Below are 144,179 nucleotides of genomic sequence, written 5' to 3'. Positions count from 1 at the left end.
GGCTTAACAGAGCAGGTAAAAACGTGGGATAGCAACATTGTTTTTGGCGTCAATAAGATATCAAGAGGATGACAATCAATAGTTCTACCTCTCAAATTAAGACCTGGAAAACTGGAAGGTTACTTTCCTTGACCTTATGCAAAAACAGAGATCACTACTACACTAAAGCCTGGAGTGACTGGTGTATTATGAATGATATAGTGCCCAAAATTTCCTATATGTGGCAGGACTACTGCCCAGGGCCCACTCAACACTTAAATGTAATTGCAGGATCCCTAGGGATGAAGGATATAAATGCTCACAATGGTTGCAAGCATGAAAAAAAATCTGAGCAAGCCCAAGCCAGAACCCAGAATGGAGTAGAAACTGGACATAAAGCCCTACCTCAGCTATGGAACTATTGACAACTGGAATAGAAGGAACGTTTTTCTCTAACAGTGTAACTCCCAATGAGTCAGCCAGGAGAAGACCAAACCAAGAAAATTTGGTCATACAAATTGGCCTATAGGTTTAAATTTTAACATAAAAGTGGACACAAGGATGGTGGGCAGGGAAGGAGTGGGTGGAACAAACACATTGAATTGCTTTTTTATTATTTTACTTTTATTGAAGAGTAGGCAAAAACTGAAATCTCTTTCAGAGAAGCACTGCTATCAGTCTGTCTGCCCCAGGCTTCCGTGGACTTCCTTCCAGAGACACCACCAGGTTCTGAGTCAGTTCATGAGAAGATTCCCTCTGGGGACAAAGTCACTATTCAAGATCCTCAACAAGCCTTGGATTTCCTGGATTTTTATTTTATGAAAAGGGACTTGCTTTTTTAGAAATAAAAATAAACTCAACCATGCCTCAAAGAAACAGAGTTAACTCTAGAGTGGTGGGAAGTGAAAAATCAGTAAGAGGTTGCGTCTGTAAAAGGGATGGAAGCCTTGTGTGGGTCTCACCTCTGCCATGACCACAAAAAGACTGAGCTATAATCAGTACGGACCATGTTAGCAAAGCATTCCAACAAACACCGGTGAGTTCGAAGAGCTAAATAACATCTTATTTAAAGGAAAAAGCCTACAGTGGGCACATATGTGTGACGCTTTCATACATAAATCTACAACAAACACTTAACACAGTGCACATTCTACATGTAGAAATACAAATGTTCAGACTGAATGCCTATGTAGTCTAAATCTATTATCAGCTAGAACGTGCGCAACACTATACCCAAATTCAAGTCATCATAGACTCTGAAGTGACAAAGGAAATGTTAAAGCCAGGCTCATATAAATCATAAATATTAGAGCATGAATTTAAAATGAGTACAATTCAAATGTAAGTGGTCAAATGGGAAAGGTGAAAGTTATACTAGATTAACAGGGAGTGGGGTCAGAAAGACGGAAGAAGAACTGAAGTAATCAAAAGAAAATCAAACCCGATGTAACCAAGTAAGAAATTAAAGACGCAGGAGAATTGATAGAGTTGAAAGAATCAATGGGTTTCAAAATAAACCAATCAAAACTTTGCAAACCGCAATAGAGGACAGAAGATGTATCAGAGGGACAAGAAAGAGAGCGGGAGCAGAAGATATATTAAAGAAGTGATGGCTAAAATCTCTTCAATATCAATAACAGGTCCAGGAAGCTCAGAAGGTAAGGAAGTTAGATATGAAACAAAAATAAAAATGAGAGGAAGAACGAAACACCTGAGCATAGATAAATGTTAGAAAACCAAAACAGAGATGAAATCCAGGGGATAGAGAGAGAGTAAAAAGAGACGTTGCTATAGAAATAGTGGTCAAAAAAATAGAAGAGTCGAAGAACACTTCCCCTCAGGGACTGTGAAAACGGAAGAGGAAAGCGTTCACACAGTAGGAAACAGAAAGGTGACACTAAGTGTTCCCGCTTAGTAGAGTGTATTTGATAAAGATGTCTCATATAAGATTAAGTAGTGAGTCTGTTACTCTTGGCCTTTCCACTAACTACTTCACAGTGCGTACAGAAGCTTCTCTGTTCAAGGCTGATTGTCATGCAGGTCTATGGGATGGGGCCTCTAAATATTAACATTTCATAGACACTTGGTAGCTTGAGCATTCATCAAAAGGACAACTGCACCATCTATTCTAAAGACTCTGACATCCATGGACTTTTGGCCAGGATTGTAGTACTGGGTATGAAATTCCCTCCTGTCAAGTAGGTCTCAAATCAATGGAGAAGGTCAGGAATTATCCCATGTGTTGGGACAATCTTCCACAACTTGTCTGGCAGGTCAGTTTCATACCATGCAGGGTACAGCATTGGTTAAGCTCATTTATGTCACCTCTGCACAAAGCAAGCGGCATAACACAACCTTCTAATATTGTGCAAGTTATTCATCAAGGAGGGAAATTCCTAGTTGCTTTCAGATTCTTTCTGTCTCTCTGTGTCTCTCTCTGTCTTTCTCCCTCTCCCTCCTTCCTCTACCTCTCCCATGGAGGGATCCCACTGATCCACTGTCATTGCCTATAACCTACTATCCCTCCTTCCTGTCCTTTCTAGTCGCCTGGTTTTTACTTGTGCTTCAAGTTAAACACACAAAGTAAAGGATTTGAAGCCAGGATCTACTGATGAGAGAGAACTTATGGCATTGTCTTTCTGAGGCTGAGTTACCCCATTCAGTACTTTTACCCAGCTCTATTCATTTAGCTACCAATTTAATGATCTAACTATTCTTTATAGCAGAGTAATATTCCATTGTCAAATATATCACATTATTCTTATCCATTCATCAGTCGATAGACTTCATGGTAGATTATATATTTTCTAGCTATTGTGACTAGAGCAGCTAAGAACAGGGATGTGTTAGTCTGTCTGTCATGGAGTATCAAGTCCTTTTAGTATATCCCATAAAGATATAGCTGGATGTATGGGAGTTCTATTTCTAGTTTTCTAAGAAACATCCCATCTGGCCTCCAAACTAGTTACACTAGTTAGCACTGCCACCAGCAGTCAGTAAGCATTCATCGTTCCTCACTTCTTTGCCAGCAAATGTTGTCAATGGCATTCCTGATCATGGTGGTTCTGACTAGGGTGAGATGTACTCTTATAGGAATTATAATTTGCATTTCCCTGGTGGCTAAAGGTGTTGATATTTTAAATAGGTTTTCCTAGCCATTTGTATTTCTTCTTTGGGGAATTTTTCTCCTTGATTCCATAGGCCATTTTTAATTGGATTCCTTAGTTCCTTAATGCTTAAGTTGTATTATTGGTTTCCACAGTATAGACACTAATCCTCTGGCAGACGAACAGCTGGCAATGATTTTTCTCCCATTCTGTGGGCCACCTATTCATTCATCTGACAAGTTTCTCTGCTGCACAGAAATTGTTCAGTTTCATGAAACCTCACATCAGTGGTTGGACTTATTTCCTGTACCACCAGAGTCTAGTTAAGAAAATCTATTCCTGTGCCTATGAGCTAAAACACTTTTAGCTAGTTTGTGTGTTTCTTCCTTCCTTCCTTCCTTCTTTCCTTCCTTCCTTCTTTCCTTCTTTCCTTCCTTCCTTCCTCCCTTCCTCTCTTTCTTTACATGTGAAATCCAATTTCCCTAGTGATATATATATATATATATATATATATATATATATATATATATATGATGCAATCTTTTTTTCCCAGTTTTATTTTTATGCCTGGGTCTTTCGTTTTATCCTACTGATAACCGTGCCTGTAAAATACTTTGAAATTGGAAATGATATGCCTTCTGTGGTATTCCTTTTGTTTGGAATTTATTTAGTTGTAGTTGGTCTATTGTGCTAACATATAACATTTTGGATTATTATTTTTTTCTTTGTCTCATAAGAATGGAGTTGGAATGTTGTTTGCAACTACATAGAATCTGTAGATTACTTTTGGAAGAATGACCATTTTCACAATATATTTTTTTAAATCAGTGAGCATGGGGTGTCTTTTTTTTTCTAGTGTATTCTTCGGTTACTTTCTTGAGGGTCTTACATTTTTCATTTTAGAGCATTTTCATATCCTTTGCTGGGTTACTCCCCAATACTTTTAACTTTTTTGTAGCTATTGAGAAGGCTGTTGTTTCCCTGAATTCTGTATCAGTATGCTTGTACTTGGTGTGTAGGAAAGTTGGTGATCTGAATGTCTTAATTTTGTATATTGTCACTTTCTGAAGCTGTTTATCAGCTTTATGAGATGTTTTTTGTTATTTTGTTTGTTTTTTGTTTTGTTTTGTTTTTTGAGTTCTTAGAGTCTCTTAGGAGTAGAATTTGGTCATCTGAGAACTGAGATACTTTTACTTCTACTTCTCCTGTTCTAACCTGTTTTCTTCTCCTGTCATATTGCTGACAAGAGTCACGAAGTCATGAAGACTTCAGCCAATGTATTGGGTAGAAATGTAAAGGATACCCACCCTGGTCTTGTTTCTTAACCTAGTGTGAACACTTTAAGATTTTCTCCATTTGGTATAGTAGTGGTTGCAGTATTGTCATACAGAGTCCTTACAGTCTGTGCATTCTGTCCATGTATCACAGAGAGACATTGGGTTTCTCAAACACTTTTTCAATATCTGTTCAGATGATGTGATTGATTTACATGGAAAATTACAATTATCGATTAATGTATGATGAACCATCCCTGTGTCTTTGAAATAAAGCCAGATTGGTCTTGATAAATTACTTTATCATGTGATAGTCAATTTGATTTGCAAATGTTTCATTAAAAATTTTTGATATGTTTTCAGGAATAACTAGTTGTAATATTTCTGTTTGCAGTATTTTTATGCGTTTTGAGTAACACTGAATTCATGAAAAAGAGTCTGGAATCCTTCCTACCTTTTCTATTATGTGGAATATTTTGAATCTTATTGGTAGTAGTTCTTTGAAGTTCTGATAGAATTCTTCAGTGAATCCATATGGCTCTGGGCTTTCTTGAGGTGGGAGACTTTTATTACTACTTCAATCTCAAGATCTATTTAAATTATTTATTACACCTTTGCTTAAATTTTTGTATGCCAGAGACACATTGAATTTCATCAATTTCCTTTATGCTTCTGGATTTAGCAAAATAAAAGTTTTAAAGCTATATCCTCATGATTTTCCATAGTTCATGGGTATCTGCTATAATGCCCCTTTTCATCTCAAATTGTATTGACTCTTCTCTTTCTTTTGGGAAATTTCACTAAGGGTTTGTTGGGTAAGTTTGCGTTTTGAAAACTCAACTTCTGTTTCATTTATTCTTTCTACCATTTCCTTTCACTTTCATTTCATTAATTCATGTACTGATTTTGATTATTTCTTCTAGTCGACTCTTCTGGGGATGGGTTTATCTCGCTTTTCTGAGGATGTAAGATGTATCGTTATTCTATTCAGTTGTATCTCTCAAATTTGTTGATGGAGGCACTTGGCTTGTGCTTTGATTCCTTGGAGCACTTATGTTATGATTTCTTGTCCTTGTGTCTTTCATCTTCCCAAAGTCACTTTTGACTCTGTGTCTGCCGCTCCCTCTCATGCTTGCCCATACATTTTACAAAACATCTGTCTTATTTCCAGAAGAGATGTGTCCATTTTGCTTGTCTGTTCAACCTCCTAGTGGTTCTAAAGCAGAAGCCTGGGGACTCCGTTGGAATCCTGCCTGCTGATCTGCCTTTGTTTTGGAGAAGAAGCCAGTAGAGGTTCAGGCAGCCTGACATGGAGGGGGAGAAAAAATAAACAGACAGTATTCAGATGTTGATGTTTCAAGAGCTGTGTTTGCAATAGCAGTGTCACACAGCTTTTGACAATGGCACTTCACTTCGAATTTATACCTCATTCTAGGTCTCAAGGAACTGGATTAGAATACTGACCGAAGTCATTTGTAGAAAATCTCATCCTTGATCTTATTCTTAGAATCAATTCTCATAAATGACATATCATACATTTCTCCATGGCTGCTTTTGACTCATACCAGTGGAGTTCTGAGTATTTCTTTCATTACCCCAAACTCTTAGCTTTTCTTGAAAGATTATTTTCTTACCTCTCTTTTAATCCTCCATCCTATCTAAGGTTTTGCCAGCTTGGTTACAATTTGTTTTTGACTACCTTTTTGGAAAATTCCCGTCTTCTGTTGGTTTTTATACGGCCAGTGTCATGTCATGGCTAATTAATTAGGCAATGTATACCCAGATACTGAAAAGTGCTTCGTGGGTTCCCACAGCAGGTAGCAGCAGACTGGAACTCCATACTTCCAGCCTAGTCATCAGCCCCTGTGCTCAGCAGTCCAAATTAATTATTTAGAAAATGCCATATTCTTTCACATCAAGGATGTCAGGTTGGAAGGAAAATGAAGTCAGCATTACTCACTTGATGAAAATTATTATTTATTTTAGGTAGTGGATCACTCAAGAGCCTGCATTTGAGTTGTTTGTTTCTCTATGGTGTATTACAAGTGCTCCCTCTGGAAAAACCATCGTATTTTTCCCCAATAAGTTTTGATTGTTTTACTGAGACATGACAACCCATTTTCATGTTTGCTTTAGATGTTGGTCTTTGCTGGTCTACTCATAAGAGAATCACAGAAAACTGAGTATGAAGATAAAACACGAGAGACGACCATGTCTGGCCTGTTCTATGTTACCTTTGTCCATCTCACTTACACTGAAGAGTAATGTCTAACCTTCTCTTAGACATTAAAATGACCAACTGGTTTTTATTTTTTGACAAATTATGACTTGTTCTCATTCTGTAAATACCAACTGGAAAACACATAATGAAAAAAATCATGAACCATATAAGGCATCACACTACTATGTTTTCAGAAATTCTTTTACCTAAGTCAACTTGAACTCCTCCCTTTGAAATTGAGATATTTGTATCATGAAATTAGAGGAATTCACAGAGCAGCATTAAGCAATGCTGTGTATGGAGAGACCACCACCAAAGATTTTTTTTTATTATGAGCAATACTATATCAAGTTTCTGATGTTATTAATAAGAAAGGCATTGAGGATAGAAATGTAAAGCAAACTCCTGAAAGGAGTTTTCAGTTAGAAAACAAGATTTTCAATCATGGTTCTGATATTAGTTCATTCAGTCATATTAAATTTCTGGTACCTGATACACATTAAAACAGTGAAGGCCTTGTTTTATGGCTCTCTTTCCTTATAATGAAATTAGATTTAGTTGCTTCTCTTGAAGTCTACTATTTAGTCAAGAGTGGAATAGTATGCTTAGAGTTAAAAAAAGAGGATATGGCTAAGGGCTATAATTATTCCAAAGAATGACCAAAATTTCCAATATCTCAAGTAGTTGATATGAACACTTCAAAATATATTGTACATAAAAAAACATATACAATGTTTACATCAATTGAACATCATTTAAAATTTAAGAGTGAAGCAAATGATTTACTTAGTTCCTATAAAGTATATGTAAGGAGTTTGTCAGCAGCCCAGATCAGCTCTGTTTGAGGTGGTTACCATTACAGTAGGTGCTCGATGAGGTGAGAGGGCAGAGAGGAGGACCAAGGCCGATGATGACTGACCAAGGGCATTGTTGCAGCACTGGTGCACAGCATCTTGAAAGCAGCTAGTGAGCACCTTTCCTTCCTTATTTTTATTCAGCATTTCTACCACACCATATGGAGCACACAGATTCATGATGGACACTTAAGATCCTGGATAAGCATTTCTTCCCATAAAACGCTAGTAAAGCCAGAGGCAGCATCTGCGCTGTGACACTGCAATAGGGTTTGCTCTGGGGAAGTTCTTTGTTTGGAACTGTTCGTGAGCCTTAAACTCTTTCAAAATTACGTCACTGAGTCTACTCGTAGCGCAGCCACACACTAGGTAACAGTGCCGTGCAAACTTTGATCAGCTTATGTGATGGTCGTCTTCTATGATCACATGTCCTGGGGATAGAATAATTTCTCTTCATTGTGAGTAAATGATGAAAGAAGCTAAAAGTGTTATAATTGCAGAACCCCACACTAACAGACTCTTGTTTTTGACCATTGTTTTCCTTTTAATCCCACTCTCCTCCACCTCAGAAGAAAGCTGGTAAGACCATGTGCTACAAACCTGATGATTATTGTTTACTTTGTGATGTTTTCTGCATTTTATAATGTTGTCATTGATAGAACTTTAAGATATAAACTTAAGTATCATGTGACAAAAAGCATCACGTGACAAAATACCTACATCTATAGACTATAAACTTACAACAGAAAGAAAGCTTATAAATCCATCCAACCAGTCTTGAAGACAATAATGACTATTATGTAGTAAGAAAGAGAATCGCCAGGTTGGAGAGTGCCATGCTCTCCTCTCTCTCTCAATCTCTCTCTCTCTGTCTCTGTCTCTCTCTGTCTCTGTCTCTGTCTCTCTCTCGCTCTCTGTCTCTCTGTCTCTCTCTCTCTTTTTTTCTCTCTCTCACACACACAGTCACACACACATACACAGAGAGAAACACACATACTCCTACACCTACACACACGCACTTGCACACATACACACACACACCTACAACATACAAACATGCACAAACACACAGAGGCACACAGAAGAACACACAGTCACACATAGATCCCTACAACACAACTAAACATTGGTGATGTTTGAAGGGACAACTTACACGTTCTGGTCTATGCTATAAGTTGGATTTTTTCATTGACCCTTAAAAAACATATTTTGGCAGATGGATTATTATATAGCCATTTTTTGAGAAATTAAATGTGTACTTTTACTAAGGAGAGCTTTTAAACAAAATTACAGGTCTTCTCAAAGGTCTGTGGTATGTGCTTGTCTTAAGGAAACTCAAAACATAAGGATGTTTTAACAAAGATACTCTGGATCAAGTCTTCCTCTAAGTTGTTCAGGTGGAGCCATTGTGCACACAAAGGACAGGAGAAAGACTGAGTTCTTGTTGGCATAAAAAGACTGAGAAGGAAAGGAACACAAGGCCAAGCTTCCTGTTTTAGCAGAGCCAAGTAAAGACCTTAGCAGTCAGTTATCACTTGCATCCTTATAACTAAAATCACTACAGGAAGAACTTGGGGCAGGCACTTCAAAACATGAGTCTAGGCATTCACTTTCTGAAGGGAATTCTGTATAGGCTGGGTGATAAGTGCAAGATTTGACCAATGGATAGCATGAAGCTAAAAGAACCTTCTGTATAGCCAATCAAATAATTTACAAAGTGGAGAAGAGGCCCAGAGAAGGGAAGAGAGGTTCCTCTAAATATTCACTCACCTGGGATTAATCCTAGAAAATATAAAGAACTCAACCATTAGATAACTAAAGAGTAAGTAAGCCAATCAATACTTGGTCAATGGATATAAACATATGTTTTGTTTTTTAATGAAAAAGCACAAATGTCCAATAAATACAGGAGAAAGTATACTTAGGCCTCAGAGGTGTGCACATCAAATTATGCTGAAATTGATTATGGGAGCCAATGCCTGTGTGGCGTTTGGAAGTTACAGCAGTGGGATTGCCATAAGTTAAAGGCTTTTCAGAGCTACATAGGAAGACTCTGTCTCGAAAAAGAAAAAAGAAAAACAGAAAACAAACAAACATGCAAAAACATACAAACAAAAATGAAGCAAAATCAAACAAAGAAAACTCATATTGAAATCCCTCTGATCTAATTGGAATCACTGTAGTCAAACAACAAACAACCAATGTCCATGAGGATTGGCAGGGTAGAAATCAGGATGGATTCTCCTCAAAGATGAAAACTTCCATATGCCAGACATACTACTTCAGGGTGTACAAACAAAAAAAGTCAATGAGCTGATGTTAGCTTGCCTGCGCATGGTGTTTATCACAATATTATTCAGATTGGTTAGAGTACAGCATCAGTCTAGATGACTGCCAATGGGTGAATTGATAAGAAAATGTGCTTTACCGATACAGTTGAGTTTAATTCAACCATAAAAATGGAATTATGCTATTTGTAGAAAAATGAAGAGAACTGAGATCATGATGTTAAGTGCCTGAATCAGACCCACCAAAGTAAGTACCATATCTTTTACCTCATATGTGAATTCCATGAATAGGGAGACAGTAAGGAGGATTTCTTGAGGATATGGCAAGAGGGAGTAGGGAGGATGATATATAACAATATAGGGACTGATATATATAGATATATATATAGATATATATATATAGATATATATATATATGAAAATGCCATAATGCAAACCCTTTGTTTGTATAATTAAAATATGCTACTAAAAATGATTCAGGAACCAAGGAGATGACTTAGTGATTAAGAGCATCTGCTGATCTTCCAGAGGACCTGAGTTGATTCCCAGCATCCACCACCACTTAACTCACAACCACCTGTAACTCCAGCTTCAGGAGTAACCTTCAGCTAACACGTATCTCTGGACAACATGGGTACCCACACACATATACACATGAATACAAATAATAAAATATAATAAATCTTATTAAAATAAGTTTTTCTAGAGTAGAGCTCTGGCTGCAAACTCTCACCTGGATCTAAACAGGAAGGCAAAGAGAAACAATATAGCTGGGATTGATGTGGCTGGATTCTGCTGGAGCCAAACTAGCAGGACACAGATATAGTGATCTGGACAAACACGTGAGGCTCAATACGCATTTTCAGGAGAGTGGGGACAGCCCAGTCCTACAGCGTCCTTGGACTTTCATGAGTTTATGCCTAGGAATCTTAGCAAACTATCTCTGAGGAAACCAAGAAAGACTCCTCCTCCTTGACAGTGGAAGGTGAGTAGGAAACATGGTTCATTGCTGATATCCTTCTCCATAGCAAATGGTACTCTGAAAGGAAAGACATCTTATGGGAGCTATGTTATCCTGGAGAGAAAAGTATTGCTACCCATCCCTCCGTTCTCTGTCGTCTAGAGAGGACATAACAGAGAAGCACCTGTGGAAGGTCATGGACCATAGATGGACTTGATAAAACACTGGGACCAGAAAGAATATAGGGCACACTCATGCTCCTGCATCTTTCCATCCAGGAGGTAAACACAGAGAGTTCCAATTTTAATGATTCGGCTTATGAGTCTTCACTTTATATAGGGGTACATATTAGTACACAGTAAGATTAAGTGAATAAAAATAATAAATAGTTGGAGAGAATAAAACAAAATGAAAGCATGATAAGGAAAACTTGAATGCTGAATTTTGAAATTGGACTTTCCCTAACTGTGTGTGAGCCTGCATGTATGTGTGTATGCATATGTATGTGCATACGCGTAATGGGAATTGACTGGATTGGTTTACACAATAGGCCTTGAGAGTCCATAAGGAGCTGTTTTCTGCACACTGGCGAGACATAGATCCAGTGACAGTTCTTCTGAGAAACCTCAGCAGTCCCAATCCACGTCTGAATGTTCTCCAGATAATTCACTTGTGTGGAGTCCTTATTGACAGGCCAAGAAGATAGAGCAACAAAGTCATTGGAGAATCACAGGAAAAGGAAATGGTGCAGCAAGGCCACAATGCTCTTCCAAGGGATGTCCTTATATCGGCATCTACTACTAGAGATGGCACCCACACTGAAGGTGAGGCCTCCCCCCTCGGTTAACCCATTCTGAAAATTGACTCACATATATAATCAGAGGTATGTCTGGTATCCTAGGTTGGTCAACAGTCCAGATCGGACAGTTCATCCATTACGATCTTGAAACCGAAATCTTTTTCCTTGTGGCATGCTTAGTATCCAGAGAAGGATTTTATTATTGCACTAATCCTTCCTTCAGAATAGGTGGTAAAATCCCTTGGGGAATCTTAACTCATTTGACACTTATAATTTGGATATGATAATATTGATTTAATATTTAAATACTGGTCTTAACCAATGCTACTCTATCACATTGAGGAGTAGAAAATGCACATATCTGTATTTTACACACACACACACACACACACACACACACACACACACACATATACATTTCTAATAAAATAATAGGAAAGAAATATCCGTGACTGTTACAGTGTCTACTTGTAAAATTGGGAACCAAGCCAACCCCAAAACCTTTGACCTGTAACCTGATGCTGGGGTAATGGGGGCTCAGAACCTGTGTGACTAGTCAACCAATGTCTGATTTGAACTAAGGTTCAATCCAGAAGTAGGGACCCATATCCGATGCTGCTTGTGTAACCAAGAACCAGAGACTAGATAGCACACAGATCTAGGGTAAAACCAAAGCTCCTTGTTAGAAAAAGAATAAATAACTCAAAGACCTCCTAATGGTATCTGGTATATGTGTACATCAGTGTCTTATCCTGTCTTTATCTGAGACACTTTCTCCAGAAGCAGATGGGGACAGATTCAGGGACCACAGTCAGACATTTACAGCAACAGATGTGACTTTAGGGTAGCCTCATCCCTGAAGACTTGCCCCAGCATAGGTCATCATGAAATCATGAAGGGGCAATCCCTGGAGCTCTGGTGTGATCTGTAGGCAGTCGCACAAGTCGCAGAGTCTCCTCTCCTTGGCAATTGTTTTGTGCTTATGCAATCTTGGGAGGGGACTTGATAATCTTATATTTTCAGCTTTCTTGGATATGTGTTTATTCCTGAGCCATGCAGGTCATTTAAGAATAGACCCCCTACCTTACGGTCAGCTTTGAACCCCATCTTCCATCTCTGTGATTATACTATAAAAGTATGTATCATAAATGTCTCCCCTGGGTTTAAAATACTATACGAAAAGACAGAGGTAGCAGGTCTTTTTTGAGACATAAAAGTGAAAGCTACTTCTTTGGGTCAAAACCATGGAATATGAGTTCTGCCCTGGCCCTGGATAGAAACCCTGGATAGATTCACTAGCTCAGAACGACAAAATAATAAAAGAAAGGGCATGTGCTTTGCTTCATGTCAGATCTCTAGATCTGAGCTACCTGTAAAAGGCTCTGCCCAAACCGATGGTGAGTTTTCTTCCCTCGGTTAGTTCTCATTGGACAGAGCCTCACAAACAAACGAGGGGTAGGGGACTTAGGTGATTCTAAAACCAGTCAATTCCACAGCTAAGCCCAGCCAAGGCAAAAGATAGGAGCTGAGCTCTCCCCACAGCTCCAAGTGAGGTGCACTCAGAGACAACCCGTAGTCTAAAGTGTGCTGAGTGAATTGATGTGTTAAATACATTTTTATTGTATGATGCTGCTTTCAAATTTACACTGATAGTCATAATTTGATGAGCATTTTAAAGTCCGATCTTACTAACAGTTAAAAAGCATGTCAAGTCCAAACTTCCTCTACAAAAGATTATGAGTAACTTATTGACAAAAATATTCAGAACCAAAACTCATAAAAAAAATAAGGCAATTGCATAATGGTAAAGGATCTCAGGGAGCATGACGATACCAACTGTGTTATATCTTAAATGTAATATGTGGGGAAACAATAATGGAGCCAGGGGATAAACAGACAAATCCATTATTGAATGAAGACTTTGCCACCCTTTCTGTGGTAATTGACAGTTCAAGAAGGCAGATAATCAGTAATACCAGGCTTGGACCTCAACAGCGCCATCAATCAAGGCAACAGCATCGACATTTGTGCCACACTCTATTCAAGGAATAGGATTCACTCCCATCTCAGTCTCCTGTGGACACTCAAGATAGGCCACATCCTGAGTCTCAAAGCCTACATGGGAAGGTGCAAAATAACAGAGCCCTACAACTCACATCCTGTGATCACACTGGAATTAAACTACAAATCAATGACACAATGACGGTTCAAATACATAAAATATTTCAAACACTTTTGTCAAATGTTAAGATAAACTCAGTATATCTACTTCAATTACAAAATAAGTTTAGCAATTTGGGGTGATAAAATAAAAATACATTTTATACAAAAAATAAGGGGTTTACTGGGCACTTTAGAAACGATAGAAAATTAATATTAATGATCTAGATCCTTACTATGGGAAACTAAGGAAGTTGAGGAAGTTAAATTAATATAAATGGAATTACATATAAGACAGCAATACAGGAAATAAAATCAAAAGCTGGCATTTTAAGATACAGCTATTTAAACAAATAAATATCATAAATTTCTGCCAAAAGTAATAAGCCAAAGAGAGGAAACCTTGGCATTATCAAAATGAAAATACTCATCACTGAACCCATAGGGAAGTAGTTAAAAATCTTATTAAAATCTGTGTGCTTACAGATTTTATAACTTACAGAAAGATCACAAGTTTCTTAGAAAATGTGACACCAAGATTCAGACACTGAGAAAGATCAACTATGAGCAGATTTACTTCAGTAAAGTGAGTTGGTCAAAAATGAGTGTTAAAACACAAGAGAAAAAAGGCTGCTCAATTCCCTATGAAATTCTATACACTGTTTAAGGAATTGATAAAAATTGTAATGCCTTCCCATTGGAAGAAGCCTAAAAATTTCCTTTAATTCAGCTTAAGTGGCCAACATCATAAAAATGTGCACCAACAGAAAATCACACACTTTATCTCAACAATAACCCTAATGAAATTAAAGCAAACCAAGTGTATTAATACATCAGAAATGTACAGATAATTATCGAAGCCATTGTGGTCCAAATGTGCAAGGCTGGTACACCATTCCAAAAACTATTTTACACTCTATTGCATTAATAATCAAAAGAACAAAACTCAAACATGCATCACAGACATAACAGTTCTCAGAAAAGGAATACAATAGAATTTTTCCCTCTTGGTAAAACAAACAAACAAACTTCATAATACTATTGTCTTTGCTAGGGCTTTACTGCTGTGAAGAGACACCATGACTAAGGCAGCTCTTATAAGGACAACATTTAATTGAGGCTGGCCTGCAGATTCAGAGGCTCAGTCCATTGTCATCATGGCAGGAAGCATGGCAGCATCCAGGCAGGCATGGTGCAGGAGGAGCTGAGAGCTGAGAGTCCCATCTCTTGTTTTGAAGGCAAACAGGAGAAGACTGGCTTCCAAGAAACTGAGATGAGGGTCTTAAAGCCTATGCCCAAAATGACACACTTCCTCCAACAAAGCCACATCTACTGCAAGGCAGCAACTCCTAGCAGAGCCACTCTGCGTGCCAAGCATATTCAAATATCACAACTATGCATGACATCACAGCTCGAGGAAGATTCTTGATGCTTTCTCTGTAAGACAGAAACAAAGCAAGAGGAAATTCACAAAACAGCAGATCCTACTACAAAAGCTTATACTCAGCACAACTGGAAAATCTAGTTGAAATGGATGGTTTTCTAGACAGACACCACATACCAAAGTTAAATCAAGAGCAGGTAAACTATTTAGGTAGGGCCATATCCCCTAAGGAAATAGAAGTCATTAAAAACCTCCCAACCAAAAACAAACAAACAAACAAACAAACAAACAACAAACACCAGGGCCAGATGGCTTTAGTACAGAATTTTACCAGACCTTCAAAGAATACCTAATACAGTCTTCAAACTATTCCATAAAATAGAAACAGAAGGAACATTACCTAATTCATTCTATGAAGACATAATTACTCTGATACCTAAACCACACAAGGATCCAACAAATAAAGAGAACTTCAAAACAATTTCTTTTTTTAATATTGATGAAAAAATGCTCAATAAAATTCTCACAAACCGAATTCAAGAGCAGATGAAAACCATCATTCTTCATGACCAAGTAGGCTTCACCCAAGGTATGCAAGGTTATTTCAATATATGAAAACCCATTAACATAATCCACTATATAAACACACTCAAAGAAAAAACACATGATCTTCTCATTAGGTGCTGCGAAAGCATTTGACAAAATACAACATTCCTTCATGTTAAAAGTATTGGAGCGATCAGGAATTTAAGACCCATACCTAAAGATAATAAAAGCAATATACAACAAACCAGCAGCTAATATCAAATTAAATGGAGAGATACTTGAATCAGTCCCACTAAAATCAAGGACGACACAAGGCTACCCACTCTCTCTGTATCTATTCAATATAGTACTCAAAGTTTTAGCTAGAGCACTGAGACTGCAAAATGAGGTCAAAGGGCTGTGAATAGGAAAGGAAGAAGTCGAGGTATCACTGTTTACAGATGATATGATAGTATATATAAGCAAACCCAATAATTCTACCAGAGAACTCCTACAGCTGATAAACAACTTCAGCAAAGTGGCTGGATGTAAAATTAACACAAACAAATCAGTAGCCTTCCTTTTCAAACATAGATTCTGCAAGGTATTAGTACAATCTGTGATAAACACCAAACAAAAATGAATTGTGGGTAAGATAGGATTTATTTGTTATATACAATCTGGACCAGTGTAGTTTGCTCTCGAGTATCTATCCTCAAGGGAAACAAGGCAGAAGCTCAAGACAGGGACTAAAAAGAGACCTGCAGGAGACCGCGGCTGACTGCCTTGTTCCTTGTGGATTGTTCAGCCTGGTTTTCTGTACAACCCAGGACCATTTACCTACAGCAAACATTTTAAAACACAGATAATATCACATCAACCAAAAAATTTAAAAATACACCCCCACACATTGTAACGGACCTGAGTGTGCTTTAATGGTAGAGGCCTGAGTTTCCTTCTCCAGCACTGACAGAATTAAAGAAGAAAAGAAGAGAAAAGAAAAGAAACATGAAACACGCTTGTTGAAAGCTTAGTGTGCCTATGGTCCATGGAAGACACTCTGGAATGTCCACTGTAGTTTAGATGTTTATTTTAATCTCAACCTCTCCTTAAATCAGCTGAAAAAAATTAAACCCAGGAAGTGCCCATTTCCAATAATCTGATGATGACTGAACATCCTCAATGCCATAAATATGCGATCTTTCCTCATGTGATCCAGCGTGAGGATCAGACTTCTTCCTCTTCCTCTTATCCTACTCCTTCCCCTCTTCTTCCTTGCTCTTCCTGCCCTTCCTCCCTCCCTCCCCCCCTCCGTCCCTCCAGCCCTCCCTTCCTTCCTAGTAAACCAAAGTGACTTATCCAAAGTCAGAGAAGTTTTAAAGAGAAAGGACTGAATTTGACAGCCACTGGCATTTTTTTTTGTCCACACCAGATGGATCATGGATTGTCTCTGTGGAACTGATTTGAATGGAGTTATGAGGATAGCCGAGCAGGGTAAGGCATTCTCCTGACACAGAAGGCAGTCCTGTTGTTTTACAATTCTTTTTCATCATAAATACTAAAAGCAAAACGGAATGACCCTTATAACAGCATTTACTAACTCACAAGCAAACATGAAGATATTTCTCACGAAAAGATTTGGTATGACATAGTAGATTCTGGTCTCCTATAGTCTGAGTGAAAGTCAGGAAATTTCTTGTCTTTGTAAATTTTGTAGTTCTGATGCTTTTTAAAAAAATATATCTAGCAAGTATATCATAGCCCCTCATTTTTCATCTCCTCCAAGGGGAACCAGAAGAAAATTATAGAAAAGTCATGCTAAAACTTTATCCAATTTATAGAAAGAGTCAGGTGTCTATGGTCTTCATATGCACAGGGCACCGTTAAACACCATTGTCTATCCGTGCTTTGCAGAAATGCCTAATGTTGTAAGGCTCCTGTGGGGTCCCAATCTGTTAGTCATTCAATTATCAATGAGTTGGGAACTACCTTCTTGATTATAAGCTAAGAAAAGGGAAAGTCTTGCAGCCAAAATAAAGATTTTATTTTGTTTCGGCCATCACCATTCTGAAAAAACAATCATCCTAAGTAAAGGAAAAATTCACAGGGTGTTTTGAAATATTTTCCAAGGAGGTAGGAAGAAAATGACTTTCACTCAGACTATAGCAGACCAGAGTCTGCTATGTCATACCAAATCCTTTCATGAGAAATATGTTCATGTTTGCTTATAAGTTGGTAAATGAGAGTTGTTCCATTTTGCTTTTAGTATATATGTTAAAAAAGAATTGTAAAATAACAGAATTGACTTCTGTTTCAGGAGAATGCCTTACCCTGCTCTGCTATCCTTCAGTGGGTTTTCATTGCTCTTACTACTACAAAATAGAATGTAGAAACATAGATAATCCGGAAGTCAGTGGGAATGAAAGAAAGATCATCTCCAGTCATTTAATTTCACTAGAAAGCACTATTAAAATAATACCACAGAGAGTTGAGACAGCAGTACATGGCCACCTCCTTACCAAACTATTCAAATTATTATTTGACATTAATAATTAATAATTACCTCACTACTGAATTATTCAATTGAATACTTATTTTCTGTTGATCACTGTGATTTCTCCCACCTCGGATATTGGTAACTAGAAGCCATACTGACTTTGATTCTTCTACTCATTCAAACATGACCAATATTGGGAGCTACAGTGTGATTCTTAGAAAAAGGAGGTTTATTTTACATCAGGAACATAAAAAAAATTGTTCAACATGACATTAAGCGTTCTAGCCTATTCTGTGCTCATATAACAGTGTGTGGCACCGAGAACCCCTCAAAACGTGAGCTGCTACAATAATCACCAGGGACCCTAAATGTTCTACGTAAGCCAGCAAAAATCATTGGGGTTTTCTCCTTTAATGATCTTCAGAAGTAAAGAAGTCCTTAAGAAGTCAGAGACCTAATTTTTTTTTTTGCTTTAAATTATTTTTAATTTTTGGAGATCATAATATAATTACATTATCCCCCCTTTTCCCCCTCTGAACTCCTCCCACGTATCCCTTCCTCTCTTTTTTTTTTTTTACATTTATTTTTTTTTTTTTTTTTTTTTTTTTTATTATTAACTTGAGTATTTCTTATATACATTTGAATGTTATTCCTTTCCCTGGTTTCCGGGTGGGTGTTCCCTCCCAGGATGTCTAGTTCACAGTCTTAGCAGGACCCAGGGCTTCCCCCTTCCACTGGTGCTCTTACTAGGATATTCATTGTGTATGAGGAAAAGGTCAGTCCAATAGTCTTTGGGTAGTGGCTTAGTCCCTGGAAGCTCTGGTTGGTTGGCTGTTATATGGGGTCTCGAGTCCTTCAAGCTCTTCCAGTTCTTTCTCTGATTCCTTCAACAGGGTCCCGTTCTCAGTTCAGTGGTTTCCTGCTGGCATACGCCTCTGTATTTGCTGTATTCTGGCTGAGACCTAATTTTTAAGTGAAAGCTGCTGAGGTACGCCGCAGGGTAGGAGGATGCATACATGACGTCACACGCTCGCAGTGTAAGAGGAAAAGGAATAAGGCCTTGCTTTAAAGTGCTCTTCAGAGATGTAAGGGTGAAAGTTGTCATCGATTAATTCTCGCATTTCAGGCTAGCATAAATTCCGTGTGATCATAGTTTTACATCTTCGCATTATTAATGAGATCACGTGACTCTTCCAGCCGGTGCGGAGCTCAGCTAGATCATTTTGTATTCTGTGGCACACGTCTCTCCATCGTTTGATAGAGTTCTGTTCAGAAATCTTTTGTAATTTCCCTAAATGAACGCATCTTCTAAAAACAAAGGACGCAGTGATTCTTTGAAAAATCACAAGACCATGAATGGATTCCCTTTAATCTTTTGTTTCCAATCACGGAGTGATCAAAGATGTTTTATTTAAAGCAGGCTACTTAACACACTGAACAACCAGGTACAGCTCCTATTGCCTTTAGCTCTGACTCATGTTTATACTTAAAATAATAAGTATATCAATGAATATAATATGGAGTATTCACACCACAATCCCCTTTAGCTACTCTTAGAATCTCACGGAACTTTCTCCCTCTTATCAATACAAATGAAATGGGAATAACTACCTTTTTAATGATCCTTCACCCTTTTAAAGTCTATTTGTATTTTCTGGTATATTTCATTGACAGCAAACACTTTTACCCCCAAGAACTGTTTGCAGACCAGAAACACTTTTATGATATGTATGACTTTCAATACTCACATTGGCTTCCTTTGAAATAATTTAGAAAGACTATGTGCAAAATTGTACTGCTTCTCCGTCTCTTGCTTCAGCCCCTTTGCAGTTCCTCCTCTCATCTCCCCTTTGGTCTTTATTGTTCCCTTTCCATACTCCATATTTTGGAGTACTGCACTCTCAAACAACAGAACCACTGCTGGAGCAGGAGGGATCAAGTGGGAGTCTGGCAAGAGCACTTGTAGGAACTTCAGTCAGACGAAGGTGATAAGGGTTGGAACTTCTTCAGAGATGACAGGAAGCAGGCACAGCATAATTTGCTTGGAAGGTTGGCTCTCTGTGTCTGTGTCCAACCAAACACACAGTGGAAATGTTCAAACATATTTGTCCGTGCACTGAACGGGTGGAGATATGCTCTCCTTCACAGCAGCCAGGCAGCATTTGCAGCATAGTAAGCATTTTGATTATACTAGAGATGGTTTGAAGTATATAGGATGAAACCATTTTATATAAGGGCAGGAACATCTGCTTTATTTATTAGTGTTCCCAGATTCATCATTCTCAGGGAAAGAGAGAGGAAAGAGAAGAGAGGGAGAAAGAGAGAGAGAGACAGAGAGAGAGAGACAGAGACAGAGACAGAGACAGAGACAGAGACAGAAAGACACACAGAGAGAATACCACCTCACTTTCCTCTTGCACTAGCTTTCTTGTTATATGAGGCACTCACTGATGATTTATGATACCTTTTATCTTGGTATAGTTTCTATTCATCCACTTCTATTTGAAATGTAAAATAATACTAATATGTAAACCCTATTGATGTGCATGGAAGAGGGCCAAAACTTGAGCAGTACGAGTTGCTGTGTGACTTCCCAAGAAATCCTACCCAAAGTTACACATCTCGGAGTCAAAAAAAAAGGCACAATTGTCACAGGCAAAACAAGGAGTATGTTTTTCTTTCAAACTGTAAAACATTGCAGTTGATGTGCGTGTTCTTGTTTCTGGAGATTTCCCCAAGGGAACCATCAAGAAACTCTGTTGGGACTCTAGAACAGACCACTCACGTTAAAATAGCCTAAGCCACCAGGGGAAGTCACCAGGGGAAGCCACCAGGGGAAGCCACCAGGGGAAGCAACCAGCACTAGGGTGCTTTGGCAGTTCCTGTTGTTCCTTTCCACTCATGCTCAGATTCCTTACCAGCAGGCTCACTTTAGATTGAAGGGTATCCTCACACAATCTGTACTTTCTTGCAGATAAGAATAAGGATAATTGCTTGCTCTCTTACCCCCTTTTGTCCCTGCTCTCCCCATTCCCCCCCCCCATGCTCATGACTGGCCTCTACTCTTCTACTTTCCTCTCTCTCCCTATCTCTGCCCCTACTACCCTCTTGACTCCCCTCCCCATAAATCCCCTGAATAAACTCTATTCTATACTAAAGAAAAAAAAAAGAAAAAAGAAAAAGAAAAGAAAAGGAAGAAAGAATATGGTAAATCAGTACTGAACATTCTCCGTGAGACCTATAGACAGGACTCCCAGTTTAAAAATGGAGCCTCTATAGAGAAGAAGGACGACACCTTCATCTTCAAAGAGGCTAATCAGCCGTCCTTTGACTAACATAATACATTCTTGATACATATTGCACTTTATACTATAGCAATAGTAAAATATTTTCTATGGGCAACAGCATATTTCATTAAACATGTTATTCATTGCTATATTGCTAGAAAAAAAGTTCTCTTTCAGAAAGAAATCATTGCTAACTTGGTGTAAATAAATCTATATTTATTTTGCATCCAAGAGTGGGTCTCCCCTATTATGGTTTCTAAAGAAATCCATACATACTGGGGCAAAAAGAGCTGAGTACCATGGAGAGAAATGACTGAATTTAGTAGGAAACACAGCCTCATGCTGTTTAAGAACCACATCATCTTCTTCAAGATGTTATAATCTCAGAGGGCTTAGTCTGTCCTAGCTGCTCAGACAGATTATAATGGATAAAAAAATCACAGAATCTCCTGTGCTGCATGCAAATTTACACAAGATTCCAGAAACTTTCACTGAGAGCAAGTGATCATTTTGATAGCTTCTAACATAACACAGAGATATCTGTTAAACTATGTGGAGTGCCTGAGGCAATGATGATGATGATGGTGGTGGTGGTGATGATGATGAATAATTATTAACTTTTATTCATTACTAGAATTTCATCTATGTATTTCAGTATACAATGTGGGCAGAACCCATGTGCACCATAATACATCTGTCAGAGGTCAATCTTGTGGAGTCCATTTTGTTCTCCCCTTCCACCCTTGTGAGGTTGCCAGGGCCTTGTGTCACCAAGCTTGTACCACAAATGTTTAGATTTGTGAGTTAATGTTGCTGGTCCCATGAGTTCTTCAATGGTAAAACTGTGATGTTTTACTGGGTAGCCTGTAGCTACTGCTCACTGAGGTCTTCCTGAAAAGTTAAGACTTTGACCATGTATACACACACACACACACACACACACACACACACACACACACACACACACACGTCTGCAAAGAAGGCGAATGTCTGCAATTTGCAATTTATCATTTATATAATTTTAAAATAATGAATTAGGGAAATATTATTTATACTGTAAATTCAAATCACACTCACCATTATAATTAGACTCCATTTAGTGAATCTCTTTCCTATGTCCTTACATAGAGCTATCTAAGTTTACCAACTTACCATTTCAGAATATAGGTTAGGACTCAAGCATATTTAGGTCACAGATATCAACAGAACACTCTGAGGTATGGTCTCCAGAACCAATTTGATGACTGGCTCTGCAATTTCCAAGTACACTTAGGGGAATCTCAACTGCTTATTTATGTCCTGTCAGAGAGTAACATGGAGAAGACAAATAACAATAAATCCTAGGGTCGTTAGGAGCATCAAGTGAGTTAACCGGCTATTGTCTAACAGATGATAGTCATGCTCATTTAAATGGTTGCTGTGGAAACCCCGACAGGCATGTGTTCTAGTGAGGTGTATCTCTGGTGGTGTACATCCACCTCTAGTAGGCACACTGAAAGGAAGAAAAGTGATAATGTTTGGTAGACATAATGAAATAAAATTATACTGAATGTTATTAAGACATGTAAAAACTTTACTCTTGGCATAAAAAAAATGATTTCTTTTGATTCATTTTTCTAATCCACTTCCTACTATACAAATACATTTTCAACCCTCAAATATAGCAGGAATGTCATTGTAGTACATGAGACCCTGGTAGACTATTAGAGAACATACCTACTTTCAAGGTAGGAAAACAGAGGCTCTGAGAGATGTGTAAAAATGCCTGGTGTGAAGTCTTGCCTTGGGTCAAATATATACATTATATAAAATATATGATATATATTTTATATATATTATATATATATATTTCCTTGGCTTTGATTCATATAATCACACAAATGTAATTTTGACACAATGCCCATTTTTACTCATATTGAGAATAGAATGTGAATGTTGGATTTGAGTGTAAATCTTAATTTTTAGGGATATGATTTCTTTTTGTTCAACTCATGTTGATTATTAGCATTTATAAACATGCTTCATTCAGTCAAGTAATTAAAATAATAGGTGTTTGCTTTCTAACATACTGAAGCCTGTGCATAAAAGTCAACAGGAAGCCCCAGTCACACTGAGCCGGCACTGTGTATTAATCTCAGTTAGAATGGCTTTACATACAGTGCTGGACACGTTCATTGGGCACAATAAAAACAAATGCTTACAATGCTTATGAAAACATAACAAGGAAGGGCCTGGCTGTGTATAGTTTTTCAGCTGCACATACCTAGCCAACTGTCAGGATTTCATGATAACTAGTGTTTTTCTCCAATTTCAGGTTTATTGTTTCTTTATTAATTGTACGAAGTGGAACCTGCTTCCGATTCCTGTATTTAGGACCCAGACTTGCTTACAAATGCATAGGCACAACGGCAGCCTGTCCTTCCCATCCACCCAGATGCTTACTGCTTCCTTCCTGCAGTGGAATGAGGAGGAGAAATGCAGGGACAGACATTTTCATCTGCCTAAGGAGCATCAGGATGGACCAGAGGATTGCCTTATAGATCGTGGATCTAGCTGTACATTGGCCATCTTGGTGCTCAAGTTGCTACAGGTCTGATCAATTTACTCAGCTGCCTTTTAATGTGAGACTGAGAAGATCATGGGCTGGCTGGCTGGCTGGCTGGCTGGCTGGCTTGCTTGTTTTTCGTTTTTCTCTCTATGTGCTAGCCGCAAGAAAAGAGAAAACATCTCCTGGAAAGTACCCTTCAAAAGCTCTGCTTCTTTCTACACCAGTCTCGGATACAGCAAAGCTAATGGCTGAGAAGAGCTTTCCCATAATTCCACGGTTGTTGGAGCTTCCCTGGCAGCAGCTTCCGATTAGAGTCTCAGAGTGCGTAAGCAAAACGCACTGTGGCAAAACGTGTCTGCCTCCTGGATCCCAGCCTTCATCTCCTTCCTTTCTCTTATGCTCCAGGAAATACCCATTGGCTTGAGGAGACACACTCCACTTCTCTACACATCCCTATCTGGGCAAACGCAAACAGTTCTATATCACGAACACTGTGTTTCTTGGCTTCTGTACTTCTGTGGTGATTTGGTCTGTCTAAGCTGAGATCGGCACTCACTGTGGTATTTTCCTAGAGATAAACATGACTTTAGGGATATATGCATATATATGCATGTATATATGTATTCTATATATGTAGAATAAAAGTATATATTTGTTTATATCATCAAAGAAAATCTAGAAATGCATCATAATAAATTTAATAAGGCTTGTTTGAATCACAACAGAGGTCTGGCAACATTTCAAACCTAAAACCATTCATTGTCCTTGGCTTCACCATGTATGCAGGTAACACTTATAGCCGGAAGGAAGTGATAGGAACAACCTGAGTGCAAGCAGCATTTCCTTTATAAGGCCATGGTTGGATCACTCTGTGCCTGTAATTGGCAAAGGGTGTCTAATGTTATAACTACTTAATCTTCAACTATGTATCACAAAATTATACATTTTAGGATATTTTCAAGTTCATATAACATTTCACATTTGCTATCAATAGGTAAATTTTGGCCCAATTTTATGCTATCTATGTTTTTCTTAAAAAACATGCTACACTTAATCATTAAATATGATTACACAACTCCTTAAATATGATTATATTGACTAAAATGCTTCAAGTCTGCATTTCACTTATAGTACATATTCTTATTCAATGGACATTTTTTTAAAAATAATACTGTGTTCTTGGATTCATAATACAAGTGTGGTGGTTTGAATAAGACTGGCCCCCATAGACTCAAGCGCTTGAATGCTTAGCTTATAGGGAGTGCCATCATTAAGACGTAGGGCTTGTTGGACTAAGTGTGTCACTGTGGGAGCTTAAGCCCAGGCTCAGTGTGGGTTACAGTCTCCTTCCACTACCTGCAGAGAATATGTAGAACCCACAGTTCCTTCTTCAGCACTATGTCTGCCTATGCAATCCAATGCTTTCCACCATGATGACAATGGACTAATCCTCAGAGGCTGTGAGCAAGTCCCAATAAATTTTTTCATTTAGAAGAGTTGCTGTGGTCATGGTGTCCCTTCACAGCAATAGAAACACTAACTAAGGCAATGAGATCCCATTGGTAATAAAATATGACATTTATTTTCTCACAGTTCACAAGGCTAGTGAAGATAGCCAAGATCAGGGCTCCAGTGCAACTGGGTTTCGATGGGGACTTCTTGATGGCCGGTTCCTCATTGTGTTCTTATACAGCAATCTGTGTAGCACCTCAACGTATAAGGATACTAACTTCACTATAGGGGTCTTAACTTTATGATCTATTCTGATACTCTTACAGGCTAAGAGTTTAACTGGTTTTGAGGGGATATAGTTGTCTTCATAGCAGAAAACAATTGGTAGAGTTCACAGTACAGACAGACAGATGGTACAAAACCTAAGACCTAATCTAAGCTTGCAAATCATAGCCTTCTTAATAATTCAAAAGTTACTTCACAACCATCTTCGGTGACTCAGAGTTATAACTTAAAGAGCAGCACTTGTCAGATTTTATTTCAAAGGCATTTCATTAGGAAATGCAAAAAAAATAAAGAGTGAATGAGAGAACATTAGATGCACCCAACTTTCGACCTGATAAACGTGTGACTTCACATGGAACACTTGCCCCTTCTCTTGCTTCTTCTTTACGCCTTATGTCTACCTTTCAACAACAGGAACAATTCCTACAAAGTATGATAAAATGCGAGATAATACTACTAGAGTCTAAGGTGACAAAGAAAGTATCAGAGCCAGACCCTCATGTGCATGTTGAGATGATGAAACCAGGAACTCCAAATAAGTTTAAAATGCCAAAGAGTCGAAAAGAGAAAGTGGATCATATGCAAGAACACATTGGTAATGTCTCCGTGGGGATGGAAACAATAAAATCAAAATAAAATGCTGTGATAACACAAGGGATTTTTGGTGGATACATTGCTGGAACAGCTTTAAATGTACGTTACAAAGTCTCAAGCGACCACTAAATTTTTCAAAGAGAGGTGCAATCTATATAATATCAGGGGAAAGAAGAAAAATGCTCTAGAAAATGGCAAAGGCAAAAAAAGAGTAGAAAACAAAACAAAGGTACACTGATGGAAAACAAAGAGTGAGGAGAAAGGAAGCTGCTGCACATACTGTCTGTCAGTCCCTCCGTACCAATTACCACTATAAATGTGAGTGGCTTAAAAACACCAACTAAAGTACAGAGAATCTCCATTAAAAGGGATCCAGGGATATCATAAAACTACCCCTATAGGTAAAGAAAGGGAGGTTAAGGGTGAGAGATGGAGACAGTTACACATGATAACAAGATCAAAACAGAGCCAAGATGTCTCTCTTAGTTTAAATGACAAGGGAGAGAGACTGACCCCAAAATAAAAAGATCTGTGTGAACAGGAGCATAGCATAGTGATTGACTGTCCCAACATGTAAGAACACATAATGCAAGAACATCAGAATGCTTGAGAAAAAAAGGAAGAAAGCAAGGAAGGGAGAAAAAAAGGAAGAAAGGAAAATAGAAGAAAGAAAAGACAGACAGAAAGAAAGAACCTGACAGAGCGGAGTGTGCCTAGAATCTAACAACTTAGGGAAGCTGAGGAACAATCAGGAGCTTGAGTTCAGCCTATAGATAGCAACACTCTCAAGAGCCGGAAATGACATCAATAAAATGCTTGCCTACATTGCCAGCACTACCAATGAAGAAAATACCCAATAATATATCAAAAAAAATGGACAGATTTACAATTACAGATAAAGAGTCCAAGATAAATCCCTTAATCATAGATGTCAGGTCCAATAAATCAAGAATCAAATCAACTTGAGGGGGGCTGTCATGCTTCACCATGTGACACCCGTAGGAACTTCATGCACCAACAGGAGATTCAGTCTATATAGCTTGAGGTATGTGATATGCTTGATGTAAAACACACCTTAAACCATTCCATGTAATGGAAATAATTCAACATATGTTCTGGGATGGCAACAGAATTACTCTCGAAATCAATACCACAAATACAGTTAGAAAAGTAAGAACATTTGGAAAGTATACAACACTATGAAACAACACAATGAATCAATAAAATTTCTCATGAGAAATTTCAAAGCCCTTTAGACCACATGAAAATGAAAGAACAATGTACCAGAATGGGCAAAATGCCACAAAGCAATGCTTAAATTTTTCAAAATATTAAATGTGCATGTTAGGAAACAAGAAAGACATAAATGTGAGTAAATCAAGATTCTACTTAAAGACAGAAAAGAAAGAGCACATTAAATCTAAAAAGCAAATTTCATGGTGCCATTTTTAATAGCTAAGTAATACTCCATTATATAAATGTATCACTTTGTAAAAATACATTCTCCAGTGGAAGGACAACTAGTTTGTTTGCAGTTTCTGAGTATTAGGAATAAAGCCAGTATGGACATAGTTGAGTAAGTGTCCTTGTAAAAGAATGGAGTGTCTTTTAGGTATATTCCCAGGAGTGGTAAGACTGGGTCTTGAGGTAGGTCAATCCCAATCTTCTGAGAAACTAACGGATTGATTTCCAAAGTGGCTGTACAAGTTTGCACTCCCACCAGCCATGGAGGAGTGTTCCCCTTGCCTCACATCTTTCCCAGCATTAGCTGTCTGTCACTTGTGGTGCTCTTAACCATTCAGACAAGTTTAATGTGGAATCTCAAAGTTCTTTTGATTTGCATTTCCCTGATGACTAAGGCTGTCGAACATTTCTTTAAGTGTTTTACAGTCGTTTAAAATTCCTCTATTGAAAATTCTCTGTTTAGATCTGCATCCTGTTTTTTAATTGGAAGAATACAGTCAACTTCTGGGACTCAAGAGGGCTCACAGAGATCAGAGAGCCTGTATAAGTCTGATCTATGTCCTGTGCATATATGTTATTGTTATGTGTGTAGCCCAGTGTTCTTGTCTGATTGTTAACAGTGAGATAGGAATGTCTTCAACTCCTTGAGCTGTCTTTGAGACCCTTTTCCTTCTTCTGAGTTGCCTTATCCAGCCTTGATGTGAGAATATGTGTCTGGTCTTATTGTAGCTTGTTATGCCATATTTGCTTGGTGTCCATAAAGGCCTGATCTTTTCTGATGGGAGGTAAAAGTGGGGAGTAGATACTAAGGAAAGGGGACGTACGGGAAGAGACTGGGGGGAGGAGACAGAGGGGAAACTGCATTCAGGATATAATATTTAAAAGACAAATAAATCAAAAGAAAAATATATTCAATAAAAAATATTCATGGGATACAAAAAGTCTAACATAAGCAGAAAATGATTGAAATATAAATCAATGAATTTTTAAAAAATGCATGCAGAAAATCCATGAGTTCCATTCCTTAACATAGAATACATAAACAAAACTTAATGTCGCCTCTACTCATGAGACTGGATTTGTCCCCAGTTTGATATACAGATCCCACACAGTCCAAATACAATCCCAGGCAGAATATTCTGTATATATCAACCAGTTCTAAAGTTTACAATGGAAAGACAGAGATGAAACAACGAAGAAAATAATGAATAAGGCAAAATCAGATATCAGCATTCTCTTCAAGGTCTACTACAAAGTTATCATAGGTGTAGCAGCAGTGCAAAGAACAGACAAGGATATCCAAAACACACAAACCCAGTGAAGACTCTGAGAAGGAAGGGGAACATATGCTAGAGAACGCACAACCTTTTCATCAAATGCTGCCCACGAGTGGATAAGTGCACAGCAAAAAAATGCAACAGAAACAGAAACATTACATTACCCAAAGTATCCCAAAACAGACAACATGTCTAAGTGCAAAATTCAAAATTATATATGTAGTAATATATATATTCTTTTAATACATTATATATACTATAAAATAATATATATTTAATATATTACTCAATATATAAATGTATATTAATATATATTAAAGGTAGCATGGGATACGACTCCAATGACTCCCAGATAAGTGTAAGATTCAAAATTATATAGTAATATATTTATTGCTTTAATATGTAATATAAGTTTTATATGATATGTAAATGACACATTGTTTAATATATTCATTTTAATATATAGATTAATATTTAATATACACATATCTATTAAAGTAGCATGGGTATATCTTCAACAGCTTCCATATAGTGCACAAAAATGACATCAATCCTTCACACGCCACATAAATTGACTCTGGAACATCTGTGAAAAGCCTTAAATACCCCTCATGCCCCCTCAGGAGTGAGGATGACACAGAGCATAAGCAAATACTTTTTTAATATCTAAATCCCTATCAAATTTGCAGCAACTATAAATAGCCATTAATTTACAACCCTAAAACTAGTTTCTTCGATTATGTTCCATATAATTATATACATTTTAAATGCAAATATTTGTTTATAAATATTACTCAAAGAACTAATAAGCTCTTTTAAATACCAAAATATCTCACTTTCTCTAATTATGATAATTTTATAGCTGGATAAATAGCATGTCAGACTGTCTGCTCCTCCTTTATCCATTGTGATGCACTCAAATGGTAAAATCTAAAAAGAAAAAAGAGAAAAAAGAAATGAAGGCTGTGGCAGATTTTTTTCAGTGCCACTGGTTCTGAACACAGAACGCCAAGGAAACGTGTGTTTTATCATGCACTGATGGTGTGTAAAGTCATGGCAGATACAGGTAACCATTAACTTATACAAGAGAGACTTGGGAGGGTTTATCTATCATGGGCTATCCTTTATAGATCTGAGTGTGCTGTGATGTCACAGAAAGCTGGTTAATAGAAAATAAAATGCAATGATTTCAGATCCTTGCAAGAACGGCACACTTTTTAACCGTCTTCAGAGGGCTTGAGAGGTTCGGCCTTTATTTCAAAAGATTACAGACTGGTCCTATTCAGTGAGGAGCTGAAACATTTAACCATAGAAGCATCCTCTTCCCTGCCTCTCAGACATTACAGACTGTGAAGCACTGTGAAGTGTGCCGTGCCCTGACCTCTTGGAGCTCAAATTCTACAAACAGATGACTGAGGTCATGAAAGTTACCTGAAAGTCTTAAGGCATTGTGGGGGTGGGGGGAACAGGGGAGCATAAAACATGCATAATATTCTAATTCAATGTTGAGTTTGCAACTAGGAAGCCTCCCTGCCATTGTAAACCATGTAACTCATTCCCCCATACGGTTTCAAGAGCTGTAAAAGGCTTCCTGGTCTATTCACAATGTTCTGTCACCAATTCTCACAGTGTAGGTGATTGACAGAATCTTTAGTTCAAATGCCCCCTTTTGCCAGGAGCCTTTTTCTTGTCACCATGGAACAGGATAATGTTTTCTGGTTTTTTCTTCATCTATAGGTTTTACTATCATTTGTCAGGTCTGTCTATTAATACTACAGTTTAAAGAGCTTGGACTGCATCTCAGTATTCCATTCATTTATTCATGTATCAGACCTTGGGTTGAGTTATGTACGCTCCAGGTGTCTTAGTTAAGGTTCTAAGGATGTGCACAGACACCATGACCAAGACAACTCTCATAAGGACAACATTTAATTGGGGATGGCTCACAGGTTCAGAGATTCAGTCCATTATCATCAAGGTGGGAGCATGGCAGCATCCAGGCAGGCATGGTGCAGGAGGAGCTGAGAGTTCTACATCTGAATCTGAAGGCTGCTAGCAGAATACTGGTTCTCAGGCACCTAGGACGAGAGTCTTAAAGCCCACACTCACAGTGAGGCACCTTCTCCAACAAGGCCACACCTCCTAACAGTGCCACTCCCTGGCCCAAGCATATACAAATCATCACACCAGGAGAACAAATCCTTTAATTAAATTGAACCTCCTTAAATAAAATAGTCCCTTCTGGTTCCTTCTGAGGCATCAGTGTCAACCAGGTGGAATCTGTGATCCAGATACAGAGGCTGCAGCCCAGAGAGTAGCTTTTGCTACCCCGCTTTAAGCTCCGGGCAAACAGCACTACCAGCCCTGCCCAGGTTCCCTCGGACCTACAGATGAAAGACACACGAGCACGTTAACTTATTTTTCAACCTGCCTTATTGGCTCAACTGCTGGGCTCTTCTAAGCTATCCCGTGTCCTTCTTTTAGCTCCCAGCTCAGCACCCTAAATCTTCCCTCAACTTCACTTCTCAGCTACACTATCCTTCTTCAGCAACCCAAAACTGCCCTCTGCTTGTAGCATTTCTAATCTCCTCACTGGGGAAGCAAGCAGCCTGTGGCTACTCAGCCAATATCTCCTTTTCTCCCTCCATCTCTCCTTGCCTGTGGGGACCCTGCCTCTTTCCTTCAGGTCAACAACTGGCCCCTGGCCTCTTTATTGATGGCTTAAGAACCTACTGGGGAATAGGACCTTAGGATCAGAACCACCCCTATGCAGCTCAAGGAGTTACAGATGTCTTGAAACACACTTCTACCAAGTGGCAGATACGGCCGAAAATTAATGTCAAATCTGAGACCAAAATGGATGTAAAGTGCTGCATTCCCCCCCCCCAAAAAAACATCCTGGGAATGTGCATTGTAAACTCATTGTAGGGGTTTGGGGGTGGAGGGGAGGGGAGCTGCCTCTCACTAAACTCAACAGCCCCTGAGTGGAAAGTATAGAGAAATGATGAACACAGACCAGTTGGAGCAGGATCACAGTCTTGTAGCAATCCTTCCTTTAATTTAGCTTCCTCGGAGCCACAAAATGCTATGGGTTCTGTGTTAAGAGACCTTACAGATATTTTTGTCTGGAATTGACAGTTTGTGCAAATTTGATGGTTGTCAATTCACAACCCTTTGGAGATCCAATGTTTGTATAGAATATGACAGACGAGTGCTAAAGGAAAAAAGATAACATTTATATAGAATATGAAAAGTGAGAAAAAATAACAAGAGTGAGGACTTATTTTATTAAAATTAGTAAAACTGTGCCACAATAGACTTTGTCTGTATCAGACTTTGAGTTTGAGTTCTGGACACTTGAGGAACACAAATCCTCTAATTAAATTGAAGCTCCCTAAATAAAACAATCCCTTCTGGTCCCTTTTACTTTGCAGAAAAACTACAATTTAATATTGTTCTTTCATTTATACTGCTCTTTATGGGAATTTTGCTCATTTTCAAGGCCATTTCAGAATTTCATCTTTATGATTACTTGCTGCATGCTTTTCCTCACTCTGTGATCCTCTGTTTTCAAGCTTGGGGAACCTAGACAGTAGAAAACTTTGAGTAGAATTCCCCAATATTAGCACCCCTCACACACACACACACACACACACACACACACACACACACACACACGAGCACACATACACACAAGCCACACACATTGCCTTAAACAATGCTTCATTTGTATTTACAAGGCTTGTGAGCTGGAGAGGGCTCAGCTGGTAAGAGCTCCTACTCCTCAAATATGAAGCTGTGAATTTGGAACTCAGAACCTAAGTAAGACTGGGCACACCTCTGTGTGTCTGTAACACCTGCACCGAAGAAGAAAGACACAGGAAGATCATCGAGGCTTGATCGCCAACAGTCTAGTAACAGGTTCAGTGAAAATCTCTATTTCAAAGAGAAGGGGGTGGTGCAGACAGACAGAGAGAGAAGAAAGAGGAGAGACAGACAAAGAAAGAGACAGAGAGATGGTGACAGAGACAAAGCCACTGAGAAACAGACACTGATAGCGATACTGAGAGACAGAGACAAAGAGAGGGGCAAGGAGCAGGATGAGGGGGAAAAAGTAGGGAAAAAAGGAGGAGTAGTAGTAGTAGTAGTAGTAAGTAGGAGGAGGAGGAGGAGGAGGAGGAGGAGGAGGAGGAGGAGGGAGGAAAAGGAAGGGAGGAGGAAGGAGGAGAAGGAGGAGGAGGAGGAGGAGACAACAAAGATGACAAATTCCTCCTTTGACTTTTCTAGGTCCCTACAGAGGCGCATCTACCCACATCCACAAGGGTTCACAGTCTACACTGACAGAAACATATTTAGGTATGTACAACAAAGAAATTAATAAAGTTGAGGCTAGGGTGTGACCCGGCGGCACGGTGACTACCTAACATTGACAATGGCATTAGCCTCTACTCCTAGTACCACGATAAAGACATATATAAATAGCAGAGATAAAAACAAAGGGGTAAATTGAGCTCAACCCAAGTGCTTGGTGTCTGGATCCAAGAATGAAAAAAAAAACAAATAAAAAATTATTTTGGAATTCTAGCATGGAGGGGCTGGAGAGGTGGCTCAGAAGTTGAGATTTTGCTGTTCCTACGGCAGAGCATAGTTCAGTTCTGTGCACCCAGGTCAGGTGGTTCCATCTCCGGAACATCTGATGCTCTCTATGGGACTCAGATCAATGGCAGTGCTAAACGGTAGGCCTCGATAAAACCGTGCTGGGTGAAAATGTTCCATGTTTAAGCTCTTGTACATTATTACAGAATATACGTAATTAGATATGCTTTAAAATGTATAGCTTATGAAGCTTATCATATGTGCAAACATCCTAGAGAGCATCCCCTCCCGTAATAAAGCTCCCGGCCCCCTGCACACACTGTGCACATGCACACTTCTCCCAATATGGCACACAGCAAACTTGGAGCTCCTCAACCCTCATCAGAATCACGCTGCAGGCATTCCCATCCTTGAACAGTAGTATGAGTTCCCTTCCTTGCTTATCAATCAAATTTAGACAGTTTCTATTTAAATATATTAAGTATGTTTAGTGTATCTGGCTGTGAAGAAGAGAAGGACCAGTCTTGCCTAAAGTGGTTTGGGGTGCATGTACAGTGAGGCAAATTTGTGCCCTCCAGTAACTTTTTAAAGGAGAATCTCTCAGTGACCATCTCGTACCTGTGCATGATCGGGCACACTACAATTAAATTTTACTACTTAAAACAAAGAACCACCCACATTACATCCCTGTGAAGACGTTCTTGCTTGCGAACTTGGCTACCTCTTGAATGAACTAAACCCAAGCAGCTGTACACTACACACACCTAGGAGGGATTTCGTTTTTTCTTAATTAAATCATTCCAAGTGGCAAGAGCCACTTAATGCAGATCTTTGAAGGTGGGAAATTTACCTGTACTCTGGACCACGCCTTCTGCCAATAGCCTGTACAAAGGACAAGGAAGGAGGAACATAGCTATCTTTCCTGCTCATTCTTGTTCTCACTGAAGCACATTACTTCACAGTTTACTTTCAGGATTACGGCGAGTGTTGAAGACCAGCTGAGACATCCTGCCTCATGGACGGAGTAGATACTGTGTCGTTGAACCGTCCACTTTAGAGAGCAATTGCCTTACTAGCTGAACCACAGCGTGTAAACCTTCCTTACAAATCCTCCTGTATCCCACAGTCCACTTCATCTCAAGGGCATCAAGAGGACCTACCAGTAACCTGGGATAGGAGAGGCTTCCAAGAATCCCTGAGGCTGACTTCATCTGAGATTTACAGCAGTGGGTTTGTGGAGCCTGTAGGGGCCACCTCCTGTATCCAGGCAGGAACCCCCAATAGAGCCAACCCATTCACAAAAATTTGGACCCCAAATGGATCCTGTCTACTAGAAATGCAGGAATGAGAGACGGAGCAGAGACTGAGGAAATGAGCAGACAGTAACCAAACCAACTTGAAACCCATCCCGCGGGCAAGCACCAATCCTTGACAGTATCGATTATACTCTGCTGCACTTGAAGACAGGGGTCTAGCATGGCTGTCCTCTGAGAGGCTCTACCCAGCAGCTGACTCAGACAGACACAGACATCCACAGTCAAACAGTGGATGGAGCTTGGGGACTCTTGTGGAAGAACAGGAGGAAGGATTACAACCCTGAAGAGAATGGGAACTCCACAGGAAGAGCAACAGAGTCAACTAACCTGGATCCTTGGGGCTCTCAGAGCCTGAATCACCCACCAAAGAGTATATACTGGGCTGCCTTAACTGGCCTCAGTGGGAGAGGAAGCGCCTCACCCTGAAGAGACTTGATGTGTCAGGGTGAGGGGTTACCAGGGTGACCTCCACCCACTCAGAGGAGGAGGAGGAATGGGAGAAGGATTGTGTGTGTGGGTGCCCGGGAGGAGGGCAGTGAGTCAAGTGTAAAGTAAGATATAAATAAATAAATAAATAAATAAATAAATAAATAATCATTACCAAAGGGGGGAATAATTAATTAAACCGAATGACTGGGTACACCTGTGAGGAGTGGGGTCTTTTTTTCCTCAATAAAATCGTTTGAAGTGGAAAGCTCGACTTTCTAATCCAGATCTTTGAGGTGGGAAGATAAACATTTATTCTGAGCCACACTTTCTGGTGGCAGCCTATGGAAAGGACAGGGAAGAAGGAAACTTGCTCCCTCTTTGCCTGCTTGTTCTCACTCTCGCTAGCGACTCCATGCTTTCACTGACATGAGCGCCTACTTCCTCAGAATTCTGGCACATCCTGAAGACCAGCTGAGGCACCAACCTTAAGAACTGAGCAACTACTGGATTCTTGGACTCCTATTGATAGACAGCCATTGGGAGGCAAACTACCACAGCCTGTGAGCCATCCCAACAAGGCCCCCTTTTACAATCAGTCATAAGTTCTGTTCCTCCAGAGACCCCTGACTAATACACACATACACACACACACATACACACACACACACACACACATGTATCACACGTATCACACACATACACTCACACGTATACATAAACACAATTTAAAATAGAAAAGTGATAGATTTACAAATAAATTGCAAATGCAAACATCTTGAGAAAGAAAATGCACACTCTGCCTTTTATCTCTGAAAACTAATTATAAATTCTACTTTTAAGAAGACAATCGTTGTTCACTGCATACCAATGACATTTCATGGCCCTTGCTGCAAATTAAAACATGGTGACTTTTTCTGCATGGTGTCTGCATGGCCAGATATGGATGACTGGGAGACTACTTTGATCAAGGAAAGTCAGGTTTTTTCAGTTCTCTTGCTCTGTCGTATAGGAGCATGAAGATGGACCAGTGCTTATATAGACCCCAAATCATACAGTATTTGTTAGTAGAAACAAACAAAGACAATTTCCTATGGTTCAAGCTTGTGTGCTTTGTGGAAAGTAGCTGTGAGAAGTCTATAAATTGCTCTCCTGAAACTTGTATGCAGGCAGACTCATGTTGACACAAACCCTACTGCACACTCCATACCTGCAAATTCGGGGCACGATCCTATTCACTGAAACCATGACATCAGTAAACAATAAAATAAAATAAAATTTCTGAGATCTCCTAATAGAAAGGCCCTGGGTGTGCAATCCCTCATCTTGGATCGTTGAAGCAGCTTCCAAGAATTATTGGAATGTGGACTGCCAAGATCAACATAAACAAAATGGAAAGAGAGGGAAAAAAAATAAGCAAGCTGCTGACATCGGGCTTATCTATTGACTAAGCAGTTGATAGAGCCTAACAGGTTAATTGAGTCACCTTTATTAAGGTTGCACATCATGTGATATGTGTCACTCATGACACACTTCCTAAAGTGGACAATGTTGAAAAAAATATCCCTTGGAAAAATAGCAATTAAAAGTTCATGCCTTAAGAGTCCTTTAGACCTAGTCCTAAATTTAAAAAAAAAAAAGTTGTCTTTAAGATAAAATTTTAAGCCCTAAATCTCCCTAGGATGGTGGCAGCTGATGGGGAATTGCATAACACACTGAAATGGGGGCCGAGAATAAATATTTCATAAAATAATACGAAGGTATCAATATTTAAAAGCCCTCACACTTTACAAAAATCCTTTATGCACCTTACGTTCCCGTGCTGATGACACTGGGTTGATACATTTCTTTCCCAGTATTTCTTCAGATTAAAGCTATATGTTTACTATCTCGGGTCCTTCTTCACTGATTTCATTCTCAGGGTCAAAACTTTCCAAGAATAAGTGTTCTGGGATGTTCATTATTAATAGTGTTCCTCTCTCGTTAATAGTTTATGGTGAGCTTCTCAGAATATTATGAGACTGTAAAAATTCTATCCCAATAAACGTGTCTATAGCAATAAATTGAATATAAGTTATAGTCTAGGAGTTCCTTAGTGATTTACATCCATCGTAACCAGCAGCCAAGTGTAGGCTGTGTGGCCTAGTGGGATGCAGCATATGGCTGCCTGTTTGCAGGTACGGAGAATCAGAAACAGCCTCCCAAGTGGAGAAAATAATGACAAGTTGAGAACAGAAAAAAAAAATCAACCGTTATTATTCCATTTCTTAACCTTTTTTTTGGGGGGGGCACAGATCCTCCTCTCAGTGAAGTTAAGTCTCAGAACACTTCTTGGCTTGAGTAGTAACCAAGATCAGATCGCACACTTGGCAGCTTACAGACGGGAGCATGGCATGAGGGATTTGGGCACATGATCCTCTTGCTATAATCAGGCACTGAATGATATAATTGTGTTTTTTTAATTAAATAATTATTTTAATTTTGATATCAAAATCCAGTTAGAGTCATCACTCATATGGCTCTCTGTGTGTGTGTGTGTGTGTGTCTGTCTGACTACATGTCTGTCAGTCTATCTATGTAGAGACAAGGTTTAGCAGATGCTGGCCTTGGGCTCCCTATGTAGGTGACCTTGATCTTCTAGCTTATCGGCCTCCCAGTGCTGTGATTACAGGCTTGAACCGGAACACCAGTTGTATGTGTAGGGGGAATCTGAGGCTTTGAACACATTACTTAAATGTCCTAACAAGTTAGAGCCCCAATACCTAACTTTCTTGACTAATTAAAAGGATAGTTTAAAACTGTATTTATAACAACCGTGGCATTTCCTTTGCATGCAGTCAAAATCTCCTGGTTATAAAAAAAAACTCAGTTTAAAAATATTAATATGAAACTTGAAAGACTAAAGTTCCTCATGATAATGGCTTGGTGGGAGGGCTTTCGTTGATGGTTACTGTAACAAGATGCTGAGTATTTTACACCCGGGTTTCCTGTTCTTGGACGGTTTCTTCAACATCATTCACGTCTGCACCTCCTGCTGAAATTCACATCCTAAACAATGGAAGCGTTTTTGAATGTTGACATTTAACCTTTGATTATTTCTGGGTTAGGACTAAACGTTTTCTAGTCTAAGAAAATGAAAAGAATTTTCTGTTTTAGAGTTGGTCTTAGATCTAAAATGCACAATTAGCAGGGATGAATGACAGAAAACAGGCTAGTTACTGAGGGAGAAGTGGCCCAGAATATTCTAGAGAGACTTGCATAGTGTACTTCCTCAGTGTGAGTGAGTGATACGAAGCCTTTGGCAAGCCAAACACCTTACCCACAGGTGAGAAATGAGAAATTTTAAGGCCTATTGAACACAGCATAATTTCACAGTGGGGCTGCACAAGTTTGTACAGTGCAGATGCCTCTGTAATTGCAGCCCATTGGACAAATGCTCAGTGTTCTATGCTCGACAGTGTTCAGACAACACTCGCTCTGCATACATCGCTCATCTCCGAACAACATGCAAGTTACCAAAAGAGCACAGCCACATGAGAACAACAAAGTTAATGAGGTTGGAAAAAAAAAAAACCGTGCCTTCTTGCTTAGGGGAGCTTTGAAGTCCTAAAGTATTTAAGGAAGTACATTTTTTAAAAATCGGTGTATAAATATTGAATAGAATATTGAAGTCAATTTCAAATGTCAAAAATAAATGCATTATTTAAGAAGTAAAATGCACTTTTTAAATATTGGGGACATGTGCAAGATAACTTTAAATCTTACAGTCTAGATTCTATTTGATTTTGTTAGAAACTAAGCAAAGGAGAAATCCTCTCCAGGCTCAGGCTATAATATCCTGAAATTACCTGAGTAGCTTCCTGCATAATATGATGTTCTCCAGTTATTTTACTTTTCCAAAACTGTCTTATTTTTTAAAAAATGTAATCCAACCTTTGCTTTACTAGAACATTTTACTGCATTTTAAAGATTTTATAATATACCAAGTAAAAGTTCATTATAAATGTAGGACAATGTGATTGCTAATTTTTAAATCATGGCACCTGATAAAAAATATTATAGAAGCCTTAGAAAGTACAATATAGTTTCAATTTTAGGAAGGATACATTTGCTTGAAGTAGCTCACTGAAAGCTTTGGTTACAAAAGGAAACAGAAAGATAAGACTGAGAAATTAATTTGATATATGTGAGAATCAACAATGATAATGTGAAAAGAATCAGTGTCCTGGAATTCGTCTTCAATGGGTAATAAACAAGAAGCTTGTCTGAATTCTCTTTGAATATAGGTCTTGTCTCTGTCCTCGGCCTCAAGTGCCTGTCCAGCATTGTTCTTGGCACTCAACTGGCCAAGTTTTCTTCATCTCTTTGCTCATCCCCATGCTCTAGAGCCACCTGCCAAGTCTCCCCCATTCCTCAGCAGAGGGCGAGGAATAATGTGAACGACAAATTGTAAGCAACCGATAAATAGACAATTGCAAACACTGAGAGAGGAGTCTAACTTTATAAATAACATATTTTGTCTATTTGCAGCAGAATTGTGCAAACTTGAATCTTTCCGGCTGCAGAGGTAAGACATACGAATCTTAGATTTCTTTTGGAAAGACTTAAGTACTTGAGTAACATATGTCCGTCCCATCTTCCCTTTGGTACGTAAGCAGCGGTCCGTGTTCAAAAGGCATTGTGGGATTATGAAGTGATTTGTTCTTCAGGGGGTCCTTTGACGGAAGCTGGTTTCCCAGGAAGCCTGTGTTGGATATAGAAACTTTCCAAGGTGAAATCTAGTTGAAAGCTCTTACTTTCAATCAGTCTTGAGCGGGATTGTCAGACCCCAGGCCAAGTTGTATTGCTGTGTGATCGCTTGCCCTCCCCCACGACACACTCAGGCCAAGATGTGGTCGGTCACGAGGTCTCAGCAGAGGCTGAATCAATGGAGCTTCCCAATCTTGGGCCTTGTACTGCCCAAGTTCTGTGTTAAAAAGAAACCTCTTGTGTTCAAAAATAATCTGCGTAGGAACTTTTTGAACTTTCTGGAAGGAATGATAAAGGGCAGAGAGGCTCTCACTCTACAGATACGTCGTCGGTGCTTGTGGGTGCGGTGAACGAGTCAGATCCTCCCAGGCAACAGCATCATGCGCCGTCCCCTAACCTCATCTTATTCCTCCCTGAGAATCCGGTCATTTTGGCTCAGTTGTAATCTGCTTACTTCAGCTCGTTTTCTCTCTTCCTCATCTTCATTTTTAATTTTTCCTAATCTTCTCTTCAAGTCCGCATATCTGATACACTTATGTATCATGACTGAAGTGGGCACTTACAGTAAGCCAGTAGGTTCGTACTTTAAAGAAACCACAGCACTTAATTTACCAGAAAAGAAACTCTGGGGTGGTTTAAGGTTTTAGTTTTGCTTTGTTTTGTTTTGAGTTTTGTTTTGTTTTGCTCTTTTGTTTTTGGTTTTGTTTTTAGGCTAAGGGGCTCTTGCAACTTAACGTTGGAGTTAGAGTATATAAATGACAACATTATATGTGTGTCTGTGTGACAAAACACATTTTTAAATAGGTAATGGCGCCGAAGGAAGCAGCCTAGTGAAAACGCTGCCTTTGTGGTACCATGTTCCCACCAAATGTAGTGAGAGTCACCAAACTTAAGGCCTAAACTGAACTTAAAGCACCTAAACTTACCTTAATTCTATTCTAGCATCCCAATAGCCTTTCCAGCAGCGCATAGGTTTCCAATAGCAGCCAAGGGGAGCTGGGGACTTCAGAGTTATTGGCACAAAGAAGGACCAAGAAACAAAGGGCTGGCCAGCCAAATGCTGAAGACCACCGGCCAGCAGAGCCTGCACACAGCAGACAGATGGGGCTCTCAGGAGGTAAGTGGGTTCATAGCTCTCCTCGTTAGCTGCCGGGGAGCTTAGACAATAAGGGTTTCCATAGCGATGCTTCGTACTAATTTGTTGAATAACTTAACATTTTCTTCTCCTCTGCAGCTTTCTTTTGCAAGTATTTTGAGTCATCTCCCCCTTTTAAACTTTCAAATTAACTTTTCCAGAACTACGATCATCTATGCTCAAGTGTGAGGGGAGTCCTGGTGTATCCAAAACCAAATTTTATAAACGACATTGGGGAATAGACGGAGGGACCATTCCCCTTGCAAAAGGCTGGATGGTTCCCCCTTGAAAAGGGCCACCATCAAACCGGAAGCAGTACCATAATAAAGTTTGCATTGAAAATTTTACTTTAAAATGAAGTCATTTAAGCTTATCTTTAAAGTTACAGCTAACAAGTGACAGATTCCATTATTAATAAGCAAATTATTAAAAGGTTAATGTAGCAGAGAAACCAAATTCAATTTCATATCGGAAAGGTTTTATTTTCTGAAGGAATTTGTGCAGCATATAATTGATATGCTGATATCAAATCTCAAAGGCAGGCCTAGATCCAAGGACATTTTCTGTCTGCACTTATGTGACATTTATTGTCTGCCCTGTTTGTGTAGCCAACCAGGAGGAACGCAGGCCACAAACACACCACCTGCATCCCTGCAGCGACTGGTTGGAAAATGTTATCTCTCTGCGTTTCCTGATATTAAAAAAAAAATTTTTTTTAATGTGACTCAGCTGAATCTTGTAAGAATTTCAGAGGAAATTGTGCTTGATCTTTCATTTTCAGCCCTACAAAATAACGAGTGTGCCCTAAATGGAGCCTGAAAGCCTTGCGTGGGTTTTCAAGTCATGCACTAAACTTTGCTCTTGTATATGTTGTGTGCAGATTGATCTCACAGATTTCTAAGTCGCTACCCTCCTGCCTTACTGTAAAATCCTATTTCTGAACACATTTATTTGACACACACGTGGCGCACCAGTGCTAAATCGCAGGGGCAGGCCTAGATTCCATGGTATTTTTTTTTTTTTGCATGCACCTGCGTATAAAAGCTGCCACTGTGGGAGGAATTTGACGGGAACTCACACAGAGGACGTCTACTCTCTGCTGTTCTCTTGGTATGAGAAAGGCAACATGCTCCCACAGTTCAAACATTGGTTATTTTGTGATTTATCAAGGGCATTCAAAACTAGAATCTGAGGTGAAACCCCAAACTCTCCCAGTTTAAAGCCTCATGTGGCTTAGAATTTGTTGGGGGAAAAGTGTTTTTTGATGTGTAAGGGCCCCAGTGCCAGGAGTGGGGTTAAGAATTTCTAGATAGGGCTCTGCTACTGTTCTCTAAGTCAGCATCTCTATGAACATGTGTTAAACCACGGTCAACTGAACCTACCCAGAGAGGACAAAGAAAAGAAAACACAACATTATGCGTTGTCTTCATTTAACCAGTGTTTCGGCTTCAAGAACATCAGCCTCATATAGGAATATCCGTATAATGAGTGTGTGGGCAGAAACATTTCTTTTATTCATCAGATAATAACTATTCAACATGTGCTAAACCCAGGCAATGGTCGATGCTCTGGGGAATCTGAACAGTGTGGATCTGAACCCTGCTTCCAGGATACATCCATTCTGGGAGGGGGTGTGAGAGGAGTTTATTCAAGTTCAGTCCACTTTCTCTGGTGATACCCATTCATTACATTGTTATTCTGTCTCCAGGAAGGTTTCCTACACCCAGCCTGACGTTTGGCTTGACCATGAGAAGGACCGAAGTGTTGTAGTGACTTTACAGCAACACTTCCAATACTAATGGACTCATTCAACTATCTACAAGGATGTCAGCACGCTGAGTCAAATTCCATCCTTAACACGAAGCAAAGCATGAGATGGTTGCCAGGGAGTCTAAGACCCAGCTTTGATTGTTGTGAAGGGTTTCAGTTCCTTTTCTGTCCACTATGAAAATCCAAAAATCCAATGTTAGGAATACTCTTGTTTCAGCTAATCTGAATGCTCTAATTTTGCCTTTTAGATATGATATTAACAAAGAACACAGACAATCATCTGTAGGTAAATGTAGTTTTTATTCCCTCTTAATTGTCCTCTCCGAGGCTCACTGCCTCAGTCTTCTAACCTAGGCCTAGTCCTGGAAGCTTCTAGTCTCCATAACAATCTAATCTAGGCCGAGAATGGGTTCAGCCTCTGAGACTTGCTGCTGAATAAGCTCACCCCTTCCTAGTTCTTTCTGATCTCTGTCTGGATGATCGTCTCAGCTGCTCTGGCTCAAACTCCTTCCCAAAGCTGACTGGTTCAATCTGGCTTCTCTCTCAGCCTCTGACTTTTATTCTGCTTGGACTCAAACTAACTTTGGCAATCTGTTCCAATCTTCTGGTTCCTTCTCATTCTCTGGCTTGTTCTGTCTTCGCCTGCGTCTAGCTTGTCCTTTCCCCGAAACCTGTCTCTGTACCCCTGTCCAGGTAAAACGGCTCCCTTCCTCTCTTCTCTTTCTGCACTGCCCCTTAAGTAGCTTCACTTTCTCCTCTGCTCTTGGGAGAGTTGGGCCTATCCTATTCAGTCAAATCTCTCTCTGATTCGTCACACCGTCTGCCACTCAGTGAGACATCGCATTCAAACATGGGTGCTTCCTTTTCCAAACTAACTTTACCTTCAGGGTTTGAGACTAACGGTGTGTGCTAAGGCTGAGCCCCACAACTAAAAACCGCTTTTGTCAGTAAATAACACAGTTGTGGGGTTCACAGTGTGATAAAATGTCCTACAACTTCTGTGTGATGGTCTCAGGCTGTGAGAATTGCTTTCCTACTCTCATTGGTTCCAAAGCGTGGAGATCGCTTTCCTGTCTACACAGAACAGTTTCTACCACTCATTGACCATTTTAATGGATACTTATTTTTTAAAAAAAGAATACATTACATAAATTTAGGCTTTTCAGGAAAATTTTTTCTGGTATAGTCTGTGTGTGTGTGTGTGTGTGTGTGTGTGTGTGTAAAGTAAAGTATATTTACTTTAAAAAAAACAATACACCCATGGTACTCTAAGAACAATTAAGACTTTATATTACATTGTATATTAATTTATTGAGACATAGTCCATCCTTGAAGTGGAGATACTTTATATCCTGGATTTCCAAAGGTAGAATGATCTGTTAGTTTAGTGCTTTAAAATCATTTTAGGTTTAATCATGGAGCACACGCATGTCGTGTCATGTCTGGGGAATGGAGCACACGCATGTCCTGCCAGGCACACAGAGGTTGGAGGAGCACCAGGAATAACAGTCCCTCCAGGTAGACTGTGGATTACCGAGATCAAGTTCAGGTCACTGACTTGGGCTAAGCCCTGAGCCATATCACAGGCTTTGGGGTTAGGATTTCCTTTACAAAGGAACTCTGAACGGTATTCAGTTTATTTTTTAATAAAATTCTTTCAAATTTAAATCCTTCTGAATTTATGGGGAAACCTCTACAACTCTAAATATTACATATCACCGATGTTTTTTATTCCATTGTGTAGTAGAAGAGACTAAACAGGGACAATTTTTTAAAACTTGAATGAACAAACTATTTGTCCTGGACTGAAGACAGGAGTGCATACGTATGTGTGAGTATGTGTGTGTGAGTGAATATATGTATGTGTCAGTGAGTGTGTGTGTATGTATATGTGTTTGTGTGTAAATATGTGTGTGAGTGTATATGAGTATGTATGTGTATGAATATGTATGTGTGAGTGTATATATGTATGCATGTGAGTGTGTGTATGTGTGTGAGAATATGTGAGTGTATGTATATCAGTATGTATGTGTGTGTTATGTATGAGCGAGTGTGTACGTGTGTGTGTGAGAGAGAGAGAGAGAGAAAGAGAGAGAGAGAGAGAGAGAGAGAGAGAGAGTACCCAAGAGGGGGGAATTTGCTGAAAATTCACCTAAGCAAACAGTTTAGAGCTAGGCAATGGAGCTTAGGGTTCACAGTCCAAAGATCCTGGGTCTGGGGTCGCTATTAGCTTCATTTCCTCTAAAGGCAGAAGTTAAAAAGGGGGCCTTAGATAAGTAGTTTTTAAAAATGACTTAATTTTATTGTTATGCGTAAGGATTCTGAGAATTCCTTAACTCACGGTACAATCTAATTACAGCTTGATTTCTCTGTGGGGAAATATATTATCCTATTCTCAGGTTACTTTTTGATTGCTCTCCTCTGTGGCTACTGCAGTACTGGATTACAGCCCAGCCATTTCTTCGTTCCTTTCATTCATGTCTGTATTGGATGTTGAGTGTTGTGGTGGATTTGATAGCACAGCACCTCATATTGATTATAGACTGGCAAATGGAATGGAATGTTTTGGCACAGGTGATGTGGTTATATTCACAGAACGCATTCAGGAAAAAAAAACAGATTTGTGAAGGCGTTCTTACTAGTCATTAACATATAAAGAAGGTTTTACTTTACAGCTCCTTGTGTTTTCAACCATTTGATAAGTACGGGGTGGGAGGGGGAATCCCAATACTTTCATCTAATTCTGCCTTACAGTACTTCTCATAAATGATTTTCATCATAATTTCAAAGTCTATTTTTAACTCTGTAAATGTGCACTGTAGTCAGTGTTTCTCTTGGTGTATATCTGTCTGTCTGTGTGTGTGTGTGTGTGTGTGTGTGTGTGTGTGTGTGTGTGTGTGTTTGTTTCCTTCTCCTTTCCCCCCTCTCTCAATCTTAATGCTTCCTTGGGGATGACAAGGAGACCAAAGTGTCCCTCTTACAGCAAAACAATAAAATACAGATGCTCCACTGCCTTCCCTTCACCCCTGCTCTCTCCTCATCTCAGCTTTTCTCCCTCCCTCCTCTTCAACTCTGATCTGTCTCCCCTCTCTTATACCTGAGGTATACTACCCTTGACAAGCACTTCATGTCCTTGGAGACAAGTCCCTGCCCACAATTCCATGGCACAAAGTCTTCACTGATCCTGCCTCTGCCCCTGCGGCCAGCATCCTTCTGCATCTGGTCTCCAGTCCTTTCCTTTCAGGCTCACTCGGGAAGGCCAAGGTTTCAGCCAGAAACATCAGTGAAGCCGAAGTCCATATCCTGAATGAGGAACCCTGGGACGGGTCTGGAGGGCCTGGGTGCCCCCTGCCACCTGCAGCCACCACCTGTTCCTGCTCCGGTGACTCCTCAATATTATATTAGACCCAGCTGGGGTCATGGGCCACAGGGACTTCCTGGCTTCCAATTACTCAAGGGTATCTTTATCCTGAAGCTACTGTTTTCCTTTTCCAATTAAATTTGCTACCTTTATTTTTTAAGTTAACAGTGGGTAATGAATGTGGCCGAGCTTCTGCCGAGAGAACTTTTTTTTTTGTCTTTTCAGTTAAAGATAGAAAGCCAAAAGCTAGTCAGTTTTGTAGTCGGTGGATCAGAGCCTTTGGGGGGAAGAAATGTTAAAACTTCATTCCAACTGTACAAACAAAACTTGAACTGGTCCGTACCTATGCGGTGCAGACGTGAGCCACAAATCAACTTCTTCAATATTGACTTCATCTGAAGATCACTCTTTCCCATCTTCCTAGACCCGAGCCCCACCCTACCCCCATCATCACAGAAAACACCTGATGTACACTATGAGCTAATTTTTAATTTCTGTTTTACGAGAAGACTTTGATCAGAAAAATCAGAACTTCTCTATTAATCTCTTTGAACTACATAGAGAAAGCGATGGTCCAGCTGACTTTTATTATTTTGAGACAAAGCATTAAGGGATACAGTATGCATTTTTAAGAGTTCTCTCAGAATGATTTCTGAAAACTCGTTACATGAATTTTCCATGATTGTGCTTCTGACTGGGGCTGGGAGGAACAGTCAATATTCATATAAGAGAAGGACGAAAAAAAAAAAAGAAAAAGAAAAAAATACAGAGAAACCCTAAAGAGGTCTGAAATTGATTCAAGGTCCCAATACATATGAGATCACCAAGGAGTTGCATAGCAAATGAGACAGCTGTGTAGCCTAACAATGTCTTCCCCTTAAAGAACCCCAACATTGTTGCAAATTGGGTTGGAATTCCCTGCTAAGTGCAACTTGACTTTGGAGACCTGTGAGGGCCGTGGACTCTCGGCTTTGCTAGGAGATGTGCCCAACGCCCTCGGTTACTCACTTTCTAGGAAGAGGAGGCGGCAGGCCTTTGCTTCCCTTCCACAAAACCATTTTTTGACCTTACCAGTGTGGCTATGCGAAGGAGTCCTTTCCTCTAAGAGGGACTCTCACTATCAGCATCTCACTGTGTGCATGGAATCTGCCTTAAAACACAGCCACCTGGCGCTAACTCAAACTGAATGAGGGATGAGGATCTGACGGTGTTTTTTATTTTAATCAAAGACACCTGGTTTGGGAGGGTTATCATTTTTTTGCCTCCAAACGATTCTGATTTTTCTCTCTCTCTGTTACATTTTTGATAAAGGACATTATTTTCCTACAAAATGCACCGTTCTCCTTTGCCCCCCACCCCCTAACCAGAAAAAGAAAAAAAGAAAAAGACAAAAAGAAAAAAAAAGGAAAAGAAAAGAAACATTGTACGTGTGTGGAGGGCTACAGTTTAAGTAATTCATTCACAGAGTATACAAACATTTATTGGTACAAAACCTGCAACATGAGGGTTGGGGTTTTTTGTTGTTGTAGTTGTTAAAATTTAGGGGTGTTTTCTCAAATCTTCAAAGCTTGCCCTGATGGTGTGCTGGAGTAATTGAACCACTCGGGCTTTTTACATAGGGACATCTTATCTGTCTTTCATTTCCCAGGCTGTGGCTTCTTTCCCATTGCCATGAAATCCGTGTACACACTTTAGAAGCCCTCCTGAACAAGCTCGCTTCTAAGTTTCACAGAGCCCTTAGCACGATTTGAATACGAAAGAGATACTGAATAAAAAAAGCTTTAATCTCCTGTCTGCGCTCCTGCTTTCTCGCGCCTCCCTTCATCTCCTCCTCTTCCAAGGGCTTTTCGATGTGAGTAAACTGAACATTTTTCTGTTTAAAGTGAAGTGTAACGTTGAAGAAGATGCCTTCTGGAGGCTGGGATGGGGGTGCCGCTCCTGCAAATCTCTTCTGTCAGATTGGAGCTGCACTCGTGAGCCACGGTGCCTTCTGTTAAGGCTTTACAGGTACAAGATTAGCAAAGAGCTCTCAGTGAACAAAAATCACTCAATCCGCAGAATATACAGGGAGTATCAAATGTGCCCTCCACCTCAAATACTGTGGGGCTCTCTCCTCTGATACCTCTTCCCCTCGGTGAGTTGGAACTGCTTGAAAGGATTTTCTGTTCTCTGGTCTCTTGTCAATTTGAATGCCAGGAAATGAGCCCCCTTTGTAAGATTAATTAATAGCAGGAGCGGATCGGCCGAGCCCAATCGCCACTCAACGGAGCTGTAATTGCTACTTTGTGGAAAGGAAAGGGAAAAAAAAGTTTGGGTTGCCGTTTAAGAAGAGGGTTTAAGGAAAGTTCTTTGAACTAGAGGTCTCAGTGCACTGGATTAAGGCAAGAAGCAAGGAGGCCTTTGAAGTTTGCTAAGAGGTTTTGGAGGGGGGAAAAGTTGGGTGGCAAAGGAGAACTGGCAACATCAAACGCTCTCTTTGCTAGCTCCTCACCTGCTTGCTGGCCAGAGGGACCTGGTGTAGCACCGCCTGGTCGGCTGCTGACCAAGGCAAGGTTGCATGCACCAGCAAGCACGCGGGATAGAGTGGCAACATGGGTCCCTTGCTCAGGACAGAGGGGCTCCACTGCTTGGCTCTCTGCTCTTGACAGTTCACAGGGAAGAAGCAGACAGGAGGCTAAAGATAGCCCCACACTGATTCCTCGGGCTTTTCAATACCACTCTCCCTCCCAGAATCTTCAAAGCCACTTAAAAAACTTCCGCTGCTTGTCACTTAGCAATAATGTATTGATAAGAAAGGCTGGAATTCTTGCAAGAGGCATATCTGCCCCCTGTCTGGAAATAGGAATTAGCATATGCCATGTATTCTCAGCAGGGACAATGTCGCCCCCAAGGGGGTGAAACTGATTCTTGGGTGGGTGGTTGGGGGTAGTAAAACCAGTCTTAGATATTGTGACCCTGGTTATTCCCAGAGGAATAAAAACCTTGCAGTCACATCAACAGATAGATAGACTGGAGTAAGACTAATGGGAGACTAGAAAATAACTGCCAGTTTCCTTAAAGGTTTCAGTTAAAAATCAAACACACTGAAGATCACACATGAAGGCAGAGTCTGTAATAAAATGAAGAATGAACTTCATTGCACTTGGGTCGTGAGCTGGCCATAAGTGAACTCAGCATATGTACCTCGTATTTGATTACATATATAGTGCTAGATTAAAATGTTCCGCAGACTTTCATTGGGATTCCTGATAGACTTTAATTCCCAGCACTACAAATTATATAATCACATTTTATGACTGATTTTGTTTGGGAAAAAATAATCAAATTCATTTGTTTGGATTTTTGGGGTACCTTATGAAATATTTTCTGCTTTAAATTCAGAACTTTCAGAATAGCCTAGAAGATTAAAATGACTGCTGATATAGCTCACTGGTAGGGAACTTGCTTAGTGTGTGGCCTTAGATTACATCCTCAGTCCTGCAATTAAAAAATATATATCTATATTTATAAGTGTATAAATATAAATATATAATATATATGTAACCTGGAGGATTTGTTATATTAGCATAATTTATTCCACCTATCTAAACTCTATTGTATAACTTGTCTTATTTATTTCCTTAAGTGTTCATTCGAAATAAAAATTTAGGAGTTTTGTTTGTTTGTTTGAGGAAAGATGCTTCCACCAAATGACAAACTAACAAAACTTCGGGGTTACTTTGCTATTTATTAGCTAATTGGGTTGTTTTAGATATTTTACTAATTTAAATCCAAGGATTTGGCTTTCATTTTTAAGACTTCACAACGAAGTAAAGTTGTAATTTAATAAAACATGTGCGTTCTCTTTTCGGTGGCACACTTCAACAGTGAGAAAGTACCAGTTTTTGTTTTGAATGCATAATATTGCTGCCTTGTCCTCCATTACAGTAACAAGAGGTAAGAACTAGGGGTACTTAAAAAGATGGAGAGCCAATCCAGACTGGAGTGAGTAAGCAGAATTACTCCCAGGCCCACAGGGTACTCTATCCATGCTTGGGGCCCCCATGCCACTTAGAGATTTTAGTTCTCTATACTGACTGTGAGAAACATCGGGTGTGCTCACTCTAGAATTTCTCATCCCCAGCAGCATGGTAAGAGGAAGCCTTCTCTTTCCCAGGGGATTTCGTCTGCTGTGCTCTGGAACAGCAGCGAGCACAATAGAGTGTCCTCAGCAAAGGATACCCGTGACATTTCCAGGCTCCCTTTTCATTGACTCCATCCCCACATCAGACTGTGACAGCAGCTTGGCCTAGCCCAGCTCTCAGCCCACAGTGAGCAATCAATAAACAATGTTGACTGAACTCCGACCGGAACACCCACTCCTCCAGGCCTGGACTCAGAACCATCTGGGGGGACCTGCCATTTTGAAAGTTTTACAAACATTTTTCATACAATGAGTGAGCGGATGGAGTAAGACGTGCTATTCTGAGTTCATTTCTAGAAGTCCCAATCCCCAACCCTTCTGAACTTGCCAGAACATGGCGCTTGCCGAGGACTGTTCATACCTGATGGTTCACTTTACTTACACAGAGGAGAGCAACTCTGCTTTACCTAGAATGGGAAGTGTGTACACACAAAGATACATGAAATACAAAAGACTTGAAATAATATATTTTTGGTACAATATTGCTTATCCCCAAGTCTACTAGCTGTCAAAAGCTGTATATAATTACACTCATTAAGAAAAACAGGCATATATTCAATTACCTCCCTGCTGCCAACGCAGGAAACAAAATAGTTTCCTTTTTTATTATATCAGATATCTTGGTTTATGCCATGCATGCTAAAGTAACCACTCCTTGAGGCTTGGAACTGCAGCATTTCCAGGATATCTGGAGGATTATAATTGCGTGCACACATCAATTATGGATTGGATTCAGCATTTTCAGATACGCTCCCAGATTGCAAAGACAGAACAAGGGTCTCCAGGCATTTCGAGGCCAGTTTGATTACAGGTGTAATACAGGCAGCCTTGTTAGTTCTTCCTGATGAGAGCTTCCTTTCCCTGGTGGGGTTCTGGGAGAGGAACTGACCACTGCCTCATACTAGCAATTTCTTCCCATTCCCCAGGGATGCTTTAATGAGCCCCTCGGACATGGCCAAAGGCAATCTTGTTCTCCAGCCCAGTGAGGTGAAAAGCTAATGCTTAGCCTACCAGGCAAGCAATAATTAATAAGGTGTCTTTGATTTATCTCCATTCATTAACAAAGTTACAAGTCCGGGGGTCTTAAGGAACACCGGTTACTCTTATCGTTTTCATTTACAAGTATTGAATGAAATATCCATGCCAAGGTACGTTTAAAAAAAAATTAGCTCACGAGGAAAATAAATGAACGTGGAATACTAATTGGGAGAGAGAAACTGACAGATACTGCGAAAGACTGATTTTAGGGAAAATGGAGAAATCTGTTTTGTGTTTATTTTAAGGACAGGAAATGAATACTGATTAGTAATGTATAGGCGGTTGTGTGGTATATAGCATTTGGTAATGTTTTTGCTGGATATTTGATTTGTCTAAATTTTTTTCCCAGATTTGAGATCGGATGCCAGTTATCAGAGTTAGTGTTTTTTTTTTTTGGTTTAATAGTTAGTTGGACTTCCTTGAATACATGGCTCTTAAACCATGAGCATTTGCTGTGCCTTCCTGTGGGAAAATAATGTAAGCACAAATGTTACATTCTCAGAGACATGCCTTCTTGTAGTAGGGAAATAAGGCTGTGAGGAGGGGCTTAAACGTCTCTCGGCTTAGTTCTTAGGAAGAAGTTGCTCTGAATTTTTAACAGTTAGTACCCACTTGGACCCAAGGGGTGTTGGAGTGCTACCGCTCTCTCCTCCTATATGTCATGTGGAAATCCATTTAGCTATCTCTCTGCCTACGGATCTATTGAGTCTACCCATCGAGGGTTCATCTGTCTAGGAGGAAAGCAAAGCAAAACAAACAACAAACAAACAGAAAACAAATGTACTTTCCAAAACAAGAATGGGTAAAAGATGTGTTACAGTAGCCCTCTGGGAACAGAAGAAGATAGGAACTTCTTGGCTAGCACAGTAACCCCCCTTCCTCTTCCCACTTCTCCTCCTAACCCCTCCCCCTCCTCCTCCTCCTCCTCCTCCTCCCTCTCTCCCTCCTCCCCCTCATCCCCCTCCTCCTTCTCTCCCTAATCCCCCTCCTTCCCTTCCTCCTTCTCTCTCTCCTTTCCTTTCTCCTCCCCTCTCCTTCTCTCCCAAGTCCCCCTCCTCCCCTTCTACTCTCCCTCCTCCCCTTCCTCCTCCCCCTCCTCCTTCTCTTCTTCCTTTCCTTGCTCTTCCCCCTTTCTCCCTCCTCTCCCTTCTCCTCCTCCTCTTCTCCTTCCTCCCCCCACCTCTCTCCCTCCTCTCCCTTCTCCTCCTCCCCTTCCCTCCCTCCCCCCTCCTCTGAGCTGGGGAGGGCTCAACTCATTTGCATCTGTTGCTATCTATTCTTGTTAGGGACCTGTCTCTGCAGCAGAGAAAAGGTGACTGTGGGTGGTAGTTTGGGACTCAGGCTGCCGAGTCTAGCTGCTTCCCTAATAAACTTTGCCAGGACACACAGGTTCTGTGAAGAAATTTGGAGAACAGCATGACTGCTGGGACTGTCTCCTGAATACAGGGGTAGTGTCCGTCCTCTGAGCCTTCTCAGAAGTTTGGCAAGTGAAGCCGTGATGCTGTAGTGACATCTAAAGGCAGACTCTTCCGATTGTGTCTCACTCGAGACAGCTTTGCTCCTTGCTTCTAATGATGGCTTTCTGACTAACTTCTCCGAAACCTGCAGGAAGCAACTTTAATTTAGCTCTCATTTCTCCTTCTCTACGGCTGGGAGTGGGGGGTTTTCTTCCCGTCTACGAATGGCCCCCTTGTGAAACGCATCTGATAGTTTTCATTAGTAGTGCAGAGTGTCTTCTCCTCTGACATCTCTTTCTTAAAAGTAATTATCTGGCCTCTTGTCTCGAGGCTAAAGCAGGCTAAAGAATGTAGAGCACACTCCAGAAGAGCCTTCTCCTGTCCCTGCGCCAAAATTCTGTCTTCGATGCGGAGCTACCTGCCCATGTAATTCCCCGTCTTCTGGCCTTCTGTGTTACTGGAATTAACAGGATAGACCAGAGGCTCCACGAGTTCTCTGTGAAAAGCAAGCTTTGGCCAAGACACGAACGGGATGTGACAGCGGTTACCAGTTGAGGAAAGAAAACGGCATTTTAACATTGGAGTACCTGAATTCAACTGTGCTTTTTGTTTCTTGTTTAAAAAAATGACCCTTCCCCTATCAGTCCCCTGCAATCCTCGGTGCTCTTTCACCTCCCTCGGCACTCAGGTGGCACTTGGTCCGTCACCCAGGCAGACGTGGCTAGCTTCCTACAGCCCCATTGCCCAGCATCAGGGGGATGGTTCCATGACTGATGAGCCCTTAGTCCTGAAGTGGACCCTGGCGGGGGTGGAGGGACAGTTAATACACATGCAGGTGATTTTTGTAATGGTGGGACCTGCGTGCGTGCGTGGGTGCGTGCATGCGTGGGTGCACGGGTATGTGCGTGTGTGCGTGTGTGCGTGTGTGCGTGTGTGTATGTGTGTGTGTGTGTGTGTGTGTGTGTGTGTGTGTTCTGCATTGAACGGATGGGACTCTTTCTTTTCCTTTCTTTTTTCCTTTTTTTTCCTTTTCATTTTTAAATGGCCTTGATAAAAGACCCATAAAGCTGAATTGAATAGTTGAAAGTTAATTTTACTCACGGAAAAGGCCCAGGCATAGGCTCCCTACTCTGACCCTGCCAGTAATCCAGGCTTTAGGGATCTGAAATTTCCTACAGATGTATTAGTGTCCCACACACATGTGCTCTCGTATGTTCGCAATCCCTTTCACTGGCTTCTTAGCTGCATGCTCTGTATTTAAATTTTCCTTCTGACCGAGTAAATCCCTTTGGATGAAGTGACAAGATCTCTTCAGCACCCACAGCTGCTGACAGCTGGTGCAGAGACTCTGAAAGACGCAAAAGTGTGCCTCACTAGCTTTCTTCAAGGCCAGTACCAGCCGCCAGCTGAGCGATTTCTTAGTCTCCCCTTCAGGCATCTGTCCATTGAAGAGGCTCCCAGAGAAGGCTAAAGAAGAATAGATATTAATGTAAAAGACAATATCTGTGTTGTTGGCTTGACCGTGCCCTTGATTAGGCATGCACTTACTGTACGTGAATGACGTGGAACCTTTTCATTAAGTCTGGCTCGACCCCTTATTACACTGCGTGGAGTGTATTCCGGCACCCGAGACGCAAGTGGTTCAAAAGTGAAGATCGCTGGTAACCTTTGAGACCACACTGCAATGGTCCAGATGCATACCGTTTTCCTTCCTCCGTGTGGTTTCCCTGAGAAAATTTTCACTTGCAATACATGTGGTTGTCTTAAAGAAAAGTGGGAGGATGTCTCTTTCCGCGTGGGCAGGACTTCCTCTGGTGAGTTGCCATCGTTAGATGAAGTAAAGAGGTGATGAGAAAAAAAATTCAAACCAGTGAGAAACTAGACGTTTGAATGAATGGGTGCAGTAGCAATAACCGGACCCTGCGTGCAATGACGCAGCTGAAATATTTACACTCTCAGATGCCATTCGCTAAGGATATTGCTCCTTTGCAAAATCATAATAAAACGATACTTTCAGAAAAAGATATTAATCTACTCTCAATAGTATTTATTGCCATTAGCTCTTGAGGAGTAAGGTTCCCTAACAGCTAATCACTCTGCCAGAAACACACAATTGCTCACCAACTCCTTTTAACATAAACTAATACAACCCTTCTAAACATGGCTGGCTATAGGTTTGTGTCCCCCCCCCCCCTGTTCATTACAAATCATTTATTTTAAACACTACTCATTTTGTGTTCAGAGATGAGAGAGTATCACATTACTTGTGTATGCTACAAACTATTCCTTGAATCATTACGTTAGCAAGGGAGGAGTGCTCATTGCTCTATGCTGCAGCCATGTGCACACATCACAGAACATAGATTCAGTCAGTTGACAGCTGGAAGCGTTGTTGTTAAATCTTGGGAAGATCTTGCTTGAGACAACTGATCCGACAAAGCAAAGTGAATGGTAGATTTCACCAACCAAGATTAGCAAATGAAAACAAAGACAGAAAGCGGAGGAATGAAAAATACTATCCATCCACACAGAAAGAGGCTTGCGGGCAGGTGTATGTGTGTGATTTCCATTCAAGTGTCCACTGGTTTGTTTTTTAACTCGATAGAGTTTTGCCATCTAATTAGTTTGTTATTCTGAGAATATTTTACAGAATCTGAATTAGTATATTCCTAGACACAGTTGGGTTAAAAAAACAAACACGCAAAGGAACAACAACAACAACAACAACAAAAAACAACTAAAATGGGTTTCAAAATCTAATAAGTTAGAAAACATTGATATGAGTATAAAAATAACCAGCACAATTCGTCGCAGGTGTTAGGTCTTTTAATGAAGGTGGCATTAAAGTTTGGAATCTGTAAATCTGTATTCTCATCTTTGACCTCCTGCATTTCATGCTTCTGATTTTTTACATTCATATCCCTGGGTAGAAAGAGGGGGCTGCTACCAGACAGGGTTAGGAGAGGGACTTAGAAGCTTTGGATTCATAAATGTGTTATTTCTCCATAAATCCCTAAAACAAATAATTGGCAAAATATCAAATCATAGAATTCTTCTGTAAGATTATTAATGATGATGATGATGATTAATAATAATAAAGCAAAACTCAAGAACACTGGTATGCCACAAGAATGTTAAAGAGGAAATAATAAAATATTTCTCCTATGATCAATTAAAAGTCTGCTAATGATAACATTAGAATCCGAGTTTGTTTTTGTTTTGTTGTATAGACCCAAAATGCACATGGGCTTTCAAATATTCAAGGGTTTTACCATCCTATTTTTTTGCACCTGGTGAATTATTAATACAGGGCTCATGCTGGCCTCACCAGCTACTCCTGAATTCCTGTTAGTAAGTCAGAATCTGATGTGCCACGGCGAAGGTGGTGGAAGGTAACCGTTCGTCGATGCTCACATATTATAATTTGTCTCTACTTGAACTTCATCTGTGGTGGGAAAATCATTTAAAACGAGCTAGTGTATTTCTGTACCAAATTACTTAAATCGGAGTAAGTCTATGTGCTCTGGTTCCTGGCTTTATATCCAGGTATGCACACAGCATGTATGTTTTATTAGACAGTTTTGCATGCCTAGGTTTTTCTCCGGTACTTTTAAAAAACCCGATATCCAAGTGCGAGCATGCACCCACACATATATGTGTTGCCTACCTGTATGTGTGGTGTCTGTTCACATTTGCTGTCGTGTAGTCATTAAGTACACAGCCTAGACTTAACGGATGTCAAAGCTGACAGCCTCTCATGATTGATGATGCTGTGGTAGACTGATTCTTACCAGGTGTGGTGTGCTGGGAATTCGAATGCTCTTCAGAGCTCTCATTTGTGTTGGTAGAGTTTCCTTTCCCCCTAGGTCCCCGCCCCCCTCGCTGGAGGGTGGGGGTGGAGGCATGCAAATCATCGGAACTTACAGTCTCGAACCCTTATTTAAGATGTCTTGAATACTGTAAGAAAAGCATCCTGAAATTCTCCTGCAATATGTCTATCAGAAATATTTCTCCTTCTCCATTTACATATACGCTTCAACCCACACGTGTATCACCTTGCATTTATCAAGATAGATTATTTCCCAAAGATTTAGAATTATTGAGCCTGTTGGTGGCTGCTCTTCTGAGTTTGGTTCCATTCACTGAATGGAAGTGACCGCTAACTGCCCGAGTCTAGAAGACTACACTGATTGTTAAAACCAATTTTAATGAAATGCTTTGAGTCACCTGAGATGAATAGGGAGAAAATGGCAAACTGTGGCCTCTGTCTACCCAGTGACTAGTCTCTAAATAAGAGAGCTCATGTGGCACCTAGGGGAGCGATGATCAGCAATGCAGAGCAGGACCCCGTGGATGCCCTGCGCGCCTGAGCAGGGCCCATGGATATGTTGAGAACCAGAGCAGGACCCATGATGCCCTGTGTGCTGGACAGAGCAGGACCGGTGGATGCCCTAGGCACCAGAGCAGGACCCCATGGTTGTCCTGAGCACCAGAGCAGGACCCCGTGGATGCCTGAGCTCCGGAGCAGAACTCCATGGTTACCCTGGTCACCAGAGCAGGACCCCATGGATGCCCTGGGCACTGTCTATCCTACAATCACCTTAGTGACTGACACTAGAGACCTGCCTGTCCCAGGACAAAGGTCACTCATTTTTCACAAATGAAGGATGTGTATTCTGATTATTAAAAAAAACTTTTATTTCCTTTTGATCCCATATATTATGGTCAATGGTGCTGAATGAGGAAACTCACGGTCTGTAGAATTCTATCCTAATGACTCTCTCTGACTGAAGATGTGGTCGCATGCAGTTTGTCATGACACAGAGGGAAGGCGTCATCCCTGGACAGTTAGGTCCAGAATAAGGACCCACTTCCATCTGTGTCCTTATCCATCTTCCTAAAGATCATTGAGTTGTCACTCACGATTTAATTCAATCACTGTCCGTCAAAAACTGGGCTCTGCGAACTCCATCTAACTCCACCCGTGGACAGTTTTCACACAGAATGACTTGCCTTGTTTCTCCAATCGCTGCCTCTTTGGATTATCTGCCAGGTGTCAGTAAACAGTAAAGGTAACAGGGGAGCTCTTCATTCAGACTAAATTAAACCCAGGAGTTTTTGAATACTGACCATGGGAAGTCAACCATCTTTGCACGTGTGCTATTACTGTTTACTTCTCTAAAAGCATTCATTCATTCATTCATTCATTCATTCATTCATTATGTTGTGCATTATGTTGTGCATATGAGTAGGTCAATGCACTACTTCCATAACCCAAGGAACCCAGAACAGCACATCAGACCCCTGAAACGAAAGATACTGGTGATGGTGAGCCACCATGTGTGTACTGGGAACAGAACATGAGTCCTCTGCAAGTTATGAGAAGCAGGCACTCATCACCATTGTGCCTGCTCTCCAGTCCCATTTATCTATTTAAATGATACTGTTTGATAACACAGCTCTTTCCTGGTGGCTGGAGAACAGTTTTTCCTGCTTCTAGGAACCTCATACCCAGCGGAATTGCTGCCTGCCACCCAGGTTCCCATCTCTTGTTACTCTCTTCTTCCACCTTGCTATTCTCCTAATTATATTTTAGTTCAATCATGGCATGTGATATATTAATATCATATAACCCACACTAAGCTGCATAGTTTATATACCTGTTTTCTCCACCTTTCTTGCCTATTCTGATTCTTTTGTTTAGAACGTAGTATTTTCATTTCATTCATCGCTCTCTCTACTCTGTTTCTAAATACATGTGACTAACCTGGTTTTCCTCTGTTGGTCAAAGAATAGTTCATGGCAAAGTGGTCATGGTGGTTTTCAGACAGGCCTTAGGCGTTCGACAGCAAAGCAAGGCCACAAACATTAAATATGTGTGTGGTTGGGAGGCCTGGAAAATCAGGCAACAAAGCGCTGAGGTGGCAGAAAGGGTCAGGACTGATCGCACAGGCTCCTGGTCATTGGCCTCATAGCAAAGGTAGTTCAAGGTATATACTTCTTGTAAGGGCTGGAGACTGAAGAAATTGTCATGGTTGGGTTTCATGGATAAAGTTGTTAGGGAGAAAAATGCTTCTAGAGATGGCCCCCAAGGAGCAATGAAAGGCTTTTGATTTTTTTAACTTTACAGTGGTAGATAGCACTGTGTATCCAGTGTGATCTATACTTCAGATTTTTAAACTTGTATTATTTCCTAGGCTGACCATATGAATTAGAACCTTATCTTGAGATGTCAGGCATGATGTGAGCCTCAGCCTTCCCGCAGGTCTCTGGTCACAAGCAGAAGCCACCTGTATTCTGAGCAGCATCACTAAACTAAGCTAAGATGTTCAGAACACGGTTTGGGTTATGCAACTTCAGCTCACCGCGCAAGGCAAGTCTGAGTTACGGGATACTCCCCTCCCATTAGAAGTTCTGGTGCATCCATGTTTTCTGTGGTCTGGGTAATGATAACGTTTCAAGGGCAAACCCTACACATTATCGCCAAATGGTCTAATTGGAGGAAGTGATGTTACCCCCAAAGATACCTTTGCAAGTGGAAACCCGATAGCCATGGTTATGAATGGGCAGGAAAGGAACATTGTGATCACATGTAATGTCTGTCAGTCAACATGAGCGTTCACCCTCACTTCCCATCTCTATGTACCATCTACGTCAGTAGGAAACCACAATGTCTTCATCTTTGGCATTAGATATGCATGCGGAGAAGAAACATTCAAAGGCAATAGCTCATTAGAAAATCTTTCTCTATAAAACCACCTGAAGGAGGCAGTAGTGAGACTGCTGACTGTTGGGACGTGCTGGAAACCTACCCTGGAAAGGACAAAAGCCAGGCAGAGAGAGAGAGAGAGAGAGAGAGAGAGAGAGAGAGAGAGAGAGAGAGAGAGAGAGAGAGAGAGAGAGAGAGAGAGAGAGAGAGAGAGAGAGAGAGAGAGAGAGAGAGAGAGAGAGAGAGAGAGAGAGAGAGAGAGAGAGTCCACTGGGAGAACCAGCAGAGTGGCATACTCAAGCCAGGAACCCTGACCTTTTCTGCCTCCCTCGATGTCTTTCTTGCGCCCTCTATTGACAATATTTAATATTGAGCCCTTTGGCAAAGAACAAAATAGAGAAAGGCTCACAGTTCAGAGGAAGAAGGAATTTAAAACAGAGAGATAGGTAAACATTAAGTAAAGCATACCACGACCCACCACTCTTCCAGCACAGATCTTGAGTGTTCTGGGTTTAGAACCGTCTTGACATTAGAGTAATATATTCTTACATCTAGATGTTGCTTTATTCCAGGTGTGGCCTTCTAAGGACACTCTTCCATGGGCTATTTCATCTTCTGTGGGCATCACCCAGTGCTTTGCGCTAACTAAAATGGCTACTCTGAGCTCAGAGATGGTTCCAGACGAGTGCTTGCTCATAAACATGAGGACGTGAATAGCCTCAGAAAAGTAGCCCCAAGGATCGAAATCTGAATGTTGTAGGCCATTACAACCACACCCGAGGGCATGAAAAGCCTCAATAAACCTCAGGACCAAGTAGTCGCCCCCAAAGTCATGTTGGTCACAAAATACACGTGACTCCTGTGCCATGGATGTTGGAGACATGAGAATCACTGGGGCTTGCTGGCCGCCAGCTTTGCTCTGTCTCATGGAAAGAAGTTGGAGTGAGTGTGATAGAGCGCAATAGTCGGCATCTTCCTCTGACCTCTCTGTGCACACTCAAATAGCACATACATACTACCATGTCACAAAATAATGACATTTCGTGGGTCCCAGAGTTTACATGGTCCGCTGTGAAGCAAAGCACCACCACAGAGCGTGCGACTGCTCCTACAGTTCTTGATGTACCACCTTTATTCTGAGAAGTGAGGACGGAGGCTTCTCATGCATCCCTCGGGTGTGGTTTTAATGATCTAAAACACTTAGAATTTGATCCTTGGGGCTACTTTTTTCTTGCTCTTATCTGAATAGCCGTGACTCCGCAACTCTGAGGATGAGAGAGATAAGCTTCCCTATTCTCTGTCCTCACCAGCAAGCCACGCCCCTTTCAGCAAGCCACACCCTTGTCTCTCTCGTTTCAGTTCCAATTATTATACCATGATTCATTGGTAGCTATTATTAAAATCTCGAATCCAATGAATTGTTTATGCATCATTTATTGGAGTTTTTCATAGCACGATCATGTATGAGGGCAAATATGAAGAAACAAAAGATCCATGTGCTCTTCTTGTGACCATAACCAATAAATAAGGACTTCGTTTTAAAAATTGTTTTAAAAATCTCCAAGTTACAGTGAATGATGGAGTTAGAAGCTTCAAATCAAATCCTGCCCTCCTCAGCCCACAGCATTGCACACAAGGCTATTGTACCACAAGTAAACTATTAGATTTGATTTTCTTCTTATCAAATTACCCACAGTGGTAATTATTGACTGTTATTTGCAGGAGAACAATTCTAGGTGCACTGTTTGAAGTCAAGAGATGTGAAGATGTTCATGGATATCTGTCTACTTCCACCCCACGTATCTACAGGAATATATCCAGATTCTTTGTTTTATTTCCAAGGCAAGATGCTTTTTTTTTTTTTTTTCGGAGCTACATCATGTATTCAGATGCCCCTAGATGCTTTTTAAAATGACTTTCATATGACAAATTAGTTGCAAAAGTAGCACAAAGAATCTTTCATGATCTTCACTCTGAGTCTCAAAAGCTATTTCTTATATGACAATATAAGAGTTCCTACTGAAACCTAATAATTAATATTGCCACAATAACAGTGAGTACGTCACAGCTTTTGGTGTATCATTATTTTCCACTAATATCCTTTTGCTGTCATTGCTCTAGGATCCAACCCACGTTCTGCTGCTTTCCGATGTTCTTCATTAGGATGTGGATTTTCTTCAGATCTTGAAAATCAAGGGCCACCTCTCTGCCACCTTTTTATGACTTGAACGGCACACAGTGGGCAGCTGATTCCCGTCTCTACCAGCATTTTGATAACTTCTCAGGTTTTAATAATTTCTACTTTTGGTTATGTCGTGTGATTAAGTATCCTTCGAAATTCCTGATAAATGGAGCCATAAACTATGCAGGCTTCGCATATGTCTCCCTTCGTTAAGAAAAATGCATTTAAAATTATGTACTGTATTAAGGAGCATTCACTTTATATCCTGCTCATTGCCCGCCTTGGTTACCCTTCCCACAATCCTCCCCCCAACTCCCTTCCTCTTTTCCTCTGAGTGGGTGCTTTACCCCTCCACCCCCACCCCCACCGACCTACCCTCAGTATCCCCAACCCTGGCACTTCAAGGTCTCGGTGAAGCTAGTCACTTCCTCTCCCACTGAGGCCAGACAAGGCACTCCAGCAAGTAGAACACATCCCACATAGAGGCAACAGTTTTGGGATAGCCCAGTTCTGATTGTTCAGGACCCACATGAAGACCAAGCTGCAAATCTGCCAAGGAGCATTATTTCTTAAAGTCATTATTTCTTAAAGGCTGCTCTTTGATGCTGTCAGAATGCATCAGTTGTTCATTTGACAGAATCTAGGCTCACCAGAGACACAGGTGTCCTGACACACCAATGACAGACTATCTTTATTATGTTAAGTGATGGGAAAAACCAGTCTTTTTTGTTTTTTTAAGATTTATTTATTTTATGTATGTGAATACACTGTTGCTGTCTTCAGACACACCAGAAGAGGGCATTGGATCCCCATAACAGATGGTTGTGAACCACCATGTGGTTGCTGAGAATTGAACTCAGGACCTCTGGAAGAGTAGCCAGTGCTCTTAACCACTGAGCCATTGCAGGCAGGACTGTCATCTTGGGCTTTGTAAATGGAGAAGGCTAGCCAAGTGCTAGCATTCATCTCTCTGTGTGTCCTGATTGCAGATGTAATGTTACTAGTTACTTCAATCTCTAGCTGCCCACTTCCCTGTCATGATAGACTGAGACCCAAAACAAGCCTTTTCTCCCTTAAGTTGCTATGCCAGAGTATACTATCACATCAACAGGGAAAGAAACTAACATACCCACATTTGTGAAAGAGAACCTGGGTTATTTTTAGAATTCTGCTATTGTGAATAAAACTAAAAACCATTCATCTCCACATTTTGTGTGAGTATAAGATGTTGGTTCATTTTAAATAACTTAATAGGAGGTAGAGTGCTGAGTTCTAGCCAAATGTTTGCACCAGTGATATCCCCTTCATCAAGGAGTGGGACATTCTCCTGCTCAGAACCACGCACTGTGGGTGCAAGAAGTTTGATGCTACTGCTGGAGGCATTTGATTGTTTTGTTATTCAAATATGTGTCAAGTGGCACTGAATAGAGTTATTGATTTCATTATGTATCTACTTGATTATTTATTTATGCGCTTATTGAGACAAAGTCTCATTCTATATCCTTGTCTCACTCTATAACAGTTGCTGGTCTTGCCTTACACTTACTTCTTTTCCTGGAAATGTACTTATTCATTGGGAACAGGAAGTGAGGGCAGGCTATGGCACACAGGGTGGTCACAAGAAAACTCACCAGACTTGGTTCTCTTCTTCTACCCTGAAGGTGCCAGAGAAGGAACTCAGGTCCTCATGTTTAGCAGCAAGCTCCCTTACATACTGAGCCATCTTGCAGGCCCCCATTCAAAATCTTCTTGCCTCAGGCTCCTTAACATTGAGGTTTCAGACAGAGGCCACCATGCCCTGCTTGGATTTGGCTGCAGTTTTAATGTCTGCATCTCCAGTTACTGATGAGACTAGACATACCTTCCACTTGTCCATAGTTGTTCATTCTTAAATTTTATTTTTATGTTTAAGATTAAAGAGTGATTATATTATAAACTATATTTATAATTATACATTAATATAATTATAAATTATTAGACACAGGATATTTTCTTTTTCAGATATCCTTATTAGTTTCAGAGTAAAGATATTTGATTTGGATCAATAATAATTTATGCATTTTTCTTACAGCTTGTGTCAAATCTGATATGCAGCATTTCTCCTATGTGAGCAGGGAGATAATATTTCATTGTATTTCTGTTCAGGCCTGTGATCCATTTGAATTAACTTTTGTGTAAAGTGTTGAGGTTGATATTTTCTTTTTTACTGTATGAAAATGTTACTCTTCTATTGAATTGTCTTGCTGAAAATGTAATTAATTGTACCAGCTTGGATCAATTTTGGAACTTTCTGCCCTGTTCCACTGATCTGTGTGTCTAGATTTCCATCAAATCCATAACAAAATGTCTACACAGCTGCTGTGCTAAGTCTAAGCGTGAGTTGGCACCGAAGTGCTAACCCGGGTTTTAGAGTGACATCATAGAAACAATTAATTAAGCGCTATCAAGTGACAAGGCATTTCCATTGGGTTTCCCAACCTACAGGCATGGTATGTTCCCCTTTGTTTGAATCTTATCTCTTATACCAACATGTCATAGCTTTTCACATACAGACCTTGCATGCATTATATTTTCTTAATTTTTTTACTGGAGTGTTAGAGTTTGTATTTTACATATCTCTGAAAGGCCCATATGCTAAAGTCTTGGTTGCCAGCTACACAGCCCTACTGGTGGTGGTTCGCTTCAAGATGTAGGGCCCAGCAGAAGAAGTTAAGTCACTGAAGGCTTCCTGCTGAGTGGATAGCAGGTCTTAGGCATGGTGTTCTGTCTTAGGAAAGACAAAAATCCAAAAGCCAAGATAAACCTCTCTGCTTTCAAGTACATTATACTCAGGTATTTTGTTACAGCAACAAAAACTTAACCATGACAATAAATATTTCATTAACTTTTACTGCAGTCGCAAGTTATATTTGTTTTAAATTTTAAATTCTAGTTGCTTATTGCTGCTTTGTGGGGAGATGATGAGATTCCAGATGGAATCCAGTCCTTCACAGCTTGCTGTAAGTTATAGGGACATCTTTACAGTTTGCTAAGTTATAGAGACATTTTGTAGGTGTGGATTTGTTACATGTAGTAGCATGTAACAAATTTTCTACATGTGGGTAGAAAAAACTTTTTATGTTTGTGTGGCTCTTTTCTTTTTTATCTTATTTATTAATTTATTTCAATTATGACATTGAATGGTAGCATAGAGAATATATATCTGTCCTTAGGAAAGGCGTCCTGTGTGGAATGGAGGGTCTCCTAGCCTAGGCTTTTGAAAATGTCCTGTATAAAGTTAAGACACTTAGGAGACTCCCTACATTCTCAGCACACTGAGAATTTACTGGTTATTGTGTAAATCAGTGTTCAAGCATGTTCAGAGTTTCCCATACATGTTGATGAGCTCATTTGTTTGATTTTAGTTAGCCCTTTGCTATGGGAATTGCCCTGTAAATGTTTAAATGTTAAAGCCATGACTGTACTTAGGGTATGAAATGTCTTCAAAAGATTCGTTTACTGAAGCTTGGTCCCAACGCAAGCAGTGTTCAGAGTTAGGGCCTGTGGCAAGTGGCAGGATTATGAGGGCTGTGACATAATTGATGGATTAATTCACTCAAACTCCTAGTTTGAAATTATTGGGAGATAGGGAAAACTAGGAGGTAGGGCATATCTAAAAGAAGGGGTTGTCTGGAAACATGCATCTTAACCTTGAACACACATACACACACACAAACACACATACACACACACACACACACACACCCAACAACTAACACACACACACATCAACTAATACACACACACATACTCATATACACACACTCATACACTCACATTCATATGCAGAGATACACACAATACACATGCATACACACTCACACATACACACACACCACACACATATCCACATAGTCATGTACACAGCACACATTCATACACACACATGCAGATACACACACACACACACACACATACACACATACACACACACACCACTGTCACTCCCTCTCATCATATTTTTGCCTCAACTTTGACCCCACCTAAAACAATGGATCCAGGCTACCACTGACTGGAAAGCCATGAGCCAAAAAATAATCTTTTATCACTCATTTCTATAGATTATTTTCTCACAGTGAAAAAAAAAAGCTAAAACAGCACCTTTAGGCCGCCGTGATAGACCTGGAATGGTTGTGGTTCATTAACACTTTCATTTGCTGCTTAGTTGACTTTCAAATATTTTGGAGATTCATTTGCATCCATAATGATGAATTTTAAATGGAGTTGGGAAGTGGTTTCTCTCCTCCTACTTTTGGAGTAACAGTACCAAGAACTGTGACTCTTTTCCTAATTATTTAGTATGGTCTACCTCTGTCTGCCTGGATTTCATTCCCAGCAATATTTTACCTGAAAAATCTCAGCCTGTAAAAGTGCAGGGAAATGTCAGCATCTACTCCTCCTCCTGGGTGAGGGAACTTTGACACTTGGTGTCTTCCAGAAAGAGTCTAGTTCAACTAATTTGTAGAATTTACGGGAATGAAATTATCAACAATCTGTGGTCATTTTTATACGGAGGGCATCTGACTGTGTTTGTCAGTCTTAACACTGGGTTGTGCCCTTATGGTTCCTGTAGTAATTTATAACTGTGAGAGCTTTTACCGTGCATTTGCACAGAGCTTCAACGTTAATCTGATATGAGGGATCGGGATTATTTAAGGTCTTTTTCTTGGTATAGGAACATCCATGAACATGCATGTGCTCTTTTAGATTCCTCAGATTTGGTTATAGCTCACACACAAACACACACACACACACACACACACACACACACACACACACTCACACACCACATGACCATCCCCCACAAAAGTTCTTAGTTTTTAGTATTTAATCACTCCAGAGTATTTTCCCCCTAAGGTTTTTCTAATCGTACAAGTTTTCTGCAACAGAGAATAGTAGAATCCTTTGAGTTTAATGAATACACTCACAAACTTCTCTTTCTTTGTGGTGACACACACACACAAAAATATTAACTTACACATACGTGATCTGTAAGTTTAAACAGAATAGACCAAATGCAGACTCAGTTTCCCTTACAGCATTTTCACTGCTAATAGAAGCTGTGAGACATTCACCTCACCGAGAAGCTGTGTGTCCTTTATTTCAACTCAGTGATAATGTTACCAACCTGGAAAGAGGCCAGGATCCAGTAGACTGAGGGTTCCATCACCAAATTTGCTGTACCACCCAAGTGCTGGTGAAAAGCCTCAGACACTCTTTACCTGTGTTTCTGTCCCTCTGGCTATAAATTGAATTATCATGACTCTCGGGTTCAGTTAATTTATTCACATGGCTCAGCGAAAGGCTTTCTTACATTTATCGGTTGATGCCCTGAGGGAAAGTATGTAAGAAGGTGCGTTACCCCCTTGGAACTCCCATGTGCTGCTCTCTTAGAGAGGTCCGCACTCTACCTTGGGGAGGATAGAAGGGAAACTCATTACGTCATCTCATGAACACAGTTCACTAGATCTTTGGCCATTGCTCATCACTTAAATGTCTAGCACCCCCTCTCTTTCTGGAGGAGAGTAAAAGTTAGCAATTCCAAACCTATAAGGCTGTTTGTTTTTCAGTGCCCTGTGTGGGTACTGAAGCTATAAGATGCTACCAGGCATTGGTTACCTCAGTACCATACAAGAAAACTAGAGCTTCAGAGTCTCTGAGGACCTTAGGAGTCATACACAAGAACACGGAACTATGACATCAGAAAAACTCCCAAAATAAATAGACATTTGCATGGGAGATAAGTAGTATTGGGTCTTAAGTTTTTACTCTAACACTGTCGAATGTAAGCACGTTCATCAGGAGACAGATGACATCACTGTCACCGGACTATACAATGCAGAAGCATGGTCCCTGGTCTGCTCACTGCCATTACAATATACATCTTTGAGAGGGCTAAATTCACTCATACATTCGAAGGCTTGCCTTTCAGCTTAGTTCCAAGTTTTAGTGGGACTTGCCCAGTGAGTGTCCATTGTACACAGGGATGGATACTTAAGCTCTCACAGAAGAATTCTGCCATCTGACGTCTCTAGTATTTTTTTTTCTTTCTGAGCTTCAGGCTATTCGAAATCTACTAACATATAGGTAAGTTCACTCCTTTGTACAGCTGCATGCATTACATCAATGAGCTTTTCAGAGAGTTGCCCTCTATTACTGTGTTTCTTGTGTTAACACTTTTTTCTATCTTTTCCCTTTGTTCAAATTCCTCTGCTAACTTTACCTGTCTGGTCTTGCGTTTTTTTCTACTTTTTCACCCAAAAGTTCAACATTTTAAATTTTCTGTATGGCGTTTTTAACATTTGTGTCATATCTGGGTCAGGCTCTAATGGCCACCAGATTGAATTTTGGGATCATGGATTTCTTTTCCTTTGCTTCATACGCTGTGTAATTCTTGTTCCTGTCCAAAGGTGACTGTGCTGAAGAGGAGATAACATAGAGCGTTAAATAATGTTTACGTCTCAGTGTGATCGTGACTTTGGATACAAAGCCCTCAGTGTGAAGAACATGTTATTGTAATCAGGAATGGGACCAGTTTCAAGTATCATGTTATAGATATCCTCGGTGTAAAATAGCCACCAAGTTCTTGTAATGACTCCACATGTTTAGCAAATGGGTCCATTTTCCAGAGATAATTGTAATAGTGATGCTCCTTAGAGGGTTTGTTCCACCCCCTGATACATATCACTGATCCTTCTGTGTGTTGACTGGAAGCATGCTGAATTATGAGAGAAAACCACTCTCCTGATTTCTGGCTAAGCTTCAACACACACACACACACACACACACACACACACACAGAGTGCATTTTTCTGAGGAAGAGGCCTTCACCTATTTGCCATTTTTGTGATAGAATGCTCCCACAAGAACTTATCTCTGCCCGTCCCTAGAATATGCCCCCAATGCCCTTCCATTCGGTAACCTTGAGAGTTTATATGGTAGGAGTGTTTATGATTTTTCCCCTGTTATGAATCCAGGGCATATTTTTAAAGAAATAACCAGTGTAAATTTCTGCTACATCTAAAGCCCTGGTCTAGCCCACACCCACACACTAGCTAAGCTCTGGATCCAGGAATACAGGGACATTTTCAACAAATGTTCTTCTTACTGTGTCCAATAATACCTGCCCTCAAGTCAGTAGCTGTCTTGCTTCTCTTTCAGTGAGCATCCTACATCCTCTGGTTTTCTTGTTTGTTTTTCAGCCTCACTTCTGATACTGTCAATGGTAACTGTTACTTTACATATTGTTCAGCCTTGTCCTTGTAAGAGCTACATATTCTCAGGTCCCCAGCATCTTCAGGATGAACCACAAGCCCTGTGTTCTATTAACTACATTTTTTTTCTTATTCATATACACACAGATATATTTATGTGTACCATAATTTATATAATTTTTCTTTTACTCATTTGCATTCTGGGCTTATTCTTTTATTTGCTTTTATAAGCAATGAACTTTTCTATGTGTCTGAGTGCTTTGTCTGCATGTATATCTGTATACCATGTAAGTGCCTAGTGCTTGCTTGTAGAAGCCAAAAACTGAGGTCTAATCTTCTGGAACTAGAGTTACGCATGCTTGTGAGTCACTGCATGGGTACTGGAAGTACAACTCAGGGCCTATGCCAGAGGAACCAGTACTCTTAATGACTGAGACATCTTTCTAGCCCCTGCTATTATATTTTCACAATTATTTCTCTAATATTTATGAGACACAGTCATGGTTGTGCAAGCCGCCTGGAGTGCAGGATAGGTGGCTGGATTTATATAATCCTTTCCTATACATCAAGCTTCTGGTATAGTTGCTGATAGATAGCTCAAAGCTCATGTTATAATTGTGAAATGTATATAAAGCTCATGTTATAATTGTGAAATTTACATACAGTATATCAACTACTTAACCCATAATCATTTACCTGGTAGTTTTATCAGAATGGCCCTGAGACTTAGGTCTTTGAATGCTTGGACCATAAGGAGTTTCACTATTAATAGATGTGGCCTTGTTTGAGAAAGTGTTGCCACCACGGGGGCAGGTTTGGAGGTCTCCTATGATCAACCTATGCTTAGCATGACACACAGTCTCTTTGACTGTCTGAGGATCAAGATGTAGAACTCTCAATTCCATCTCCAGTACCATGTCAGCCTGTATGCTGTCATGCTTCTCACTGTGATGATAATGGACTAAACCTTTGAAACATCCCAAATTAAACATTTCATTTATAAGACTAGTCTTGGCCATAGTGGTTCTTCACAGCCATGAAATTCTAAGATACTGTGCATGATAATGTTCAAAATACTGTACTTTGAACCATTACAGTGCATATAGTATTGAGATGCTTTGACTGAAGATGAAGTCATTCTATAAGTCTACTAAAAGTTGGAAATGTAGCAAGTCCCACTGCATTTGATACATCTAGTCTACCTACCATCATAGTTGATACCATGGTACATGGTATGGAGTTTCAGTTATTTATCTTCATGAATAAACTGATGATATCTGTGGCTTGCTGTCACTGCCCAACATCATGGTAGAGTACTTTACTCATGAGTCCTGGGAAATATTCAAATTCAGGATTACGTGTTATTTTGTACCATAAGAAAGCCAATATGTACAAAGAACTTCCCCACGTCAAGGATTATTAGTACACTCTAATGAATTAAACTGTATCTCTTCAAAAAGATATATTAAAGTTCCTGCCTTGGTACTAATGAATGACTTTATTTGGAAATATGATCTTTGTAGATAAAATCAAGTTAAGATGAGATCATCAGAGTGGGCCATAATCCAATGTGACCAGAGTCTGCATAAGGAAATAGAAAGCCCATAAATCAGAGAGACCCATAAGGAGCCAGTTATATGAAAATCCAGAGCCAGGAATTGGTACTAAGATTTCTATTACAATGTTTGATTCTTAGTAGACCAAGTAAATATTTAACTTTGGAAAGAAAGGCCACCCTAAAGATTAGTGTCATCATATCATGGCCTGAGTCTCAGTCTGCAGAGAAGTGGGGGGAAGGGGAGTAAGCAGAGAACTGAGAGTTGTTTCCCTCTGACCCTGGCTGTACATACAATGTAGTCACCTATCTCTGTCCTGTGCTGTCATATGTTCCGCTCTGATTCTACTCTCAGACTGTAAGCCAATGCTAACCTTTCCTTGGTTAAGTCATTTTTTTTTTTATTATTTTGTTATACCAATGAGAAAAGGATTAGAGAGTGCACGTAAATATCTCAAGGATCTGTGTAAAGTAAACTCCAGCTGAAACTCAGTATGGGGGCCTGTGGAGGAAAAGTGGTCATTTTGAGAGAATTGATATACCCATTGAATGCTTTTCCCATTCATTGGCATCTCTCCAAGTCACCAAGAAGCCACATGACTACTATGGCCAACAGGCTGAGAGTTGAAATCTCATGACCAAGTAGCAGATAGAAAGATCATCAAATTTAGGAAAGGCAAAGCTTCCACACACAAGATGTAGATGCTGGAAGAAATGGTAACTCCTCTCACCTTACATTTCTATGTGACAATCCTTGGTGGCACTAGAAAACTGTGTACGGGAAAATGTTTCGACTATAGGATTTGTTTTACAAGATTATTTTTAACTATCATATAATAAAGTCAAGGCTGTACCATGAGTAGCAATATTCAAAAAACAAAATATATACATTAGGGCTAGAGAGATAGTTTAGCAGTTAGGAATTTTCACTGTTCTTGCAAAGGAGAATGGTTTACTTCCCAGTGCATGGTGGCTCACAATCCTCTATAACTCCAGTAAAGGTGTCTGACATTCTCTTCTGAACTCTACAGGCACCAGGCATGAATGTGTACCACACACATTCCTATAGGAAAACACACAGATACATGAAATAAGACAATCTGAAATCTACTTTTCAAGTAAAATTATACAGCTATGAGTTTAAAGGGATGAAAGATGAAGGCTGGAGATTCAGAACAGTGTGAGAGTGCTTCCTTGTGAAGCCTTGGCTCAATCCGATTCACTATAAAAATAAAGAAATGAAGACAGACAGGAATATGAATAATGTGTAGTACAGAAAAGTAAGTTTCAAAAAATTAACCAAGATTTCTGAAAAGAGCCATAGAGTAAATTTCTAACTTATGAGGCAACAAGCTCTGTCATATGTCATCTTACATGTGATATGTCAGAGGCCCATATTTGCCCTATGGGATTTAGTTAATACTGACACAGATACAAAGCCATAGGATCAAGACCAACTACTACTTTGGGTTTTCTTTCACACTTATTTGGAATAGGGTATTTTCTTACTTTCTTTTTTTTCTTTTATTGGATATTTCTTTATTTACATTTCAAATGTTATTCCCTTTTCCAGTTCGCCAGACATAAGCTCCCTATCCCATCCCCTTTCCCTCTTCTGTAAGGGTGTTCCCCTCCCCATCCACCCTTTCATGGCTCCCCCTCCGACATTCCCCTACACTGGGGGGGGGTCCAACCTTGGCAGGACCAAGGGCTTCTCCTTCCATTGGTGCCCAACAAGGCCATCCTCTTCTACATACTCAGTTTGAGCCATGGGTCAGTCCATGTATAGTCTTTGAGTAGTGGTTTAGTCCCTGGGAGCTCTGGTTGGTTGGCATTTTTGTTCTGATGGGGTTGTAAGCCCCTCCAGCTCTTTCACTCCTTTCTCTAAATCTTTCTCAGTTCAGTGGTTTGCTGCTAGCATTCGCCTCTATATTTGACATGCTCTGGCTGTGCCTCTCAGGAGACATCTATATCTGGCTCCTATATCAGCATGCCCTTCTTAGCTCCATCATTAGTTTTGGCGGCTATATATCTATGGGCCACATGTGGGACAGGCTGTGAATGGCCATTCCTTCAATCTGCTCCAAACTTAGTCTCCATACTCCTCTTATGAATATTGTTGTTCCCCCTTTTAAGAAGGAGGGAAGCATCCACAATTTGGTCATCCTTCTTCTTGAGGTTCATGTGGTCTGTGGATTGTATCTTGGATAATTTGAGGTTTTGGACTAATAGGCACTTATCAGTGATTACATATCATGTGTGTTTTTCTGCGATTGGGTTACCTCAGCCAGGACGATATATTCTAGTTCAATCCATGTGCCTATGAATTTCATGAAGTCATTGTTTTTGATAGCTGAGTAGTATTCCATTGTGTAGATGTACCACATTTTCTGTATCCATTCCTCTGTTGAAGAACATCTGGGTTCTTTCCAGCTTCTGGCTATTATAAATAAGGCTGCTATGAACATAGTGGAACATGTGTCTTTGTTGTATGTTGGAGCATCTTTTGGATATATGCCCAGGAGAGGTATAGCTGGGTCCTCAGGTAGGACAATATCCAATTTTCTGAGGAACCTCCAGACTGATTTCCAGAGTGGTTGTACCAGTCTGCAATCCCACCAACAATGGACGAGTGTTCCTCTTTCTCCACATCCTTGCCAGCATCTGTTGTCACCTGAGTTTTTGATCTTAGCTATTCTGACTGGTGTAAGGTGGAATCTCAGGGTTGTTTTGATTTGCATTTCCCTGATGACTAAGGATGTTGAGCGTTTCTTTAGGTGCTTCTCAGCCATTTGATAATCCTCAGTTGAGAATTTTTTGTTTAGCTCTGTACCCCATTTTTAATAAGGTTATTTGGCTCTCTGGAGTCTAACTTCTTGAGCTCTCTATATATTTTGGATATTAGCCCTCTATCAAGTGGAGGATTGGTAAAGATCTTTTCCCAATCTGATGGCTGCCATTTTGTCCTAACAACAGTGTCCTTTGCCTTACAGAAGCTTTACAGTTTTATGAGGTCCCATTTGTCTATTCTTGATCTTAGAGCATAAGCCATTACTGTTTTGTTCAGGAAATTTTCCCCAGTGCCCATGTGTTTGAGGCTTTTCCTCATTTTTCTTCTATTAGTTTGAGTGTATCTGGTTTGATGTGGAGGTCCTTGATCCACTTGGACGTAAGCTTTTTATAGGGTGATAAGAATGGATCTATTTGCATTCTTCTACATGCTGACCTTCAGTTGAACCAGCACCATTTCTTGAAAATGCTATCTTTTTTTCCATTGGATGGTTTTAGCTCCTTTGTCAAAGATCAAGAGACCATAGGTGTGTGGATTCATTTCTGATTTCAATTCTATTCAACTGATCTACCTACCTATCTCTGTACCAATACCGTACAGTTTTTATCACTATTGTTCTGTAATACTGCTTGATGTCAGGGATGGTGATTCCCCCCAGAAGTTCTTTCATTATTGCAGATAGTTTTTGCTATCCTGGGTTTTTTGTTATTACAAATGAATTTGCAAATTGCTCTGTCTAACTCTATGAAGAATTGGATTGGAATTTTGTTGGGGATTGCATTGAATCTGTAGATTGCTTTTGGCAAAATGGCCATTTTTACTATATTAATCCTGCCAATCCATGACCATGGGAGGTTTTTCTATCTTCTGAGATCTTCTTCAAATTCTTTCTTCAGAGACTTGAAGTTCTTTTCATACAGATCTTTCACTTGCTTGGTTAGAGTCCTACTGAGGTTATTTTATATCATTTGGGACTATTGTGAAGAGTGTCATTTCCCTAATTTCTTTGTCAGGCTGTTTATGCTTTGAGTAGAGGAAGGCTACTGATTGTTTGAGTTAATTTTATACCCAGCCACTTTGCTGAAGTTGTTTATCAGGCTTAAAAGTTCTCTGGTGGAATTTTTGGGGTCACTTAAGTATACTATCATATCATCTGCAAATAGTGATATTTTAATTCTTCCTTTCCAATTTGTATCCCTTTGACATCCTTTCGTTGTCTTATTGCTCTGGCTAGGACTTCAAGTACTATGTTGAATAAGTAGGGAGAGAGTGGGCAGCCTTGTCTCATCCCTAATTTTAGTGGGATTGTTTCAAGTTTCTCTCCATTTAGTTTAATGTTAGCTACTGATTTGCTGTATATTTCTTTTACTATGTTTAGGTAAGGGTCTTGAATTCCTGATATTTCCAGGACTTTTATCATGAAGGGGTGTTGAATTTTTGTCAAATGCTGTCTCACCATCTAATGAAATGATCATGTGGTTTTTTTCTTTGAGTTTGTTTACATAATGGATTACATTGATACAGCATTTGTAGCTGTGTGAAAGTGATAGTTAACTTTCCTCCAGTTTCATGCAGAACATCTTCCAGTTGCATGAACTCCAGTCAGTATGCATAAAGCTTATACTTGGGCACCTGCTCAACTTCTCCACATTTGATTATATAAATAATTGTCGCCCTAAGCAATAGGGCCTTCCCATCAGATTGTGGAAGGTAACCAAAAACTTTTTCAATATCCTGTGAGGTTTGAATGGGAGGTCTATTGGAGATCCCCTTTTCCAGTGACTCAATAAGATATAACCAATTCCTAGCATGAAGGTTTAACTTTGTGGCATAAGATATCTTGTTGGGGTAATGACTCCCTCATTATATGGTGACTCCATTAAATTCCTTTTGTATGTGCAGATATGAATGACTCCTAATGACATATTGCTGGACTTATAGACCAGTGTATTGAGCAATGTATATCAAATAATCTTCTTCTTGAAGTAGATGGAAATTAATTAACACAGAGATCCACAACTAGGCAATATGTAGAGAATAAAATACTTTAGAACACTCAGTCTTATGGTATGCCTTCATCAAAAGCTTCCCCTCAGAGATCAAGGATTTATGTGGAAGAGGAGAGAGAAAAACTGTAAAAGCCAGAGGTGGTGAAGGACACCCATGAAACATTGTCTTCCAGCTACAAAAGGACTGACGTGTGTATGAACTGACCGAGACTATAGCAACATATACACCGCCTGTAGATTTTCAAGCCAGATAAAATCCCAGTATTGTAAAGGGCAAGTGTAAAACAGTTTTATCACCCAGTGATACTCCACACATACATACATATGTGTGTGTGTTTATGTATTGTTTGGAAGACTCCAAGACCAATTATTGGCCAACAACTGTTGGGGAGACACACAGAGAGAGAGATTTAGGAGGGTAGAGAGGTGGGTTTGAAATGGGAGGAGTAAGAAGAAGAACATGATCAAAATAAATTGTATGACAATTTCTTTAATTAAAAGATATAAAGATATATATGTATAGAAAAGAAGCTAGGCATGGTATTGTTTGCCTGTATTCACATCACATAGGAAGGTGAGGCAAGAGGATGATGAGTTTGAGGCCAGAGTTATATGAGTTAATCTTATATAACAACAACAAGAGAGGAAAGGAAGGAATTTGTAATGGTAATCATGTAGTCGTCCTATTTATTTTTAACTTTTGGTGTACTATATTTTAATCATTTCCCCCTCTCCCTTTCCTGCCCAGCGGCCTCTTTTATCTTCCTCACTCCCTCTTGAGTGCATGAGCATTTTTTAAAAAGTTATTATAGTACACATAAACAAATGGATATGTAAATAAGTGACACAAACAAGCAGACGAATGAATAACGCAACCTGCTAAGTCCTTTTAATGTTGCTCATGTGTATACATTTTTAGGGCTAAACACTTGATATAGATTAACACCTAGGGGCTCCATCTCTGGGGAAGACTGATTTTTCTTTCTCTCAGCATTTATCTATAGTCTGTAGCCTTTTCTCTGGGGGCTGGGGCCCTAACTACTCCTCTCTAGGGACATTTTCTTACTTTTGTCCTTTATGATTCTTCTGCCTCTCACTCACAAAACTGTCACTTTTATCATACTGTCTTGTTAGCATTGTTTACTTGAGTCAATGAAAGATGTTAATATATAAATATATAAATATATAAATTAAAGAAATGGGTAGTAGGTATTGTAGTGTTAACTATCTGTATTAGTCCATTATTCCCTCAGATAACATTTCTAAGAATGATTTATGATTTCTGTTAATACCTTAAAATTAAGATTGGTGTATTTTTACATTTTTAGTTCTATGAAAATGTAACATCACGTTTAAATCTTACATAGACATGAACCAGATTTAACATCTTCTAGATTGGTTATAGACAGACTAAATGGGTCAGGGCATGTAGGAAAAATATATTGCAATCCATATAGACATTGTGAACCATCTTGTATACATGGCAATCTGCATGTGGACCAGGATGAAAGGCCTTTTTGTTGCACCCCATACAACTGCTAAAATCCAGTCACCTCTTAATCCCAAAGCCTTGTGTCTCTGTTAGGTTGTATCTAATGGAAGATAACTTTTTCTATACTGAAATATATCACCTGAGACACTCATTCTAGGTTCTGAGTGATCATAGGAAGATTGTATCTTTTTTTTTACAGCAACATCTTAGTGCCTCCTTAGATAAAAAAAAATTCACATACAGCCTATCAAAAGTCTCTAGCCCATCCATGGAAAGAAAGTGTCAGGCCAGTCTAAGATCTACTGAAAATACATGAAGACCAAGAGAAGAAAATGAAGCCGATCATTGTTACAAATAGCACTCTTGGATTTTGCAGTAGCTGAATAATATGTTAAAAATAGACTTTTAAATCAACTTTAAAATGTTTAATATAACATGAACATTAGAACTACAGCAATATCTAAGGTGAGGTCAAAGGACAGCTTTATTAGGACACTAAAAAGACAGACAACCCTGAATAGTCAAACTGTAGAAGGATCAAAAATATCCTGATGTCTTTCAAGCTTTGGATCTCATTTTGAATGTATTTAAGAGCAATTGTAAACAGTTGGATAGGGTATTCATAAACTAGAATATGTTTCTGTGGCTGAAAACCAAGAAGAGAGTTCCCAGAGTAAGGTGAACAGAGTTGTAAATGATGAAAAGAATATGGTACACACATGCATACATACATACACACACATACATACATATACATATAGAAGGTAGATAGATATATAGATACATAGACTAGAAAGATGATAGATAGTAGATGATGATGTTGTAAAAATATAAAAAATAAAAGAAGCATTGGTGTCTTTTACCGCTAGGTCCACACCACAGTGCCCCAAGATATCTGCTAGATATCTTGGTGGAAACACATCCCACCTCCGTGGTGGCCCAGACCAGTCACCTCACACTCCATTACACTTAAATCAACACATGAAAGAACACAGAACACAATAACCTTTGACCCAATTGGTAAGATATAATTGCCCACCTAAACATATAAAGCCCAGTACCATCCATCCCTTAAGAACATTTGTAACAACCTGTAAAGGTACAGCGTGGAATCTTAACGTCACCTGACATATTGTCCTGCCATGGCTTCTCTCTCTCCCTCTCCTCTCATCCTTCCCGTTCCAGTCTCCTCCTCCTTCAAACTTCTCTCCCACCCATCCTTCCTTCTCCTCCAATGACAGGCCTCCATCTATCCTGTACCTGCCCCTCATCTGTATTTTACAAATTCAATGGAGAGAAGGGGGTAGTGGAATTAGCATCAAAATACAGATAACTCCAGGGCAAACCACAACAAGATGATAGCTAAATAAACAGATACATAGCTAAAAACATGATAGACAGACAGGTAGAAAGATACATACATTACATAAACAGATAGATAGATAGATAGATAGATAGATAGATAGATAGATAGATAGATAGATAGATAGATAGATAGATAGATAGATGATAGACAGGCATTGGAAGTGAGTTGACACATGCATATTAGAGTCCATAAATAAATGAGAAAATAAAGTAGAATGAATATTTAAAGATATTGATACTTATTAAGAATATTCCAATCTAAAATCTCTAAGTAAAATAAATACCAAAAACTATCTGATTAAAATTCCCAGAAAATAAGAAAACGCATGAAGGTGCAGCCAATCGGATGGCAGTGGAGAGGTCCAGCGATCAAAACATTAAAGCAGCGATGCGTAGAGGTGGCCCTCTGCTGTCCCATGGGTCTCCAGGGCAGCTAGGAAACACTGTGCTACAAGAAAGAGCAAAGCCCCAGGGAGCTGAAGTCTGCACCTTATCCATGAGGGGAAACACTGACATTTTCAGAAATGAGATGTTTTTGGTAAACCCAGAGAAGGAGTAATCAGCACAGAAACACTGAAGTAAAATTCACAGATGAAGGAAGCCCTCCCACCCACAGAAACACGAGGCAGAATCTAAAGGGAAAAAGAAGCACAGACATTTCAGAAAATCCCCACCAGTATCAACTATTTGAACAACCACAAAGTCTTATGGTAGTAATGGCAACATAGACTCAAAGTTCATAGAGATGAAACAATTCGACAGTGTCATTGAACTATTTTAAAAAGCAAGATTTTAGCTTTGCCTACAAGTGATAGGAAGATGGACTTATTTTACAAAAGAATAAATCCAAAAAAAAGCATATTAAGCTTCCAGACTTCATTATCTGATAAATCATGGGCACAACCCACAAGCAGGACAGAGCTACGTGACGTCCAGCTTCATACCCAGAGAGCTATTGGATTAATACAAATAAACATAAAAGATTAAAAGTAAAAGAAATACAGTGCACCATTGAATATTTTCTATCTCCTTTATGAAATTTAATTTTTAGTTTTAATAATATAATTAACTACTATAGGTCTGACTTTTTAAAACCATTTTTTCTAATTATTTATTTATTCATTTATTTATTTATTTTTATACTCCAGATTTTATTCCCCTCCTGGTCCACCCTTTGACAGTTCCACATCCCATACCAGCCCCGAAACCTCCACAAGGATGTCCCCATCCCACCTACCCCATCAAACCTTCAATCTTCCTGGGGCCTCCAGCCTCTTAAGGGTTAGGTGCATCTTCTCTGACTGAACCCAGACCCGGGAGTCCTCTGCTGTACATGTGTTGGAGGTCTCATCTCAGGTGGTTATGTTGCCTGGTTGGTGATCTAGTGTCTGAGAGATCTCAGGAGTCTAGGTTGAAATTTTGGTCCTCCTCAGCTTCTTCCAGTTTCCCCCTAATTCAACCAGAGGGTCACAGCTTCTGTCCATTGGTTGGGTGCACATATCTGCATCTGACTCTTTCAGCTGCTTGTTGGGTCTTTTGGAGGACAATCATGATAGGTCTCTTTTTGTGAAAGCCCTATAGCCTCAGTAATGGTGTCAGGTCTTGGGGCCTCCCCTTGAGCTGGATCCCCCTTTGGGCCTGTCACTGACCTCCTTTTCCTCAGGCTCTCCTCCATTTCCATCCCTGCAGTTCTTTCAGACAGCAACAATTACGGGTCAGAGCTTTGACAGGGGGATAGCAACGCCATCCCTTGTGATGCCCCATCTTTCTGCTGGAAATGGGTTCAATAAGTTCCCTCTCCCCACTGTAGGGCATTTTATCTAGGGTATCCCGCTTTGAATCCTGAGACACTCTTACTTCCCAGGTCTCTGGTACATTCCAGAGGGTCCTTCCAACCTCCTTCCTCCCCAGGTCGCCTGTTGCCATTCTTTTTGCTGACCCTCAGGGTTTCAGCCCTCCCCCCAAGCCCCCAAGCCCTTTTCTTTCCCCGTTCCTCCCTTCAACCCCCCTTGTGGTTGCTTTCTTCCCAAGTGGGACTGAAGCGTCCTCACTTGGGCCCTTCAGTTTGGTGACCTTTTCAAGTTCTGTGGACTGTATCTTGGGTATTCTGTATTTTTTTTTTTTTACTAATATCCACTTATTAGTGAGAACATACCATGCATGTCCTTTTGGGTCTGAGTTACCTCACTCCCAATGATATTTTCTAGTTTCACCTCTTTGCCTGCAAAACTCAGGATAAAGCCACTCTGGTTCATAAAGAGGTATAGAATGTAATCTGTATACTTTCTATAATCTGTAAGCCACTAGGGCACCACCAGAAGTTTTTCGGTGCATTTCTCTCCATGGAGTCACAACAAACAGCTCAGCTACACATTGTAAGGCTGACCAACACATGTGTGTCATTAGTGAAGAATCCTTCATGATTTCTTTCACATGATTGCTTTAGCAAAACATCCTTTCACCTGTGTCTGCTTCAGGTAAACACTCAGCAAAACACCATCTGACACAACTGACTTTCCAAAGAAGCCTTAAGTTTCCACTTCAGAGAGGCTTCAGGTCTTCTGGGCGAGCCCTCTAACTTACTTTAAAGTGAGAAAACAGAACCTAATGCCATGTGACAGAGCCCCAAGTACTGATAGAACAGTTGCTCCAAGAGAGTGAATTAACCTGCTCTATCTGAGCTTGCAAAGCAAGATGAATGAACACCGCAATGGTGCTTGGGAAAATTGATATTTGCATAAGCAAACTTCCACCCAACCAAAAGGAGAAAAAAGTAATAAAACTATTTACTTTATGGCAGACATTGGAGATATCCTTTGCTCTATTCTTTTCTTCCTCTTGTCAGGAATGGAGAGAGTTGGTGTGAGAGATGGCTTGGCACTTAACAGTGCTTGCTGCCCTTATAGAGAATCCAAGTGCTGACTCACAACTGCCTGTTAACTCCAGCTCCAGGGAATGCTCTGGCCTCCTTTTGCTTCCACAGGTACCCAGACACATGTATGTGTATGTTCATACTTGATTACATGTGTTCATATACTTGAACACACACATAAAATAAAACCACATCTCAGTAAAGTGGGGTGTGTGTGTGTGTGTGCACACACAGAGACACACACACGCACATAAGCACGCTCGTGTATATGTTGTACATATGGAGATCAGACTAAGGTATCAGTGTTCCCTCGGTTGCTTTCTTCCTTATTCCTTTAAGACATGCCTTTCACTAAACTACCAGCTTTCACCTATTTCACCTAGGCTGGTTAGCCAGCAAGCTCCCAAGATCTCCCTGTATCCATCTCCACAATGTCAGTGTTACATGCCTGGCTTTATACATGGCTCAAACTCAGATCCTCATGTTTATATACCAAGCACTCTGACCTACTGACTCATCGCTCCAGCTGCAAGATTCTCCGATCTTAAAACTCCCCCACCCCCAATGTAGTGCCTTTCTGATAGAATCGTGTTTCCTCATGGATCTGTAAAGTTTTTTTTTCTCAGTAGGCAGCCTCAGCGGCAGAAGACACAAGAGAAGCAACTAGGAGTCAATGGAGATATTGAAACAATTGTGTCCACTCTTTGCCTCAGCTCTTTGAGATCTTAGGATTTCTTCTGTAGAAAGAAGGCAGCGGTGCTCCTGAGTTACTCTCTTAGTTTCCAGGCTTGCCCCAAGAACCAAAGCTGGGATGTGTGTGGAATCCCTGAAGGACCGTGCATTCCAGTCAGGTCTGGGCTACAGAGGCTTTGCAACAAACAAGCAACAATAATAAAAATAGGCCAATAAGGGGTTGGGGATTTAGCTCAGTGGTTAGAGCGCTTGCCTAGCAAGCGCAAGGCCCTGGGTTTGGTCCCCAGCTCCGAAAAAAAAGAAAAAAAAATAGGCTAATAAATTATAACCATCTCCGTGCATGCCACACTTCCCTGCATGCCAGCAGAGAAGTAGACAATAGAAAATCATGCTAAAATACCAGTAATGGTAGCTTAGGGAGTGTCTCGTGGGGTGAAGCCAACCCACCCTGCATACTGTTCTTCTGTCCGAGTATTATGCATACCTGGCTCCTGTCCAAACATGGTAGAGATGATCAAAGGTTAGGATGCTTGGCTGGAAGATTCGACACAGGCAGGGCCTCTTTCCCCCTCCCCTCCTCATCCCGTCTCCCCTCCTCCCCTCCCCACCTCCACCCTTTTTGGGCCCTTCCCTCCATGCCCAAGTTCCCCGCTCTGCCAGCACCACAGTGACAATATGAGATATCGCATCTGAAGAAGCACAGCCAAATATTTGATTTGGACGACGGCACTGAAGATGCCTCATCACAACTGTGGGTGCCCAGATTACCAACGCCTTGCTCTTGGCGGCGGCACATGCTGCAGTGAGTACAAACTGCACGGAAGAGCGCGTTACAACATGGATGGAAGAGATCCCAAATGGCTGATGTGCAGTGTCTTGTTTGGGGAAGAGCTCGCTGATGAGGAATAAGCTGAAGAGGCAAGAGGCTGTTGTTTTTCCTGTCAAGGCAAATGGTACTAAGAATATGGCAGGCGCTTTTAAGATTTTTTTTTTCCCCTTCCTTTTCTTACTTGGATTCAGAAACGCTTGGCGATGAGAAAAGGATTGCTGTTCCTGGTGGGATCACGAAGTACTTGCGATGACTCTTGCCCCTTCTCCCGGACGTAGGGCTTGGCTTCATTTCCGTTAGCCTCACTAGGAACAACTGCAGATCGATTGGGGAAGGACTTGCAATTCCCTGCCGTTTCCAACACCCTGCTACGTCCAATCTCAACCGGATTGAAACACGATTTAAATCAGTGAACGAAGCAAAACCGGCTGAAAAAATACAGTCTTCTGTTTGTAGTGTGGGGATAGTAACGCCCCAGTGTCCTGCAGAAACACCCAGGACTCCTGAAAGAAGTTGTGCAGGCACAATCAGTCAGAGATCCGTGACATCTGCTTAAGGACCGGAAAGCACAGTGGGCTCTTTTTACTTGAGGTTTTTGCTTCCCACAGTTCCAGCAATCCTAACTATGGTCTGAAAAGATGAATTGGAGACTCCCAGGACTATTTATTAATATTAATAAATATTAATAAATTAATATTAACCCATAACTTTGGAAGGGTGCACCACTCACCACTCTGAAGATTCTGAAGTCACCACTTTATCCAGTGTACTCTGTGTATTTGATGCCGCTAGGGTTGGTCACTTAGTGGGTTTCTTGCTGAGCAGACTGACTGCCACGGCGATGCTTGTACTCCCCTAACCTCTGTGCAGTGTCCTTTACAGAGCACAAAGGGCAAATGTGTTCTGAGTGTGGTCTTGTTCTACTTCAGGCTGCTATGCACAGCCAGGCATCCCCTAGGAGTCTTGGAACATACTACCCTCCATTTAGACAAAACACATTTCTACTTGAAATACAGCAAATCTTTCCAGATTCGGAGTTTTCAGGATAACAAATTTGAAGTTGAAGAGTCACATTTAAATGCAAAACCAGTGAGGCCTCAGTCATTATACACACAGACCACATGCTTAGCATATTAATCATTTAAGTACAGAAAGGCATGCATGCATCAGTGCACGCCAGACAAGTCCACATCATGTCTTCAGTTAGTGCTTTACACACACACACACACACACACACACACACACACACACACACAGAGAGAGAGAGAGAGAGAGAGAGAGAGAGATGTACATGAAAAAACTTGTTTATACATGTAAGTTGAATTCTTAGGGAAATCTGGAAAAAGGACCGATGTGCTTTTTTGTCTGTGTTACGTGCTTCAATAGGTTTAATAGCTTCCCATTGACTTGAATATCCTGCCGTCAAAAAAACTCATATGAGAGAACTCTAGATAAAATGCTTCTGGTATTCACTCATCTGTTAGCCCTGTGCTAATCATGCCAAGGTCATGGGTTCAGTCCCCAGGTGGGCCATTTACATTTGCTCCGCTCCAAAGCACCAAGTTGCACTTCCAACCCCACTGTGTACATTGATGAATGTGTGCTGGGCAGGGCTCAGGGATTGCAGGGTAAGCTACGGAATTAGATCCCATAGATCCAAAGCCTAGCTTCCTACGTCTTATCCGTGTGACTTCCAGTCAGTTATGCAACACCCTGAGGACTCTAGCTCTATATTCAGTTGGGACAGTAAGCCTAGTTACCTGGCCAAACTGGAAACTAAGATTAAGGAGAAACCTCAAGAGCTGACTGCAGTGTCTGCGTACAAGATTCCTCTGGAGGAAGGATAAGAGACTGGAGCTTGGCAGATTATGCTCATAATGTTCATGATCTGGGTCAAGAATATGACGTGTTGTGTTGGGTGAGTCACATTTGTTGCATCTGCTGATCACGAATCAGGATCATATGGGAAACTGCACAGTCATGGGTCTGCAAAACACGTCCCCATAAGTTCCAAACTAACCTACTTCGCGAACGTCTCCCTCCTCTTTCTTCCAGAAATATATTCTGTGTCTTTATGTTGCATTCAACCTTCTGTTGAAATGTGAAAAAAAGAATCAAACATGTGGATTCATTTCAAAATGTATACAGTGAAGGCTGAGCATGATGGTGCCTGCCTTTAATACCAGCACTTGGGAGGCAGAGGGAGGAAGATTTCTGTGAGTTTGAGGGCAGCACGGTTTTCAAAGGAAGTTCCAGGACAGCCAGGACCACAGAGGGAGATCTTGTCTGAAACAAACAGACAAACAAGCAAAAAAAAAAAAAAAAATGTAGGCAACTTGTGTGTGTGTGTGTGTGTGTGTGTGTGTGTGTGTGTGTGTGTGTGTGTGTGTGTGTGTGTGGTGTAGAATTGAATCCTTTGTACGCTGGCTGATCTTTTTCATTTATTTCAGTCCTGAACACCATACCCGCTTCTGCAACATCACTGATTCCCTCTGGAGACAGGCTCTGGAACTGGCACTGGATAGGGGGCAACTTGAATTAAGTCATCCAAAGCCAATAATTCATCAAACTTACATTAAAGCTGCAAACATCAAACTAGCAACTCTAAGTATTTTCCAGTTACAAAAGTATTATGTCTCTATAAGTTTGCTATTGTTAAAATGTGGTTTAGATTCTCCTTCCATTGTAAATTGCTATGAACCCTGATCCCCTTGGCTTTTAACCCCCTTCTTCCCTGTGTTGGTTAACCCATCCCTTCACTCCAAAGGAATATACCTCTGATGCTTTAATTTTCTCAGCTTTCTGGCCTCTCACCTATAGCAATCAAGGTCACTTACACAAAAGACATCAATTTGTTAAAAAAAAAAAAAAAAGGTAGGTGAGAATTGAAATCTTCCCCAGCCTTCCCTAATTTTTTTTACAGAGAAAATTGTTTAAAGGTTTAATGTGGTCCCCTGCATTAAAAATATTCATTTGTGATTAGATAAAACACAGGCTAGTCTTAGACACAAAGTCTTTGTGGGATCTACACTCCTGGTCAACATTCTTCCAATGTTTTTATAGCTCTCACAGAGAAACATCTAGAAATGTATTTTATGAAAAGGGCTCGAGTCACGCTCACATTGCTGCCTTTTGCCTTTTACACCTACACTTTCCACATCCTGTAAAAACCCTGCCCCTCCCTGTGCTCCTTAATCATAATTTTCTTGAGGTTTCTTTTTAATCTTACGACTTTGCTTCTTTAACGTAAAATGGAGCCTCTGTCACTGTGCCTTTGAGAAAGCTGTGTCAGAGGCTTGGCATTACCTTTTCATCTGATAGTAAAACAATAGAAGACTCAGATCAGGCCACGGTGAGCATTTACGAAGAAGCTGTGTCTATCTAAACACCAAGCATGGTCCCACTTAATACTGGGGCATTTCCCACCGTCCGTATTTAACTGAGATTTTAGAAATGCATAAGTAAATCCAACAGAAGCTGTTGTTTAGTGAGTTGCTGGCTACTCCTCTCAAAGATTTTCCTGGACATTTAAATGAAGCCTAAAATATAGCACATTCAGGTGTAGGACTTTAGAACCATGCAAAAAAAAAAAAAAAAAAAAAAAAAACAAAAACAAACCCTGACCAAACTCTTTTTCCTTTGGCTCAAGATTCACTATAACATGGCAGAAAGCCTTGAAAGCATCAGGTTTTCAAATGCAAATCAAAACAACCCTGAGATTCTACCTCACACCATTCAGAATGGCTAAGATAAAAAACTCAGGTGATAACAGATGCTGGCAAGGATGTGGAGAAAGAGGAACACTCCTCCACTGTTGGTGGGATTGCAGACTGGTACAACCACTCTGGAAATCAGTCTGGAGGTTCCTCAGAAAATAGGACATTGCACTACCTAAGGACCAAGCTATACTTCTCCTGTGCATATACCCAAAAGATGCCCCAACATATAACAAAGGCACATGCTCTACTATGTTCATAGCAGCCTTATTTATAATAGCCAGAAGCTGGAAAGAACCTAGATGCCCTTCAATGGAGGAATGGATACAGAAAATGTGGTACATCTACACAATGAAGTACTACTCAGCTATCAAAAACAATGACTTCATGAAATTCATAGGCAAATGGATTGAACTAGAAAATATCATCCTGGGTGAGGTAACCCAATCACAGAAAAACACACATGGTATGCACTCACTGATAAGTGGACATTAGCCCAAAAGCTCGAATTACCCAAGATACAATCCACAGACCACATGACGCTCTAGAAGAAGGAAGACCACTTCACTCCTTCTTAAAAGGGGAACAAAAATATTCATAGGAGGGGATATGGAGACAAAGTTTAGAGCAGAGACTGAAGGAACAGCCATTCAGAGCCTGTCCCACATCTGTCCCATACATATACAGCCACCAAAACTAGATAAGATTGATGAAGCTAAGAAGTGCATGCTGACAAGAGCCAGATATAGATCTCTCCTGAGAGACACAGCCAGAGCATGTCAAATACAGAGGCAAATGCTATCCGTTAACCACTGAACTGAGAACGGGACTCCTCTTGGAGGAATTAGAGAAAGGATTGAAAGAGCTGAAGGGGCTTACAACCCCATAAGAACAACAATGCCAACCAACCAGAGCTCCCAGGGACTAAACCACTACCCCAAGACTATACATGGACTGACCCATAGCATAAAAACTGCATATGTAGCAGAGGATAGCCTTGTTGAGCACCAATGGAAGGAGAAGCCCTTGGTCCTGCCAAGGTTGGATCCCCCAGTGTAGAGGAATGTCGGAAGGGGGGGGGAGGGAAACACCCTTATAGAAGAAGGGGAGGGGGTGGGATAGGATGGATATATATTTATTGAATATATATATTCAATAAAAAAGTCCCTTAAAGAGAGAAAAAAGAAAACAAAAACAAAAACAACAACAAAAAAGAAAAACAAAAAACACAGAGCATGCACTTTGCCTATTTGAAGAGTGCTGCAGAATACCAGCAGACCCCAGATGCCTGCTGAGGTATTGCCTCTTTCTACTGCCTTCTTCTAGAGAGCTTGGTTTCAGTGATCAACCCCCACCCCCACCCGGACCCCAAGGTTTTATCTAATCATGGAGGCATAACCAGCTAGGAGCCCAGGAATCTACTAATGAAAGTTTGGGAAGACAACAACATGATATTAATTTGAAGCTTAGAATAAAAGAGGAATCAGCACAAATCAATACCTTTCCTACAGTTCATTTCAGCCAGGACCAGGGTGGTGGATCAGGGTTTTGTTTGCAGTCACCGTAGAAAGAATCCTCTCCTAGTTACCGACCTCAGTTTTCAGCCCGCAAATGACGCTGAGGGAAAAAAAAAAAAAGAGGGGGTGCATAAACAAAAAGTTCTTAATGGTGAATGATGAGCGCAGGAGACGGTAAAGCTGCAGGGAAGACAGTAGAGCTTCTCTTGAGAAGGACCGACTGCTGGAAAGTGGATTGCCAGCATGTGGGGAGCCTGGGTATTACAGAGTGTAGGGCTGCTGATGCTATGTCCTCTGAGTCATGCGTGGGTAGCTGAAGAAGCTACGCGTGGTTCTCCTGGCTCTCCGGCACCTGCCAAATTGTGGTACTGAATACATATTAACGGGAAATGAAAAATGCATGAAGTGAAGAGGAGTGGAGACGAAGAGCTTAAGAACCCATCCAGCCCCATTTCAAGCTGGATATACAGAGGAAGTGGGAAGAAGCCAAGCAATTCTCAGACTTGCAAGGGACGCGGAGGAAACTGAGGAGAGTGGAACAATGTTTACTATGGTAACCTTCCTCCTCACCACCAGGGGTGTTGAAACGTTCATCTTCTTCACTTAGTTTTCCCCACAACACAGGGAATGAGGTCAAAGGCAACACATAAATCACAAGTGGGGATCAATATTCTAGAGAAGGTTCAATTTCAGAAAATTAAATGGTTAAAATTTATATAAGATCAACAAATTCTAAGTGTCTCATACATTTAATTATGATGAAGAAGATTTGAAACTCAGCTACAAACACCAGAGATGACAAACGAAGAAGGGAAATGAACAAGAGTTGTGTTTCAGTTCTTGTTTGAAATTGCTGCGATTGGATCCGATTTTGTGAGATGCTTTCTGCCCTTCAAAGGAAAGACACGGTTTTGCTTTTTCCCGTTGCTGTGCCTAAATCTAACCAAAAGCAATGTAGGGAACGAAGGGTTAATTTCCGCTCAGTAACAGGTCACAGCAGAGAAGCATCGAGCAGTGACTGGACTTGGTCTCATCTGTGTGGCTTCGGGGAGCAAAGAGAATGTGGATGCTCAACTGATCTCTGCCTTTGCCCCTTTTATCTATCCATAGACCTCGACCCACAGGATGGCACCACCCACGTTCATAGTGGGTCTCTTCCTTTGATTGATCTTCTCTGGAAAAGCTCTGAAACTCACTTGCCACACCCTGTGAACACCCGTGGGTGTTTCTTAATCCAATCAAACTGACCACTGAGGTTAACCAAGGGATTATCCTTTCTGCGGTAGACTGCCACATCACTAGAAAGAGTCCTGAGACTCGGAGTGCTCCCAGCCAGCATATGATGCGGTTCAGAATCAAGGTGTAAGAACAAGGCTTCTATGAGCAGAACGGGTAGTGAATTATCCACGGTCTGTGTGTTAGGAGACTGTAGCCAGACAGAATGTGAAGGCATCACGCCTAATTCGTTTCTTCAGAATCTCTTTTGTCTTAAGTATATTGGTTTCCTCATGTCCATGACTTTATATATAAAGAATCATTAGACTTTCCGTGACTTTACATAATATAATCATTAGATGTTCACCCTTATAGGCAGGAAACAGAAGAGAGGAAAGGACAATTAGAAGAAAATTATGCATCAGGGACTTTCTTATTTTTGTAAAAAAAAAAATACTGTTGGGATGTGAATGGCATGGTTTTATTTCTTGTTTCAATTCTTACTAGTATCTGTCTGAGTAGCTTTCTTCCCTTTATACACAGCCTGGTGTGATTTTCAAAGCCCACCTTGGTCATTAAATTAGTGAATTACAACCTCAAAATTGTCTTTGTTAATTAGGTACTGATGATGATGGTGACAATGACGGTGGTGATGGTGATGATAGTCATTGCGTCCTTGAGCAACAGCAGTAAATGCTGAAAAACAACATGGGTTGGCCAAAGGCAGAGTAACAAGTCATGTAAGAAATAAAAAGGTGGCACCTTTGAAGCTTACTTCACACTGAAAATTATGCCCATGGCGGTTTGTACTAAAGAGGACACAGTAGGTTTCTAGACAGACGAAGTCTGTCAGCCCCACACTACACAACTCACAGGCAACATGAATAACAGAAACCCTTCTCCACCCGTTGCCTGCAAGTGGCCCCTTGGCTAATTTTCCTGGGTCTTCAGCTGCCTGAGTTTTCTCTGCTATGAGGGCATTCTTTGAATGTACACATTTTGTACTCTCCCCAACCCATTCCTCAGCATTTCGCCTGGGAATATGCAAAAAGAATAACCCATTTCCCAAGAACATCAAGTCCAGGTTCAGATGTGGTTCAGGTTCATCTCTCGGTGGTGCTTCTGTCTCAAGGATTTTCATATTAATTAACGATAATTCATATTACTGGATGAACTATCAAAGAGGGACATGTATTTAATACCATTTACAAACATCCACTTTGACTTAATTGTTTCCAATGAGGATCTGAAGGGAAGAAGTGAACCTTAATGTGGTATCAGGAAAGACATCAACTTCCAACTAGGGAAGGGAATTATCCTTAGAAATGTTCCTGCAATAATAAGCCGATATCTATTGATGATACGTAACAAGTAGAATCCTACACCTACACCGGGAATTATAGGGAGCAAAGGTGATCTCATGGAACTCAAAAATGAAAAAGGCTTTAAGTTGGTTTCTTAAAGGATTTTAACTGGCTACACTACTACCCTTTTCTCCGCTCTGACAATAATGATAGGCAAAGGCTGCTAAGGAAGGAATGCTTTAAGTTGGCTCTTTGACTGAGAAGTAATACAACCCATCATGCTGAGAACATGAGCGCTGAGAGCATGGGATGGTGTCCGCAGTCAAGGGGTAGAGCAAAGAGAAGCAAGGAGCATTGCCATTCAATTGGCTGTTCCCTGGCCCCTCTTTCCTGCCGGTCTAGCATCCCAGACCATGGAATGTGGTCACCTATTTCAGGGTGGGACTTCCCTCATCCATAAGACCTCTAGACAAACACCCTTAGATACAAACACAAAGCCGTATGTGTAAAATGACTCTAAATCCAGTTAGTTTGAAAAGGAATATAAGCTATCACAAGGGTAGGGCACTATATATTTAGTTTCTGGCCTAGAATTACTCCAAATGATCTGATTTCCCTCTGCAGAGTTTGCATTCTGCACGTACTTGAGGTATTAACTGTGAATATGTTCTTCTGAGTCTCGCCTTGCCTGTTTATGCTGGCAGTCATTTCTTCTGTTGTCCAGGGACACTCTAGCTTACTATAATCCCATCTCCCTTCCTCTTTTCTGTATCCATACTTTTATCCTTAAATCGAAGACATCGTTGTCCAGACTGATGTTTCTTGTTCTCGTCTTTGTTTGCCTTTGTCGTTCTTTATAGTAGTTTCAGAGTGTGAGATCGCCTGTCTAATTCTTCAATTCATTTTGAGTTGACATTTGAACCCAAGGGTCTTATCCCTCTGCCTACAGAATAGCCAATATTCTTTGCCTATTGGGTAGGCATGGCAATTTTCCTGAAGAATCAACTTACAGAAGAAACAAGGGTTCATCTGTGAGGAAAAAAAAACAAGCTTTAATGTATGTTAGACCTCAGTATGAGTACAGAGGGATTTCTGAGACAAAGAAATGAGGAGACAGCAAACACAGTTTCTTGTTAGGCAGTCGGTAGAGCTTAATCCTATCTGTGAGGAGAGGCGAATAATTCAACTTTGACCTGGCCTCCTGAAGGTGTGCCCTGCGTCTCAGTCCCAGCTCTGATGATATGCGTTCAGTGAAACCACAGAATTCCAGAGTGCCTCTGTCTCATTTCATTAAAAAACATAAATAGCAGCCATGACTTTCATTAAAATAAGAAGCTGCCATAAAATTTTACAACTAAAAATGTATACGTTATAGCTTCAAAATACATAATGGGAGCCTCAGGTATCAACAGAATGTAACGTCAACAAATAGGATTTTATTGCCCAATTGCTTTGAGAGATTCAATACAGGAATGCTCTAAGATATGTAAAAAAACTCCTGACTCAGCCTATGTCCAGAAAATATTTACTGTCCATAAAATATCTCACAGTAAAATAAAGTATAATTCCCTGTATACTGATATGGGGTTTATGTCTTTCACTCTAGCATCTTTGCTCCCTTCAAAAGCACAGTCACATATGCACAAATTAGCTGTAGTCATGGGTGCACTTGCATGTACAAATTACACTGCACATATATTTTGCCAATTTCCACAAGGGAATGTGGAAACATACTGCTGCCCTTCTTTTATTGCCATGGTGGCTCAAACACAGAATGGGTGATTTAGTTAAATTTAGTTAGCACAGGATTGCCTAGACAAAACTGGATTAAAATTCCCTGGCTTCCATTCCAATGTATAATAGTAAACTTTAATGTCTCCAGCTTTCTTCTCAGATGGAACATGTCAAACAAAGTTAAGGATGACATCATCTTTGATTGCACAAAATAAAATTACTTTGTTTCCTACTCGTAAAGAACGTCAGGACAGAGGAGCCCAGAATGAGGTCACTGGCCACCACCTTCACCGCGCAAACCACTACCTCCCCCACCGTCTGCCCGGAAGTAGTTCAGATAGAGTGTCACTATCTGACAGCTGGGATTCCTCCTGCCACGCAGAACTGAAAGGAAGAGATAACCAGATGACTTATACCACGTCAATGGCAAGAAATCTGTACTCCTTTTACCTCCCGAGCCTGGAAGGCCTTTGAGTACTTGGGCTGAAATTTCCTAAGAGGAATCTCTTTTCCATGCAGTAGTGAGAAGCTCCCACATCGATGCTAAATATTCATGACTTCATGAAAGTGCTTAAGCCTCTGCATTGAATAATAATAAAAAAAGGCTCTAAGTCCGCTTTACACATTTTGGACAAGCTAGTATTTGACATACTCTATATGTTCTGAATAGTGTTATAATTTCAGATAAATCTCTACTGACATCATTTCACCAGTGTCATATCCTTAAAAAACCATCTGACAGTGAAGGGCACTTTTGGGGGATTAACTAAACAGACACACGGAGAAGGATGTAGAAGGAAAGGAGGAAATGGGCTAAGAAGGAGGCTCGCTCTCGTGTTCTGTGTTGGGATCAGACATCCTTTCTCAGTCTCTTTCCTTTCTAAGCCATTCACAAAGCTCCCGAGGAACTTCTTAATGGCTGCGTGCCTGCAGCGTTTCTCAACTGAGTTACTGTGCTGAGTTAGCCCGGCTCTTTCCCTCTGTCTGGGGGAAATATTAAGCAAAGTTCATTATGCAGGCGAAACAATCATGGGGCCGTCTGCAGGCCAAATTGAGTCAGGTAGCAAATGAACTTGGGTTTGGGCACGGAGCCACTCAGATGGTTTTATGAAGGGAAATGGCTGTATAAAGCTGTTCAGATCCATGAAACGCTCCTTTAGGGTGTACTTCACAGGGAAAGAACCATGCATCCTTTCTTGGTTTTCTTCTACCTATTTTTCCTCTCCTAGGAATTAGCTTGTGCTTCCACCAAACATATTCACTGACGCTGAATACAGCGCAAAAATCACCTGTATCCATACATTATATAGAGCCGACAAACATGTAATTCTACGTTTCAAACAACTTATCCGATGTGTAAGGAAAACTAAATTTGCACGGCGAAAATAAGTATACATACAGCTTCGGAAGTTCAGGTTTGAAGGAAAGACACATCTGCTTGTATGTAGTTCATGTAGCTGTCCGAGCCCTCAGTAAATCTAAGTAAATGGAAACGTTCCCTCACGCAATTTCATCTCCACTGAACGTCCTTTCAAGGGGGTGCACTCAAACTTTCCCTGTGCCTTGGTTGTGCTAGAAGCTCCTTCATTAATGACAGAGGACACAAATCTGCTAGCCACCACGAGCAAACTGGATGATAGTGAAGGAGACAGCTACAGAAGGGGGCACTTCTACTGGAGAGCAAGAGAGCTGTGGTGGATAAAATGTTCTCTCATTCTTAAAGATGAGAAGCTTGAAAAGCTCTTAGTCTCCAGACTTGAGCTAAGAAGTTTCAGCAGAGTGAAAAGTAGGTTGGGAAACAAACTATTCTGCCCAAATCCCATAGCTTGTGTTTTCACAGCTTTGGCTAGGTTACAAATAGTGTGACAGTAACCATTGCCCACCCAGTATATTAACGTAGTCACCACATATTCGTGTTCTCACATGCATAAAGGATTTGAAGCAGCAGAGTAAGAGGTTTGGTTTGAATTATAATACGCCTGAGAAAAATACAGTAGGTAGACGAGAAAGGAAGAGACTGGACATCTATAACATATACCAAGAACTCTGTAGTGACCATTGGTCACAAGGATAGCCTGTGGGATCACCAGGGGGCCTTGCTCCATAACCAGTGCCTCTCTTCATTCTGCAGATGGCAATCATTACTATTTCCTCCCAAGGATCACCAAGAGCACAGAGAGATTTCCTCCAAAGAAATAGAAAGAAAAAAGACAAATTCTAATGATAAGCAGAAAAAGATAATGGTGAGGGGATTCTCATGATACAAATAGTAAGTTGACAGAATTACAAAGTAGACATTGATCACAACAGATATCAAGGAGTCAATCACCAGGTAAAGCTTAGGATTGCAATTAACAAACAAATGAAGGGAGGAAAACAGGAAATGGGAATCAAGGGTGGATATGATCAAGATACATTTTATATATGTATAAAATTCTCAGAGAAAAAACTAAGGAGAGGAAATAAAATAAAGACAAACTTGTTCTCTATTTATGCGGTATATTTATCTAGATGAAAAAGATAGAAAAAAATCAGATATCAAGATAAGGAAAGGGCACAAAAAACATACACTAACAAAAAGCTAGCAATATTATATTAGCTTCAGACCAAATATACATTGATACAAAAAAAAAGTTGTACTAGTAACATACTAAGGAATTCATGCAGAGAATAGGAAGATTTCTAAGTTAATACGTGGAAAATAATAAAAATATTAATACATGGAAAATAATAAAAATATGCAAACATCAAACTGACATGCTTCACAAGACAGTGGATTCACGTGCCTTGCTGGTGAGAAACTTTGACAGATAACTTCCAAACATGATGGGTTGTTATAGGACAGAATAGGTTAAAAAAAAGAAAGAAAGAAAGAAAGAAATGAATAAAGAAAAAAATGCGAAACCCTTGAACACGGAAGGTTCAAAGGATCTAGGAGGAGTATATACTGAAGATAAGTCATTCTGGTAAGCATTATAGAAAAAGCAGAGAAATTCATAAACTATAAGAACATGAAATATCTTCAAAAGTATTAGAAGGGTCTTGTCACCTGAAAGGTTTGCCCTTCCAAGACAAACCTCAATACAACCAAAGCAGAAAAAGTAATTAGAACTAGCCCACATAACTGGAAGTTGAAAACCAGATTGCTAATGACTCAGAAGTCAAACGATAAATCATAGAGGAAATAGAAAACTAAGACAAAAGGATGACTGGAAAAATAATAATTATCTATGGACCATAACTAGAGTAGAGTTACAGTCTCAAGAGAAAGCAGTAGGCTTGAATATGGACACACACACACACACACACACACAGGAAAAGGAATGGCCAAATTTAATGAATAAATTATTCAATTTATTCAGGAATGAGCAAAGAAAGAGAAGAGTAACCTCAATGAAAGCAGAAATATTTTTTAAAAAATAGGAAACTATTTTCTAGAAAATAAAACTTTTAAAAGCTACCTCTAAGAAAAATAGAGTGTGGATAATTCCAAAGTAATTTACTGAAGTCCACCTCATGACTGGAATTATTCTCTTTCTCTCTCCTTCAAGTACAAAAGCTAACACTTGAAAAGTACAATAGAACACTATCTTTTCAGAAGATTCTACCTCACATATTTGTAATGCTTCCAGAAGATAGGAAAAGAGGGAAGCAGGCATTCTGAGCCAGATGTCCCTAATTGAAAAGTAAAAACATCCGAGGCCAGTTTCACACATGCATATTAATATTAAAAAATCCCAGGATATTAGAAAATACAATTGCCTATTCCTCATTTCACAAACTAAGGAAAAGTATAATGTCAAATTTAGAAAGAAAAGCTCTGCGTGAATAGAGTGGATTTACTACCAGAAAATTGATTTATACCCATGAAAGATTAGAGAAGGAAAATTGTATATTTTTTTCAACATAGGCAGAGAAACATTTGATAACTTTCAACTTCTATCTATAGTTCAACATGAGCAATCATCATAGAAAGTAATTTCCCAGAGACGACGAGAGCTACAGATTTCATTCATTCATTTCATTCATTGTATGATGATCATATAGGATACATGAAATTATTCCAGTTGTTTGTGTATTTATTAAAGTTTTCTCTGTGACCCAGCATGTGGTCTGTTTTAGGAGAACTTCCATATGCTACTGAGTAATATGTATATTTTTGGACAATTTGAGTGGACAGCAAGATCCTTTGACCTTTGACCTTTGATGCAAGATCCCATTTAATCATGAAACTTTTCTGTTTAATTTTTGTCCAATTGACATGTCTATTGAAGAGATTAGAGTGTTGGGATCACCTACTATTGTTGGCTCTGTGTTTCTCTGTGCCTTTAATTCATCAGTATGGCATTTTAGGAAACTGGGTACACACAGTTTGGTGCATATATGTTTAGTATTGTAACGTTTTCTTAATGATCGATAGATCCGTTGATTAAAAGGAAGTGCTCTTCTTTGTCATTTCTGACTAGTTTGGAGTCCATTTTATCAGAAAGTATCTGGTCATGTTTTCTTGTTTCCTGATCCGATTTGTTTGGAATATTTTTCCAACCCTTCACTTTAAAATAGTATCTATCTTAAAGCCCACTTTCTTGTAGACAACAGATTTTGATTTCTAAATGCATTCAGCCAACCTGTGTTTTGTTTTTTGGTTTTTTTTTTTTTATTGGAGATTTGAAGCCATTACTATTTAGAGATGTTATTGGAAAATATGTGTATACTGCTGTCATTTTCTTTTTCTTTAGGATTTTTTAATGCTATATGCATTGATGTTTTGCCTGAATGTATGTCTGTGTGAGGGTTCCAGATGCCTTGGAACTGGAGTTACAGAGAGCTGTGAGCTGACAAAACCTGGGACCTCAAGAAGAGCAGTCAGTGCTCCTCACCAATTGAAATGCCTCTCCAGCCCCTGCAGTCACTTTCTTTTGCAGTTTTTATTCTAAGGCATGTTTTTATTTCATCACATATTGTTTTATATGTTTCTAGAGTCTTTGGGCTGGGTTTATTCCTCTAGTGACTGCATAAACTCATCCAGAATAAATAACTCATTACTAAATGAAGAATGGCTCAAAGAGAAAAAGTTAAAATATTCTAAATGAGAATGAAAACACAACACACAAAACCTGTAAGACATATTAAAAGCAATCCTAAGGGAAAAACTATAGTCAGGAGGAGTACACATAAATGACTGAGGGATGTAACTGGAGAAATCAGAAAAATAAAAACAAAACAAACTCAAACCCAGGAGTCAGTGAGAAATAATAAAAACCAAAGAGACTAATGAAATAAAAACATATAAAACAATTCAAAGAATCAGTAGATGTAAAGGCCGAAATAAACACTGGGCTTAAGTGATACCAGAGGAGATCAAAGTAATCCTCGGGGGGGGGGGGTAGTAATACTAAAGGCATGTGACTCCAGACTCTGGTATATTATAGAGCTATATTCATAGAAACCATATGGTCCTGTCACAAAAACAGACACATAGACAAATGGAAAAAGCTAGAAGACCCAAACAGGAGTACACATGACTACAGCCATCTGATATTTGACAAAGATGGCAAAAACATACACTAAAAAAAAAGGCAAACAGCTCTTTCAAAGAAAAGTGGTGCTGGGCAAACTGGATGAAGAACGAAGTTAGACCTTAATCTGTCACCCTGTGCAAAAGTTAGCTCCAAGTGAATCAAAGGGCTCAGTTAGAAATTGGAAATGCTAGATCAGCTAGAAGAAAATACAGGCAGCATTTTTACATGATATAGAGGTAGGAAAGGGCTGTCTGAGTAAGACCCATCTGTCCAGGATTTAAGGCTAATGATTTACATTCAAGGCCTCAAAAAAACAAATTTAAAAGTTACAGCTAAGTAAACAATGAAGTAACGAGCAAACCAGAGAATGAGGTGGACACCCCGCAACCTACATCTGACAGAGGATTCATATCCACAGCATACAAAGAATTAAATAGAGTCAAGGAAACAAATGGCTCAATTGAAAACTGTACCAGAGTTCTACATGGAGAGTTCTTGGTAGCAGAAAGAGAAATAGCCAGGAATTATTACATATTAAAGAGTTTGCATCACCCTATTCAATGAAAGACAATTAAATCAAAACCAATCCTGAGATTTCATCCCACATCAACCAGAATGACTAAGTTCAATACTACAACCAATAAAAAATTCTGGTGGGGCTGAGGAGAATGTATAAACTCCATTCACTGTTGGTGGGAATGTACACTGGCATATCCACTTTGGAAATCAGTATATGGCAGATCCTTAAAAAACTAAAAGTAATTCTACTATAAGACCCAACTATACCACTCCTTGGCATATGCCCAATGGTCTCCACACCCTATTCCAAGAGTATTTACTCAGCCATGTTTGTTGCTGCATTATTCACAATTAAAACAGCCTACACGTCCCTGAACAGATGAATGGGTAACAAAATGTGCTACTTATGCATAGCACAGAACTATTCAGCTGTAAACTGGAGAATATTACATTGATCAAGGTAACCCAGACACAGAAAGAGAAACACCACATTCTCTCTTCAGTTTCTAGTTCTGAATCCTCAGAGGACAGTATAGCATGGAGTGACAACAGAAACCAGGAGAGTATAAAGGGACCATTTTGGAGGCTTCAGAAAGCAATGTCAGGGTACAGATGATAAGAAGACAAAAGTGGAAAAATGAATGGTGGGGCTTCAACTGTAAAAGAATCGAGGTCAGTACAGGAGGATGGGAGGATGGAGGACACACACACAGATCGACAGACAGACAGACAGACAGACAGACAGACACACACACACACACACACACACACACACGTATATATGAAATTTATACAACTGAGACTGACAAAACCCTCCAACAAGGGTCAATGACTAATAAGACACGAGAAGCTTCCTTTTGGGTGGTTGGTCAGAGGAGTGTCAATGACTCCAAAAACAACATAGGCAATTGCTGTCATCCTTAGAAGCCTCTCAGAGGTTGGAGGTAACACCCTAGTACAGATACTGTACATACTATATGTAGGAGTTGGATGGTTCAAGCTGGATCTGTTCAAAAAGCCCCCTTCCTGTAGTCTAGCTTCCATTTTCAGGAGGTAATGTCCAGAGTTCCAAGAGAAGAGAGGAATTAATAGGTCTACCCAGCTGTGAAACCCATGAACCACAAGAATGACTGAAACTTATAAAACCTACACAAAATTCATGGCCTTCCTACTGTTCTTGTTGCTGCGATGTAAAAGGTGTCCTTTGGCACCAATCCAGTAATTCTGGTTCTTCGGTCAATATCTTTGAAGCCCTCTCAAACTGATTTGATAGCTTGCAGTTAGGTTGTTGCTATGGGGGGGGGTGAACTGAGTTTCTTACCTTAAACCCACAACAAAATCTAAAAGAGGTTAACAGTTTATATTCAAAGGCACATGTGCAAAATTCTAAGAAATAATTTAGAAGAATCTTCATGATCTCAAAGTAAACAATAAAAAAATACAAGCGGCATTACTATTTGATATATTTACTTTCTTTAATATCATGATAGCTTGTTTATCAAAAGATTATACAGAGATTTAAGTATGGTAGAAAATCATATTTGGTGAGCAAGGCCACTTCTGTCTCTTCTAAATAACCTCCATGGCTTGCTGTGTACAGAGACAGCAAGGTGAACAGCCCCTTATGAGATTACAGTCCTTCCATGGCTGTCATAAAATTCATACCTGCCCAGCACACTTACTTTAGATTTCCAAACTGAATGAGTATTTTTCTGCATGTATAAATGTGTACTATGTGTGTCTAGTGCCTGCAGAGACCAGAACTGGGCACCGGATACCCTAGAACTTGTGACACTGATGGTTGGGAGCCTTTGTGTATGTGTTGGGAACTAACCCTGGGTCCTCTGAGAGTTCGTGGAACGATCCTCGCCTCTGAGCAGTCTCTGAAACTTCTTTCTACCTGTTTTGAAGTAGCACGCCTGCAATTTTTCGCTCATTATCTATATTTTGCCGCCATTATCGTATATGCTCATCTCTCTTGGCTTCCAACACTGAGCTGTTGGCTCTGTGAGGTCACTCTCACTCCATTGCTCATTTATCTTTCATTTTTTATAGAATGCAGAGCTGTGAGTTTCATGTTCTTCAGAAGGTAAAGATGAAAGGTAAACACCAGTTCTAATGTTCTCTCTAGTCTTTAACAATACCAATTTCTTTTAGGGCGTTCACTTCATTGTGACTTTAAGATTGCAGAGTTATACAGTGAGCTCAATAGGCAATCCTTGGGAATGTCTGGATGAAGGGCAGAGAGTATGGCTGCATTTATATCCTTTGGAACTTCGGTGATTGATTTCCCAGCAAAGAGCTCAAAGGTCACTGCATCAAGACATCAACTCTCGTCCTTTCTCTTTTGTCATTTCTCTGTAACCTGAGGAATTTTAGTTCTTCATCCAGAGAAAAATTGGGTAAGGTGTTTCATGCCTGTAATTCATGACACACAGGAGGCTGAGACAGAAACACCTCAAACCAGAGGCCAGCCTGTGCTACTCAGGGCATTCAAAATGGGAAACTTAATGAGACCCAGATACAAAAGTAGAAGAAATAGAGAGAGCTGTAGACAAGACTAAGCTATAGAATGCTTGTCTAGCATATATAATTCTCTTGTCTATCCTTGAACAACAACAACAACAAAATAAAAACCTTTCCGAAACGAAAGGGTTAAAGGAATGTTAAAGTATATACCAGTGAGAGAAATGAGGAGCAAGACATTGGATTGCTCAAATGAATTAGAAATTTTGATTACTAGTGCTCGAGGCCAGCAATATTTGCAATGTTTCGGGCCCAAGGGTGCCAGACTGCCTGTGAAAAAGACAAAATTAATTAATGTTTTCTGAGATTAATTAGAAAATTAAATGGAAGTAAAATGAAAATCAGCACGGCTTAGCCTGCTCGATTTGTGACCGTGTGTCAGTAGATTTCAGTGTTACTCCAAATTTCCGTGTTTTACTTGAATAAAAATATAGTTAAATTATCTATAATTGATTTTCCTCCTCCCCTGCACCAAATTCCAGACCAAACTTCTAAGAACATCACAGAATTGCAAAACATTGAGACCCATGGCAGAATTAAAGCTCTTTAAAGTCCCTTTGTTGCATATAAGTTAAAGTACCCCAAACTTCCGGTGGGGTTTTGGAATATCTCAGCAGTCTACCTTGCAGGCCTTTTCCCTAGGTAGCCCCTATGGATGCTATAGGTTTTTCAAGTTACATTGTTGCACAATGCACGAGATCTTTGTGCTGTGAAAAGGAAGGTAACAGATGCTGGTGGCAGCAAACAGAGCTTGAAGAATTGCTTCAAAAGTGCTACTTGGATGAACAAGACAAACATTTCAGTTGCTTTCCTGCATCCTGCTGTCTATAAAGTGAATATATTTTAAGTATCTTCCACATATCCACTCTAAGCAATCAGATAACTTAGAGGAGCTTTATGTGTTGCTATCCCAACTCTAGTTTAATATGGCTGGCAGTCATGGACATCCTATAACTAAGAACTCAAGGGAAATTTGCTTTAGTGGACACAGGCTGAGCAAATGCCATGGCCTTTCACCAGACAGGATATGTGTCTTAGATGTCATGGCGTGCGCTAAAAGTCTTACTCTATGGAACCTCCTCCAGTTTAACAAATTCTCTTCTCTGAGTGTGCTTTTCCCACCACTGTCTGTCTTCTGCCTATTCCTCAGAGCCTGTGATGGCCTGTGTGTTGGAATAACCAATGGAGCTGCTATGGTCATTATGCACTTCTAGCAAGAGGTTCCAACGAACTCAACAGGTAACTGATTTTTGTCATGATGTGGACCCTCGGGACACATAACTAGAAAGGTTCCTACATTTCCACAGCCAACTGGCTTTCTTCTAATGTTTTTAAAGAATGGTCCAAGAGAAGTTTTCCCCAAGCACACAGTATATATTATCTACAGTGTTTATCCTGACAAACATTCTTAAGTGTGAGGTGACTGATACTGTTCGATCAACGTAAGCATTCACTGTATCAAATCTATGAAGTCCTTTGTAAAGGGTAACGTGGTCCTCAAGGACCAGGACTCCTTCTATACTTAGGGACTGACATAAATCAATGAAAACAAGAACATATCTTTTTAAGTGAATAAAAAATATTTTATAAGACATCAAGAGTTATGGTGGGTGAATGCAAAGAGTATAGAGGGGCTCTTCACTGAGTAAGGCAGCCTTTGAAGAGTTTTCTATGATCACACAAATTTAGGAAGGATAGTCACCCGTACAATTGCTTTTGAACCCATGAGAAATGTCAAGTCCCTGGGAACTTCTGTAGAAAGGAAATCGGTTTAAATGGGTGAAATCATGTTTAGCTACACGTATATATTTTATTTATCAACAGGAAATGGACTAGCCTCGCAGGATGTCTATTAGAGCCCTATAGACCTATAATTTGTTCTTGGCAATAGAAAGGTCCATTAACTGATGAAATCCTATACATTGAAGAAATGGAGTTTTAATGGAGGGTACAGATGCCAGTTACTACATGTAGTTGAGGCAAGGACACCTGAGAGAACATCCCAAGAAGGGAAGGTTAACTTTGATGCATAGTTTCACAGAGCTAAGTTTTGTTCTTCTTGGCAGAAAACGATAGCTGTGGAAACAGTGAAGAGCAGGTTCTTTTCCTCATAAAAGAACAAAGAGGGAGAGATAGAAAAGAGCCTGAGACCAGAATCCCCAAGGACCTGACCCAGTAACCTACTTCCTATGATTATCCCCCATCTCCTAAACTATCTCAGAACTCTTACCCCTGATATAATGGCTACACATGGAACCACCCCCAAGAGGAACCTTTCAACTGGATATTTCATAACAATAAATGCAGAAATGCGTGACTTTCAACAAACATCCTAAGCCACAGTAGGTGGTTCTAGTTCCACCTAGTTTAATAAGTAACGCGTATATGTCTTGTTCCCCTTTAACAAATCTAATTGATTCCTGGTATCAAACAAGAGGTATGAGGTGCCTCTGATTTGGACTGTGCTCTTATGATCACCCCTGATGGATCAATACTGAATGGGAGTCTCTGATGCCAAATACTGCACCCTCAAACTGAACCTCAAAGGAAGCAGATCCCAAAACAGACAAGCTGTTTCTGGAAAATGAAGAGCTCAGGCTTACCTGAGCCCAATAAAGAAGTCTGCCTTGCTTGCATTGACAGTAACCTAGTATTCGATATTAAGTTTTTCCTACTGCATCCTTGTTAACTTTTTTCTTTTTAGTGTCATCCTTTTTTTCATTTATTTTTTACTGCATTTTTTATTTACATTTCAAATGTTATCCTCTTTCTCAGTTTCCCGTCCATAAACCCCTATCCCATCCTCCCTCTCTCTTTTTCTATGAGGGTGTTTCCCCCACTCATCAACAACCTTAGTCATCAGGGAAATGCAAATCAAAACAATCCCACACCAGTCAGAGTGGCTAAGATAAAAAAAAAAATCATGTGACAACAGATGCTGGCGAGGATGTAGAGAAAGAGGTACACTTCTTCATTGTTGGTAGGATTATAAGCTGGTACAACCACTCTGGAAATCAGTCTGGAGGTTCCTCAGAAAATTGGACATAGTACTACCTGAGGACACAGCTATATTACTCCTGGGCATATACCCAAATGATGCTCCAACATATAACAAAGACACATGCTCCACTATGTTCATAGCAGCCTTATTTATAATGGCCAGAAGCTGGAAAGAACCCAGATGCCCTTCAACAGAGGAATGGGTACAGAAAACGTGGTACATTTATACAATGGAGTACTACTCAGCTATCAAGGACAATGACTTCATGAAATTCATAGGTAAATGGATTGAACTAGAAAAGATCATCCTGAGTGAGGTAACCCAATCACAAAAAACACACATGGTGTGCACTCATTGATAAGTGGATATTAGCCCAAAAGCTCGGGTTATCCAAGATACAATCCACAGATCACATGAAGCTCAAGAAGAATGACCAAAGTGCAGATGCTTCAGTCCTTCTTAGAAGGGGGAACAAAAATATTAGTAGGAGGAAATATGGAGAAAAAGTTTGGAGCAGAGACTGAAGGAAAGGCCATCCTTGTTAATTCTTATAAAGCCCACTTCTCTACCTCTGCACAGTGGAAAAAAAAATGTTCCTCTTGAAGAATGAGACTTTGCCAGTTGAATCACATGTAATAGTCAACTGGATCCAAAGCTAAACTGGTTGTAAGTTTATCCTTGGATACTACACCATACCAGCACTAATGTGGGACTTTCTCATGGCAGAGGTGAGGGCATCCTCTGGGATCCTCTGGGATCCTCTGGGACCCTCCCCTACTTCCACATTTCTTGACTGACTCTATTCCTTTTTGGCTCTCCAGGTGACTTGGACAAGCCTCATGACTAATCTTGCATTCCAGTGTTGATGTTAGAAATGACAGTTACTCTAGTCTGCTCCTATGCCTCTCATCCCTGGTTCAAAACAAAAGAAATAACACAGGAGGGCAGTGGGTGAGGTGCTAGTGCCCTGTCTGTGTGGCCCTCTCTCTCTCCTGCAGACTTGAGAGGTGTGTTATACCCAGAGGTCCCTGCTGTTGTGGCAGCAGCAACAATGTCACTGGTGGAAGCACCCCTGCTGCCTTTGTCATAAATGTTCTATGTTCTATGTTGACATAGATACACTGATCTGTTCTTTTCTGCTCTGTCTCAACCATTCTTGAGTCTGGGTACAACGCCCATCTTCATGCGAATGTCCAATTCAGAGAAATAATAACAGTAGTCGGAGAGAGGATTGGAGAAGGAAGAATCGATACACTCAAGGGCATAAGAGCAATAGAAAGCACATGCTTACAAAAAACAGGAAGCCCACAGTGGGGGTGGGGAGCAGCATTCAGCCTGTTGCTTAGGACGTTTCTAAGCAGTGAGATTTTTCAGCCAGTGTGAGGCAGCTCAGTCTGACACAACGTGCCCAGGAACCACTACAATGACTGTAGCCCATCTCCACACTCGCCTGTATTGCCAACAACCAACGGGGAAAGGGGTTTCCTCCCTAGTGTCTGGTTCAGAAGCAGAGCTTCAGCATCCTGAAGTATTACTGTCCTCACAAGCTCTTGTGTTTAGAACCAAGTGATGTGTCTTGGCCAACGTGTGATCTCTTAAACAGGAAGTCTCTTCAACAACACTACCCCAAAATGTGTTATGAGAAAGCCAAAATGAACGCAGAAGTAAACAGACAAAATTTCAAAAACGTTTCTAAACATGGAGAGTTTTTGGCACTACTTCGAAATGACAGCATCGGTTGCCCTTTTCTGAGGGGGTTCTGGTTTTGTTTTTATATTTAATTTTGTTTTCTTCTTCCTTCTTCCTCCCTGGCTGTCCTTTATGTGATTTTATTTTATTACTGCTTAGCCTCCACTATGGATAAAGATCTCAGGGATGACCATGCCAGGGCCCGGATACTCTGCTGCCCCACACTAAGCTCGACCCTGCTGACACTGAAGGAAGGATGCTCTTACCGGGGGTGGCAACCAGCCCTTTCCTCAGAGAAAGACAGATTGCTTCCGTAGGCCTTGATGGCCTTCAAGTTAACTAAGCACAGGAAAAGGAGCAGACTGAATCCTACTTTCACTCATTTTGTTCCTGAATTTATTTCACAGCAGCTAGTAGGTGGCAGCCGCCGAAGCAGCCAAGTCTTGTTATTTGTGGGATGTGATGATGTCTGGACCCCTGGCTCATCCTGAGGAAGACACGGTTAATGAGGGAGAAAAATGAAAAGGGTACCACGCCGGAGTGTGTTTGTAGTAATGTGGGAGTAAGCATTCCCGTCTGTTCTGTGCTTTCTTCTCCTCGATTTATGTGGCTTTCAGGAGACTCAAATATAAAGGTAGCAATAAGTAAATTTACTTGAGACAGTTAAGGGTATTGGAGGCAATGATTCTCAGTTTCTCTCTCTGTCTCTCAGACTCTCTCTCTCTCTCTTTCTCTCTCTCTCTCTCTCTCTCTGTGTCTCTTGGGAAATCACAGGAACACAGTTCATCTCTCCATTAGCCTCCTAAGAAAGCCCTAAACCAGATATTTGGCATCCTCTTATTCCCAACATATTTTTCATTGGCACATCTAATTTTTATTTCTGTCGTGTCTTTTTTTTTTTCCAGTGCACCCTTACCACTTTTCTAAATAATAGTCCATTAAACAGTTCACAGTGTGTGTTCGGTAGAAATGTGAAAAAGTGATTGGATGATACTAATTAAGGAGAGATTTTTGTTTCCACTTACTGCAGATCAATGGTGGGTTACATTAAAGCTGTGTTTGGTGATGAGTTTAATACAAAAGAACAGCTGTGCTAAATACATATTTCAAGACGTACAGGTAGGTCAAATGAATGCTCCTTTCTTGGAGAAGTCTGTATGTTGTAACTATAAATTTTACTTGCAGAGCTGTGGGGAAATATAAAGGCTAATTATTCCCCATGATCATTGTTTCGGTAGAATCAAAGGGTAGAATTGGGAACTGTTGAGCTGCTGTGGGATCATAATTTAGTCCAGGTCCTCCAGAGTCCCAGGAGTAGTGACAAAATACTGTTATGTTATGTTATTCTTCTAGCCTGGTTTTCAAAATGGATTTCAATGCAATCAGATTTTCTTTTGTTTCTTAGTGATCTAAAATCGAGTAAAAACAAAGATGGGAACCAATGTGGCCTTATGCCTGTGCCAGAGCTGTCATTGGGGTTGTCCCTCACCCATCATGGCCTGATAGAATTTGCTTCTACAAGTGCACATTCCCTCTATCGAAGTCTGAAGTAGATATCACAGTTCTGAGAATGGCAATGGATACATGAACATTGAAAATTTGAGAAGCTAAACACCTCGATTAAGGGAATTACAGGGCAGAGAAACAAAAGAGAGGCAACCCTGATAACAAATATCAGCCTGAGGTTTCCAGCTGTATGGATGAGTCTGTACATCTTATTTGGGGAATTTTTACTCCACATAATGGCCATATTCTTGGTGTATTTTTCTTCCTTAATCTTTTGGTGGTGGTTATGGTTTGTATATGCTGGGCCCAGGGAGGGGGCACTATTAGGTGTGACCTTGTTGAAGTAGGTGTGTCACTGGGTATGGACTTTAAGACTCTCATCCTAGCTGCCTGGAAGTCAGTATTCTGCTAGCAGCCCTCAGATGAAGATGTAGAACTCTCAGCTCCTCCAGCACCATGCCTGCCTGGATGCTGCCATGCTCCCACCTTGATGATAATGGACTGAACCTCTGAACCTGTAAGCCAGCCCCAATTAAATGTTGTCCTTATGAGAGTTGCCTTGGTCATGGTGTCTGTTCAGAGCAGCAAAACCCTAAGACAGAAGTATACAAGGGAGCCTATCACAGGCTTCCGCTCAGCTACCAAGGTGCTTGCCTGCTCGATTACAGGCTTGCAGATTCATAGACTGGATGCTCTCCTGGACAGGGTTTTAGTATAATTTCAGTTTCAGTCAAATATGCATCCTGCTTAACTTTACAAAGGAAAGGCTGAGCTGCCTAATGAATGAACTCAGTTGAAATCCTGCTAGGAAGGAATATTCCAGATCGACTTCTTGATTCTACATCTGAGTGGCTGGATGACTTAGGGCAAGCCTAGTCCTCTGTTTTCTGTCCTTGATGGCAATTCGAGTCACTCAAGAGCATCAGTCTCTGCTAACTAACTTCAAAGAGAATCCTTCCCTAGAAGGAGATGTGAGCCAGGGGGTAAAGGTAGGGAATCAGGCGGTGAAAATACATTTCTTTTAACATGGGGCCAGAAGCTCAGGAAGCTATGGTTGGTTAAGAGTTCAGCTTTTCAGAAAAGCCAGAAGAAAACTCAAATAGGCTCAGAAGAAAGGACAGAGTCTCTATTTCCGAATTCTAGGCCCATCAGATGAGGCTAGAGCAAGATTTGCACAGTAAATACTGTATTTCTATAGGCAAACTGTATTTTTGATGGTTTGCCCTTCAGACATACGAAGTATGCATCTCGCATCACTAGTCAATGGAGAGAATAATCAGTGTCCTCATGGCAGACTTGTTTAAATGAGGATGAACAGAAGCAGCAACAGTCACGGAGAAAGGTTCTTATCAAGAACATGGCGTGGGTCTTTGCCAGTTGACCATGCCACAGCCAGAGCAGAGATTGGTGTTAATTATTACAGAGTAAATAGACCTGTTTTACTAGCAAATAAATGGGAGCACTTGCTATATGCCAGGCAATGAGTCCAAACCTTGAGACCGAGTAGATGTTTTCTATGATTGTGGAAGTTATATCTTAAGGAAACGTGCCTTGAGTTCACATTTTTGCTTAAAAGACAGTGTGCGTGGGTGTTCATGCATGCATGCATGTATGTGTGCATGTGAGTTGCTCGCTTAAAATGGAGCAAACCCAGGAAAAGCTTTCACTCATAAAGCTTTAACTACAAATTGAGTGGCTGCTAATAAAAGTAAGGAGTTCCAATCAGAAACTCCGCATTGAGAACCAACCTTCTCAATCCTGCGGTTTTTCTAAGGTGTCTTCACAGCCTGTGGTGGGAGAAGTATGGGTCTCACCTTTCCTGGGTAGTAACTGGAGGCTTAAGCACCACTCAGAGCCTAACACTAGGTGTGGCAGGGAGCCCTGTGAGCCACTAAGGTAAGGCCAATGGGAACGATTCATGGTACTGGATCCCTGGATAGGGGACAGGGCTGACTACAGACAGGAGGGAGGTTTTGCACACCTTGGTGAAGCTCTAGCACTTATTTGTTCCATCTTATTTGGACAAAACTTCGGTCTGGACAAATGTTGACAACTGATTAATAATTTTCCACAGAAGATATAGGAATGCATTAGAAATAAAAGGGTTACAAATGCAGTAGGGAAAATCTAGAATATTTTCTAGTTGAGTTGGCCGAGCAAATTACTTAAAGCTATGGCTCTTTTTAATTCAGCCTGCAAAGAAATAATACATGATTGCTGGAGAAATATATATATATATGGAGAGAGAGAGAGAGAGAGAGAAATTGTAAACTCTAAACTCTATTATACATGAGTTCCATAATACATGATTTTAGATGCTTGTAGGTTTTTTAAGAATAAATAATATATCTCTTCCACTCATCAAGTATTTTTCCAAAGTCTTATTCCTATTTCATTAAGAAATCATGTTCTAAAACCAATTTTTGTTAAACTGCTGCTATAGGATGCCCCATTTTTTAAAGTTAAAATAAAAGAAACATGAAAACTTCACTTTCAGAGCTAGTAGATATTTATAAGCAATTACTGCGGCCATATCTCACAGTGATAATCGAGCACTGATCATCTGACCTTTGTACCAGAATGTGTTAGGTAGCTATGCATAGGCACAACACAAGAACAGAAAACGGGACTGACTCCACAGGGCTTTGAGCTTTGGTATTTTAGAAAGAAATTTGTCCACCATTATTTGAGACAATGGAGGCAAAGGACTCTGTGTAGCAGTGCCTTGTGATCTATATTATACCGACACTGCACAATATTTCTATTGCAGAGAATCCAAAAGAGTAAAGGTGGAGGAATACAGATAGCTGTTCATTCCTGGCTCAAAGGATAGCCAGAAAGACTGGAAGAAGGAATAACTTGCTTTGGCATGGATGGGGCTGGGCAAGCATTTGTAATAAATGGCAAGCAATACCTGGGAATGTGTTAAACAGACTTAAAAGAAACAACAGTTTTAGCGCCCAAGTGTTTTGTTAGGTGGCTTCTTCATGGTCAGATTTGGAGGCTGCCTCCCCTTTTCTTACACTAGGAAAGTAAACCTAAGGCTTGTTCTTCATTGGGTTATATGAAATGGTGGCAATATCATAGCTTCTCCTCAAGGAAGCTACTTCTCTTGGTGAAAATGATGAAATCCATCTCTGACCATGAGTGGAAACATGGCATTGTGATTTGCTTCAAAGATGACAGCACTCCATACTATTGTGTCTCTTCCATGCAGAGTTAATTCCGATGGCTCTCTCAATCCTGGAGTCCATCCCCACCCCCAAGATATGTGATTCTCCTAGAGATAAAGTAAAGAGATGGGAGGAATAATTATTCCCTTAATGAGATCATTTAGTTCTTCAGGAACTCCCTCTTCCATCAAACCCCTCTGGAATCTCCACCTAGCCACTCTCCTGGAGTACTCAGAAAATTATAATTCTTCCTTTTCCTTCCCTTTAAAACTTTCCTTTAGTTTTGAAGAAAAATCCTAAGTAAGTTCCCTGCTACTCTGGGCTTTCCCACTCCTTTCTCTGGAGTTCCACCCCTCCTCTATCCCCACTCTACCTGCTGTGTAGCTGGTGGTGACCTATATCGATTACCAAACTTCCTAGCTTTCTTGGACATTAACTCAAGAAGAGCGAATTTTTTTTTCTTCCTCTTTTCTCTCTGCCTTCTCCTAGAGGCTGATGAGATAGAGTCATAGCTTGCGGACCCTGTTGATTTCCCTAATTAATTTCTCTGTTAACTCTAATTGTTCTAGAGCTTCCTGCAAAGTTTACTTCTAAATTCTTTTATCAATGAGACTAAGAACACAAATAGGAGAATCACAGACTTCCTCCTACTGATGACACAAGCTGAGACAGACCTCACAAGAGAAGCAGTCTGAAGAACCAACCAAAGCATTTGGCATTCATTAGAATTGTAGGGATGGTGGAATCCAACATGGACATGGACATCAGACCAAGTCTCCACAGACAGGACACTACCGAGAGAAGGCTTGGTTTAAAGTAAAGATGCAAATGAGCAACAGAGTCTAGTTGGCAACTGTGGGCTTCACTAGCAGAGGGTTGTAGGGCATAGGATCTTGAGAGTACTACTTGATACCTGGTCTACACTCCTATAAAACTCCTGATTGACTATGAGAGACCTGTGAACAGGACTGAATTGTTTCACTCTTCAATGAATACATTATATTTTGACAATCTGAGCATCTCAAAGAAAGATCTTTCCTGGGTCATAAGACCAACACATGACTATCACCAAAGAACAGCATCTGTTGCCTGCGGCCTCATCTGCTCATGACTGGGTCTATAACCTAAAGAGCCTGACCTCTGAAAATAACCTGAATGGACTCAGGAAAGGCCCTCAAGGTGCAGGCGAGATTGCACTCTTTCATCATCTTGATTTCAGGTGTGTGTGACCCTGATGAAGCCTCCGACTGTGCTCTGTTGAGTCTATGGAAATTAACAAGCCCTGGTTTTAAGTTCTTACTACATTTTTAGTGATTTGTTATGTCGGGATAGAAAACCAATAAGGTATTTTGGGGGGGTCAGGGGAGCTTTTACGAAGACAAAATTGGTGTCCCATTGAAAAGACTTTCTTCATGTTTTCATAAGCATAGACCATGTACTCAGGCATGGGACACGATTATGGGAGGATATTTTCAAACTTAGGCTTAGTGCCTACTAACAATAGAAGGGACTGCAGGACTACTTCAAGCAACAGGAAAACAGTGCATGTGGAAGTTTTCCTGGCTGGCCATGCTAGGTGGGATTAGCAACCTTATCAGTCACTAAGGATGAAGCCCTGCCTCAGGATCATCGCTGGATCCATCTCTGTTTGCCTTGGTGGGGACAATGCCAGCTTTACCCTCCCCATAGACTTTAATATATTATACAAAAGTTTAAATGTAGGGCTATAGCTTGCCTTCTGGCCAGAACTCAGATGAGCTCCCTGGCCAGAGCAGAACCCAAACATAGCTGCTAAGGCCACCATTACTCAACCCATTCACACTTGCAAAGCATACACCCAGGACAGCTTTAATGAGTGTTCTTGATGGCAGGACGGATTTCTTCAGGGATGAACTACAGGCATCCTCTCTTCCTTCTCTCCATCTTCAAGGAGGGAAAGAGATGGCCCTATGTTCTCTTCTCATGTTCCACGTGATGCTTTATCTAAATCGCCTGCTACCATGTGAATAAGAAAAGGCGTGAAGTGCTCACAATCTGATGTTTTTTCAGGGCAAAGTTTTCTTTTGAGCTGACAGACAAAGCCTTTATGTGACAAATGAATGTACTCAAGAGATTATATCAACACTAATCCAATTAAAAAATCTTTGATATATTCAGTTATTTCTGCAGTGAATTTGATGAGATGTGGATTGTAGAGAACTAAATTCAGTTAGTTTTTCCACTTAAGTCTGTATTAATCGTTGTTGTCTTTAACTTTGGGGGAAATTATAACTTCTAATTATTTTTCTTTATCTCTAGAATGAACAAACCAGCAATTTAAAAGAGCTTATGTGTAATCTTTTATTTTTCTGGCAAAATTAGGGTTTTCTTTTTATTAACACTTAAAGCCTAAACAAATGTATGTTACTAAATTTAGCAGATAGAATGAGTGCAGGCAGCCAAGGGTTCTATTCTACACAGTCTATACGTTTGTGTAAGGAGGGGTAAAAGAGATTGTATGCAAAACACATTATATAATGTATAATACACATATATATATATATATATTCATGCATGAGTGTGTTTAAGAGTTAAATGGGTAAAAGAAAAAGATTTATATGTGTGAGAAATAGTGTGTGTGGGAGGATCTCTGTGTGTAGGAGGAGAAAATAAAATTTTTTCAAGAGATTATGCATGTGTTTGGTTTTATAGAGATTATGTCAGTCAATAATGAAAGTGTTGGTTTGATTTTTCAAACAGTTGCTCTTGGATGTTTTTATTGTATTGTTTTATTGTTTTGTTTGTTTTTTGTTGTTGTTTTGTTTTAATAGTTGGTTTTTTAAATTTCTTTTTTTGTTGCTTTCACAAAATATTCCAACAAAAACAATTTAATTCAGTGAGGGATTATTGTAGTTCACAGTCGAAGGTAAAGTTCTTCTTGGCAGGAACTCAAGGCAAGATCCACATCATAGTTTGTCCACAATCAGGGAAGAGAGACTGATGAGAGCAATCTTTCTGCTGATTTACTTTCTCCATTTTAGAGAGTCTAGGATTCCCATTCAGATTGTGACCACACCCACCATTGCTGTGAATGCTCCCATATAAAGATAAGCTCCAAAAAGGCAAGTCCATGAATCTAGAATCCATCAAGTTGAAAATTGCACTGAGCATGTCAGAAGTCTTTAGCTATTAACTATTGACTATAAAGACCATGTGCTATAATGACAGACACGTGGGAACATTGAGAGAAAAATAACCAATGACTATTTTGGTATAAAATTTAACATTTGAAGTTTAAAAATCAAGCTTCTAGTTGAGGTTTAAGTAACATAAAGGGGGGGACATCTTTCAACCCTTCTTTCAGCCTATAAGCTTTGCTTAACTGTTGGTGAGAAAGAAACACGGAGAAGAAAAAAATGGTGTTTTCTTTTGTACCGAATGATCTGTTTCCACAGTCTTTAGGCAGTCACACACTTGCCCCTTTCTGGTGGACATTCCTTCACTCCTGCATGGTGATTATTCAAACTCCCTTTTGAGTACGAACACGTGTAGTTAAGTTTTCGGTTGATTTGGCTAATTAACTGAAACCACTGTCTGTAGGCTGGAGCAGAAGAGCAAGTTGTGAGGAGTAGACTTACCACTCATTTTTCTCTGAAGGATAATGGAAATCAGAGGATGATTTTAAGGTCAGGCCAGTAAGCGTCCAATTTTTCTAAGAATGTTAAACTTCTGTTTCAAGGCTTTTGTGCAGTCTTGAGCTTCAAATTCAAGTTCTCAGTTCTGCTCTTAATCGAGCCTGAAGTGCCCTTCTTGGTCCATATGGATTGTCAGCCACTGGGACATGGCTATCCCTTAGGACCAAAACCAAAGCGCAAGACAAAGGTGCCAGCTCGGCTACCTTCATGACCATGGACTTTGTAGACATCACAGTTCAGATGGCGGGTAAAGTAGGAGAGAAATTAATTCTGGTTTTATTGTTTAATTTTATTTCATGTTAAAGATTGAAGCCAGGGCCATATTTGTGCCAAGTGGGCACTCAGCCACAGGATTCTATCCCTAGTCCTCCCCACTTTTGTAATGACTTGGGGTCTAGATAAGGTGCCTATTTAAGTGATCTTGAACTCACTCTACTGCTCAGACAGGCCTGAGCCTCACAAGGAGATAAAATTACTGCCCTCTGCTACTAGACTTGGAAGGGAAGACATCATCTTAAGTTATTTGGCTACTTTAAAATTGTATTTTATCTTTCATAAATTACACATTATTGTGGGGATATACTTATTATACAAATGTCTCTGGTTTGAGAAAACTATAGAATAATAAATAATTGTTGACATGACTTTCAAGTGTTCCGGTTTAACCCCGCACTCTTATATAGGGAGAAAGAAGCCCAGGAAATATTAAGAATTACTCAGTGAAGATCTGGGATGCTGAGGGCCCTTCCGGTGCCCTTCCACTGTTCTCAACAGCAAACGGTTAAGGCTGTCTCTGGAGCTCAAGGTTGGTACACCTTGCGAAAGCAGGGGACTGTACGGAGCCGTAATGGCTTATGTGCAGCTCACTACATGAGGAATAGCTGCTGCTGTCTCCTAGGAATGAGGACGTGGGAGCATCCAGCAGACATATTTGCTGGAGATGCTTGCCTTTGTGTTGTTCTCCATTGGGCGCATCCTTTGGTCAGTCTCTGGGGTCAGTGAAAGTTGCAGAGGAAAAGAAAAATCCCTGGTGAACGGATGACTTCCTGGGAGACCCATGATTACCTTGGGGGCTGTGCAAAGCATCTCCTGGTGGGGTGCGAAGCTGGTTCACTTGCTTTCTGCCCTTCTCTCTGTTGGGATTTTCCACAGTAAACACCCTGAGTCCCCACCTTCAATCGCCTTCCTCATATTGGCTAACCCACCCTCGATGTGTGTTTCCTTTACACACTGACTGGCTGACCTGGGCTGTCCCATGTTTGCCTTCTCACAGACCTAAGCTCAGATTCCCTCCGTCTCTGCAGCAGGATGCACACAGTGCATAGGCTGCCGTGAGGCTCCACGCACTTGACTCTACCGGGCTTTACAGACATCACGTCATCAGGAACATGTATGCTTCTGCGATACAAAACAAAGTTTTATAAACACCTAACTCATGGGTTCCAGTTCCATAATTTCTAATCTGTACAGATACATTAGCATACAGTTAATAAGTACTAGAATGTTATATTTGGATTTGTTTGTTTGAGGTTTGTTTTTCAAGAGAGGGTCTTACTATGGTGCCCTGGCTGCTCCGGAACTTGTTATCTAGACCAAACTGGTTTCAAACCCACTCAGATCCATCTACCTCTGTCCCCTAAGTGTTGGGATTAAAGGAGTATGTCACCAAGCCTACCTATGGCTTTTTGTTGATGGGTTCAAAGGGACCCTTAACTAAGATCCAGAAATACACTATAGCTGTGCCCTAGAAAGTAAATCACTTTTCTTGTTGGCCCTAAGCTCATTGCTATTCTACCATGCTCCCTGTTCAGCAATGATCCAGGGAACAACATGTGAGAGCTACAGCGGATGGTCTCAGGATGTTAAGCAGTAGCAAAGATGACAAGAGCCTTGTTACTCCAGCAAAGGATCAGATACCAACCCTGTATTAAAACAGAGCGATGAGAACATCTGAGCCACCTTTCTTTTTTTCTCACAAACCATCTGCAAAGAAGTAACAGGAAATAGCAGGATGCAGAAGACAAAAGTTGCCCATACTTGAAGGATGCCACCGAACAAAACCAAGTTTGTTTAATTGAAACAATAAATTGTTTAATTAAAAGAAATGTCTGTCTCCTGCTCATTAAGATATGCATCATAGAGGTTCATTTTGGAACAAAAATCCAATATCTACTTCCTGACTTCGGTGCTATTTTTGCAGGCTTCTTTATTTCCAGGATCATATTGGCTGATGGGGTAGGAAAAGCGTCTGCATTTAAACTTCTCTGTGCACTGAGCCTATCCCAATGTCTCAAATAAAATTAATAACTTCAAAAGAACTTCACCAGAAATTCTGATTAATCCAGAGATATAAATGGGGGAAGGGGGTGAAAAAGGGCATGACTCCAAGACCTTCTAAAAGCTTTAAGATTTATTCCACTTAAACTGTGCATTAACTTTCACTGGTTGGTGACAGATCAAGGCATTTCTAGGCCACTCTGAAGGAAGGCGGATATTGGAAACTGCCTTTCTGTTAGGACATTAAATGAGCAGAATACAATTTTCTCTGTTAAAAATAAAATGGGCTTACTAGAAAGGAACTGATGGCCACAGACAGAATGCTCATAGCTTTCGTAGTCTCCAATACCTTACTGGTTTATGAGATCATATGATTTAGGTTTAGGAGAAGAAGTCTATAATGAAGAAGAATGTTATCTGTCCCTGTAAGTATTTTCCTGGGAGAAGCAAGCCTCCAAAGACCTCAACAGGAGTTTGCAAGCTGCCCCAAGGCATGGTTCCCTGACCTGACTGCTGTTCATTGGACCCTGACTGGGCCTCCCAAGAATGGGAGACCTGGAGCATTGACTCATTAGTTTGTTTGGCCTTCATGCTCGCCAAGAGAGCCATCTTCCTTGACTGAAATTCTGTCAGGCTGTCACAACTGGGCCTGTCCCTTGTCATTTGCCCCACCCACAATTAAGAAAAGATGGTTCCTATCCCCATTGTAAAGTTAAAACAAACAAACAAACAAACAAACACTGTAAGATATGGCAATCCAGACATGGAGTCTGATTTTAGGTAAGGACACTGTGTCTATCTCAATAAATTTTATTCCACTTAGTGTTTGCTACCCACTAAGGTAAGTGTTTTTTAGCCTCAGTATAAAAAATCATGCATTTAAAAGGTATATAGGAGTAGGAGAGTTGGCCCAATGGTTACAAGCACCAACTGCTCTTACAGAGAACCTAGGTTCAGCTCCTAGCATCTGAGGGGCAACTCACAACTACCCCCTAACTCCAGTCTTGTAGCAGGAATGGCGCCGCCACCTCTATGTAAACACCAGGGGCTGCACAGCCACAAAAGCATCTCCTGCAGGAGGACCTAACCGATGACTGCTTGAGAGACCAAGGATTGCTGGTGTTAACAATGCCAGCCAATTGGGAACTGCTGTTAAGAGGAGATGTTTTCTTGAGACAAATGAGGGGTGGGGGGAGGGCATTAAAGGAGCTTGCAACAGTGCTCAGATGATGCCTCTCACCTGCTCACGGAGTCTGTGTTGTTGACCCTGTGCCACCTCACCTCCAGCCATGGGCAAGTAGGGTCAGGCAGCGAGCAGTTCAGGGCACAGGCAACACAATCTCAGAATATCCAGTGCCTCCATCTATCCTCTATGGGTACTGCATGTAACTTGCACACTAATACATAAGCAGGCAAAGCACTCATACACATAAAACACAAATACTTTTTTAAAATACAGATAATATACTTAGGACTGAATTGAGCATGGCAGTTTGAAGACGTGCTTGGTGATCATAACGTTTTCATTTACACTGAAGATTTTTGTACAGGACACGCCTTTGGCTAAGACACTGAACCCAGTACAGATGTTGGTCTCCTCCAATGATCTCAGTGTTCCTCACACACACACACTCCAACGATTTTGATACAAGAATTCAAAGCCGAGTTGGGAAAAAATATACTGTGTTGGTTGGAAGGTCAAAATCTCAGCTTGCTTTCTATGGCTGTGATAAACACTGTGACCAAAAGGAACCTGAGAAGGAAAGGGTTTATGGCTTACACATCCTGATCACAGTGGAGCACTGAGGGAAGTCAAGACAGGAACTCAAAAAAGGGCAGGAACCTGGAGCCAGGCGCTGAGACAGAAGTCATGAAGGAGAGATCCTTACTGGCTTGTTCCATGTTGCTTGCTCTCCTGCTTTCTATTCAACCCAGAATTACCTGCCCAGAGGCGGCACCACGCAAAACGGGATGTATTGCAGTAAAAATAAAAAGGGTGCACATTAGTTGTGACCAGTTCCTACGTACACCACTATGCGCCCTCTCTCCTGGGCTCCCTCTGACCCAGGCGGTCCTCGAGCCATTCCAGGGTAGCACCCTGTTACACCACCCTGCTCTCACTCACAACTCCCTTGGTGGGTTTCCACTGTGCCAGCCATACACACACATCCCAGTTCTGTGGTGGGCCCAGTGCATCCCACCACCACACACTCTGTTGAACTCAATTAAGTTGCCACATGAATGAACACACCACACAATAACCTCTGATCCAATTGATAAGATATAATTTATCCATCTAGACAACACACCCCTCCCTTAAAAATAGTCATAACAACCTGTAACTATGCACAGAGAAGAATCTTGACACCCACCGACATGTTCTCCCAGTTGCTTCCCCTCCTCCCGCCCCTCTCTCTTGCTTCTAAGACTTTGTTCCTGCCTATCCTTCCTTCTCGACCAATGACAGGCCATGTTCTATCCTGTACCTGCCTTCACCTGCATAATGACACCAACCTACAGGGATGGACTTGCCACCTTCATCATCAATCAAGAAAATACCCCACAGGCTTGCCTATGTGCCCATCTTATGGAGTCGTTTTCTGAATTGAGATTTGCTCTTCTCACGTGACCTTAGCTTGAATCAAGTTGGCAAAAGTCTACCCAGCACAGAGCCCATGATGTTTCAACATGTGAATTATTTGACATATTTACAGTCGTGTTGCATGGACACATTCACATTTCTCTGAATTCTGAAGTCAGCATATACCTTTAGCAAGCATTGAATGAAAATTTTGTCAGATCCAAAATAAAAACGGATGCGCCTGGTAAGGAGCTAAGATCCTCACAATGTGTCATATTGTCCATCGCCATGGAGGACACGCATACCTGGTATTGTAAGTGGCAAGTAACTCTTGTTTCTATTTAGCCATTGAAATTCTTTTTTTTTCTTTTCTTTTCTTTTTTTCGGAGCTGGGGACCGAACCCAGGGCCTTGCGCTTCCTAGGCAAGCGCTCTACCACTGAGCTAAATCCCCAACCCCAGCCATTGGAATTCTTAATGATCCTTCTCCATTATCAACAAGGATCCTGTGGATGGTTTTGGTTGACTTTCCCTTTACTTTTCACATTCCATATTTCAGTAGGTTGACTGTGTGCTGATATCACCACAACTGAGTGTGGATACCGAGGCAGGGTAGGATATGACATAAAAGGTCAGTGGATGCTACGGTTCACCTGCCTTCCTAACTGGTATATATTTTAGGCCACATTTTGAGAAGGGGCAACTATTCCTTAATGTGTTTTCTTCATCTGTATCTCAGATAAAGTTGAGTCCAACCTTGGCACCCTACAGTCCATTGTTCTCACGCTTATTTGTGATACCATCTTTAATCTATTCTCATTCCTGCATGAGACCACTTCCTGCTCACTAGTCATAAAACTTTTGATATATTTCCCATATTAGCTCTTATAAATCAAGATATTCAACCCCTTTACTTTGACTGTTGACATTGCCTTTTATTAGGTCTAAGTATCTTCAGTTCTTCCTTTTTCCAAATATAGGGTACTTATCATGTTTCCTTTCTGTTCTATATATTCAGAACCTCCTGACATTGTCTATAGCAGAGATTCTCAACCTGTGAGTTATGACAATATTGGGATTGAATGATGTTTTGCAGGAGTCACCTAAGACCATTGGCAAACACGGAAATTTACATCATGAACCATATCAGTATGGGGTAAAAATTCATACAGTTGTGGGGTAAAAATGAAAATAACTTTATGTTTGGGGATCACCACAACATGGAGAACTAACTATATTACCAGGTTGCAGCATTAGGAAGGTTAAGACCCACATACAGCATTAAGAATACTGTCTTCCTCTGTCCTGGGTGAATGTAGCTCTGTACCTGGATCTTACACTCTGAAGTAGACAATGCCCAGCACTACCTTCCCCCACTTTTGTCCTGGCCACACCTCCTCTACCTGACCTGCTCTCCACCCAGATGTGCATGTGATAAATATGTAGATGTGTGAACTGTCAGGCTTAACAAAGAGCTCCCACCCCTCTGCTGACTCTCATGGCTTTGTGAGAAAGAACAAAATAATTTTACTGAATTCACTATACATTGAAGTCTTTCCCATATTAACAATAAATTCTTGTGAGCAAGCCCACATCTTTTAGCCTCTCTAACCTTCAAACTAGTTGAGTCCATGTTTTTGAATGTATGTATCACATGAGTGTATCACAGTGTTGGATACACACTTCTTTCTGAAAATGTATTAATCCAACTAGTGTCGAAACCTATACAAACCAAGCACTCATCTCATTAATTTCTGATTACTATGTCATATTTGGGAAAATGGAAAAGTGCCATGTTGATAATAGAAAGTCAGAGGAGTGGTGGAGCAGGCCAGACTACCAAGTGGGGGAGTAGAGACAGACAGAAGGAAAAGGGTCAAAGGGTCAAAGTGCTGTCAAACAGCCAACAAATGTGGAGGTACAAGTTACAAGGACTGTCCCACATTCTATAATGTCTAAATATAATCCTAGATTCTAAGCTTTAAGTAATATCTTTTTCCAGTGGTATAAATTTAAGCTTTACGTGGTTTATGATATTACTTAGTAAGGGTTTAACATATCCATGGTTAATAGTTTAGCAAACTTTCAAAACACATCACCGTATTTTTAGACCATACTTCGGCCACCCATGTAATCCTTTTCTCCTCTGATGCCCTACATAACCAAAAGTTTGTTTTATTTGATCTTATCTTCCCAGTTTTTTAACTCCCCACCCCTGGCAACCATTTTATCTCTATAGCTATGGGTTCCACCATTTTTATATTTCATACATAAATAAAAGCAAATATATATGTAATCATGCAGAATTTTTGCTGTGCCTGGTCCATTTCATATAGCATAGTATCTCCCACATTTACCCATGTCACAAAAGGCAGAAATGCTTACCTGACCAACTTTAAAACAGTTTTTCTTTTTCAAAAGCTTCCAATCCCATCTGTCTGGGTAGTAGAGGCAAGAGATGAGAAGAAACATAGATTCTGGAGACCAGAAGTCGGCCCCAGGACAGAATGTGCACTATCCCAGACTACTGACCTGACATAAGAAGGGTTGAGTCCTTAGAACTGTAGCACATCCTTCCCACAAGAGGCTAAAGTCTTCAAAGTTGTCATCTTCATCTTCTGACTTAGAATTCAATTTTTATCCAATTTACAGATAACAGCTTAAAATGGCATTCTTCACAGGACTGTCTATATGTCAATAATGATTAGTCCTTAAAGCTTAAGCATCTCCAATGATGTTTGAGGTAACCTCCTAGAAATGGGTTAAGAATTTGGAAAAGCCTTAGTAGGTGTCTTCTGTGGGCCAGGGGGACAACTCAGAGAGCACTGTCAAGTAGAACATCCTACCCTAGCCAAACCTGCTTTGAAAGGGATACTGTGTCTTAAGAGGTAAGAAGCGGCTATTTTTCTGATCATAATTAGCTGAAGTGCCTCTGCTATAACAAGGATTTTCAGAAATAACCTTATCAACTGTGTTTCCCATAACTTAACAACTTGCTCCTTTGTGAGTCGCTTCAGTTGTACCTACTTCAAGCAGACAGCAACAGTTGACTTTGTTCATTTGTCACTAATAGGATGTTGAATTCTAGACAATTCATTTTCAGATCAGAATATATTTAATATTGTGAACTGACCCTAGTAGGAAGAGAGGTTCTTGGTGTTTCTAAAGAGACAGAGGAGGAGAAGTGGACTTTTCCATCCCCTTTCATTGACTGAGGTTTCTTGGATAATATTCTCTAGAAATTATAATGATAGTAGGTGCAGATCTTTGGTGACTAGAACAAAATTTACTCTGTGAAGAAAAGATACCAGTGGCCTCCTATGAGGCAGTCACTATAAGGGCACGTAAATTGGAAGCAGGGGCAAAGGTTTGGGAAAGTAAGGCTGTCTTCGTCATGCAGCCATTGTGTGAAAGACATTGAGTCTAACTTCTCAGTAAATAACCCAATATATACCTCCACTTAACCTGACCCATAGATGTCGAACAGCTGGTGATGCTCCATGGTTTATATGGTTCCTTTTTAACCAAAAGCATGGTTCTGGTGACAGTACTGTCCTACTACTTCCCAAATACATCCTGGGAGACTCTATAGTGATGGGATGTTGTGTAACAGGGTGGAAGATGAAAAAGAAAGGTATTTAGATGTCTTGATGATGACATCTCCCCTCTACTCTTGTTCCTCTCTGTGTCCAGTTGTCCTGTGTCTGGACTCCGAGATGCTAGGAAACTCATACTAATGGTCACTCTATCTTTGATATTGCTAGGGTATACTGACTTCTCATCTCTAAGAAAAGCAAACAAACTCATATAACATCCAAAGCTAATTACTTAACCAAATTTTCTCAAAATGTAATGGAGAACATTCTAAGGCACCATATTTTATCCTTGTTCAAATTTAGGTTACTGAAGGAGGCTACAAATGTGCCCATTGGCAGAAATCTGAACACCTTATTGTCTCGGTTTTATTTTTTCAATAACCAAAAGTTTGCAAACAAGCTGTTGTTCCTAACAATGTGAGTCTTTCTTACCAAAATCCTCTCATCTCACAGGCTGAGTTTACTTAACCTTAAATCCCAGGGCCTTACTAGTTCAGGTTAAGACAATGTAAGGAGCTGTCATAAGTGTCTTTTTATACTTGATTGCAGGGTGGCACCTTATTCTCTATGACTAAACTCAGAATGAACTTTCTTAAGCCACATAGAAGGTTTCCTGGTGCTGGAACTGCCTGATCTAATCAGTAGCTAGTCTTTAATTTTAAGTTGGCAATTTCCCAAAAACAAACAAGAGCATGACAGAAAAGTATGAATTTGTACCTGAGAATACAAATAAGGTGACCTTATTCTGCAAAGCTTCCAGTTTTTAAATATTCACATATCAATTTCCATAAGTACCTTATCTCTAAAACGTGATTATATCTCCAGCACAAATCTAAGACCTCTAGATTTCCAAGATGGAAGACTGCGTTCATCTTCTCATCCCATGAGTAGACTATCTCGTTCTGCATTGCGTGCTCAGGTGTATTTAAGGTTTGTCTTCTGAAATAAAACCCTGATATCTCCCAAGATAAATTTATAGCAGAAAGATTCAACTGAGAGCAGGGTCATGTTTATAGATTCACCTTCAGAGATGGGAATGGATCATTCCACCTAGTCACTCTTTGGGTTAAACTTCAATGACAAGACTCGAGCTCTGTTTCTGAAAAAAATGTTCATTCCTAACAAAACTGCTCCAGAATAAGTCAAAAATGAGAGAACGTAACTTGGGGTTTGTTTTCTATTTTCCCCAAAAGTGTGACTGAGAATATTAACTCAGATAAGAACTGTCTCAAGTGCTCATTTCCTCATCATTGAAAAGTAATTAGAAAGTGAGTAGAACCCAAGTCTTCCCCAAAATTTCTGTCACATTTCCTCTTGAGTGGATGACTCTAAGCTATAATCATTCACATGACCTCACATGAGTAGACACATTTCCAGAAAATTCCCACCAAATACTCAGAGCACAGATTCCTGCAGACATATCTCAGGGAGCATTTGACAAGTCTGTTCCTAAGATGTATTTCTAGGGAAGATGGATTGATAGTCAGGCAGATATTGGCTTTGGTTAACTACAAAATTTCCCAAGCAGACTATGAACCCTGAAAGTCCCCTCACAATAGACACAGAACCTATTAAATTCATTCCCAGAGGAGCAAATGGCTACAGTGCACTGGGGAGGTTCATTTTGTTCCAACTGCAAGTGGCCTACAGAAGGCCAGCAGCTCTGTGACTACCCAGGTTGAAGATCTTTCCTGTAGCATCTCCTTCAAATGATAAAGAATAAATTTGTAGAGAGTCCAAGTACCATATTCTGAGAACACAATGTGTTATTATATGTCAGGAGGTCCATTTAATAGCAATATACTGTGACTTGGATGAAAGTGAATGGGGTTGTGAGAAGGTAGTGGGCACAGGAGTGATTGGATTCTGAGCTCATCATTCTCCAACAGAAAATGTCCACATGCTGTCACCTTGAGAGATTGAAGTCACACATCTACTTCCTGTGATTTACAACATTTAATCCTCAAGGACAGGGTTTGTTTGACCAATGATACCTAGCAAATTACCTGGTACTGATCAAGACTTCTCAAGTATTTGTGAAATGTATTTAAAAGTGAGTGGATAAATGAGTTTACTAGTCAAAATAATAATCTAACGAAGGTGTTTGTTGAATCAGTTCTGTGGGCAGCTGGAGGTACCATAAAAAGCACATTTGATCATCAAATAGAACTGAGATCTAAGCAGCCCTCCTATTTATTCTAAATCCCTGTTGGGTACAACTGATAATACCAGTAAGCATTATTTAATTGCTTCTAATTTATTTCATCATCAGTTATATTTGAGAACAAATTACAAGTGTTGATGGCAAATAAAAGTATCATTAACAAAAGCTGTGTCTATTGTAAACAATGGTAGCATCATTTAAATGGTGATGTATTAGAGAATCTGTAAAGTGCCCAGGACACAATAAACACTGGGAGTCCTTGACTTCAGGTTGTTTTTCGATGTCATTCTGTTTTATTTTGTTGTTTGTTTGCTTTTGTTCTAATATTTAAAAGAAGAACTAAAAATTCTGCAAATTGGTTTATTTTTTTTGTTACTGGCAAGTTAATATTATGTTTTGTGTCAATCTTTTCCTATGATGATTTTCTGAAACATCCTTCGTGAAAACCAAAATATTCAACACTTTTTAAAATAAAAAAAATGGCAGCAGTGCTATAATATCTCAGATCGCTCCAGAGCATCTCACCTTGGAGGTAGCCTTGGGGTGCCTGTGAATAGTGTACTCGAAGATGGGTCCACGTTAAATGGTGTAACTCTCAGCTCTGAATCGTTTCTGCCTTGGTTCTGAGACAGAAACTCACTGCTACCATTGAGCTCTTGAACTTGAATATAATACAAATTGTCAAATGCCCTACAATTCCATTTGCCCTGCCAGTAACAACAGATGTCCTCCATGATTCATGCCCTAGATGAGGTCAATTAGTTAGTGAGTTCCTTAGAGGTCCACTGAGGAATAACCGCATGAAAACACATAGTTCAGGGCCATTGCCTTCCCAGAGCCTTCAGGCTATTGGAGATATAGAGAAATAAATAACATTCTTCGTTGCTTTTTAAATAGCTGAAAAGAGCCTAATCAAATATTGTGTACTGAGATGAAGCTTGAGGGAAACAGCCAGAAAAATAAAAAATAAAATAACAACCATGAATTTGTTAATCTTAAATGTTAACCGTAGGGTCACTTAACTTCTTTCATCGTAGTTTGCTTTGTGTCAAAGTAAGTGTTCCTCCCAGGCACATCATAAGACTCACAGTTTGTAGGCACAGATGGGAAGGAAAGGTTGTGAATTATATACATTTAACCTCCATGTGCATCCCATAATGGTCAGCCTGTTCTTAAGTAAGGCGATGCTTTGTATTCTATTTATTGTCAAAACACCTCAGGCCCAAGGTCACCAGAGAAGAACAGGAGTCAAGAAAGTAGATGCTTAGCTGAGGAGAAACCAGGATCGTCCTAGGAGGTCAGCGTTCCAAGCAGGCATTCAGTGTGCATTTGGTCAGCTTAAGGAGATGGTTTTTTATCCTGGATTGAGACTTACTGGTAAGGGTGACTGATGCTGCGAATGCGGACTCTAATAATCTTCCTCACCAGGAAAAAGACAGCAGGGAAAACAAAGATACTAGTAATTGAACACACAGCAATAGTCCTTCTTATAGGCAGGCCAAGAGAAGTTGGCCATTGTGTGATCTTGACAATGATCCTTCCTTTGTCTTGTTCAATTGTCGTCAAATGGAGGCCTTGTTTCTGTCTGGAACTCTCACAGAATGATCTCTGATACTGAAGTTCTCAGAAGTTTTTTATATATTCAGAATGCTAGGATCAAATTATGAATGCCAGGCAACCCCCATATAAATTCCCAAAGTGTGTGTGTGTGTGTGTGTGTGTGTGTGTGTGTGTGTGTGTGTGTGTGTGTGTGTGTGCGTGTGTGCAGCTTGTGCCACGTTTTTAGTGTTTATGTGCATATACATATAATTTGCTGGAGATGTATTTCTGTGTGCATATTTGTGTATATATACATGTATATATGTTCATGTGTTTATATATGGATATGGATATGTGTGTTTGTATAACTGTGTATAGGAGTCTGTGCATGGCGGTATATGGCTAAGTGTGTGTGTGTGTGTGTGTGTGTGTGTGTGTGTAGTTTGTCAAGTTCAAATTTCTTAAACAAGTTGAATTTCACATATGTGAAATAGACATTCAATCCTATCCATTCAAGAATAAGCCAAAGTTTTATAATTCCTACTGTACATTCTTATTCTCTTTGCTTATTTGGTTTTAATACTGGGTGTATATAAAGTTGAACATTACAGTTGTATTATTATCAACTGATTACATTTGCAATTAAAAAAATAATCAAATGTACAAAACTCAAGCAGAAATAATAGTTTCCTTCTAAAAGGTCAAAAATTCCAACATTTTATTTGAGTAAATACCTAAACATAATTTATATAGATATTTTTTCTGAGTTCTGGTTTTGATCCATCATTAAATTATATTCTGTCTGCCAACTACCATGAAAGAGAGAGAGAGATTGTATAATTGTATTTGCGATGAAAAAATAATTATTTTCAAAACATATTTATTATACTATGTAGCACTGGTCGATGCAGCTTAGACATAACAAGCCCTCCTCACCACCATGCTTGGATTTTGCACAGGACTATCTCTGCCAAATGGTCATTTTTCTCACATTTATTATGTTAACAGGATAAATGCCAACATTTGTCAACATCTTGTAAATGATGAGTCTTAATGAGGCAAGCTACTGTTTCCTCCTCTGAGGAATCTCATAGCAGAATAAGCAAAATATCAGGTCAAAGCAAGTGGGAGGGAATCCCAGAGTGCAGACCTTTCTGTGAACATGAATTCCTGGAGGTTTTGCTCAGAGTGGATTCTAGGATCTAGGCCAACTTGGCCTAAACCTGTATATTCCATTTTAATTGTATTTTTAAGAAATCCTGTAAGACGAGGTTCACATGATAATTCAGGAAAGAAGAAAGGTTTAAGTGTGAGTAGAATTAGAATGCAGAAAGAGGGATATATTTGTGGATTTGGAAGTGTTGCCAAAAGCCAATGGATACAAGTGTTTTGAAAGTAGAAAGACAGGCACACAGAGGTAGATCCAAAGAGTCTGGGGTGAGACAGGCTTACTCTAGTGTAAATAAACCAAGAAAAGTTTAATAGGGCACACCTGTGCTAGTCTCAGAAGTTGAAAATTTGGTGTTTCCAAGCACAAGTCTATAGGATGATGGCTAATGACTCAGGTTCCAGGTCAGAAAGTTTCAATATGTGTTTGAACCCTGACAGTACTAATTACAAGCTACCATATTGTATGCATAGCTTCATCCCCCTGCCCCCGTCTGGGTCTCTATCTGTTGAAGAGAGATTTGCCACACCAGTTATGGCTATCGCCACAGTGCATCTTGTTATATTGAATAATATAATTCCTGTAATAAGGGAAAAGGGTAACCAACCACAGTTCTATGTCAAACAACACATTTTTATTGCATTGTGTTTGTACACTTGTGTGTGTACTTGGGTGTGTGCACCTGTGTGTGTGCACTCATGTGTTGAGAGAGGAGAGATTCTCATGTGAACCTCAAATCTTTTGAAGGTCATGACCAAATGTTCTAATACTTTATACTTCTCCCATTAACAGTAATTCTTGGAACAGTATCCTTAATATTCTGAAGACGATAGATTCTATAATGTGGCTAGAAATAATGTCAAAATGGTGATTACCATTCCAGTTCTCTGAGGATCAAAATGGCTGCCACTGTTTCTAGAACTTTGTGCGTATTTCTACAAGCCTCCATGAGATCCTCTTACGTCCACCTTCTTTCTAAGGCAGAACTTGGAAAGACACCCCCTAGCTCCTCTTCTGTCCTTGTCGTTAGGAGGCTAACCAGAGATGAAGCATATATTCTGTGGTGCTCTATATTCCCTTACTCCAGTGGTTCTCAACCCTTGGGTTATATATCATGTATCCTGTATATCAGATATTTACATTCTAATTCATAACAGTAGCAAAATTACAGTTATAAAGTAGCAACAAAATAATTTTGTAGTTGTATGGTTGGCGGGGTCACCACAACATTAAAGGGTCATTTATTAGGAAAGTTGAGAACCACTCTGTTAATCTTTGAAATTCCCCTCCATGAAAATGAATGTTGGCCAAGTGGCCAAGTAGCTGAGCTAACTCAGTCTCTCTCTCTCTCTCTCTCTCTCTCTCTCTCTCTCTCTCTCTCTCTCTCTCTCTCTCTCCTCCCCCCCCCCAATGAGTTGATAATAGACTTCTGTATAAAGCTAAAAAAATTAAAAACATCTCAGTAATCATGATGTGTCACACATATACAAGCACTCATTTGTGTTTTGTGATAAACTGTTATTTTGCAGTCACAAAAAGAATCAAAGTTCTGTTGGTAAGACTATATATAGTAAATTGATTACAGAACATAATTAACCACCATCATCTGGGTGCATTAGGTGAGCGGGAACAGGGTATCAGAAAAGACAGCAGGAACCTCTTTATTTGAGAGTGCCTGCAGCAAGGGGGGGATTGTTTTCAAGGCCTGTTGACTGAGATGTTCAACAAGAGATGAATTGGAATTCTGCAGTGCTGACGCAATTTTTATTTTTATCTTAAGACTCACTTTACAGATAACTCCTCTGGTAAAACAGAAAACTGGATGACGTCAATGACTGAGTGGTCCGGGGAATGATTTGGGCTTAGCGTTGGCATTTGAAACTTCTGGTGAAGTTTTCCAAAAGCTGTTCCAGAAAGACAAGCCTCAAGGCCATAGAACTATCAGACTGTAGGCAAAGGTTTGGCAATGTCCGCCACAGAAATCATCAAAGCAGTGAGCACAGGGACATGTGTAGGGGAGACTTGACAGGCTAGGGGAGGGAGGCAAAGCAGCAGCAGTTAAGAAAAGCAGTGTGCATGTGTGTGGGCAGGTTGTTCCCTGGAACAAGATGTCTGACAGAGAAGTAGAAACGAGACTGTAAGGAACTAGTGGGCTGGGGAAGGAAGCAATGAGAAAACCAGAAGTCCCCCACCACCACAAGTGACAGACACAGCCAGAACAGGCGAGTACGAGCGAGTTTGAGGTTTTAAAAGATACTCCTTTTTAATTACAATGCATCAGCTATTCTTGAGCTCATACTGTGTACCAGACCTCTTAAGTCAGGATTCAGTAGACATTTCCATAAAAATGCAGTCAGGAAACACACTAGGCTCCAGCTAAGGTAGCTGACTCCAGCTACCTTAGTGAGTTTGGTGAGCTACTAGCCATGAACAGCATCTGAAGGGGAAAATATGCTGGATCCTAGGAAAACTTGACCTACAAAGACTGGTCCTAGCTGACTGACACTTGTATATGATCCATTAATGAACTCGGCCAAAGTCATATCAGATCTAAGGTAATTTTACCAGCATTTTGCCCAGAGGATGAAGAACAGAGACTTCAAGGCATCTTCGGGAGGTGAAAGGGTTTGCAAGATCCGGAAGTGTGCTTTGGTCCTATAACTGGCTCTATAACTCAGGTCCTTAATAAGTTGCAAAGCTTTAGCCATGAAGACCTTTGGTATCACAAATGGGAGAGAATTTAAGGCAGCACCCCAGTGAGCGCTGTAGTTGTATTGGGAGGGGAAAGAGACATGGAGCCCCAGCAGGTGGTTATGCCTAAGCATACACCAATAAACAAGAAGCTATCTATAGGGAAAAGAGCAGAAGAGGCAAGGCATGGAAGAACCTAGGTTAGGCCATGGGAAAGTCTTCCAATGTCTTTTGGGCAAATTGGAAGAATTTTGTAGGTGAGCCCACAAAACTAGGAGAGAGAAGGGCATATACCAAGAACACCAAAGGATTAGGATGGCTTAAAAGACACTAAACAGCCACATTGACCCACTTGTGTATTTCTAGTTCCATGACACATGCTCATATGTACACACACACACACACACACACACACACAAACACCTAAATCCAAATCCGTGTTTTACATTGTTTTTCTTTTTTGGGGAAAGCATAGAATGAGAATTTCTTTCTTGACTGACTTTACTTCCCTGGTCTAAACATTCTTGTTCCTTGGAATTAATCTCTTCCTTTTCAGTTCTCACCTCCTTCACAAGGCATGGTGATGTCAATTTTAAATTCTTTCCAAAACAGTCCTGTCTTCAAAACATGCCAAGTGTCTGGAGAGAAAACAACCAAAGCACCAAAAAGATGTGTTTGGGGTTTTGACAGTGGCTAGATGGTATTTTGAAAGTACACAGTTTTTCAAAGTCATTTATTTTGAAAACGATAACAGTAATTTAATGTTCAAATTTAGAGCGTTTTTATTCCCTGAAAAAGTCAACAAACTTTTGTGATTTTGGTAGTAGAGACTGCATGTCTCCTAAGGAAGCTTCACTTTTTTTCTCTCTAGGAAATGTCAGCCTCTCCAGAGGCTAAGAAGGTTTCTATGATGAAAGGTAGACTTCATGTGAACTGGTAAGCTGAGTAGAGCATGTGGCCAGCCAGCAGCCCCAGGGCAGGAGGAAGAGCAGTTGGTCTTTCTCCCTGGATCCCTCTTGTGGACCCATCTTTAAGATTCGTTACTGAGAAGAGTGTTCAAAACAGTGTCACAAAGGGTTTCCAAGGACTAACCTTGTACACCCGAGTCATTCCAAGTACATACACAACCCTTGAGGAGAATCAGTTCACATTTTCATAACCTCGCATATCTGATATAGAAGTAGCTTCAGAACTATCCTCTTGATATGTGTTCCATGAAATACTAATGGACCTTTAAACTCCAGAACAGTGGTTCTCAACCTTCTTAATGCAACAACACTTTAATACAGTTCGTCATGTTGCAGTGATCCCAACCATAAAATCACTTTCATTGCTCCTTCATAACTCCAATTTTGCTACTGTTATAAACCATAACGTAAATATTTTTTGAAGATGGAAGTTTGTGAAAATGGTCACAAACCCTACTCTAGAATTTAATGGGTTCTGCTTGAATAGAATCTTGACAAACTAGGAGTAGACAATGAAGTAAACAGGCTGTAATAAAGACTATAAGAGTTTCCCACATGTTCTTTAATATCCTTACAGAGAAGAAGTTATGAGAGACTTACAGCCCATCAGCGTTACCAAAATCTAATTTTCTTAAGATGACTACTTGTCACAGAACGTATGAAAATGACCCAAGTGTGGTGCTGCTTCTCCAATCACTGTGGTGCTAGTGCTTTCATTAAACCTCTTTTATTTGTACTGGCAGCATATTACAAACTTTCTTTGGCCTTTATGTTCTGAGTGCAATGACTCTTAATACCCAAGATAACTAAGTCATTACTATGAAGAAGAAAATGAGTTTGGCCATTAGCTCCTTTTAGTTCTATATACATGTGTGCTCTTATAAATTCTGCATAAGAAGGAAATGTGAAAGTATTGATCACTGAGTGAAGAGGAATCCAACATTGGTTAAAAGAAGAGGAGGATAAAAGTGAAATAGATTTATACTGAAATACAAAAGAACACTGAAATTCACACATGGGGGAAAAAAGTATGTTTGACGATGTCAATGTTGGTGAAGTTGTTGAGATAGAAAAGTTCGAATGTGGCTGGGGGCATTATAATCCAGCACAAGCATTTTGAAAGACAGTTTGGACAAAGTCAGTTATATCCCAAAATGGGGCATATCAAGAAACTTTGCCATGCCAAAGAGAAACACCTTCAGAGAAGAGATACCAGAGATAGTATTAATAATCATTGTCTTCAAGAACACCTGTGTCTGTCCTAGGTATACAAGAAAAAATATGGCAGAGAAGGTTCCTCATTACATAGTGATCAGGAAGCTATAGTTGGGAGAATGTCAGGGAGTCTCCATGTCACCTACAAGGGAATGCTCCAGCTATCTAACCTCCACCAGAACCCACTTCTCACCTGCCTAATTTTAAGGTTTTATTGTGACTTTCATTCATATGTATTTGCACATGTACAAATGTATAAATGTTATGCCACATGTGAGTGAGTCTACCAGGAGACCCAAAGAGGATATCGGACTCTCTGGAGCTGTAGGTGTGAGCTTCCCAATGTGGATGTCGGAGAACTGAACTCTGTTCTTCTGGAGGAGAAGCAAATGTTCCTAATCACGGAGTCATTTCTCCAGCCTCAAACTCCCTACTTCTTCATAAGGCACTGAGTGGGGACTAAACATTTGACACCAGTGCCTTTATTTAAACATTTAGGAGTCAAACTAGTGCCTGTGGAATCTGGCTGAATGGTTACCAGCACCTGCCACTGTTGAAAAGGATTAGGGTTCATTCCTAGAACCCCCCCTGGTGGCTCACAACCATACATGACTCCAGATTCAGAGAATATTGGGCCTTCTTGCCTCTGTGGGTCTCTCTCTCTCTCTCTCTCTCTCTCTCTCTCTCTCTCTCTCTCACTCACGCACACACACAAAGAGAGAGAGAGAGAGAGAGAGAGAGAGAGAGAGAGAGAAAGAGAGAGAGAGCACATTTACACATGCAGCCAAATTGCTCACACACATAAAAATTAATAATTTTCTTTAAAAGTCAAGTGGAAGCACAAACTAGACAATAAGAATGACAGCTATGAAGGTCTCTGTCGTGACCCAAGTTCTATTGGCATTGCTTCACTAGTCTCTCCTGGACCCTGGTTAATCCATGCACATAGCAAATGCTATCTATTGTCATCTCCATTATAGTGATGAGGATAAGAAAAACACTTTCCCCGAGGGAATGTATCAAAAAAAAATGGTAGAAGCAGTTTAAATCATCAGTGGATGGCTCTAGGATCCTGCACTCTAAATACATAAGCTAGACTTGAAATTCCAAAACCCTAGGTACAGGCTACAGTCACATATCCTGTGTCGGGTTCAGCATTACCCATCTGCCAGGTGTACATCTTAAGAAGGCGTGGCTAAACCCGGGCTCTAAACAGAAGAAACTTGTTCTGACAAGAATAATGCAGGAAAGCTGTCTCACTTTCCAAAGCTCATCTACTCAGCCTCTCGCTGTATGCAGGCAAGCTACTACAGAGTATGTCAGACTTAATAAGAAGGTCTCATTGTTCTCTGGGAAAGGGTAGTCTTTCTGCATTCTTTCATTTACAAAAAAAAAAAAGAAGAAGAAAAGAAATATCAGACCACTTTAAGGAATTGAGTATGCAGAAGCTCTATCTACAGTTCACTTTCGAAGCTATTGTATCAAGTGGGCTTTTGCAAAACACTTAGCTGAAGGAAGGAACAAACACACAAATATCAATATACACTCATATACTCTTGGGTGATTTCTTGTGTTGCTCTGTGCTCCCAACCATTGTCTCGAGTATGCAATTTTCATTGACTTTACAGACAGAATTGTAAGTGAGTTGTCTTCTTGGAAGACGAGAGGGAAAGGGCTAGAAGGAGATGCTTGGCTAACAAAAGAAAGAATGTAAAATTAAAAATGAGACGTGCAGAAACCATGCTACCCAGAGGAAGCCACCGGGGAATGGAAGCCGGGGGATCTTCAGATGGGTCAAGGCTGCTTCCTTTCAGAGGACGGCGTGCTCCACAATCTGACGAGATGAATATGTTTCTTCTTATCCGTAAGCACTTGCTAAACTATCGAGGACCAAACGATCCAGATGAACAGAGAAATCCCCGAGATGTAAGTTGAAGAGCACTGGGGAGGGAAGCCATACAGTTCTACAGCTCACCTTGTTGTGCAGACCAAAGGGAGCCCTTTGGTGAGTTATGGGTGCTCGAAAGGGACAGAGTGACTTTCCATTAATCCACATGCGCAATTCTGATAGTGTATAGTGAAAGGACCTTTATTTAAAAAAAAAAAAAGAAAGAAAAACGAGAATTTTGTGAAGAGAAAGCCTACAAGAACCACTTTTAAAGTGTGACATAAAAAAATAAAATAAAATGCTCCGACAGGAGACAGAATCAAATAAGTATTCACACAGATTCCCATGCCATCCTTCCCACTTGGTTTCTTGTCTAAGGAAAAGCCCCCTGGTGCTTTGATAGTTGAGAAGAAGGACGGGCCACAGCTGCAGCACATACTGGATGGAGAGAAAGGGGCCTTTGAAAGTCGACGAGATGAGGAGCATACATTAGACCAAATGATAGCATTTAGATCAAGTAAAGAGTGAATAGAATTAATGGTCCATATCCCTACTTCTGAAGGGATTAGTAATTATTTAATTGACTGGCCAGAGTGTTAACCTTTCTTTATGTCTGTCATGGGTACCGTCTGATGTTCAGTTTGCCACCTCAGTGTGCTTGTGAAAGGTTTTGCTATAAAGAAATGCAGAATTTTCAATCAGAACAGTTAGTAATTCCTTATGATTTATCTTACAATTTTTATCATATTTTTTCCTCTGGTAAATGCTTTAATCATGCTAAACTTACTGTAATTACTGTAAAAAATCTGTATATTCCTAGTCTGTTTTAGAGACGGTGATTTGGGTTCAGGCGTCATTGTTTGTAATGATAATAGGTTCAATTATATTTGTTTAAAACCAAGAAATTTTGATAAAATGCAAAAAACATATCTTCAAGTTTCTTTATGAAAGGCAAATCATCAGCTCCGACTCCTTTCGGGGTAGGTGGCCTGTCTTGGTGTTTTTGCTGTGTTTTATGACACAGTCTGCATAGTTACACATTTTTTCCTAAGACAGACTGTAAGGCTTAAGATATCTTTAGGAAAACGAATGTATATCAAATCCCTCAGAAGCACCTCAGAATAATTAAAGATGAGGCTTGCTAAGTGTCACATTAGCACAAACATTTTAATTATATTTTATTTTATTATACATTTCATATTTTCAAGCAGGTAATTGTAGTTTAAAATAATGTCATATTGATTTTTGTGATATTTGAGCAGCTCTTTAGTCCATCACCAAGACCACTCTGCAATTCTTATCTGTCAAGCCACTTAACAAAGAGTTCGCAAAGTTCGCTTCCTCTGAAACAATAGCTTCTGCAACCCGAGAGGGCTGGCGTGTTACCCCAGGCTCACCCTCCCATCTCCATGCAATGTTGAGTCCAGTAACACACACTACCCACGTCTTCCACAATAATTTAGTGAGCAAGAGAGCAAGGAGGATAGAGCTACACAGGCTTCTGAGGAGGGTTTTGAAAGAATGTTCCAGAGAGAATTCCTTCCATTTAACTGCCTCTCTTGCATAGGAGGTGTACTGGCTCATTTTGTGTATCAACTTGACACAAGCTGGAGTTATCACTGAGAAAGGAGCCTCCGTTGAGGAAATGCCTTCATGAGACCCAGCTGTAAGGCATTTTCTCAAATGGTGATCAAAGGAGGAAGTCCCAGCCCATTGTGGGTGGTGCCATCCCTGGGCTGGTGGTCCTAGGTTCTATAAGAAAGCAAGCTGAGCAAGCCAGGGGAAGTAAGCCAGTAAGCAGCACTCCTCCAGGGCCTCTGCATCAGCTCCTGCCTCCAGGTTCCTGCCCTGTGTGAGTTCCTTTCCTGACTTCCTTTGGTGATGAACAGCAGTGTGGAAAGTGTAAACTGAATAAACCCTTTCCTCCCCAACTTGCTCTTGGTCATGATGTTTGTGCAGGAATAGAAACCCTGACTAAGACAGGAGGGTAGTAGATACCTTATTCGGAGCAGAAGTATGAATTACAGGAAATCACCATAAAACTTTCGATAGGTCTAGAGGAAAAATCTTACTGTGACTGTACCTTGTTCTCCACATCCAAGAACAACCTCTGATGATGCTGGGTACTGACCCTCTTTCCAGGAGAGGAAAGGATACCCATTTTGTTTCTCACCTCATCAATGAATGGTATCTTCTAAACAGAAAATAAAATCTATATGAAGAATATGTATTTAAATGGGAATGGCCTGAACTATCAGCCTCTCAGCCCAACCAGGAGAATCCAAAGTGAATTGACCAGTAATCACATATGTAAGCATTTATGGGTAAATGCAAATGAACTTTTCTTTAACTAATGATATATCATCACCTACTTCTCTCTCATTATGAGAGATTTATAGATGATTTGGCTATAGTAATCAAAGGTTTATTTTATTATTATAAGCAAAACGACACAGGAATTTTGGTACTGCTACTGTAAGGCAGTCATTTTTTTTTTGTATCATTTTGATACACAAGGGCTCCTCTTGCCTCTTGAGAATCTGCAGTCTCCTTTATACAATATTTTCTTGCATTCTCTATTCTTCTCTGGTATGAATACATCCTGTATTCGCCTTTGTCTCTATTTAAAATATGATTTGTGTGTGGATGACCTAACAGGCGTGAGGGATCCACCGCCAGTGTTCGTCTTATTTAAAGTGGCCAGTGGCAGAATTAAGTCATTTCTAAAGGTCCATTGAAGACAGTCATTTCGTGAAAGAAGTTAGGTTACAAGAAAAGGGCTACAGCTCATGATGGGACAACAGCGCGTGATCTCAGCAGGAAGTTCCAGGGTGGAATTGTTCTCACAGGAAACAGCTGCTGAAGAGACTCATTTGTGTCTCTCCCCATTCATTCTCAGAGCTGAGGAGATGATCGAAAGCCGTTAGAAGAAAAATGGGATTTAGTTCACGTCTTTTCCACAGACTCTCCTCTCGCCTTAAGGATACTCAGTGGTGCCTAGTAGGAATTTATAGCCATAGGCAAATGAAAAAGCCCTCAGAGCATTTGAAGAAGGGGGACCTTCCATGTGGATATCCATGGCTGTGGGCTGGAGGGTAACAGATGGAGATGCGCATGTGCAGGATGCAACACTCTGCTGTGGATGTGCTCTGGGAACCCTTGCTTGGCATCCTTCTGCAGTGTTCTTTGGTTCACTGTTGTCTGGTGTTTTCAAACTATCCCTTTAAAAGAGACGTACACCTGATAGCTGAAAAAAAAATACTATGTTTCTAGTTCCTTCAGATATAGGAATTTTAGGGGGCGGGGAAGATGGCATAACATGTTGATCATTTGTGAAACCTCTACAGCTTGCAGGCAGGTGATGGAAATGGTCCCTCTCCTGAGCTCATATTCAGGACCCTGGCCAATAAAAACGCATGTGCGATAAAATTATATGTAAGTATTCTAAGCCCACTAAACTTAATACTACCAAGACAGATTGGCTTGTCCTATTTATTTTCCTCGATGAGTTGTGATCTGAAGAATTCACATGTCAACAGCACGCAAGCTGTGAATAGCACTTCACCTGTTAGTGTAACTTGAGAACAGAGCATCAAGTAATTCTCATAACCTGTGGCACAGACATACCAGAATGGCCTGCCAGGGTCCCATAGAAGCAAAGGGGCTTGAGTGGATGGCTGTCAACAAGTAGGGGTAAGTACATTTCTTTATTCACTTGGAAAGTTCCAGAGGGCTTTCTGGATCGGTGCAAAGGAGCCAAAATTGGCTCCCTGACATGTTCTGCAAGATCCCAAATGTTTTGAGGACTTGTGTTGAAGTGAGTTTAAAGGTGTTCTATCACAAAAATGTACATGAAACATTTGTTTCCCGTCAGCTTCCAAAAGCCCTTGTTCATCTGAGTAGAGAGAAATAAACGTGGGACCCTTTAATGTTCCTGGCTGCATATATAAGAATATGTATGAGAAGAAACCTGAACTAGATCATTCGTGAGAGAAAATGAAATGCTAACGAGCCAGGAGGAAACGTGTTCCAGATAGAAAATAATAAGAACAGATCAACAGAAATGAGCAAGCAAAGGGCCAGCGGTAGGAACCAGCTCTAAAGAGTCGGGCTGGAGAGCAATGTGGAGCCTGGGTTTGGGGACCTAGGGCTCAAGTTCCGGGTTTTAAATGGTAACTTTTTGTCCCAGCTCTTACTAGCTGTGTCTTCTGGGCATTCTTAATGGCACTCTATAAACATGTAAAATCTAAATAGAATTACACATGACTGGAAAGCTGTCTAGAGGTCCTGAGTTCAATTCCCAGCAACCAAATGGTGGCTTATATCCCTGGGCTGGTGGTCCTGGGTTCCATGAGGAAGCAAGCTTCCCTCCATGGCCTCTGCATCAGCTCCTGCTTCCTGACCTGCTTGAGTTCTAGTCCTGACTTCCTTTGGTGGGGACAAATGTGGAAATGTAAGGTGAGTAAACCTTTCTTCCCCAACTTGCTTCTTGGTCCTGATGTTTGTGCAGGAATAGAAACCCTGACTAAGAGAATCCCCAAGCTCCATCCACTGTTTAGCTGGTATCTGTCTGACTCAGCTGGTCCCTGGAGGCGCTCAGAGTCAGTCATGCTAGACTCCCGTCTCCAAGCATAACAGTGTCATTAATAGTTTCAAGGATTGTTGCTTGTCCATGGGATGGGTCTCAAGTTGGGCTGATTGTTGGTTAGACCTTCCCTCAGCCTCTGCTCCATGCCCCACCCCTGTATTTCTTGTACACACACAGGATAAAGTTTGGATGAAAATGTTGTGGGTGCGTTGTTGTTCCTATTGCTCTGCTGGGGTTCCTGCTTGGATAAAGGAGATGGCTTCTTCAGGTTCCATATCCCCAGTGCTGTGAGTCACAGCTAAGGTCACCCCTATTGATTCTTGGGCACCTCCTTTATCCCAGGTCTCTGTCTCATCCTGGAGATCCCCCCCACGTCCCCACCTCTCTACCTGCTAAGTTGCAGATTTCCTTTCACTCTCAGGACCATCTGGCCGTCTCTCCTGTTCCTCTCCACACCTGATCCACATTTTCCTCCTCATCCCTTCTCCCACCCAGTTCCCTCCCTCCATCTGCCTCTTTTGACTATTTTATTCCCTCTTCTAAGTGAGACTCAAGCCTCCAGCTTCTTTGAGTCTGTAGAGTGTAGCATGGGCATCCTGTATTAGCTAATATCTCCTTAAAGGTGAACGCATACCACGAATGTCTTTTGGGACTGGGTTACGTCACTCAGGATGATATTCTCAAGTCCATCCATTTGCCTGAAAACTTCATGGTGTCTTTGTTTTCAATAGCTGAATAGTAATACATTGTGTGCGGATGGACCACGGTTTCCTTATCCATTCTTCAGTTGAGGGACATCTAGGTTGTTTCCAGTTTCTGTCTATTATACATAAAGCGGCTATGAACATGGTTAGTTAAGTACCCCTGGGGTATAGTGGGGCATCTTTTGGGTAAATGCCCAGGAGTGGTATAGCTGGGCCTTGAAGTAGAACTACTTCAAGTTTTCTGAAAAACCACAAAATTGATTTTCAAAACGATTGTACAAGTTTGCACTCTCACAAGCAATGGAGGAATGTTCACCTTGCTCCACATCCCGGACAGCGTGTACTATCTCCTGAGGGTTTTTTTAATTTGTTTGTTTTTGTTTTTTTGTTTTTAATCATAGCCATTCTGACAAATGTAAGATAGAATCTCAGATTCATTTTGATTTCTATTTCCCTGTTGATAAAGGACTTTGGACATTTATTTAAGTACTTCGTGGCCATTTGAGATCCCTCTTTTGAGAATTCCCTGTTTCACTGTGTACCATACTTTTTGATAGGGTTATTTGTGTAGTTGCTGTCTGGCTTCTTAACTTCCTTATGTATTTTAGATATTAGTCATCTGTCAGGTGTGGGCTGATGAAGGTTCTTTCCCAACATGTGAGCTTGTCTTATTGGCAGTGTCTTTTGCTTTACAGAAGCTTTTCAGTTTCATGAGGTCCCATTTCTCAATTGTTGGTCTTAGAGCCTGAGCCATTGGTGTTCTGCTCAGGAAATTGTCTCCTGTATCAATGAGTTCATGGCTATTTGCCCCTTTCTGTTATATTAGCGCTAGAGTATCTGGTTTTACATTAAGGTCTTTGATCTCTTTACTTGAGTTTTGTGAATGGTGACAGATATGGATCTATTTGTACTCTACTAAATGCAGGCATCCAGTTAAACCAGCACCATTTGTTGAAGATGCTTTCGCTTTGCCATTGTACGGTTTTGGCTTCTTTGTCAAAGATCAAGTGTCCAAAGGTATGGAGGTTTATTTCAGGGTCTTCGATTCAATCCCCTTGATCAACCTGTGTGTTCCTATACAAATACCATGGAGTTTTCATTCCTATTGCTCTGCAGTGTAGCCTGAGGTCTCCAGAAGTTCTTTATAATTCAGGATTGTTTTAGCTCTCCTGGGTTTTTTTTTTTTTTTTTTTTTTTTTTTTTGCCATATGAAGTTGAGAATTGTGCTATCAATGTCTGTAAAGAATTGTGTCAAAATTCTGATGGGAATTGCATTAAATCTATAACTTGCTTTTGGTAAGGTGGCCATTTTCACTATGTTAATCCTACAGTTCCATGAGCATGGGATAGCTTTTTATCTTCTGATACCTTCCTCTGTCAGTTTCTTTATTCAGCAACTTGAAATTTTGGTCATAAAGGTCTTTCACTTGCTGGTTAGAGTTACACTAATTTATTTTATTTTATTTGTGGCTACAGAAAAGGGTGTTATTTCCCTAATTTCTTTCTCTGCCTGTTTATCATTTGGATAAAGTAGGACTGCTGGTTTTTTGGTTTTTTGTTTTATTTTTTTTTAATTTTATATCCAGCCACTTGGCTGAAGGTGTTTATCAGCTGCAGGACCTCTCTGGCAGACGTTTTGGGGTCGCTTCTATTGCTATCATATCATCCACAAATAGCTATACATTAACTCATTCCTTTCCAATTTGTACTCCCTTGATCTCCTTTAATTGTCTTATTGCTGGACTTAGAACATCAAGTAATATATTGAACAGATAGGGAGACAGTGGCAGCCTTGTCTTGTCCCTGATTTTAGTGGGATTGCTTTTTGTTTTGGATATGCTATGCCTTTATTTTCACTGAATTCTAGAAGGTCTTTAATCCCTTCCTTTATTTCTTTCCAAACCCAGAGATCACTAAGTAGAGAGTTCTTCAGTTTCCGTAAGTCTTTCTGTTGTTTCTGTTGGTGCCCTTGATAATGGCATTCTGTTCAGAAAGTCTATTCCTCTGCCAATGAGTTCAAGGCTGTTGCCTGCTTTCTCTTTGATCATCTTCAGTTTATCTGGTTTTGATCTATATGAAGTTGAGTTTTGTACAAGGTGATAAGTAATTTCTTATTTCTTTTTTAATTTTAATTCTAAGTCTAATTTCTTTTTTAATATTAATAAGAGTTTACAGCTAAGGCTTTGCCTTGTGCCTTGAAGATAAACTTTGGACTTGAACATTTAATCAACACTAACTTTGGAGACTCTTAGAGATAGCATCCACACTATGGCATTAGCTTTGGGAGTTCTAGGGGTAGAATGCTGTATTAAATCTTGAATGTTCCCCAAAAGCCAAAATGATAAAAGCTTGCTTCCCAACCTGTGGCACTAGTAGGAAATGCTGACCCTTTAAGATCTTGACCCCAAAGAGGTCAGATTGTTTGGTAGTGTTTTTGAAATTTCTGTAAAGCGACCTCATCCCATAGATGCCGTACATCTACATGTTACCTAATTTTGGAAGTTTTCAAACACTGTTTCTCCAGTATTTTTATTCTTTTCACTGTTATTGATGTATCCTCGAATTCAGTGGTACTGCCTTTAGTGCTTTGTATAACTGAGCACATTCTGTGAAGAATCTTTCTTTCTTTTCTATGTGTGTGTCTGTGTGTGTATGTGTGTGTGTAGTATGTAGTGTGTATGTAGCATGTATCTGTGTGTTTGTAGTGTATGTGTATAGTATATGTATAGTGTGTGTATAGTGTGTGGGTGTTTGTGTGTGTATATATATAGTATGTGTTTGTGTGTATAGAGTGCATGTTTGTGTATATAGTGTTTTGGGGGTGGGTAGAATGTGTGTGTGTGTGTGTGTGTGCACCTAGAGTGTGTGTGTGCTTGTATGTGTGTTTGTATGTTTATATTATGTATGTTTGTATGTGTGTTTGTGTGTGTAGAGTGTGTGTATGGTGTGTCTGTTTGTGTGTATATATATATAGTGAATGTTTGTGTGTGTAGAGTGTGTATTTGTGTGTGTGCATATAGTGTGTGCTTAGTGTGTAGGTGTAGTGTGTGTGTGTGTGTGTGTGTGTGTGTGTGTGGTGTATGTGTTTATGTGTGTTTGGGGTGTGTGTGTGTGTGTGTGTGTGTGTGTGTGTGTGTGTACAATCTCTTTGTCAAATGTTACATGTAACTTTTTCAAGAACAACTGTTCTGTATTGACAGCTTTTGAAACCCTAAGCTAACTAACACTCAGTTCCTTCTGGTGTTTGCCTCTGTTGACTTTCTGTTCTCTTTATGAAGTGTGGTTTTTTTTCATATGGGTTGGATATTTAGGATATTTCCTTAGAAGACCCCTCATATTGCTTACTTTTCTTGTTCTAGGAATTGCTCTAGTTAGGGCTAAACCTAGGGTGTGTGCATGCTAGGTAATCCTGCCCATTTTCACCTTAATGCTCAGCTGTTTTTGTGAGAAATGTCTTGCTTTCAGGAAGGTTTGTATCTTGCTGTCTCCCTCCCTGCCTCAGCTTCCTGGGAGCCTGCATGACAGAACTGCATCACCAGGGCCAACTAAATGATGTTGTGTTTCATTTCGTTTTACTCTGTTGAGACTAGAATTTAGCACAGGATCTCACATTGACTCAAAATTAGCTGATTACAGGGTGATGTAAGGGTGAAGTCAACCCCACCTTGTTCACTTTGAATTTGGTACAATGCAATGTGGTCTCCCTCCTTCCTTCCGTCCCTCCCTCCTCTTCCTCCTCCTCCTCCTCCTCCTCCTCCTCTTCCTCCTCCACCCCCTCCCTCCTCCCTCCCCTCCCCCCCCTCTCTGTGAAGATGCACATTGATATCAGATGCATGTAGAGTAGAGTAGTGTTAAAAAGTCCTCCATTCTTTCAGCTTTGTGTATAGAAGCAGGCTAATCTGGAAGGACTGCTTGTATCTTTGGAAGCTAGCCACCAAAGGACCTGGATGAGATGATGAGATTGCAGTAGCATCTCACCCAAGCTGTGTGGGAGACAAAGATAAACCAGCAAATTCAAAGTACCTCACTCCTTGGATGTTAGAAACTCTCAAAAGTTCGTCTTTGCCTCTACACGTTTCAAATCCTTTGCTGCGTTGTACCCGTTGTAAGAATATTCTTACGAATTGGAAGCACTTGGGAGCAATGGAGCCAGTGTTTCCTTAGCAACCTGAACTCTCCCATGGTTATTACTTCTATACCTTCTCACCCTTGCTTCCTTCCCAAGACAGGGCTTCTCTGTTGCACTCCCAAGGATGTTCCTACCTCACTGCTCTTTCAATTCTTGGTCAGCATTCATGTAGCTTTTCTATAGTGATGTCTCTCTCCTTCTTGTCCCAGTCTCTGTATAAATAAATGCCACTTAGGATTCTATTCTCACCAACTCTGACCTTAGATTCTGGCTTCTAATAACTTGACCTCACTGACTCCATTGTCAGGACCATGTCCATGCAGACTCTTACTGATGCGTTAACTTGTTGCCTATACAGGAGCAATGATGATCAATTTGTGTTTCTTTTATTCTTACTATTAATTTGAAAAGGTAATAAATGAAACAGAAGTTTTCTTTTCTGTATTTGAATGAAAACCTTGAAAAGCTGGGAGCATAACTGAGCTTCTGAAGACCAGCTTTTAAGAGGAGGAACATTGCCTGGCACAAATGGAGACTGGGGTGCTGGCCTTCAGATGGGACAGACAGTCTGAGTACTTTCCACATGTGTTATTAGTTTTCCCATGTTTTCAACTGTAGAACAGTCAATGTTACCTTGTTATGTGGATAGGGAAATCAATATGGATTTGTACCCATGACTGGCACCCTAGTAAGCTATGAGGAAACTGGCAGTCTGAGAAAATTTACATCATTTCTCTGGCACACATTCAACTGTTCAATGTCAACACTCAAGGCCCTAAGTGGGACATAATCTTCATTATTTGATAATTGTATTCATCTTTTCCAAAGCGGTCCCCCTA

The 144,179-nt window shown here is 40.4% G+C and overlaps 1 long non-coding RNA gene across 1 annotated transcript; it reads left to right on the top strand.

Annotated features, from left to right (window-relative positions):
• Positions 1–41,113: 41,113 nt before the first annotated feature.
• LOC116899330 lies at positions 41,114–115,934 on the top strand. The gene is made up of 3 exons (XR_004387704.1): positions 41,114–41,160; positions 114,517–114,638; positions 115,645–115,934. It is a non-coding gene; the product is annotated as an uncharacterized LOC116899330 (long non-coding RNA).
• Positions 115,935–144,179: the final 28,245 nt, after the last annotated feature.

The sequence above is a fragment of the Rattus rattus genome, chromosome 4 (genome assembly GCF_011064425.1).
Source record: "Rattus rattus isolate New Zealand chromosome 4, Rrattus_CSIRO_v1, whole genome shotgun sequence".
In the NCBI taxonomy this organism is placed as follows: domain Eukaryota; kingdom Metazoa; phylum Chordata; class Mammalia; order Rodentia; family Muridae; genus Rattus; species Rattus rattus.
The sequence above is the reverse complement of the archived record's forward strand: the minus strand, read 5'-3'. Positions and strand labels throughout refer to the sequence as shown.